Source organism: Excalfactoria chinensis, chromosome 3 (genome assembly GCF_039878825.1).
Source record: "Excalfactoria chinensis isolate bCotChi1 chromosome 3, bCotChi1.hap2, whole genome shotgun sequence".
In the NCBI taxonomy this organism is placed as follows: Eukaryota; Metazoa; Chordata; class Aves; order Galliformes; family Phasianidae; genus Excalfactoria; species Excalfactoria chinensis.
Genome location: NC_092827.1, coordinates 66764502 through 66893036, shown reverse-complemented (window position 1 = coordinate 66893036; position 128535 = coordinate 66764502). Strand labels below are relative to the sequence as shown.

At 44.0% G+C, this 128535-nt stretch overlaps 6 protein-coding genes across 11 annotated transcripts; 4 read left to right on the top strand and 2 right to left on the bottom strand.

Moving 5' to 3' along the window:
- Positions 1–23454: 23454 nt before the first annotated feature.
- On the top strand, positions 23455–60469 carry TRIM67 (tripartite motif containing 67). Of its 4 annotated transcripts, none has more exons than XM_072331604.1 (10): positions 23455–24580; positions 30661–30756; positions 34341–34463; positions 35648–35758; positions 37812–37971; positions 44253–44410; positions 46606–46744; positions 47894–48197; positions 53058–53220; positions 54129–54655. In XM_072331604.1, exons 1-10 carry the CDS (start codon positions 23678–23680, stop codon positions 54192–54194), a joined length of 2223 nt encoding a protein of 740 aa, XP_072187705.1. In that variant the 5' UTR covers positions 23455–23677; the 3' UTR covers positions 54195–54655. The 4 variants fall into 4 exon arrangements, with proteins under 4 accessions (XP_072187705.1, XP_072187702.1, XP_072187703.1 ...); XM_072331601.1 differs by having other exon boundaries at positions 23570–24580; positions 44265–44410; positions 54129–60469; XM_072331602.1 differs by having other exon boundaries at positions 23570–24580; positions 37812–37965; positions 44265–44410.
- A 129-nt stretch (positions 60470–60598) lies between these two features.
- Positions 60599–69747, bottom strand: FSAF1 (40S small subunit processome assembly factor 1). Its single transcript, XM_072332607.1, has 8 exons — positions 69628–69747; positions 69248–69537; positions 66963–67019; positions 65768–65863; positions 65484–65570; positions 64454–64506; positions 63617–63817; positions 60599–62914 (listed from the first exon to the last, which is right to left on the bottom strand). The coding sequence occupies exons 1-7, from the start codon at positions 69710–69712 to the stop codon at positions 63688–63690; spliced, it is 798 nt and encodes a 265-aa protein (XP_072188708.1). The 5' UTR covers positions 69713–69747; the 3' UTR covers positions 60599–62914; positions 63617–63687.
- On the top strand, positions 69556–88511 carry GNPAT (glyceronephosphate O-acyltransferase). Of its 2 annotated transcripts, none has more exons than XM_072332603.1 (16): positions 69556–69957; positions 72615–72803; positions 74616–74792; positions 75019–75148; positions 78668–78795; positions 79252–79327; positions 80202–80353; positions 80444–80574; positions 80920–81143; positions 83015–83260; positions 83832–83911; positions 85390–85530; positions 86255–86354; positions 86450–86543; positions 87499–87560; positions 88134–88511. In XM_072332603.1, the coding sequence occupies exons 1-16, from the start codon at positions 69742–69744 to the stop codon at positions 88175–88177; spliced, it is 2190 nt and encodes a 729-aa protein (XP_072188704.1). In that variant the 5' UTR covers positions 69556–69741; the 3' UTR covers positions 88178–88511. The 2 variants fall into 2 exon arrangements, with proteins under 2 accessions (XP_072188704.1, XP_072188703.1); XM_072332602.1 differs by having other exon boundaries at positions 72612–72803.
- A 5-nt stretch (positions 88512–88516) lies between these two features.
- PDCD2 (programmed cell death 2) lies at positions 88517–92136 on the top strand. 2 transcript variants are annotated; one of them, XM_072332605.1, is made up of 7 exons: positions 88517–88935; positions 89013–89261; positions 89457–89642; positions 90353–90459; positions 90723–90839; positions 91719–91828; positions 91949–92136. In XM_072332605.1, the coding sequence occupies exons 1-7, from the start codon at positions 88638–88640 to the stop codon at positions 91959–91961; spliced, it is 1080 nt and encodes a 359-aa protein (XP_072188706.1). In that variant the 5' UTR covers positions 88517–88637; the 3' UTR covers positions 91962–92136. The 2 variants fall into 2 exon arrangements, with proteins under 2 accessions (XP_072188706.1, XP_072188705.1); XM_072332604.1 differs by having other exon boundaries at positions 91719–92136.
- Positions 92137–94029: 1893 nt separating this feature from the next.
- On the bottom strand, positions 94030–103772 carry TBP (TATA-box binding protein). Its single transcript, XM_072332276.1, has 8 exons — positions 103653–103772; positions 101555–101795; positions 100225–100559; positions 98926–99013; positions 97246–97337; positions 95826–95993; positions 95439–95533; positions 94030–94612 (listed from the first exon to the last, which is right to left on the bottom strand). Exons 2-8 carry the CDS (start codon positions 101606–101608, stop codon positions 94533–94535), a joined length of 912 nt encoding a protein of 303 aa, XP_072188377.1. The 5' UTR covers positions 101609–101795; positions 103653–103772; the 3' UTR covers positions 94030–94532.
- Positions 103773–103792: 20 nt separating this feature from the next.
- On the top strand, positions 103793–110037 carry PSMB1 (proteasome 20S subunit beta 1). The gene is made up of 6 exons (XM_072332277.1): positions 103793–104180; positions 105083–105190; positions 106639–106720; positions 107150–107279; positions 108452–108558; positions 109761–110037. Exons 1-6 carry the CDS (start codon positions 104080–104082, stop codon positions 109944–109946), a joined length of 714 nt encoding a protein of 237 aa, XP_072188378.1. The 5' UTR covers positions 103793–104079; the 3' UTR covers positions 109947–110037.
- The last annotated feature ends 18498 nt before the right edge of the window (positions 110038–128535 follow it).

Genomic DNA, 128535 nt, shown 5'->3' with positions numbered 1-128535 from the left:
GCTTTGTTTACTGCCTCACGTGGCTTGTTCACGATTTCATTCTCATCAGACTCGCTGGCAATTATCTTAAACCGGCTTATAGCTGAGGAATCTTTCCCCAGTCTTTATTTGTATCTACTCGCTACTTCAGGGGTTGGTACGTAAGACAATATGCTTTGTGTGTTAGAGTCAAGAAGATCTGTTTTTTTTCCCCCCCATTTTTAGAGATCTGGCTTCTGCTGAGACTAAATGTGAAAAATTAAATACTTATTAACTTCTATAACACTAAATGTGTTTTAAACCATTCCTACTGTAGAGTAAAAATCTCAGGAAAACCCATGTCCTTCAGAGCTGAGTGTCTGACAGCAAAAAACACTGATTCAGTTTGCCCTCTATTATCTTTTTGCTTATTATAAGCAAACAGCATTCATATATTTGCTCTTCTTCCTAGCTCTCCCCCCATTCCTTCTTTTTCCAAGTGACAGCTGCTTGGAAAAGCTTGCGGACATGCTTATTTCACCCAGATCACTGTATCATCGTTATCTTTTTTTTTTGCTTGCCTGATCCCATTAGATTATTAGTGCATCTTTTCATCCAGAATCAAGAAAGAAAACTCCCTAACCCCAATGTGGTGTTAGAAAGCGGCATTCCTTTCTTCCTCTTGGTACACACCAGCTAACTTGACAGGTTCTACATTCAAGCAGTTCAGATGTACGTATGCAATACAATGGTATATATACTCATTCTTTTCCCAAAAACTCATTAATATGTGCTAATATCCTTCTGGGCATGAGTGGTGGGGGCCTGCACTGGTCTTAGACCACTTACTTTCCCCTTGTTTTTCCACCGTTGGCTTCATCACGGTGACTTTTGGCTGACCTCTTGTTGTTTTTCCACAATGAGCAACTTTCTATCTTAGTGCACTATAAACCAAAACGGTATATCTGAAACCTGAGGAAGAAGTCCTTGCAGCTGGTGGGTGGGAAGGTACAGGTAGTCAGTCTGCTGTGGCACCAGTGCTCCTGTGAAGCAGGATCTTTGAGAAAAACAAGGCCGTTCACACACCAAGCAAAGCTAAACTGGGAAGTTTTAGAACTAGAACTCATTGATTCCTTTTGCTAAACGAATATGTTGGTCCTTAAACATCGGATATAGGGTTTGAATGTTGGTGATAGTGGCAGATGGAGACTTTGCAGTGACATTTTGTCTACTGTGCTGCCAGGGTATCTAAAACTTGCTAGACAAGATGCACCAGAGCTCATATGTCACTGCCATCGGCATATTCAAGAACCATTTGTGTTTGCACGATGTTTCTCACTGGGACAACTCACAGACATGGCTGCTTGCAAATAACAGGTCGGGATCCAAATATCACAATTAGGTGTATGGAAGACAAATTAATAATTAGTGGCACGTGGTACACTCTTCCATTTCCTCCTGTAGTCAGATTGTCTGAATGTGCTTTATTTTTCATGAGGCATCTGGTTTTCATCACTAATGTGGAGGGAAGAGAGATCGTGCTGTTCTGTGATGCTCCGTGAATGCTGTAAAATGCAGCCCTTTGGGTCAGGAGAATTCAGAAGATGCTGATGTAATTGGCACACAATGCACAACTCCACATTGTGCCAAATCCAACCACTTTTCAGCCAAAGATCATTCAAATCTTGGGCACCATAAGACCACATTAGAAACTGTTTTTCAATAAAATTGTCAAGAGTCCCAGTTTTGACACTTATTTCTGAGATATATTTCCCTATCTGTGCCGAAATTGTCAAACCTCGGGTATATTCTAATGTCAAAAATATCCAACTGGCTTCCACGTAGGTTCTTGGCAAAGCTGCTGTCTGTAGATCCAGAGTATGGCTCTCTCCTGTTTAAGTTACCTGAGTAAACAAAAGCAATAGTAGGCTGTTAGCTTTTTATGGGTCTGCTACCACATAGATACCCAAGGAGCAAATTCAGCCTTTCTCTGTCCACCTAGGGGATCCAGAACTAACTGTTGGAAGAAGATTAGCAAGATGTGGGGATCTATGCCTCAGTTTAAGAATGCATCATTGTGGTTATATGACCTTCAAAGTGCCATTTTCCCTCTCAGCCTGTTCTTCGTATTCTTCATATTGCCATTATCACTGGTTCCTGTCCTTGTCCTTGAATGGACCCTATTCTGAACCAATATTTAACCAAAATTCAGAAGGAAAGAAGAATCAGAGAAGCTAAATGAAGTCACTGGTACATAGATATGCATGTATGACTAACAACTTCTCCACTGAAGGCATATTCCAGTCAGCAGTAATGTTCATGTAGGTAATTTTTTCCTTTTTATTCACATATCATAGAATCGTGTAATTATTTGAGTTGGAAGAGAAGTTTAAAGGCCATCTATTCCAACTCCTCTGCAATGAACAGGGACAGCTACAGCTAGATCATGTTGCTCAGAGCCCTGTCCAGCCTGACCTTGAACATCTTCAGGGACGGGGCATCCACCACCTCTCTGAGCAACCTGTCACACTGCCTCACTAAATAGCAGCTAATCCATCCTGAGCTCTGTTCCTTCTCTCTTTTTCACATTAAAGATGATACGGATTTTTTAAGTAATTTATTCACTATAGAAAGCAGTGGTAAGCAGTCCTAAAATCTAAAGAGAGTGGTGGTAAACAACCAGTTGCATTTCTGCAATCACTGCAAGTAATTCCTCTGTCTCAAGGATTTATTTTTTTTACATTGTAATCCATTACCAGATGCTATGGGGTTGTGTTGTGGAAAGAAAAATAGTCGAATTCCATTACTTATATCAGAAATTCTGGTTTAGGATTATGTAAGGATCATGCTCAGGATAAAGAAAGACTTGATCTGATGGTAACATTGATGGGAATGAAGATAACCACCATTTTATTTTCATGATAGTATCAAAGTCTGTCTTGTTCATGCTTCTGCTTAACCTTAGCTCGTACTTATCAGTCTTTTCCGTAGTACATCACTCTGTGCTCTGCAACATTGGTTTTATATTCTCCTCACTCTGTCCCCTCGCTTTATTAAATTAGATGTAACAGTATCCGTCTTCTTCCTACCTCTCCAGTCGCATGAATTCTTCCCCATTGCATTAATTCTGGCAGAAAAGAAGATCTGTCATTTAGACTACGCCAGCTTCATAGTGTTGCCAGATCCTCATCCTCAGAATTTCCGATGCAGTTAACAAAGAGAGTATTTCATAGAGATGTTTAAAGCAAATCCTAAATGAAATGAGAAACAGTGGCATGTTGTAGGAATTAATCACTGTGGCATTATGTGAAAATTCATAGTTGCGAAAGACCGCAACAGAGTTTTATGGGATAAATATGTCATAAATGAGCCTCATGTCCACGGCTGTCAGTGGTGCCAAACAACTTCCCTTAGCCTCCTTCTTCTATGTCAAAAATATAAAAGAAACTACGGGTTTCAGAGTGCCTTTTGATTCTCCCCCACCTACTTCCTTTGAGCTTAATGTAGTTCTGATAAGCTTTGGGCAAAATCATTTGCCTCTTCAAAATGATGGCTTGAGGGGGGCCTTATTACTGCTCTGCTCTGCTGTTTATTCAGTCTGTTAGCCCCACTACAGCAGGTTGCTTACTCCAAGCAGTACAGACACAACTTACAGTAACAGCTTTCCAGAATCTGATTACCGAAAGTAGATAGCCGAGGGATCAGAGCTACAGGCTTTAAGGGTATTTGTCCTATTATCCCAGTGACACTGAGCAGACTCTTTCCTTCAGTGAGATCTGCATCGGGGTCAAACCTGGAGGATGCTGTCTAAGCTGTGCCAAGGTCATCTGAGGTAAAAGCAGCGGAAGGCCTAAATCTGTGGGCAAAATTGAAGGGCAGAAACGAAATGCTGCTAATGTGCAGAAGTAGTGAGAGTGATTGGGCTTACAGGTTGTAGAGTACTGCAGAGTCCCATTGTTTGATACCTCTTTTTAAGGAGGAAGTGGTAACCAATCTTTTTTTTTAAAGAATTCAAAATGTTCAGCTATAAGCAAACATGGAGCTGGACTACCATGTTCAACTAATGTTAATAAAGAGATCATATCGCTTGCTTATGTCTTCTGCATTCTTCCTTGATAAACCCATGTAAAAGATTGTTTTCCCAGGCTGAACACAAAAATCTCTTAGATAGCACGTTTCCTTAAGAGAGATGCAGATTGCACTGCTCAGGAGATAAATATTTCTCTTTGTCTGTGAACGGCTATAACACTTGCTCATAAAGAGATGTGATTTTATATTGAGATGTAACTGTGCTCCTGAAAAATGACCTTCCTCTTCCACAGATGCAGGTAGACAGATTTGTGCTGAATCACAAAATGCATGACTGAAGCCACAATAAAAACAAAAACACAACATAATAATCTCCTCCAGCTGAGGTAGGCCTAATCCTGCTGTTGCATGGCACATCGGGCCTGCACTGGGCTACAGCCGCTGGGTGTGTGCAGGCCTCAGAAGGGAGAGTGAGGAGCTGATGGCAGCTTAGCTTATCCTCCCTCACGAGGCTGAAGCACACAGCTGAGCACAAAACCCTGATGCTGAGTGGCAGCCAGGCCGAAGTCTGCATGTATCTTCAGGTGTCCTGATATGCAGCCGGGTCACTGTAACTACTACTGAAATTGAGCTACCTCTGGGGCAGGATGAGGGCAATAATTTAGCAGTGCATAGCATTCTTTGTAAGTAGTTTAAAGGGAAAAGGTACTCTTTGTAATTGAAAGTTCATTTGGGTAGATAGAACGTAATTATCTGGCACATTTAGAGGAGCAAAGCTATTGTGAGTCTCTGATGAAAAATGTCATCGGTTATTTAATGGCCAACAAGCGATTAGAATTTTTGTTTCATACTTCATACAGGAACAGCACATTCAGCAGCCTGGTGACCCCTGAATTCAATGCAGGGCACTGAGCAATTACTGACTCAGAGGCAGATGTTCCCCTGGCTGAGCTGTGCTCATTGCTTCTTGCAGCACTCTGCTATGTGGCAACAAGGCCAAGCCTTATTTAGTATAGGAAATCAGCTTTTATAATGCTATAGGCAAAGGAATAACTTTAAAATACAACCAGGATTTTAAACTGAAGTATATTCCGTATGGGAAACAAAAAGCTTGAAAATAACTTCCTGGCTTAAGTACCTGTGATACCACATTTTTACCTGAGGCAAACCTGTCAGAGAAATGCCATCAAAGCAGTTCACATTTCAAAACCAATTCACCTGTCTTTTTACCCCCTTTTTGCTATTTGAAGTGTCCCTCTCAGGTCCTGCCAACTGAGTGGCTGCTTCTCTGACTCTACCTAACAGCTTCAGGTGCGTGTGCCAGGAAGGAGCTCTCAGGTGTTCTGCAACACAACCACCCTTCTTGGTTTATTGAATACAGGCAGGTGTCACTGTCCCAGACATGCCTGTCTGCAGAGAAACATCTACAGTGCTGAGGTTTCCGGGGGCTTTGATAACTTCACCCTTGTGAGGTCTGTCTTCCTTTGCTTCTCAGAGTTGTCCTTCCTTGGCAGAAACACTGGGGAAGTACAGTAATGGCAACAGGCAGGGTTGCTAAGTGAGATATTCTGGAGTGCAGTGGTTCTTACCCACACATCAGGCACCTGTAGTATTGTTGTTGACAACCCAGCATGCAGCAGGGTCAAACCGTATGATAATTCAGTGATTTCCTTGTTATGTTACAACCAGGTGCCATCTGGAACATCTCACAGGGCCTTGAAAAAGAAAAACAAAAGTACCCACTGTATATGTAAAGGTTGCAAAAGGAAACAAAAAACTAAAACATTACAAAAGAAAAAACAAAAACCTCTCCAGAGGGAAATGTGATAACAAACGTACACAAAGGAGGGAAGCTGTGGAAACCAGACGTCTGTGCTGGAAATGTGATCAGATCAAGCCAATCACTGCAGCTCTAACCAGTCACAGGCAGAAGCAAACAGGTGTACAAACAAGTTAGGAGGCAGGAGCATGGATTTTTGAAGCATTTTGGCAAGACTGGCAAGATAAGAATCATTCTGTCAGGGTAGATAGGATCTAAAAGAGTCTTTGTCTTTGCTAAATTGGCCAAGGAAGACTGAAGCCTGCAGAGAATGCCTGAGTAGGAATCATCAGAAACATGATTGCTATCAATGCCAACATCTGCCATGAGAACAAGCTTTTGATGAGGAGACACTGAACAGGTTCATGGCTTCATGGATTTCATGTTCATTTATTTGTGCATCAGCGGCTAGTAATTCTGTACTGATATATCAATGTAGTTAGTAGTAAAATAGATGTGACTCATTATTATTTTAGAGTGAAACCCATTCTAAAATTTCGTTTTAGGGCCCATCAATGAAACTTGGTTTCTATATCCCAAAAGAGTGCAAATGAGGCAGAGATGCTGAAGATCTTTTACAGCTCTTGAGTATACAGATCTGGGAGGCAAAAGGAGGATGTGCCTTCCCTTTCTTTCTCAGTTTCCTTTTTAAAAGAGTGGCAGGATAGAAACAACATAGTTTTTACAAGGCCACAAAACCACTACAGTGTGAGAAATATGATGTGGAGCACAGGGCATGCATGCTTCGAGTTCAACATTTCTTTTTTCATGTGGTCACTTTGTGGAGTACGATTGATTTTCGATTACAAGTTTTCAGAACTTTCTGGAATACCAGTGACCTGAAATAACTTTAACATAGCTCGTAATTTTTGTCAATTTTCAACTGTAAGCAAAAAATAGCAAGATCTAGCTCTTTTATGTTTCAAAAGTTATGAAAGCGTTCAGAATAGAATCAGCATTATTCTGTCAGTGCTGTGAGAGCAGGCTACGTGCATCCTGAGGCACCTGCTGCTTTGATGAAGTCATGTATATTTACTATCTCTGTTCTTGCCGAGTCATTCTTTGCTCTCATACTGCTTTGAGACAGCAAGGGAGATCAGTTGATCATTTTATATAACTCTGGTGAACTGTAACACATCAGAAGACAAACACGTAATGATGTATAAATACCATGATTTTTTAATAATTCCAGGTCTCAGATTTCTAAAGGAATTTGCTGAAGTGGTTGCACAGCCACCCTCCATCACATCTGAAAAGTTGTGGCTGCCAGGCAAAGTCCTTGGTGACTGGAAAACTGAAATATTAAGCTCATATTCAAGAAAGGAAGAAAGGAAGACTCAGGGAACTACAGGGCAGCGATCCTCAGTCTGTGCCTAGAAAGATCGTGGAGCAGATCCTCCTGGAAGAGATGTTAAGGCAAATGAGGGATGAGCGGTGATTGGAGACAGCCAGCACAGCTTTACCAAGAAAATGTTGTGCTTTGCTGCTCTGGTGGAGTGATGGAGTGATGGTATCAGTGGACAACTGATGGGTAACTGATGTCATTTACCTGCATTTGTGTGAGGCCTTTGACATGGTCTCACATCATAACATTATCTTTAAACTGGAGAAACACAGATTTGAAGGGTGTGCTATTAGGTGGAAAAAGAATCGGTTGGATTATCACAGATGGAGGGTTAGTGTCAATGGCTCTATGTACAAGTGGAGGCTAGTCATGAGTGGTGCTCCCCAGGGATCCATCTTGGGACCAGTGCTCTATCTACATCTTTATCAACGACAGAGGGATTGGGTGTTCCCTCAGCAAGTTTGCTGCTGACACCAAGCCAAGTGGTACAGTTGAAACTATAGAAGGAAGGAACAGCAGCAAGAGGCACCTGGACACACTCAAAAAGTGGGCACATGAGAATCTAATGAGGTTTAACACCTTGCACTTGGTTTGAGGCAGTACCAGATATGAGTACACACTGGGAGAAGAACTCACCGAGAGCAGCCTTGTGGAGAGAGACTTGGGTATCCTGGTGGATGAAAAGTTAGACATGAGCCAGCAGATCAGAAGGCGGCATCAAAAGAGTGTGATCTGGTGAGTGCCAGCCCTGGCTGTGGCAGGAAGGTTGGAACTAGATGATCTTTGAGGTTCCCTCCAACCTAAGCCATTCAATGATTTAACAATTACATACATTTCTGTCTGCTCTAGTCTTGTTTCTGAAAATGAATCACTTGTTATTCTCATTCATTTGATGAAATACCATCATAACCATAGTTAGTTAAAACTGCCAGAAGTGTGCAATTTAAAATGATTTCCAAGACTTCACTAGGAAGATGCCTCCTACTATTTTTGGAGACCTCTGACATTCTTAAGGCAAGCCATGCAGAGTCTGGCCCAAAACTTGTTAAAACCAGTGACCACCTCTCCTCTGACTTCAGTTATAGAGGGAGAAAAGAGATGGTGGCAGAGCTGGAATAATCTCCCTATAGAGGGCCTATACATGTTCTGCTCGTTATGCAATATTTCCCCAACCTCAAAGTCAAGCGTATGCAGGCTTTTAATGGAGGTAGTGTTCTGATTCTGCCCTATGCAAGTGGGTGCATTTTACTATGGGGCAGGCAGAAGTGTTGTTTAGCACTGTGCAGAAAAGGAGTGGACAGCTGACTTGGGACAGGGCTGAGGACACCCAGCAGAAGTGCTGACTGCACAGCAAATGTTCCTGCTCATACTGCCAGCGATATGAGATGGGCTGAAGGACTGCAGGTGACCATGCCCTAGGCTGTCGTTATAGATAGTATCGCTGCTGCCCTGCCAAACCCCCAACTGTGCAGATAATCTGTCTTGAGCACAGTCCTGACTGGTTTTCAAGCTATTACTCCTTGCTGATACAACTGAGTGCAACTCAGCCTTTCTCAGTTTTAATCTTCTTCAGCTTTTCTTCTTCTTTTTTTCTTTATTTTTAAAAAATTATTATTATTATTTTTAAAGTGATATATTGCAATATCTTTACCACTGCAGACTGATAAGCCCGGTTTGGAACAATCCCTCCTTTTCCTCAAAACTTCTCCTAGAAGCATTAAGCGTGCTGCCATATCCGTTTGACCACCAGCACTGTGGGAATATAGCAGGTTGCATAATGTACTTCTCTAAATCAACTTGAACAGATGGGAAGGCAAATAGCTTGAGCCAGCAAAGTGCAACTCCCCTTGGGCACTTCTCAGATGGCAGTGGATGTGCAGACTGGCAGTGTCCTGCTGTCTTAATTTTGTCCTCTCAGGTGACAGAGCTAGCCGAGCCTGAAGAAAGCTTTATCCCCCTCTGGCTTTTCCTTTTCTCCCAGTCTACAGCGCTGCACAACTACATTCTTTTAAACATTACTTGCATGCTAATTTTTCCCAGTCACCATGCATTGCTTCATGTTGACTGGTATTTAGGTGAAAAATAAAATAAAGGATAAACAAATAACAGGCCACTCAATTAAACACACAGTGAAGTGTAAATAAGAACAGCGTAGGTTCAAAGATGACCAAAAATAGTGCTATTAGTACGTCTTTTCATGTTTCATGCTCATGAGGTAGGGAGCCCAGAGCTGTAAGAGAAGATTAGACCTTGTTTTTTTCCTGTTGTTGTTGCTTATCAAGAACCTAGCATCACAACTGATTCATTGATCAGAACCAGAAACATGAAATATCAGAGGAAGGAAGCACTACCAATCCAGGCTAAGCACGTCGCTGAACACAACTCTATTGAAGTTGTACTGGAATAAATTTCTGCTTAGCTGTCATCGTCTGTTATCTGGAGGAGAAGAAATAATGGTTATATAAAAATAGTGGAAAAATCAAATTAAAACTGAATGTTGTCATGGGCTGGTGGAGAAAACAAGCTGCATGCGAAGACCATTGAAACTGAGTCTACTGACTGAACAGGAGTTTCACCCGCAAAATGAATTGCATACATGAATGCCAGCAACGGTATCGTGCACATCTCTTTGTAGCCTGGGTGAGTTAGTCAGTGAAGGAGGCTGGAGGTGCTGTGCATTCACACTGCCTCATGCTACAAGGCAGGAGATCTTGATGCTGTTTCACACCCTTGCCTCAGACAGAGCCATGGATGGCACCGAAGAACCTGTCTGAGGGCTGTAAGATGACAGACCATTCTCCTGTCCCTGCTTTAGTAAGACAGCAGCTGTATCTGACCTCTTTTTCTTCTCAAACTTCACCCAAAGGTTGAACTAATTTCCATCCCACTTTTCTCATATAATTTATTTATGTCAGTGACTGAAAAACTGCTAACTACTTTAAGCTTTTAGGGTTTACAAAAAGACTACAGCTTTGTCTGCAGTGATATTCCCTTATGAATGTCCTCTGCCACTTAAACCATGCTAGGCCTATTTTGGGATGACTGCAATATGGGCCAAAACACTGCAGACACTTGAGGGTGTCAGATACTTTATAGTCTAAGGATAAGCAGTGAGAGACTCTGGGGGCAGCAAGGTACTGAGACAGACTTCAGTCTTTTTAAGCTGTCTTGGTTCTGATTGCCTACACATGCAACAGCTGGGTTAACTCTGAATTTCTGCACTCTAATTCCTCCCTATCTGCTGTTTTTGCTGTGACATTTCCAAAGCTTTATACTACCCTGTTGTGCACTACCTTTGCATCTTAACCCAGTGCTGTGTATTTCCATCGCACTCCTGAAACTCCTTTAAATGAATCATTCTGAATCATTTTGCTGTACTTGCTTGTCTTGCAAAGGTTGAATATATTTATCCCCGTCTTCCTGAAGCCTTGGTGTAATGCAGAACACCAGGGGAGCCATTCTGGCTTTTATTTTCTCTGTGGGAGTCCATGCTCAGTTTATCATCTTTGCAGGATGCCATGTGAACATCTGAGTTCATAACAGATACAGGGGGCTTGAAGGGGCTATCGCTATCGGTGCAGGTAGAGCCTATGCATATTTCATCACTTTGGCAGGGGTTTCTGAAGGTCTTGTGATCTTTGCAGGGTTCCTTACAGGAAATGCAATGAAGAGAGTCTCAGGAGGGGTTGGAAAGCAAAAAACATAAGGACAGCTTTGTGGTGATTCTGTTGTTGGTAGAAGAGAGATAACAGCATTGAGAAAGAAGTAGTGAAGAAGAGATAAGAAGAGCCTCTTCTGAGGGTAAGGATTCTGCAAAGAAGAAGGAGCTGAGCTCAAAGAACACTGGGGCTTTGGCTGGAACAACAAAACGGGGAAGAACAGGGAAACACAAAGTGCTTGTTGAGGGAATATTGCCCCAGCAGCAGGGTGAGGTGTGTAGCAAGTGATAATGCAGGAGAGGTAAGAAAGAAAGATGTGCCAAAGGGAAAGGAAAACTTTGCTGGTGCTGAGAAAATAGGATGCTCAAAACAGTTATTAAAAAGGTCAGCAAGACAGAAAGAAGCCAAAGAAGGGGGAAAAAAGAAAAAACAAGAAAAATTAGAACAGTTATGCTGAAACACACTCAGGGGAGAGGATGCATTCTGATTCCCCTGTTTCTTCCCAAATTTCAGTTATTATACATACTGAAGAGCTCTTATTTTTCTACTCACATCATTTTGTATCTTAGTATGTACATTTTCCATTGTTACCCAAGTCTATATGACCTCCTTGGCACCACCCTGGAGACTTCTTCAGAGGCTGTGGCAGGATGCAGCTGCCAGAGCCCTGTGATGGTTCACACTGTGAGCAGTCTGTGCTGGACAGTGACTGACAGACATCTCTGACACCCTTTTTCTCACTAGTTGCAGGAGCTGCATCTTTACTTCTGGCTGGACCTCTGGCTTATGAGAGCAACAGAGTCACCTCTGTCACTGACAGCTAGTGGGGGGTCTGCAAACCACATGCCTGGAGGTAATGGGGTGCAGCGATATAGTGGCTCAGGGGAAGACATCCTCTGTGTCATACTCTGGTCAGGCCATTGCAATAGACAGGCCTTGAGAGACAGGTCACTGTTCTGTCTTGTTTGCCAGATGTTTGTCAGAAGGAATACTGGATGGTTGGATAGACTGGGTTTATTAGACTGTTCATTTTGGGAAATACTGCGTCTTCTGACTGTGAAAAGGAATACATTTGGAGATGTTATTATTAAAACATGTATGTGCTCTCTGAAGATTCTTGTAGACAATGCACCTTATCTGTCCATAGAATAAGTAGGTACATGCTGGTTCTGCACAAACCCAATGTCTGTGTCAAGAGCTCAGCTCTCCATTGACAAACAAAACACAGCTGATATTTGCACAGGTCTTTGCAGAAGCTCCTCACATGATTTTACACAGATTGGAGAAAGCAGTCCCTGGAGAAATAGATTCCTCAGGGATTACTTTGTGACAAGACTTCAGTACATGTCGGGGAGCAATGTGAAGCATCTGTAGCCAACATTCAGAAAGTATGAGCAGTTCTCTTGCCCAAGGCACTGCAGTCACAAGCGGGCAGCCCGCCTCTGTGCAAGTGGGGGGAGAGAGTCAAAACCAAACCTTGACATTTGGACATCAGTCAGCAGCTCCCTGTCACTCTTGCTTGCCTGCCTGCTTAGCAGCACAGTAAAGTGGTGAAAATGTTCTGCTCACAGTTTGGAAGCAAATTGGCTATTCATGTTAGTATCACAAAAAATAACAGCTTGGCTTATCATTTAGCCCCACTCTTCCCTGTCTTGCTCCCTCTTCCAAGGAGCCTCCCGCACCCCTGCTGATGGGGAGGCATCTTCAAGCACGCATTTCACCAACCACACATGTGGACATCCTGGGGCTTTTACTTACTTCCACTGGCTCAGTCACACTCAGAATTCTCTCAGGCACCCAACTCATTTTAAGGACAAATCAATTCCCATTCTACAATCCATTTCATATCCTTATGTAGCCCAAACAAGAACTCAAGGCTTGCTCTTCTCCAGGCTGTTGCCCATCTCCATCAAATGTCACCTTTGCAAAAATACTCTGATAATCCTTCCTTCCTCCAGTTTTTCCAGTATCATATATAACTCAGGATCTCATCCTCAGCTCAACCTCCTTTCCCACACAGGGCACGAGTCCTCAAGCAGGAGGAAGCTACTGCTGAGAGATGAAGAAATACTGGGAAGCATCAGGCCCTGTTCACATGAGGGGGGCAGGGCTCTTCGTAGCTCTCCACAGGCTTTCAGACATGTTTCTTGTCAGTCTCGCAACTCTCAGGAGGAAGTGAGAAAAAGCTTTTTTCATCTTATTTAGTCAGGCAACCAGATAGTCAGGTAGCGCAGATAAAAGACTGATGTCATCACAGCCAAACCGCACAAAGCCAGAGACTGTGAGGGAGACATCAGACAGCTTTGTGCTATGGTTAATGCTAGGAAATAGGCTTCTGCCATTGTCGTATTGTAAGTGTTGGGTTTTGACAAATGTGTCTTTCAGCTTCCCATTTCTTCTTTCTTTAACAGAGCTCTCTCTCAACAAGTCAAATAAATTCTCTTTGGGAGCTGCATTTCTGTATTGAGATAATTGGAACTTAAATTGTTCCCATAAACTGTTAGACAGTGTGATATCAATCATGTCTATCAGAAAGATTACCTCTAGTGTAAAAGGAGGACTATTGTCTCAGGAGGGGTTTGCAAATGCAAGAGAAGCAACAGATAGAGGGAGATATAATGCTTTATATTAGACCAAATGACAGATTTGAAGAAAGGCCTCTTGCGTCAAGAGCTGTCCATTTTCCCCAGTACCATGAGTTGTTTTAATAAAAGACCCTGCTAACCTTGTGTTGCCTACAGCACCTGTACTTTGATCAGGGTCTGATGCTTGCTTCACTCATCTCCCCAGGACTTTTTCTTGTTTTAATCACCACCGGCCACCTCTTTTGCTATTAAAGGAGCTCCTTTTGCTAGCTTTTGATATGGAGAATGCATTACCCTGTAATCAAAGCAATGTTAACTCATCCCTGAGCATCTGGAAAGAAACCATGAACAGCAGTTACTGGCTAAATGTGAAATACATATTTATTAACAGCTGTGCAGGCTGAGCTCTCTGTGTGTGTACAGCTCATACAGATGGCCTGTATGTATATGGCTTGTGATCTCATATTTTTACTGCTGGAATATGAAGGCAGCTTCTTTCCTACATTCCAGATTCAAGGCATAATATCTTTACTTTTGAAATACACATGTAAAATACAAAATTTTCTTATGTAGGAAAAAATAGTTTGAATTTCTTATTCTATCCAACTGAATGGTATTAGAATATCTTGAAAGCATACCTTCATATGTCCAGAGATGTCCAGAGATGTTGTGATTATTATTGTAATTATTAGGAGTGAACTGACAAATAGCACAGTCAAAATAAATGAAAGAAGCAAGTATAAGGAAAATGCCATCCATAAAAAAATTACTACTATATTGAGACCTGCATGGTCTCAAATAATGGCTTCACTGATGATGCTACCACGAGGGCTGCTCAAAAAGTAATACCTTCTCTTTCATGATGTCAGCCCATAAAGTCAGAGGTGGATGTTGGTGATATCTCACTAGAATTTGAGCCTTTCCAGCAATATTCTGTTACATGTTGTTTCCGTGTGTCAGAGGGGCATTCTGACACAAGAGCTTCTGACATGGTAGTGCAGATGAAGCACAGGTGTGTCACTGAATTCCTGCATGTGGAAAAAAAGGCACCCAGTGACATTTATCAATGCTTGCTGAATGTTTGTGGGGACTAAACTGCAGATGTGAGCACAGTGAGGCAGTGGATGGTGCGTTTCAGAAGTGATGACAGTGGGTCACCTCCACTGGTACAGATGTTTATGAGCACAGAATGCAGGCTCTTGTTCATTGCTGGTGAAAATGCATGGTGACTAAGCTGAAAAATAGTGTTTTGTAGATGAGAATTTTCTCTATCCAACAGTGTTACTGTGCTCTTTGTATCCACTGCTGTTCCTGGGCCCATGCCATGCAGGCCTGCATCTTCACACACCTTTGGGCACAGAGACATGAGACCTGAGGGGTGCTGCAGACACAGTACATAGCCCGTTTCAGTGTGTTTAGAGCACAGCCCTTCTTTGCTCAGCCCTGTGTCCTTGAGGGATGAGAGACAGTTAAGCTCAAACCTTGGCCCTGCTACCCCAAATATACATATGCATGTATGCATATATATACATACTGCTTCCCCATATATGCACAGAAGTGGCTATCAGCAAGGCCAGAAACAGTACCAACTGGTTTTTTGACAAAAGAATAATGCACCCTTCTCCTCTAGTACTCTCAGCATCTCCCCAGCTCCCAGCTGGTGCTGTCACTGTCTCGCAGCAAGCAGTCCTGGGGGCAGCACTGGGGCCGGTTGCTGTGACCCTGAGTCTGATGGCTGGTGTGGGGCTGACCTCGTCCTCTGGGCTCCCTCTGCTGTCGGTGAGAGCACAGGCCAAGGACATTTACACATGTCTATCTGACTATTTGTATATGTGGCTATAGAAGCATACAAATGTCTGCAGGGCATCCGAGGTACCTGTGTGAGCACTGACAACCTGACCACAATAGCTGCAGCTGGTGCAACGCATCCCACCCTCCACAGTGACCTCCAGTTTGCTGGTCTGTGCTGCGTGCACATCACAAATGGAAAAGAAAAAACAACCTAATCAAACCAAGCTAAAGCAAAACAAAACACAGCAGCATTCAAATAGGAAGCATTCCAATTATTACAAGCAAATGTAAATCACTGCCCTGCCCTCGTGCAAAACATTTCCTGTGCTGCTAAATGAGCCGCTGCAAACATTTTTATATTCCACTGAATTATGTTACTCAGCAACTACACTGGTGGTTCAGCAGTAAGCACGGCAAACTGCATTTTCCTAGCATAATCATAATGAAGGAAAAATGGAAAGGAGAGGTAGGAAGGAAATGATAAAACTGGTGGCAGATCAGGAAGGAAATGAGAAGCAAATAGGAGTTCAATGTTCTGAAAAGGTTAAGCTGCAGGCAAAAGCCCTGGAAAGGGATCAGGTGTCACCATCCTATGAGGAGATCAAGTGATGAAGCAAAGCAGAACAATTGAAAAGAAGGAGCTTGAGAAGGACAGGTTCGAACAGTATATTGTACTGCCGGGGCAGAGATGTGCTGGGCTGATGGCAAAGGGGTGTGGGGGTAATTCCAATCTTCTGATCAACTGGGTGGTTATAGAAAGATGCCAGTGCATTGAGAAGGCATGACTTCTGCTTGCATTTAGGGCTGCCTGGGGAAATAGCTCAAGAGGAAAATAAAAGAAACCCACCTATGACTGCTCTGCCAGTCAGTCTCCCTTCCACTGCCTGATGACAGAGTGCCCACGTGCAGTGGAGCTGATTTCTGCAGGAGCTGCTGCTGCATAGATGTGTGCTCACCTGCATGAAGGGAGCCTTGCACTTATAGGATACACAGATAGATATATCTGCCTCCCAAACTGGGAGTTCTTTTAGCTCTCCACCTGCCTTGACCATTCTGTCTTCCTCCTCATATTCTCCTTAGGATTTTTTTTTTCCTGTTTTATTACGCTCTTATCCTGTATTTTTCCCTCAGTACCCATTACTGCTGCTGTTAATACAAGGCAGACCAGGCTCATCTCTGGGCTACTGGCCGCAGCCTTTTTTATCTTCTTCCTTTAGAAATGAATTGCTAAAAATTAAATCATTTGGTAAAAGGATAAATGAAAGAATGGGCTGGGGTTCTTGTTTTCTTAGGGTAACATGAAAACACGTATATTTTGTTTAAATTAAGACTATAATCATATATCCACTGCCAAAGCTGTTATGTTTCATAAAGTGGCCTCTTTATTTCCTGCACATTTCTCTTTGTGTGCGGAGCTTTTTCTTTTTGTTAAATTGCATATCCATAGAGGATTTGGGGGTACTCAGCCAGTCAATCCAATTTGGAGTTGGATGGTGGCTGTTGTGGGTTAAGTCCCTTATCTGTCCCCTTCAGCTGTCACATTTCTCTGCTATTCACAGTAACATAAAATTAAAAGTGGAATCAACTCAGAGGCAAGAGCCCAGAAAGAGACCTGGGAGAAACAAGCGACAGGGGGAGATCCTGACTAATCTCCCTGCAACTGGAGTAATGTGCTGGTATCTGTTTTGAAGCATGCATGCCGTAGATTTGGTACTTGAAAATATCACCGTCTCATTTATCTTTGTGGGTAACACAGCAACTATGTGGAGAAAAGTGAAATCAGGTTGGAAACATTTTGTTTTGAAGAAGTAGGATTTACGGGATTCCGCATTGTCACATCCTGTAGACTGAGGAATCATTAAACTAGAGGAATGAATAGGGTCCAGGAACAGCTTAGCCATTCTTATAGGGCCAAAGAAGAAGCAGACATAGGAACTGGTCAGAATGTGTGTTTGATTTTGCTATTGAAATCAGCTGTTACAATGGCACAAAATCAATGTAAATAAGAATTCAAATATGAGGGACCAGACTGTCTGGTGTGCTTCTGAGCTATCTTTTCTTCTTCTGACTCTGGACTGAAGAAGGCCCTGCCTTTCTTCTAGCCCAGTGCTTCCCAATAACACGAATGACAACAGCTTCCTATATCCCTCTGAGGCACAATTGCAGGGGGTGCAAAGGGAAGCAGCATCTCTGCTTATTTAATAATACTAAAGGACACTATCATAGATGAAAGGAAAATGTAGCAAAGGGAAAGAAAGAACAAAGGTAGGAATAATCTGCTTTTCAAAGCAGAAAATATAATGCCAAATGAAGCAATAAAACCTAACACAAAGAGCAATTGATCTGGTTGGCCTCCACCTCCTTCCTCCTGCTGAGCACCTCAGCCAGCTGCTGAGGGAAAGAGATGTACAAATCTCAAGCAGATGAGGCACTGGGCTCATGAAAAAAGGCATACAGGGTTCGTACCTTACAGACCCTACCTCCCCACCTGGTTGATATTGACATCTCAGACAGACAAGCCTCTCTTCCTTGAACCATCCTCAGTGCTGCTGCAGGGAATGAAATGTTCCCCCATGCTCCTGCTCCTGGCCCCAGGGAGGCACTAGCACTTTCACTCAGGAATGCCAGAAAGCAGCTGTGGCAGAAAGGGACCTCCCTTCACAGCTGTGGTATGGATTTACACCAAATTACAGTGCTCATGTGGTACTTGTGGGTAAGATGTGAGTCCCAGTTGAGCCTGGTTCTGTGCTCATGCAAGGTCTTCTCTATCTTGAGTCCATGACATATAATTATGTATGAATTCTTATTTGTTTACCAGAAAACAAGCTAGAAGAGAAGAGGAAGCCTAAGGCAACTCTTGCTTCTGCAGCCTGCTCTGAAGGTACTCAATCTAGGCCTCGCTTGTGATTATCTCCTACAAGTCTTCCCAGCAATCCTGCTTTCCTGGTTCTTGCTCATTCTTCCTCTGTGAAGCTTCTTAAGCCTAGAGGTCCCTTCCAACCTCTGTGATTTTCATTGCTTCTGAATGATGCTGCAGAGCACACAGGAGGCTTTGGTCAAACTTACTAGAACTTCACAGAAGTCTTATCCTAGTAGCTATAGCCAACAGGTTGCACAGGTCTCCAGGTCTTTCTCCAGTTTCTGGAGGCCTTCTAGGAGACTCTGATCTCTAGCTAGTTGCAGAATAGAAAAACAAAGCCTATCTGCAAGGGTATTTATAGATCCTTGAATGGCTCAGGGAAATTTCCTCAGAATCTGTTATCTATTGCTAAACAGTGATAACATATTCTGTCATCTCTTATGTGTAGCAGAGCTGGAGAAAAGCTACTTAGGCTTCTCTTCTTGATAAAAGACCTTTTTCAGTGAGTCACAAAGCAATCAGCTCCCTAGTTCAGCACATAGAATATCGCCTGCTCTTTCAGGGAGAAAAATTCACTATCTCATTTCTCTATTTTCTTTATATGTGGAGAGATTGCCACATGGTGGCAATTTACATCCACTTTGTGATAGTATGCACAAATGCCTAGCCTGGTGTCATTTGCAAGGCTTTTCCCAAGATGGTTTTCAGGCCTACCTTGTGCCCTTAGGAAATGTTACCACTTCAGTGTTAAGATAATTCAACCTCTGTCAAAGATGTTTGCCCGTCTTCTCTCACTCTTGCCTCCTCTTATGCTTTGAATAAGTGGGGCAGGCAGGCAAGGCAGGACCAGGGCTATGACTTACTGCAGGTCTGTGTGCAAGACAGCTTTCTGCAGCCCTTTCCTCATGTGAGCATGGTGAGCGCAAGTTTATGAGCTGAGTGCAGGAGGCTGGGATGCTATGGCACAGGGATCTTCAGCACTGCCTGATCAGACTGTTCCATTGGTCCTGGTGATTGCTGAACACAGAGGCTTTTTGACTTCAGTGATGCTGCTGGAGGGTACAAATTGGAGAGCCATAATCTGATCTGACATAATACCTACTGAAACACAATCATCTCTCTAAGAAGTTGGCACACTAGCTCCAAAAAAAACCCAACAACCAGCAAATGCTATAATAGCTTTCTATAATAATCACATTGTGAAGGCGCTGATGGTAATCCCATAGTCAGTAGGTTTAAAGCAGGGCACCATCTCTTGCTCTCCATTTTATATGTGGATTTGTGGTCCACTGCTCCCTTCTCACCTCTTAAGAGTTCTGAATTCTAACAAGAGGAAAGGCTCTCACTCCTGAGACAGCAGCAAAGAGAAGGTGGGTTCCTCACATGGCAGAAAAGCCAAAATATGCTTAGAGCAATTCCAGAGGCTTTCAGTCTGAAAGATTTTTATAGCACCACAGAAACATTAGATTTATAATCAGGACTCTTGGAAAAAATAAGTTTAGTGCCATCGATGAAAGAAAATCACAAAGAAAACATGGAAACTTGCAAAAAGGTGCTCATATGGAGCTCTTACTGATGTTTATGTCAACCTACCAGGTTTTTTTTTTGTTGGCCTATATGTTTATAGCAATGCTTTTCTCTATATAAAATGTAATTCATAGGTTGCTAGAGCAGTCCTAGGAGTGCATTTATCAATAATTGTTTAGGATCAAGCATTACGTTTTGCCATTCAACCAAAATAATGAACAGATACTAAGCAGAGAGTCTGAATACATTTCCACCGTATAGAATCATCCTCTGTTGTGAATTATATTTTTTTGCTGGTGGATTTAATCCCCCAACAGAGAAAATTCAATACGTAGATGCATTTATGTTACAGATGTAGTCTCCTGCTAGCCAACAGATAAGCTTTCTATCAGGAGCCGTGCTTCTGTGACACTCTTCTGGGCTGCTGCCAAGCTCTGCCTTCTCTCCTTTGATGGGCAGATCAATGTACAAACATTTAAAAACCCTAAATAACATAATAGATACTTGAATGCAAGCTGGAAGAAAAAACAAACAAAGAAACAAAACAACTTCCAAAACTGTTGCACTGACATGATGTAGCTAATGCAAATCTCCAAAAACAAGGACATAAGGGAGAATGGTAGCACACAGCTACCATTTCCAGAGCTGCCCTGCCTCACAGACTGCACGCATCAGCTTTTCCTCTAATCCCCAGTGGCAGCAATCTCCCGTGCCTCCGCCACATCACCCCCCAAACAGAGCATGCAGCACCAGCAATGCTGGAAAGAGGAGTCTGGGTTAAGACTGCGTGGTGTGTTGTTTGTTGTAAGAGCAATGCAAAGATGAAATGTGTATCTGTATTCACCGGTTAGAGCTCTCACCTATTTTGTCCTCTCTGATTTTTGTGAGCTCTCTTTCTCTGTAGTTCTTATTGCACTGGTATAAGCGCCTATAGAGGAAAGATCCCTTTTTTCCCCTCTGCTACCCTTCAAGCTACAGGATGCATGCTTTGACTGATGCCTGTTAGTGGGAGCAGTGCTAGAGTGCTGGGATCAGAGAGCTCCCCAGGGGTGGGCAGGCAGCTGTGGTAAAAGAAGAGAGCTGAAGAAAGCAACGTGACCTCAGTAGATGGCTTTTGAGGAAAAAAGCTGAGGGAAAAAAAATAAAACTAATTGGGAAGAGGTTAATGTGTGAGGGCAGGATAAAATATAAAACAAGTATGAAAATGAAATGAAAAACATGGAAAAAAAAAAAAAACAACCCAGAGAAACAGGATTCAAAAGGTATAAACGATAAAACAAGAGAAGCAAAAAGATGAATTACATCTCCCTCCTTGCTGAGAGTCAGCTTTTTTTTTTTGTAAGTTTATAAATAAACATCATGAGCTTTTTCTTTTTTTTTTTTCTGGCAGGAGGATATAAAAGATGCTAATGAATTCTTACGCAGGGTAAATAGTTTAAGGGGATGATATTAGTGATACTGAAGTATTAAAATAAAGATCAAAGCCATGACTGCCAGAATAGGGTTTCTAGGCTATCCTATACAGTTACAGCTCTAAGAGATTAAAGACTCATTTGAACATGAAAAGAGGAAAATCATCGGGTTCATAGCCACTTTAAGAATGGCTTGGTTACAAAACATGCTAAAGGCCCGATTCTATCAGTCCAAACAGAGCTTTAGGAGTAACTCTATTGACATCAGCAGGGCCTACTCAGTAGGATCTGTTTCTCAACAGAATTAAGGGTGACCAAATGAGCCAGTGGGGTCTGCAGGGAGCACTCAAGGTTGGTGCCAAACTTCAGTGCTTACATCAGTTTCTGTTCTTGCCTCTGAAGGAGCTGATGGTCAGTAGTGCACTGGACCGCACAGCTCTTCTTTCTCTCAAAGCCAAATCTTTCCTGGGTGTAAATGTTTAGAGCCCTGTCACAACACAGAACAGAGAAAACCAGGTCAAATTTTTAGTCTCTGTTGCAAACATCATCAATTATGGACTCTTAGATTATATCGAGCTTTTAGAGAAGATGAGGAATGTTCAATTTGGCTAATCATAGTGGCTCTTCAAGGATGCCACTTCCCTCTATAGACAAGGGAAAACAGTACTACATATTTGTGTAAACTGTAATGGTTGAGATAGAAATCCAAAATTCACTGGGTTACAACTCCAGAACTTGTCATCCATAGCTAAAAAGCCTCTGTAAATGTGTACTCTTAGGGTCTGATGTTCGTACCTATTAATTTTCATCCTTTCCTGTCTAATATGTCCAGTTCTGTTTATATGTTTCAGAGCTGCATTCTGTGTGTGCATTCTGATCACTGGCACAAGACAGGTAAAAATGAAGTAAAGGTCCAAGGGAATAAAGCTTACAGCGCCTTCGTAATTACCTTAGGATTATGGCTTCCAACATACATTTGAATACTGTGATTTGGATTCACCTGTACACATGCAAGAAATCTTTATTATACATCACTCCCACTGCTGACAGATGATAAAGCAGAGAATAGAGGCTATAAAGGTAACAGCATTTCACTCACAGATTTATCTTGTGATGCAGTAGCATAAGGTATCTCTGAAATCAGTAGTATATCAGAACCTTTCTCGCACTGCTGAAGCTTCTGGGTGGAGGCAGCCCAGACACAGCCCTTCTCTCAGCTCTGATTCTTGGCACAGAGGTCACATGAAAGGAGAAGATTCCTGGGCAGCCGAAAGGCAGTTTTACATGGGTCAGGGCTTTTGTCTTTTATGTGCCAGGGGACAAACCTGCCTCTCAACCCCACACTGAGGAATACAAAGCTTTAACCCACCTGGGACTTCCTTTTCCCTCAGTTTGTCATGAGGACATCTAGGCAAGTTGCAAGTAAGAGAACTGCAGAGAGGAAACAATGAAAACAAAATGGAAGCTTTAATATATTCATGCTCTCTGTCCCCATCCCTCCTTTTCTATGCATCAACAGTTTAACAGCCTGGCAAAAACAAACCTGAAACTACAAGACCCTTTCCTACCCAGTGCCACAAAATGCTCACCGTAGGCTAAGAAGAGTTATAAAGAGAGGTGACTTTAATATGATCCTTTTTCCATTTGACACGAGTTAGGGCTGCATCTTTACAAGCTGCTCTGACACAACAAGCTTGTGTTTAGAAGTAAAAAAGAAAAGCTGCTTATGGAGCTGATGTTAATTCAGACGTGGCATTTAAATGAGATACATGAACAGAAAAAAAAATGAAAGCAATGAAATCACTCGTATAATCTCTTCACTATGAAAATAAACTGCTGTTACATCCACGCTGCGCTAATGTAGGGTAAACAAAACAGATGAGGGGTTTCCCGCTGCTGGTTGCTTTCTCCTGGAAATAACCATCCTCATTTCACAAACTCTCAGCTGCCATCCCCTGTTTATTCTCCCAGCAGTTTCTGTTGGGATTATACAGTGACGACAGGGGTGATGCCGCACGTCTCCCTGCTGCTTACCCTTTGCTCCGGGTAGACACAGAATTCTCTGCCGGGATTCCCTTTAACTCTCTTCCATTATTCCCTCTTTGAATGACTGACGTTTTGTGCGTCCTTGTGCTCAAGTACGGTAAGGTACGGGTGAAAGACAGACACGCTTGGTTCATTAGTAGGAGCTTCCTCCTTTCTGTTTTCCCTGGGGAGGAGCGAAAAGGCTCCTACGGATAGAGGAACCCCGCCTGCGTTCATCCCGTTACCTAAACAATAGGTTTACTTAAACGTATAAATACACCGCCGTAGAGAGATCCTTTAAAAACTGTTTTTGCTGTACTCAGCCGTAGGGTGAGCGATCCCTCATTTGCTGGAGAGGGCTCCTCCCGCCCCTTCCTCCTGCTGCCTCCGCCTCCCGTGCCCATATATCACTACTCCCGGCACGACCACGCACCCAGCCCAGCACGCCGCCCGCCCTGCTGGGAAGCGGGGCCAGAGCCTCCCCTCGCCCCGGGCGCCGCCAGCTCCCGGACAGCGCCCGCGCCCCACCGGCTCCTCTGCGGCCTGGAGCTGTCCGGGCCCGGAGGGTGCTGAACCTCCGCAGGCGCCGCGGGGGATGGAGGCGCCCGGCGGCCACGACCCCGCTCCGCCCGCCTGAGCCCGAGCCCGCGCACGCAAAACAGCGGCCATGGAAGAGGAGCTGAAGTGCCCGGTGTGCGGCTCGCTCTTCCGCGAGCCCATCATCCTGCCCTGCTCGCACAATGTCTGCCTGCCCTGTGCCCGCACCATCGCCGTGCAGACCCCGGAGAACGAGCAGCACCTGCCGGCTCTGCTCCAGCCGCGGGGCTCCGCGACGCCCGCAGCCGCCGCGGCCGCGCCGGGGCCGAGCTTGGGGCCGGGGCCGGCCGCCTCGCTGGACTCTGAGTGCGTGGCGGGCGGCGGCGTAGACCACGCGGACAAGCTGAGCTTGCACAGCGAGACCGACAGCGGCTACGGCTCCTACACCCCCAGCCTGAAGTCCCCCAACGGCGTGCGGGTGCTGCCGTTGGTGCCCGCGCCCGCAGGGGCGGCGGCGTCTCAGCGGGGCGCCGGCCCAGCCGGCTCGTCCCTCACCTGCCCGCAGTGCCACCGGAGCGCCTCTCTGGACCAGCGCGGCCTCCGCGGCTTCCAGCGCAACCGGCTGCTGGAGGCCATCGTGCAGCGCTACCAGCAGGGCCGCGCCGCCGCCGCCGCCGCCAAGTGCCAGCTGTGCGACCGCAGCCCGCCCGAGCCGGCGGCCGCGCTGTGCGAGCAGTGCGACGTGCTGTACTGCTCCGCCTGCCAGCTCCGCTGCCACCCGGCCCGCGGGCCCTTCGCCAAGCACCGCCTGGTCCCGCCGCCCGGGGCTCCGGGCCCACCCGGAGGGGGCGATAGCGGCGGGAAGGGGGCGGGCGGCGGGCGTAAGCTGCCAACGTGCGCCGAGCACGACCTGGAGAACTACAGCATGTACTGCGTGAGCTGCCGCAGCCCCGTCTGCTACCAGTGCCTGGAGGACGGCAGGCACGGCAAGCACGACGTCAAGGCCCTGGGCGCCGTGTGGAAGCAGCACAAGGTAAGCACGAAGCACGTGCCAAAGGCGAGGAGGAGCCGGGGTGCCAGCGGGACTTTGTCTCTCCGCTGTCAGTTGAGAACTTCTATCATCATCCCAGGTGCTTTCTCCCTTGCACAGCACTCTTTGGTCTCCAGTACTCTCTTCAGTCCACAGTCTGCTCAGGGTCTTCTGGTGTCCCCCAAACTCCTCCTGCTGCTGCCTTTCCTTACCTTGGCCAAGCTGAACCAGGCCTGAATGGGCACCTGGCTTTAGCCAGCTTTGCTATGGTCTGCACCATCCCATGCAGACCTACAGGAAGCAGAAGAAGATGGTGTGGTCATTCTTTCATTTATCTCAGTCCTTCCATCTCAATGGGAGCTGTCACAGACGTTTTCCACCATGAATTCCTATCAGTGAGGGTGAGTGGCCCTTAGCCACCCAAAAGTTTTAGGTGGAAGGCATGATAGGAGCTGTCAAGGGACGTCATGTTGTCTTCTATACCTCAGAAAGATCTTCACCTCTCCTCAGTTCTCAAAGCATCATAGAACTGCAGAACATCCTGAGCTGGAACAACCAGGATCACTGAACCCAGCTCCTAGCTCAACACAGCACTACCCAAAATCCAAACCCTGTGTCTGAGAGTGATGTCCAAATGCTCCTTGAACTCCAGCACTTGGGTCTGTGACTGCTGCCTTGGGCAACACATTCCATGCCCACTGCCCTCTGGTGAAGAACCTTCACCAAAGAGGCCAGAAGGGATGGTTGGAGGGACCTTAATGATATGAGTAAACAGCAGCAGAATGGGCTCTGGGGACAAGTGAAACTTTACCAGATCCATACTGCATTGCACTCTGATTTACCCTCCTGTTCTCTGGTGCTCTGTAGCTCTGGAGGCCCTTGAGGACATGTCAGAGGCAGCCACTGTGCAGCACAGGAAGCTTCTCAGGTTCTTGTAGATCTGCTGGGTCATGTGGCCATGCTCACCATGCAAAAGTCTTTGCAATCATTTGAATAAAGAGAAAACATGACCATAAAAGTTTAAGAAGTATATGATGCTAGCTCATTTTTATTAAGAATGAAGGACCCTCTAAAGTTATTTGTTACTACAGATGCACCTACAGGGGGGAACATAAAACTTCAGTGCTGAGAGTGGTCCTCTGGAGCTCCAGGGAAAGGGCTTTTCCCACAGGCCATGTAAAGAACACTTGGCTAGGTTTTCTGGCCACAGGATTCCCTTCTCTCCTGTAGTTAGCATCATAGCAAGCCCAGAGAAATACTCTCATCCAGGGAGATCCATGGGAGGGGACAAAGCCACAACTGGTCTCATTGTTCTTCAGCCACAGAGTGGTGGAGGAGAAGCTTAAGACTTTTAGTAAGGGGAAAAAGTTGACTTTTGATTTAAGACTTCCCAAAAGAGATTTGGGGTGAGCAGCGCAGTTCATGCACCTAAGAGACAGAGTCCTTCAGTATGCATGTCAAAGTTTGTGTGCTCTCTGCCAACGGCTCTGCCAGCTCCTCCCTAATGTGACGGTAGGGGAGTTGTTCTCTTGGTGCAAGAGGAACAGATCATCACTACTTCTGCTAACAGCAGGATCTAGGTCTGTACAGAATTACTCAAACGAGCAGTGTCTGAGCTCACTGTTGAAATGTGGTTAATGTTATGTGGGCTGTGAGAGACCAGCTTGTGTTGTGTTACAATTTACTTTGAGTTAAGACTGGTTGGAGCCTTTCTGAGCCATGTGGTAAACTCCGGTGTAGTCAGCGCATGCTGACAGTCATTTTCCTGTTTTCCCGTTGCTGAAAGAATGAACAAGAGATTGTTGGTTGGTCAGCATTTTTTTCTGGGAGTGTGTTATCACAGAATGTGATTCCTCTTGATTTATGGACTCATGGTGGAAGTTCTAGTGGAAGTTTAAATAAATTTCAAAATTAACTGATTTGGGGACTCTGACATTGGGATCTCGTAGATATTGCTTTTCCTAGAACAATATACTTGACAGAAAATAAATGTACTGGAACCATAGACTGCCTAAATCATCAGCTCACATTCATTCAGATGAATTGCTCTAGAATTAGATGCTTATGCTTAGTAATAGTTCTCGCATACAGCAATTTCTACTGGTTTATTACCTGAAGTGACTTTGGCCAAGCCGTAAGTTACTCATACTGAAGTATTTATTGCATATGGTTTGCCAATGGAATTCAAGCTCTGTGTGTTCTCCCCAGATAATCTGATGTAGATGGTAGAGCAGCAGGTGGAAGGGATTCTCCATGAGTTGAGCCTGCTCAGGTGGCAGGTCAGCACCTGTTCCACACCAGGGGATGAGAGCCTGCTTATCTCCCCCTATGGCAAGGGGCAGCATTCTTCCCCTGTAGAGAGTTCCACTGCCATGTCCCCTCTCACAGCTCACAGTTTCATCCTGCAACAGTGAAATTAAAAGCTAACAATTTGTTTTTTTACTGATCCTAGAGTTTTTCAAGTATCACTGCCCGTCTTCTCCTTCAGAATCCATTTTCATTCCATTTCTGCACTGTTCTTCTCTTCAAATTGCTTGAATTCCCCTTTGCCTGAGTCTTACACAGGGGTTCAGTAGAAAACTACAGACTTCTTGGTGTGATGTTTTAGACCATGCAGTGAGAAGGGCATTTACTCCCAGCTGTGCCCATGGCTTGGTGGCTGTACAAGACTGCTTGGCCTTTGTTAATGGCACAGGTTTGCCCATTGCACTGATGTACGTAAATTCTTCAGTAGAATAAGAAATGGTGGAAAATAACGTGGCTGTAACTGCATAAATCAGCTGTAAATCCACTGACATAGCTAGTCTTTGTTATACTCGCTTACACTACTTACCTATCTGGACCAACAACTTTTGGTTATTAAGTAAAACTCCACAAATCTACTCCCAGAGAAGTTGGTTTAGGTCTTCACAGAAAGAACAGATATAAGTTTGTAGGCCTTTTGACCTATGGATATGAAAACAGGTGGTGCATACATTTCACAGTCTGAACACTGGTTTTATATGTACAGAAATGCCAAAACAAGCTTCAGCTGGACAGGTGTGTGAAAGGCAGCCAGCTGAAAATAAGTGTGGGAGTCTGCATGCCTGCTTTGATCTGCTGGTGGGAAGGAGTTGTGTTCACAAAATCATGAGGGCTCTTTCTGCTTGCAGCACCAGGATAAGCTTGTCTAATCAATAGCCAATCTGCTGCTGAAGAGAGATGGAGGGAAAACAAGTTAAATGAGCATGAACTGCTCGGTTGAAAGAGGGCATTGGCATTATCTGGTTCATTTTCTAAAATCAAAGGAAGCATCAGTCTTCTGTGCCTATCTGGATTTAATTACTCACCCTCATTATCTCTCTGTTCCTGTCTTTGATAGAAGAAGAAACCTTGTGTCCACCTTCAGAATCCCTGCTTTTTTGTTGTTGTTGCAAGACTAGTATTGAAGTAAAGATAACTATACGTAGAATACTGCTTGTTAGGAGTCATTAATTGTCATAGTCAGTGGATCTCGTAACATTTGAATTTAGCTTCAAGTAAATATTCTGCAGCATGCGAGATTGCTCTGAGTGTGCACGGCATTTTTTTTATGGTTTGGTTGGTTTACTGGGTGCTTAGTCATGTAGTTCTGTTTGGTTTTAATGGGAAGTGCATGACTAGATTCCCCTGCTTTGGAAAGTATCTTTTACAAATGCTTTGAAAAGCAGGGCTATTATCTCTAAGTGGGTTTTGTAAGTGGAGACCTGATCTCCCTGGTTCCGCGCTGCCGTTGTATTAATGCAACCACAGTTTTTAATGTGCACAAAAATTCACTTAAGGGTCATCTGATCAATGACATTGTCAAGTTTCTATTCCAGTCCTTTGGAATGGTAGAATGCCAGGAGCCAGCCATGACTGCGCCAGTTGATAGCAGTGCATGTTAGTTAAAATTCATTGGTGTAGTTTGGGATTTCTACCTGATGACCAGTTGTAACTTTTGGCTCTTCCTTTTTGATGAAATGTGATTTGATTTGAGAGTAAGGGCTGATGTGGAAGAAGTGCAAGCTTTACTTTTGTTGAGACCAATCCTTGAAACACTGGGACAATTTTGTTGGGCCGGTCACTAGCAGAGCACATGGTGCTTATGTCCCCTTTTTCCTGCATCTCCACTACTTTGTCACATGCCAGTTCCACCTTGTCATGTGTCAGCTGGACAAACCAAAATCCTTGTGGTTGGAGTGGGAAGTGCAATCAGCAAGGCTGGGCTTTAATTTACGCCAACATCATCATCTCACAGAAGCAGATACAAGCCTGATCAGCTGTGCTGGAGGAGAACAGGACCCTTTTACAGGATTATGGTTTGTTTTTGTGGCCTCAGATAGCTTTCATAGCAAACAGAATTGTTTTACACTTTTATGAAGTGGCAGAAGTTTGTGCAAGAGACTGTTACATGTTTAAGCATCTAGCACTGCAATTGTTGCGCTCCCCACTACATTTGTTACAGATTAGTTGTAAAGCCTATTTCATTTTCAAATATAGTACCAATGGAGTGCCTACAACTGGGCATAAGGAAGGAGGTTGGTGTGAATATGAGAGAAAAAATACAGGCATGACTTTATTTCTTTATAAATCAGCTCTGCTTCCAGCAAGGGCTTGCTGGTGCCCCCTGCCCATGTGCCACTGTAAAGCTGTGGCTTCAGAGCTGGGGCACACAGTGCACACAAAGAGCTGCTGGTTCTGCTCCTTTTCACCCTCAGCAACTGAGTGAGTCCAAGGAGAGACTGTGTAGGGGCATTCAGGTGGGAGGTGAGCCCCAGACTTTGCATGCACAAGGAATTGAGTTGTGCCCTTTTCAGAAGTGGAAAATTTACTTTCCTTCAGGAAAAAAGTTGGAAGCAGGGAATGAGTGGTGATTTGTGGATTGCAGTTGGGTCTCTTGTAAGAAGTTCTCATAGCATTTGTGCCTTTCTGTGCACAAGGCTCTGTCTCCAGGCATCCTCTAGGTCCTATGGAGTCAAGAGACTGCAATCTTTTGGAAACATGACTTTAAGCAAGGAGGTTTCATTTTCTGTTTCTTTACATCAGTTGAATATCTATTTGTTGAGGACAATACTTGGGCACTGGCGGCCTGATAGATTGCAATTGTGACTAAGGAGCTGGCCTATGAAAAGAGAGTCTAACCAGTAGGGCTTGTCACAGGAGTCCAGAGACCAGCATTAGGTTCATACCCTGTGAGGAAGGCTGAGCGTGACAGCAAAACACATCACCAATGTCACTCAGAATGGGACCTATCCCATCCCTCCATGTTATGCTCGCAGATATCTAATGCTGGATTTGGACTGGCCAGGGGCTAATGGATGGAGAAGCATGATTTCTGTAGTCCCAGTCAGGAAAGAAACCACGAGGACTGCACCTTCAGGCCATGGATCCTCCTCCTTCCTTCAGACCCTGAAAGTCCTTCAAGAAGCTGCTTGTTCACTGTAGAGATCTCAGCTGGAAGCTGAGCAACAGGAAGCTGGGTCTTCAGTATCAGCTTACAGTAGATTAAATCCTCATCTCTCACCTGTCAAGAGCAAGAGGAAGAGGTTGTTTTAGCTGTTCCAGAAATACTCCCCCATTTGTTGGGTTGGAGCATGGAAAACTGAAGCCCTAAAAGGACATAACAGTGAATTCTAAGAACACAGATTTGTCTCTGAAGTTGTAGGTTTGGTAGAAGGTTCTATGCTTGTAAAGATTTCAGACTTTGATGAAATACTATTTTGGAAAGCACTTGAGAATTTTAAAGCACGACAGATGTTACTGTGTGGGATTATTATTTCCTTATACATGTGGGTAGCTGTCTTGTAAAAAGTGTTTTGACTTACAGAATCACTGCAATAATGTGGAATGTGCAGCCACAATACTTAACTGCCCCCGCATGCATATTTCTCCTTTATTAAATCTTACTACAATTAAAATCTTAACTCTTCTAGCACACAGCCTGCATGTATAAGAATGTGTGTGACAGCAAGTAAGCCTATTAGCTCACCGTTACTCATTAAAAGCAAGGATTAGTAAGTAATATATTTACGTCTTATCTCCAATTTTTCCTCTTATTGTTTTCTTCTTTTTTTTTCTTGCAGGCGCAACTGTCTCAGGCTTTAAATGGTGTTTCAGATAAAGCAAAGGAAGCTAAAGAATTTTTGGTTCAGCTGAAAAATTTATTGCAGCAGATACAGGTAACTGTAGAACGTTGGTTGTTTTGATGATATGTAATCAATAGAACCGAGTGAATAATTTATCCGATGGCTTCGTCTCCTTCACCGTTCTTGTATTTCCTGGAATCGTCTCACCTCTCCCAGATAGAATTTTGCTAGGCAAAATTACGCATCAAATAATGCCTATGAGCCTGTTTTAGCTTCCGGATTGTTTGCTGTTTATTGCAAGAAGCTGATACTCAATACCTGACACCAGAGCTGAGTTGATTCGTATTTGATTGAACCCCTCGGTCACACTTCCAGCCTCCTTCCTGCTGGCTCTTCCTTGAATTGGACATCTAGCGCAAATTCTCCTTTTCACCCTCTCAGAATCTGCTACTTGTTTCTCATCTGGCATTTTCTAAAAGCGTCCTTGTTGCTGGATAAAATCCAGTCAATCTGTTTATTAGACGATTTGTAGGAAGTCAAAAAAGAGGAAAGAAACACATGCTGCTAAGTCAATTTGATTGTTTGTTAAAGGAGAAGGTATTTCCATGCACACAATTGCCCAGCTTTAATAGTCAGAACAGAACTCATGGTGAGTGCAGTAATTGAGGGCACAAACCCCAAAGGAAGCAAGTTCTGTTTCCAACCAGATTTACACTCCGATCAGTGCTGGAGGTCATCTGGTCCTCAACTCCCTTCTTGCCATGCAGAGTAGGGCTGCAGATGTGCTGCTGTGCTTTGAGCTTTGTGGCGTCTGGAAGGAGATAGTTCCTATCTGCAGCCGCATCGTCTGCTCTACGATATGCCTGCTCTTCTTTCAAGCAAGTCTTATTTCTGCCCCCAGCAGAAAGCTGAAGCAGAATTTCAACAATCTGTGTTTGGTTCAGGATTTAATCATTTAAAAAATGTCGCTTTACTCTGCAAATTATGGATTGTACCTCAAGTGCTGCCAAAGCTCTCAGATTGCCACAGAGTAGTATAATCGCACACCCTCACTGCCTTCTGCGGCACGGTGGGTGGGGAAGAGAACAAAGAAAGATGAGGAAACTGGTAAAAAAAGAACACATCCAGTTAAAAGAAACCAGTATGGAGACACCAGGTGGTGCCTGTAATGTGCTGTGTTTTGAACACACTGAGGTTTTTCTCAGCTAACCTTCTCTATCTAAAAGTTAAACAGCCCCTCTCGCCTAGTCATCTGGGCTTCTTTCATTGCCCAAGGAGAATGGGAACCTCTAGAGAGCAGTTCTTCCTGTGTATGCTGGCAGCTATTTTTGGGCTGTGGTAACTCATCCAAAGCAATAGTTTGTTGCCACTCTTTTCTTGAGTCACCTAGCTCCATTAAAAACTTATTTTTTTCCCTCTTAAAACCCGGAGGTGGTCTATTATGACTGCTTATGACTATGCTGTAAAATCTGCTAAAGTATCTCAATAAAATCACTGGCAAATTGCTCTGCATAAGGGAGCTGCTACAATTAAATCAAAAGAGCAAGAAATTTTTTTGGTGCTGCTCCTTGTTTAAATACTGAAGTTGGACTTGCAAGAGGGAATTGCGTCAACCATCTACCTTCTTAAATTTAAGCACGCCTGGACATAAAGCTGAACATGGATTTCATGTATTGAGCCAGCCTCCAGTATGAGACTGAACAAGGACATAAAATTCCAGCAAAGCAGCACGCAAGGGCTAGTCAGCTGCATATGTATGACCAAGTGAAAAAAGACTAGGGCTTTACTATGGGTGCTAGATGACACTCACTCACACAGTCTGGCTCCTGTGGAGCTCCTTGGCATCCTTTTATCTCATGACAAATTGCGCTCTTGCCAGGTGAAAGAATTGGTACAGGTAGGTTAGGCAGGTTAGGTGCAGTCACGTTGTTTAGGGGGAGAGGTTTAGAAATGTCATGAGCTGATCTGTACCTTTTGGCTGGTGGACCAAAGAGCAGTTCTTGGACTGGTTTTTTGTTGTTGTTTGGGGTTTGTTTTGTTTTGGCAGGGGGATAAATAAAGATTTACACATGTAGATTCATTCCCAGAATGCCTGGCACTGAGATATATCTTAGTGCATGTTATTTCTAATAGCTGTTTTGTGGTGGTCACCTCACGCACACATACAGACACTTACTCCTCAGCAAAAATGCCTTAACAATGAATTTTTACACAAACGACTGTGCCACATGTACATGTTATTATCCCATTTCAGTGCATTCCAGACCACTTAGCCATCCACACTCTTTGTCTCCTTACTGTGAATGTTAGAGCTACAGGGAGCAGAGCTTTTGTCTTGCCTGGGGCAGATGGCAAATTCTTAATCTCTTTTTCCTGTTTTGCAGACCTGTTGCTTTCTCCTCATCTTCCTTCCCTCCACCTTTCTGAGGTCACTTCTACATCTGACAGTCTTATAAACTTCCTGTTCCTCATTGCCCCTCTTGTTTCCTTGCTCCTCCCTAATGCTCTCATTATCTGATTTTTCACGTTTTCCCATCTGCTGTAACGATTTCATCCTTTCTCACTTGGAAGAGGCATACTGCCAAACACCCCGTTTAAAGTGTGAACAGAAAATGAAGAGAAAAATGGTGCATTACCGCCATTTACAGACTCAGGCTACGTACACAAAACAGCACATCAAGAGAAGCTTGATAGAGAAAAGCTTAAGAAGGAGTCAGGTGTGATATAAGCCGAGGAGGTAATGATACAACAGGAGGTGTCTAGGATAAACCTATGAACAGTAACTGAGCTGTCTGCTGTCTCTCCTCTATCCCTTCTTGCTGGCAAATGAGTAGAAAAGAACGGCATAAACAAAAGAGCTGAGAAACAGTAATGAGTTAGAGATGTGTGATGGCTTTCCATCAACATGCTTCTCCTTAAGCAGATGTTTAAGGTCATATATATATTCATGGTTTGGGAACCGGGAAGAAAGCTGATAGGGCAGCAGAGCGTTTTGTGGTAATAGGAGCTTGAAAACTTTTTTGTGATTGCCTCATCAACAGATGAAGTGAGGGAGAGCTTCCCTTCCAATGGGTGCTGCAGCACCAGCTCCACATGCAGAGAAAGTTATCACCTGGAAGCATAAGGTTTTCTTGCGCCATTCGCCCAGATTTCTTCAGCTGTACTGGGAACTGGTGGTAGCACAGTTTGTTCCTCATTTACCCTATAGGAGTTGATAAAGGGCAGAGTGACAGCCAGGCTTTGCAGGGGGTACAAGTTGTGCACCTCACTTGCTGACCCCTGCCCAGCAGAGTTTTACCACCGTGTCAATAAAAGACTGTGAGTACTAGCTAATGATTTCAAAGGAGCTATGATGGGTTAATTACACAGAGTGGGACAGGCTCCTCTTATGTATGAGCGTGCAGTAGGTTTTGATTTTATGTTATGTTGTACTACATCTGCTGTCTGGAAAGTGACAGCAAATCAAGGTTTTCATAGAAGCCCACTTTGCAGCATGGCATCTTCCTGTTTCATTTTATAGCATGCAGCTATTAATGGCACAGCCGTAATGAAATCAGAAAGGCAATAAGAATGGTAAAGTCTTGAAAGGATATATCTGAATGGAAAAAACAGGTAAGGATAAACAATAGCGTAGCTATAAAGCATGTTTTCTTTGATGAATATGACTCTTCTTCTAGGAGAATGGACTGGATTACGAAGCCTGTCTTGTTGCTCAGTGTGATGCCTTGGTTGATGCATTAACTCGACAAAAGGCCAAATTGCTCACAAAAGTGACCAAGGAACGTGAGCACAAACTAAAGGTGAGTGCAGCTCTCATCAGCTGTAAGTATTTAGCTCAATGTGGCTGCTGATACCTGGTGTTACTGTGCATTTTCTCAAGTCCCCAGCCCTTCACACAGTGCAAATTCCTAACAACCCAATCCTGAAGTTCTTCAGCGGGTTCCAGTTCAGCAGTAAAAATGTGCTTCTACACTTAACGTTAGGCATGTGTGGATCCTTCCAAAGGCAGGAAACCACTCCTGCTCAGGTATAACCTTTGGGATTTTGGTGTCTCTTCAAATCTTTGAAATTGAAGCAAGCCTCCAGATGTCCAAGTGCTACTCAGCAGATATTAAAGAAACATTGTAAAGGGAGGAAAAGAAGGCTATAACCGGATGAATAAAGTAGAAGTAAAGAAATGGACAAGTTTCTTGAAACATGGAACTGTGTAAATGATTTTGAAGTACTACAGTGTGGGTAATAATAGTATCTAAGGCAGGAGGAGATAAAGTGAAAAACTGAACATTAAAAGCAATGAATAAAATCAACCTGAGATTGGCATTCAGAAATCTCCATGCTTAACAAGAGACAACAATTAGGACATGATTCTAACACTATTGCTTATCCTACTGTTTGTTCCCATTAGCCTGGGCTAACTGAGGACTTGTGCTACTGAACACAATGCTACTTCTAGGCCTAATTTACAGCAGAATAAAGTCCAAAATCCCCCCCACCCCAAAAAAAGAGATGCCTTTTAAAATTCTTCTTTCTAGCAGTGCATTCTTAAGCTGAACAGGACTGATGATGAGTTGAGAAGAGAATGGTAGAGTATAACCCGCAGTTATTCTCTGTAATATTTGCCTTTTAAGACAAAGATTTTTTGAAAGCTCAGATTTTAGTGAAAGTGCAATTGTAAATGTGAGTATTGCAAATGCAGAGATATGTTCTGTGCTCCTTCTGCCCCAAGCAAACCTGAGCTTTGAGCAATTAATCTGCTCTGAAAATTGAGATTCCCCGTGCACAACATTTTGCCAAACTAATTATCGGTATTTACAATACAGAGCAAGCGAGCGTAGCTGATGGAGTTGTGGCAATGGCCATATGGCAGCTAAATTAAGCACTGCTTTTACACGCTCTTCCATTTGTTGCCTCTTCTGAAATAATTTTATACGTTTCACTGTAAGCCGAGACAATTATCAGAACTGTGCTGATGCCTGTTTTCCAGGTTGTTTGGGACCAGATAAACCACTGTACGCTGAAGCTACGTCAGTCAACAGGGCTTATGGAGTACTGCCTAGAAGTTATCAAAGAAAATGATCCCTCTGGGTTTTTACAGGTATTTTCCTTTCTGGTAAACTGGGGTAGAAAAGATCAAAGATTAAAAAATAATTACATTTAAATATGAAAGTATATTGCTTTGCTAATTAGTGTCTTCCCCTTCCAAGACAGATTCCTTCTGGCAATGTCTATAATGCCTAAGCAGTTACAATTTGAATACTGCTAAACTTTATGGTTCTATTCCACCCTATCTGCAACAAACAGCTTAATGGAAGCTTGTGCTAAGGTCCAAAGAGTTTCTAAATGTGTAGAAGGCCCCTTGGATTCTGCCTCTGTAAATATATTGAGAGAGATTTTATCGTTGGATCTCATGTAAGCCTACATCAAGGAAGATTGGCAGGTATCTCTTACTTGTCTGATTCCCTCTGGCTCATTTGCAGGAGCTGTGCAGCCCAGGTCCCAGGGAGGAAGCAGGATGAGTCTTTCATAGTTATCATCACTGAGACGAGAGAGAAAATGGGGCAAGTCATGAAAGGGTCAATTGATGAGAAAAAATATATATGTTTTATTATCCAATTACTTGGCCTAACTAATCACATTTTATTAACTATTTTCCTTAATTATTATTTTGCCATATTAGTTTTATTGCTTTATTAATTGCCTAAGAAGAAATGACTCCAAACAAAATGACCTGTATGTGGCTGTCAGCCAAACAGGGCGCGCCACACACATGAATGCATGAATGCAAGGCCTCTCTCAGTATCCCTAAAAAACAGGATGAGAATTAGCCAACGTAAGCCCATTAGCACTCCAGATTGATTGTTACTGTCACGTCTGGTCTCAAACAAGAGTTAGGAATGTGTGGTGTATATTAATCCCAGAGACTGTAAAGCAATTTAGCAAGCTGTCAGTTGGATGCTACTGGACAAACGTAACCTTTAGGTCTAACAAACGTGCTTAGGTACTTCAGATGCTTTGTTTACCACTCAGCTCACTCTTCCTATAACCCTTGTGTCTTCATTCTTGACACTCACCTTTCATATAAAAATGTACTTTTTGTTTGTTTGTTTGTCTGTTTGTTTTCTTTTTTCCTTTTTCCTTTTTCTGGTTTATCTGGCAATGATGTGAAAGTAACCAGCAAGCACTGAAGTACTGCATTACTCAGAGCAACTGCTCCTACAGCCAGGGTATAGAAACACAGAGCCAGCAGCGCTGTAAGTGACTCCAGGGTTGCAGGAAGGCTCCTCTGCTTACCGCACAGGATGGCTGGGACCTGCTAGTACAGGAGTGCAGACAGAAGGGTCTTCCAGTGACAGTAGTGAGGAAGGATGTCTGAACTCCTGCACTAAAGGAAAAAATCACTTTGACCTACCCAGAAAAATGTTACTCTCTTTGATTGACATGAATGTCACTCGGAAGGATTCCAGGTACCCGAATGGCACAAATGAGCTCAAGGACAGTTGAGTTCATTGATTTCTGTGGAGAGAAGATCTCGCTTACAGAGGACATTGTGATCATCTTAGTCTATCTTGTGTCCTAAGTGTCTATAGGCTGACCAAGAACAAAGATTTAAACACAAAACTGTGTTTTGATGTAATGATAGTGAGTCTATTGTGTTCTTAGGAAATCTATCAGGCAACTTATCTCCCTTGCTGTGGGAAATAAACACCTTCTTTCCCATTTGATTTTTTTTATTTATTTTTTATTCCTTTCAACTGAATCATCTCTGCTACACAGAGGGACCCTCTGGCTTGTCAGCCTCTCTTTAAGCTACTGCTGTTAGGAGAGCAAAACCATACAGTGCAGATCAGAGAACAGAGTTCTGAAGTGCACGAGGCATTCAGAGATCTGATATACAACAATACTAATGGCCTTTACAAATGCAGTTTTATTTTTGTACTCTAAGATGAGAATGCTTTTTGAAAGGAGGAGACCGAAGGATATTACACAAATGGAATTCCCTTCAGAATTACAGGACCCTGTCTCAACTCTCGTGCTGTTGTTTTCCTGTTTTTCTCATGCTGCATCTCACAGCTCTTCCGTCACTTCTCATGTCTTCTGACGTGCTGCTGCGTCTGCAGTTTCATCATAAGCCTGATGGTCTCTTTCAGATCTCAGATGCTTTAATCAAACGTGTCCAGGTATCTCAGGAACAGTGGGTCAAAGGAGCCTTGGAACCAAAAGTGTCTGCTGAGTTTGACCTGACGCTGGATAGTGAACCCTTACTGCAAGCCATTCATCAGCTGGATTTTATTCAGATGAAATGTAGGGGTGAGCTTTTGTGATTTGTTTTTTTTTCCTGTTTTTCATGCCAGTGTTGCAATTTGCCCTGGGAAGAAGGGAAGTGCAGGGGAAGGAAAGAGGAATGACTTGAGATTACTGGGTATTTTAAAGAAGTTTTTAAACAAATTCAGGTTATTGGGTGCTCCCTAGAATGGTGCACTCACCTCGTGTGCAGTGACCTCGGCAAAGTCAATCGGTGATGCCAGGGGCAGTTGAATATTTGAAAAGATGAATTCTTCAGAGTAGGACTATCTCTTAGCTTTGATGATTACGAAGAAGTTAAATGCATGAAACTTTGTGCCATCTTTCAGCGTTCATAGGTTGAACAAAGATAATTGAAATACTAGTCATCCCCATCTTGTCAGGAACAGTTGTAAATAAATATTCCCCTCAGCACACATACGCTGGAATAGGAAAATAATCCCTACAGGGAAATAAGCCCTATAAACCCATGTATGAAAACTGTGTCATGATTAAAATAAAGCTGGGAGACAGAGAGTTTCAGAAGGAATGTAGTCCAATAGCTGTACTGCTCCTTGATTCCAGGTGTCAAAATCACCCTGAGGGATGCAGAAAAAGGAAAAGGAGGTTAAGGAAATTATTTAAAAGCAGGAGCTGATAAACAGCAGATGCCACTGGCAAAAAAAAACAAACCCAAAACATTAACAATCATATGCTTGTGATGTACTTGGTTTATAAAGAGCAGATTAGAGAGATACATAGGCTATCTAGGTGTTAAGCCCATTGTGATCCCTGGGAATCATGCCATGATCTTCACTCTGTGGTGATTCAAGCCTTAGTTACACAAGTAGATGACAGAGTAGAGGCTTTCAGAAGTTAATGAACGAGTTAAGGGCATTCATGTTGTGATGCTGGATGTGGTGTTTTGTACATCAGCTTTCACTGTTGTTGTTTTTCCCTTCTAAATGAGTGTAAGGATTTATGTTCAGTTATCTGGTCCCTCTGGGCCTAATTCTGGACCCATGATACTCAAGATGGAGTAATTGGGGTGGATCACTTAGCAGGTGAATGTGTGGAGAAACAATGGGTAAACAGTTAAAGGCCACAGTCAGCTCACTAGGAGTGGCTTGTGCCTTCACTGAAACAGCCTGTGCTAAAGAAGTTGGTCGAAAACTGTCTGATAGCTGCCTCTCTGAAATGCCAGCAGCCAGCAAAGCAGACAAGAGAGGAATATTGCTGATAAAACTTCTCCAAATACTCTTTGCATTTATCTGTTTAAATCAGTTTATATCTAATGCTGGCCATATTTATTGTTAAATATATTTAATACTAATCTTCCACCACTCTCCCTCCCAAACATATAAAGAATTTAGCTAAACTATCCACTTAAGTTGCTAATTAGCCAAAGGTCACTTGAGGTGAGAGCAGCTTAGGCATTTGGCTTTTGGATGTTCATCTGTCAGTAAGCTGGAGGACTTAGAGACTTTAATTGAGCCAGATTCACTGAAGCTCTATGAGAGATACTGCAGTCTGTTGACATCCCCATCTGATGTACAATCACAGTTAAGCTCTGCCACTGAGCTAGACGTAGCCTGAGATGCAGAGGGCAGGACTGGACTGCTTCTGCTAAAACCTGCAGAGAGGTTACAGACCAGGTTGAGTATTGCTCTCCAGTGGCACTTAAAGACTTGGCCCTCAGGAAGGGCTTTTCCTGGGGCTATCTTGGCATTGACTAGGGAGTGTGCTTCATGTCCTACCAGCTTTGTCACCAGCTGGTGCACATGAAGGCCAGGCCTGGCTTCAGATACTGCAAACAGCAGTGGAAATGCCATTTATAGAATCATAGAAACAGAATCACTTGAGTTGGAAAAGACCTTTAAAAGTCATCTAGTCCAAATCACCTGCAATGAACAGGGATGTATGCAGCGAGGTCAAGTTGCTCAGAGCCCCTTTCAGCCTAACCTTGAATGTCTCTAAGGACAGGGCTCCCACTACCTGTCTGAGCAACCTGTTCCTGTGCCTCATTACCCTTATTGTAAAAATCTTCTTCCTTGTGTACAATCTAAACCTCTCCTCTTCTAGTTCAAAACCATTTTATCTGGTCCTATCGCAACAGGCGCTGCTAAAGAGTCTGTCCCCTTCTTCTTTAAACCTTCCCTTTAGATACTGAAAATCTGCTGTGATATCTTCCCAGAACCTTCTCTTCTCCAGGCTGAACAGCTCCACCTTTCTCAGCCTGCTCTGGTAGGAGAGGCTTTCCATCCCTTGGATCATTTTTGTGGCCCTCCTCTGAAGGCACTCCAGCAGGTTCACGTCTCTCCTGTACTGAGGACTCCGCATCTAGATGCAGTAGATGAGGCCTCACCAGCACAGAGTGGCAGGGTCTCCCTCACCCACACTTCTTTTGATGCAGCTTAGGATGTGGTTGGCTTTCTGGGCTGCGAGGGCACATTGCTAGCTCATGTCCAGTGTGCCATCCACCAGTACCTTCACATCCTTTCTGGCAGGGCTGTGTTCTATTCTTCCATTCCCCAGCTTGTATTGGTAGTGGTTATTGCCATGACCCAGGTGATAGACCTTACACTTGGATTTGTTGATAGAACTTACACTTGGATTTGTTGAACCACTAGGCCTGTCTAGGACCCTTTGGATGGCATCCTGTCCCTCAGGCACACCACAAAGCTTGGTGTCATCTGACACAGCTTAGTGTCATCTTGCACATCTTGGTGTCGTTTATCCTGAGCACCATTACTGCAGAGACATTAGGGATTGTGTTATTTCCTTTTGCACCCCCATGTGCCTGAGCAACACAAGCGACTGACTAGTCCAAAACAAACATCCATAGGTACCAAGGATAATTTAGTATATACAGATGCATTTATATTTTCCAGCTTATGACTATAAATCTATTTATATTACTCAGTCTGATGTATTGGCATTTTTGTTTCTGAAATTTACATCCATGGGCATCCTTTTGGACATATCTACTTCTGTGGACATCAGCCGGTGTTGTGTTATCTTCTTATGACATTAGTGGTCTCGCATCTCAAAATACAGGTAACACAAAGTGAGCACTTGGACACATAAGGAGAATCACTTTGCAGTGAGATGAGCTGGTGTTTGCAGGGTGCTGCAGCAAAATCACTGGGACTTCTGAGCCTTCAGCTTCACACATAAAAAAATCTGTGTCTCTTCACCTCTGTTCTTCCTTCTCTAATCTTACCTACTCCAATCTTAGCACACCCGCAAGTCACCACTCCTTGCCAAATGCTTGGTGGGGATTGAGGAGTGTTACTAACTCACTGTACGGGTTGATCTGTCGAGAGTAGATGCACTACAGACATCAGAGAACATCTGTAAAGGGATTCTGGGGAGATCCAACTAGAACAGGGTCAGTGCAGCTTTCCCAGCTGCAGGATGTTTCATGACAAATGCTTTGTGACCCAAGGTCTGTAATACTGTTATCGACGCTTAGTGCATGACTGAATTTCTAGATTTTTTTTCAAGCTCTGGCCTCATTCAACCTCAGTGCGCTTGCATGGGTCATTTAGAATGAAAGCTTGCTTGTAAGTAAACATTGATTCACTGTGTTGAACAAAGAAGAATGAAAATGAGAACAAATCACATTAGATTTGCTCTGATGACTTGTTTATGTACCTTACTGGTGGACTCTGTAAGCCCACATCTAAAGCCAATCTCAGCAAATAAAGATCAGGGAGTGTTTTGTTTTTTCTCTTTACAAAAACCAAAAGCAATTCAGTACCAAATTAGATGTGCAGGGGCCAGAAATGTGATAGATGCAGAAGTGATGCTCAAGCAATCAGATTGACACAAGCATCTCACTGACTGCTTTGGTAAGAGTCCTACAGTCGCCTGGCTGGCTGACCTGCTGAGACACGTGTATGGCTCTGCTACTTGCTGCTGTGCTGATTTTTCTGAATGCTTCTTCCTCCATCTGAGTGTTTTTTATCCCTCTTGCTTTTTTTCTGAGTATCTTGGCACATAAATCCTCTTTCTTCAATGAGTGGATCATTGTGTACGATGCATTTTCTCAGTCCAAGCGATAAAGAAAGGCAAACAATGTGTGTTCCTCATTTGCTTTGTTCAAACAGCTGGAATTGCCATGCTGTCTTGATTTGTTCTAAAATGGAGACTAGGTACAACATAGGAAAGAAAGTCACTACCCTTGCTTTTCTGCACCACCTCTGAGCAGTCACTTGTATACTCCTTGTCAGGGATGGCTCCTTCCCTCTTCCACATTACAGTCCCTGATGATTCCCCAGAGATATCTTCAGCAAAGCCTCTCTGCTTCTCCAGCCACTAGTTGCACAGCCTTGATGATAAAACAGTAATGCTTCATACTAGGTTTTATCTCTGGCTCTGCCTGTTCTGCATCACAAACAGGTCTTTGCCTCTGGTCTTTCCTTCTCCCTTGATGACACCGTAGTGCTCTTGCTACAACAGTGACTCAGGGTGTTCCCCTGTAAAGATGCTTCATGCTTCTAAGGGTTCTGTTCTCCCACTGCATTCACGTCTTTAAAAATCAATCTGGGAAGATAGTGGGCATCACTGCACAACTTGCTTCATCAAGATGACAAATAACAAAATATTAGAACAGCTCTATTTTATTCTGGAGTGAGATCAACTTCACAGTGCATTGAGCAGTGTGTTTTTGAAACTGATGGGTTGACACAAGGCACACTTTTTAGCTAAGCATGACCTGTACAAAATACTTTTGAAATAGCAGGATGTTATTCAAGCTCATTAATAGGTCTTGCTGTGCCAAAGCAGTGTCATTTCTCTTTTTATATTTTTAATCTTTTCCTTCAAAAACTCTCTGGGGGAGTTTTAAGTTGAGCAATAAATGGGACAGCGCTGTTATTTGACATCTGAAACTTCTTCTTTTCTGGTAGTTAACCTATATTTGTCTTGTCTTAGTGCCACCCTATGGCTTTGCACTCTGAAGTGTACACCAGCGTCCCAATTATTCAACTCCTTCCATACTTTCTATGACTTTCACAAGAGTTCACCCTCTTTCCTCTCAGTGGAAGTCTGAGGTCAGGCTAAATCTCTGCCCATCTGTGTCTGGCTGTACCAGGAGAGGGAGACAGGAGGGCAAGCATGACAAGCCAAATCCAGCAAAGCTGGACACCTGCTCTGTGGGATTTTCTTACCCTTGGACCTCTGAGTGGCTGTACAGCTCAGGAATTTTGGTGGCTTTGGACTTCATAAGCTTCAAGAATGAGTTTTTCATCTAGATCTGCCAGAGGGAGACTTGGAAGTTGGAGGGACCCAGTCAGTGCCTCCTGAGAGGGTTAGCCAGCTAGCTAACACATTTAAAATTGCCTTTACCTCTGATTTCATTGCCCTCCATTTTTTGAATCCCACGGTGCCACATTTATGTTACCTCATAGTGCCTTCATGTGTAAAAAACATGCAGATGTTTATTTATTGTACCCTCTGAAGCAGTTTTGAACACCAAGAAAAAGCAACAAGATGGGGGTCTTTTTTTGTGGCTATTTATTTCCTTCTCTTTTTGCAGAAAGTCCTTCAAGAGCTGGTTTATAGTGCTCCTTTGTAACAGACTGGGCTCGTTCTGCTGGGCTACTAACCGCTCAGGTTCTCTGCAGTGATGGCTAATGCCAGAGGGTAGCTTCTGTGTTATTTGTCACTAGTGGGATGTTGGCTTTTTGCCCCACTTCCAATGTGGGGGTAAAGCGTTAGACTCCTGACACAATAAGGGGCATTTCCCCTATTTTTCCATAGTGTTTGTTGCATGAAGCGTGAACAGTCCTTTTTTTTATATATATACTCAGAGGTTAAATGGGACAAAAAGAACAGCTCAAGGGCTTGGCTCTCATGCAGGCAGAGGAGGAAAACAAACTAGAGGCTCCAAGTGGAGTATATAAAAGAAGAGTAAATTGACACAGATAAGAGCTCAGTCAATGAATGCTCAGAGCACTCAGCTTCCTTGGAGACGCCATGCGGCTCCGAAGAAATGATCCTAGCACTGAAATTCAGCCTTGGGCAGAAGAACAGGCAGGGTTTGTACGTCACGTGTATCCCATTTATCCTGTATGATTTCAGTTTTGCACAAGACACATGCCAAACCTCTCCAAGAGATGGGAATTTCTCATTATAATTTACAGCAAGGGGTGAACAGTGAGGATTTAGATGTGCGTGGTAGGGGAGGTGTGGTGGAGGCCTCTAACACTGACTCCCCTTGAAGTGAAAGAAGTGAGTGGTTGTGGTCCTCCTCCCAGCACAGCCCGAGGAGCTAGGACAGAGCTACACTAATCTGTACTCAGTTCCTGTTACAGTGCCACCAGTCCCACTACTGCAGCTGGAGAAGTGTTGCACCAGAAACAACAGTGTGACGTTGGCCTGGAGGATGCCACCTTTGAGCCACAACCCAGTGGAGGGTTATATCCTGGAACTGGATGACGGAGATGGTGGCCAATTCCGAGTGAGAATTTCATTCAGCTTTTATTTGTATTTCTTTGTATATAACTTTCCTCAGAAAATAGATCTATTTGTGTCTGGGGGTGGGGAAGGGGCCAGGGAAGGGTAAATATTTTCTCTGGAAGGGAGACAAGGCTGGGGGAGGTGTTCCTCAGGTATGCTGCGGAGGCATTGGTAAGTATGGGAGGATATCCCAAGTGCCATTCTCCCAGAACTCCAATGTGATTCCACAACTGCTTGCTTATGCCTGAGGGTGCCGAATACTTCCTGTCTCCCATCCTCTCCCTCTGTGTCCCAAAAAACAAACCACAGAAGTAATTCAGGCAGCTTTCTGCCAGTCACATCCTGTTGGAAGCAGTGGTCTGCAGTGCTGTGGCTTCCTGCTGCTGTTCATGCTTCTGTTACTTCAAGACCATGCTAAGCCAATGCCATCCCTAGAGGCTAGTGCCTTGAAATCATTACTGCAGAGCACATCTGCTCTCTTCACAAATGGAAAATCGTGCCAAAACATGGGATGAGATTTATCCAGGAGCTGTAAACTGACTTCCCACTGGAACCCTGAGGGTTACTAAAGCTGAAAGTGGCCTGCAGCTGGCCTGCCTGACCTCCCTCAGTTGCCTCCCTGTGCCAGACTGCTACATCCACAGCCAGCAGAGACACCTCATTTGGATGCTCCTCATTAGAAAAAAAAACAGCAGTATTGGTACAGTGTTTTGAAAAGTACACAGTGTTTCTGGAATGTCTCGATTTCTTGGTCCAAGAACCATTTGGCATGTGTTTGAAGAGGCTGGTCTCTTCCACTGGAGATGTGAAAAGGTTCCTTTGTTCAGGAGCTGCTGACACACTCAGTAGGTAAGAGTGGCATAATGAATGAGGTGTTAGAGGTGATGTGTGGCACATTCCAGTGGATTGGATAAAACATTTCAAGTATTATTCACATCTAAATAAATACTTGTGGGTAAACAAGATTTTAGGGGGTGCATATCCAAGGTGTGAATGAACCTTGGTCCATTTGTGTGTGGGGTTTTATAAGGTTTTAGGACTGCCAATGCTGCCTGTTTACTATTTTGTGTTGAAAGGATACAATACAGCCTCAATCCTTATAGCTCAAGGGTTGTGTTTTCCAAGCAGAACACTTTACCACAGAAAAATAAACTACAGGCTTCTCAGAAATGCCATTTCAGTGGAAGTTTTCTGACCATTTTCTTGAAGACTTATATATCCAAGTGCAACAAGACTGTCTACACTTTATAAGTACTTGAAGAGTGGATTTAAAGAATGTTTTTTGTTTCCTATCATAAAGGAGAGCATTGTGAATAAACATGGGCAGTGGTAAAACTGTGGTAAAAAAGCAATCAAAATAATATACGGACTAAGAAATGTGAGAATCGTCCTACAGATGCAGCGTATTGCACAGGCGGTATATTTTATAATATGGAGATAAAAACTGTTCTGTTAAAATTCTTCCTCACTCTGAAAGATCATAGGGTAGCTCAAGAGATTTTGTTAGTGTAGCAGCCACCATGGTAGCAAGGTGGACAAATGCACGTCTTACTTCATCACATGCTCAATTCACTTCAGGTTCCTATTGAGGAGCTCTAATCAGCAGGACTGCTCCTAGGCATATACTTCAATGTCTTCAACTCCTACTGCATCTCTGCTGTCTAGTTGCTGTTTCATCAGGTGATGCATGTGGTCCTAACCTTTAGGAGACTGGCTTCTTCTGGCCCTGTCTTAGCAGGTTTCAGAATCATACGTTAATGCAGGCGTGAGGAAGCCTTTCCAACAGAATGAAACTGTACTTACTTTTATTTTATTTTTTAATTCCTTCTTTCCCCCTTTTTATAGTCCATTATAAATATTAAGAAGGGCTGTGGTGGCTAAGGTTCTGCTTTACTCTCCCAGAGTTTTGGAGTAAATGTTAAGGTAAATAGGATAAAAAAAATAAAATCTTTCTCCATATGTTTCCTTTACTGCTGTACCTTCTTAGCTTTACCTTCACCTTAGTGTCTCCAATGCTGACCTTACCTCTTGTCTCCACTTCTGTAGCTGTTCATGTTATAACAGCATGTACTCTGTGTTCTCTGAAGCCATTATGAGCTATTTACTTGTGATTTATGTTTACAGGTCTTAATGTGATCAAATGTGATCATGAGACACAGAGGAACAGTTGTTGTTTTTTTGTGTGTATGTGTCTAGGAAGTATACGTTGGCAAGGAGACTCTCTGCACTATCGATGGCCTTCATTTCAACAGCACCTATAATGCAAGAGTCAAAGCTTTTAACTCATCAGGAGTTGGTCCGTACAGCAAGACAGTTATTCTACAGACATCAGATGGTGAGTCTGATGATGAATCCAACCTGCACGCAAATGACTGATGTTGTCAGGGGTCAGTGCAAAACCACACACAGCTGTGGGTGTATTCTGATGGCTGCTGTGGTTCATTTGGGCTGCACTGAGCCTGCCATTTCTGGGGGAACAACCTAGACCTAAATCCACTAATGATAATAGCCAGGTAGCCCATTTCTCTACGCCTTTGGGGATTTTCCATTGTTGGTAATACTTCAGGTTTCAAATAAGTGCAATTTTACTTTTGGGGCTCTAATTAAGTTTTTAATTTGTTTTAGCATATGGAGGCCATTAGGCTCTGAGTATTTGTATGCCACTCTGTCTCCACTTCTCCATAAATTTTGGAATTCATTTTTTTCCTCACTTACTGCTTCAATTTCACAGCAAGGTTTGATAAGACAGAGATGGGAATTCATGCTTGTTCCTCTGTAATTATAGTTGACATCCATGCGGGCATTACACAAGTTCGTCTTCAGTAATGATACCGTAATGAATTGGGAAGTACGTGCTGTCCTCACATGCACTTTTATGCTGTGTTGCCAAAATAGGCCAGTATAAAATTTTTATACTTTAAGAGCTTTTTCTGGTTGGATTTCTTTTTCCCCCCTTTGATAAACTGATGAGATCTGTCCTAACCACCATGGACACATTGGTCCTACATTCCACTAGAGGAAATCCGGAACCAATTCACATCTGCAAATGACTTCTGCATTATAAAGAAGCCTTTGTTTCCTCAATGACTTTCTTTGTTACTGTGTGAGAACAGAAAGTCACTGCCCTTAGAAACCTACACTCCAATATGCGGGCACAGATGGCATAAGACATGTGAGTAATTTACACTCCATAGCACCTTCAAGGCAAATGGCACGAAAAGCAACTTTCAGGTATTACTTGGCTATGCAGATTGCATGAAGCATTCTTTCCTTTCTCACTCACCAAAAGGCAATCTGAGCGGGTCACAGTGCAAAGCAATCTTGTATAACTGCCTTTTTTAACAAGGAAGAACATCCTTGCTATTCGAGAGTGTGATGGGGTCTTAGGAAGTTCCAGTCTCATCTTCCTAGTGAAAGTAAAGTCGCTGATGGGTGGTTGCAGTCCATTCTGCTGTAATCCTGCCTCTCCTTTTCCCTTACACAGTGGCATGGTTCACTTTTGACCCCTCCTCGGCTCACAGGGACATCGTGCTGTCAAACGACAACCAGACTGCCACCTGCAGCAGTTACGATGACCGCGTTGTCCTTGGCACAGCCGCCTTCTCCAAGGGCGTACATTACTGGGAGCTGCACGTAGACCGGTATGACAACCATCCCGATCCAGCCTTTGGCATTGCCAGGATTAATGTTGTCAAGGACATCATGCTAGGCAAGGACGACAAGGCATGGGCCATGTACGTTGACAACAACCGCAGCTGGTTCATGCACTGCAATTCTCACACCAACCGGTAAGCACTGATTGCATGTTTCTCTCCTTGCTGATTGCTTTTGTCGCTTGTCATCTGAGGAAGGGATCTCAGCAAGCCATAGTCCATCTCCTTGCCAAATAGAGTTATTTTATTCCTAACAGAAGTCTGCATCACCTGTTCTTAAAAATCACTGGTGACAGCAATGGCATCTTCTCCACTAGCAATCTGTATCTGTGTGTGTTATCCTCTCCTAGCAGGTTTTTCCTGAGATCTGGCCCAAATCTCCCCTGCTTTGTTTAAACTCATGGTTGCATGTCCCACCTGCAGTATCAGTATCAGATAGGAGTGTCATGCAGTCACAGATGCAGGATCTGTTTCACTGCTGGAGGAATGCATGGAGAAATGTGATCCACTATCTTCCTTAGGAAGACTTTTGGCTACAGGGTCATTAGGCAAAATCAGTGGTGATTGCTTTTCCAAAATGTAGGTGTTTGTGAGTCCTGAAAGCTGACTAAGTGCTGTGCTGTAGGCCACACTGAGTGTGATGGGGACACAAGGGCTGTGAGGGTGAAGTGACTGCCTCCCTCGACTGAGTCACTGTATTCAAAACCTTTGGAAGATGTCTCAACCAGTACAACCAATAGTGACAAAGGAGGATTTGGGTATACCCCCAAACCATCGTTACCAAACCCCATTGTAACTCATGACTGAAAGAGGATCTGCATGCTCCATGCAGCAAAGTGGTGGGAATAGATCTAGCTGAAGCTGGTTCCAGGGTTGAATCCCTCAGGTTCATTGTACATTAGCATGGATTTGGTGTTGTGCTGACATGGAGGCTTGGCTCATAGCACTTGCAGTAGCTAAGTCTGTGTAGTGCTGACTGTGTTTTCCTTGATGGGATGCTGCCCCATGTAGAGGAGATATGGTCAGCTTTGCATGAGGCCCCCTGGGGTACTACCAGTGCAGGAATGCACTGCTCACTCTCTGTGCTCAGAGGGAGGCTCAGTCCCTAGCTGAAAGTCGGCTGTGTGTTACAGGGACTGAGTCCCTTGAGATGATCTCAGCTAAAAACTGAGATTCAGGATCCTAAATCCCATGTGTATTTCGGGTAGCACTGTATTTGTATACCTACTTTGCTGTGATGGGAGATGGATGTACAAAGCAAGTGACTGAGGATATACAGCATGTCTTTGGCAGACTGGGAATCAGTTTTGGTTTAGTTTTCCACTGACTGTCACTGCACGTTTTCCATACTCATGAGCTCAGATGTTGTTTCTGTCATAACACATAATTAAAAGGGAGGTTTTCAGTGTTTTTTATTATCTATTATTTTTCTATTATCTTCTTAGAGAGAGAAGTTTCTACCAGCATTCATGGTATCCCAAAGCTGCTTGTAATGTCTCCTGTTGAATAGTCACTCATACTCTAAAACATGCTTGTATTTTAAGTGAGCATAATTTTTGTTTGAAGCAGTTTTGTTTTGTTACACTCAGGTGGAAGAACTTTGTAGTTGGACCCAAAGCTATCTGAAGTAAAGGTGGATATTTCCATTGGCCCCAAAGGCCTTAGATCCCATCTTAAGTAAATACAGAAACCATGTCCTGAGTAAATGTAGAGTAAAATAACATCACAGTAATGAACATGTCCAAAGGTTCTCTGTTCCTTTAATATCTTGATTTGATTTAGGGTGGAAGTAATGTTAAGCTGTGTTAATTTTAATGCTCTGCGAAACAGCTTATGCTTTCTGGAAAAAAGCTGGCAAACACTCTGTGTGCTGCTGTCCCAGAAACCTATTTTATGGATTTGGTCACAGACGTGCGCCTTCCCACAAGCAACACAAGAGCCAACAAGCAAAATCTTTCCTTCTGAGAAGCACAAACTGTGGAAATACTTTGAATTTCCAGTCATCCTGCTTCAACAGGAGAGCAGAACACTTTCTGTTGACAACAGCTTCCCTGTTTTTGCCAGGGAAAGCACAGAGATTTTGCAGGCACATCCAAGGAATGGGCAGACCAATGGAATATTCTTTCAAGTGAAACACACTGACAAAGGGCATGCAGTCTCATGGAATCACACGCGCTTCAATGAAATTAGGTCTAAGCATTATATTTTTAACTGTGACAGTCAAGTAGGTCAGTTTTTTAACTCGTTAGCTGTGGTATTCTTGTGAAAACAGTTGTTGCTGCCTCGTCATTTTCCCACTGGAGACAAGGCCACGAGAGCACACTGTTGCCACCCAAAGAAAACTTCCTGCCAGCTTTTAGCCTCTCAGATGCTCCTGTATTGGAGGCTGTATCTTTGTAATCATTTCATCCATTCAAATCTGCTCAAAATTAAATTAGAGTGATTACTAGCTTCAGGCATAAGCTGGGAAGCTTCAAAGACCCAGGCATGCGGCCTGCCAGGTTTAGGGCACTTTCCTGTTCTTTTCACTCACCACATGCACCATGGGACCAGCCTATATCCTTAAAATCTGACAGTCTGGGCTTGTCTTCAGCAACGCTAGAAAGAAAGACATGAATACTATCAAACCCAGAGAGACCTTTGAAAATAGGTTGAGCAAACAGCAGTTCAGAAGACAGCTCAGGGACATAGCTCTCTGTGAGGCACCTTTAAGCCTTGTTTTTCCTGGAAGTAATCAGCTCACATCAGAGCTGTGTGCCCATTGCTCAGAGGATCTCATGGCAGTACTTGCTCCTCATAATGTTCCCAAAGGCAGGGGTATCTCATGCTGTAAGCAATGAGCTAGCCACTGCATTGTTACATGAAGAAAGTGATTGAAATCGCACTGGAAGGTTTTGTGTTTTATGCTGGAAGACATGGAAAGTCAAAATCTAGAGCTAATCTTTAAGAGAGTCTCCTTACTAACTGTGGAGGTCTCAAGGTCAAGTTCTCATCACTGAGCCTCGTGCACAGAGATGAATGTTTGTTGGGCTGTGTGAAAAGATGTGTGAGAATTGGGAAGTTATGGAACAGTGGCATATGTCTTCAAAAATGGATCGTCATTGAAGAAGCATTGTAGCAAGTGGCTGCGCTTTCCCCTTACACAGCCTGCAGGCTGTCAGGAGCCTGTAGCACAATGACCATTAAAAAGGCACTGCAGTAAAGACTCAGCTCTTGGATGTGCTGACACAGGCTGGGCCGCCAGCAGCAGCTCCTGTCCAGTATGGTGTTCTCTGTGAGCTGCAGAGAAGTCAGTCAGTGTCACCGTGTCGCACACAGCTAATTAGCTCGCTAGAAGCAAATTAGTTTATTATATTGGAAAGGGCATCGTCATCTCAAAAAGGCAAAGCTGTTTCCCCAAGAGAATCGATGCCATTTAGAAAGATGTCATAAAATCTATTTTAAAACAATGCATGATATAAAACATGGTGCACTGCGATCACAGCTATTCCCCACCAGAGGAAAAAAGATACTGTAACCCATTTGTAGATAGTTCTGAGTTGCGGTGCTGCCACTTCCCACAGAACCACTATGATTTTTATGAGTTCTTTTAATACAAACAGCCTAATACTAAGATCCTGAGGATGGGTAAGTGTCCTAACTTGTGTTGGAAAATAATATGTTTACAGCTGTGGAGAGGAGCTTAAGGACAAATGGGTTAATGCTTATAGTACCAGAAATAAATGTAAGGGAGCTGAGAACCACATCGTTATAAACCTTACATATCTGAGAGCATAACTGGCAATTCTCAGCTGTTTTGTTATTATTTCAAGAGCTTTAAATAGAGACGACAGCACACTATTGCCATCACTATCACGGATAAAGCTCCTGTTATTAGACGAAATAGCATGTGTCACATTTAGTCCAAAGGAAACCTGTTTGTGACACCTAGTGGACACGATGAACATTTCTTACCCTTCACGATGTTTCTAGTTGTATTTTTTTTTTCCCTTCATGATATATGCCAACCCTTATGATAAATCTTATGTTGAAACTGCATTTACCTTGTGAATTTCATGTGCCCAAGGGTAGCCTGTGACAATCACTTCCTTTCCTGATGCAAATGACTTGAAATCTGATTTAGCCTGAACAAATTGTGTCAGGCTGTAAATCCATCGCAGAGCCCCTGTGACATTAACAAAGCAGTGGTGCCTGTGGCCAATCTGCATATGTAGTAGATTTCTTGCTCAACGCTCTTTTAAGCAGTATTGGATTTGACTAACCCCCAAATCAAAGTGCATTAATGTCAAATCGTTCATGCATGTAATGGCTGGGTCTGCCCTGGCAAGCTCTGACACCGTGGTAGCTCTCAGCAGCTGCTCCTGACACAGCCAATTAGCACCAATGTTAATAGCTGTGCCCCAGCTCTTGAGGCAGCTTGGTCACAGACTTGTGCTTGTCCCTAACCAGCCTCACCTTCCCTTCCTCCCCAAAACTTGCGCCTATGGACCCTATGTGGGCTCCCTGGACCCTGGAAAATTGTATCCCCTTAGAGACTGCCAAGATGAGCCTCTAGCTGCCAGCAGGCAGAGTGATTCCAACGAGTGCCAAGGACACAAGCATTCTGCTTTTGCATTCCCTGCTGTGCATCACTGCTCTAGAGCAGGGGCTTTCTCAGGAGCTGCGCCTCCAGAAGTCCTGCCTTGCACACTCAGCAACAGACTGATCTGCTCACCTGCCCATTTCTTGTCAGCCCAGGGGATCTGGACACCATTTTCACCTCTTAGCTTACAACTGGAGGAGAGATGGACCTTGTTTCTCTTTATGACACCCCTTTTAAGCTTTGATGAATGCGGTACATCAGATGTGGCATGGTCACAGAGTGCTGCAGAGATAAGTATTGTGCTGTGCTGCTTCATTCTCCCCTTGCTTTGTGAGACTGCATGTCCTAGAGAGAACAGCAGCGGTGCAGCACTCTGGCTACGCTAAAGCCCTTTGTGTGCATTTGTACCTTAGGACTGAAGGAGGAGTTTCCAAAGGTGCCACCGTCGGTGTCCTCCTGGATCTAAATAAGCACAACCTGACTTTCTACATAAATGGGCAGCAGCAAGGGCCTCCAGCTTTTGAAAACATAGAGGGTGTCTTCATGCCTGCACTAAGCCTCAACCGAAATGTTCAGGTAAGTCTTCCATAGTTCAATGCAACCTACTCCATTCAGGTAAAGGGGGTTGTGTGACCCTGGCCATTTCTGCTGTGACTGATAGTGTCATAGGCAGGTAGTCAGTCAGATATTGGTTCTTTCCTTCTCAGACTGACACCCAGGCTACTAATGCTGTCTTGAAAACCCAATTCAGCCTGCTGGCTTGCTTCACAGGTGTGAGGGATAGTGTTGTAAAAACAAGTCAACACGCCTGCATCTGATAATGCCTTCATCATTCTTTCATAGCTTTATTGTGTTTGATGCACAAAAGTGGAAGACGAGCATTTCCCTGCTATTTTCAACAATGGTTTTCAATTGCAGCTTACCTTCAATACCTACATCCTGTAAGCAGCTGGCAAAAAGTTCTTTCCGTGACCAAATTAAAGCAAGGCATGTCCAACAAGGTGTGAGGGGGAAGCTATGAATTTGACTTGCTGTTGAATGGTGCTCTGGAATGTCTGTGTGGGAACTCTGAACTTGTAGAAGTACTATCAGGTTGTAGGAGCTGTGCTCTGCCAGGACAACAAAGAAAGGATTTTTATGTATTTAATACATTGTCTCAACAGTGTGATTGTTTTCCTGAGCTACTCCAGAGTCCCTCACACAAAGACTCTGTCCACCTCGGGCTTGGGAGCACTGTTGGAGATCTAGAACTAGTGGCTGCGTTTGGGAAGAGGTGTTGGCATTTGGTTTCTAGACCCCAAGGTGCTCAGCACAGAGGGGTTCCTGGTAAAATTAGGGGCTTAGTATCATCCTATAAATATAGTTGATGACTTAAATCTGGATCAGAAGCTCCACAGCCTGTCATTTACTTACTCTGGGCCTTCACAGATGCTTTTCTGCTGGAGATGTCCCAGTTCTGATAGTGTTATTTCTTCTTTGCTCAGGTGACACTGCACACAGGACTGGAGGTTCCCCAATGTGTAAAGCAGCCAAAGTTGCCCAGCAACTAATGACGCTCCTGCCTGACCCTGTGCTGGATTCTGTAAGCTGTCTCAGTGTGATTTGGCACATTTCAGTAAGTCAGTAAAAAAACACTCTCTTCCCTAATGTGGAATGTTTGACACCGTGTTGCTCACTGAGCACTCCGCTGGTTACAGCTAGCCCACTCCATCTTTAGTTTAACAAGCCATAGCAAGCGTACCCACAGGACTGGCATTGGATTACAGGTGGGTATCTGCACTGCACTGCATACATGTGCTCACACACGCATACACATGTATATATTTATAAGGTGAAAAGTTAAATGAGTCTATTTTCTCTCTCGTGGCTGGATTTATGCTCAGAAGATACGGATGCTAGAAAACACAGGCAAGACTAGGACTGGGGAACAATGGCTGCTGGGACACTTCACCAGTTGGTGAACAGGACTCCTTTGCTGCCTGCAGCCCTTAATTGAAGACAGCGTGTGTTCTGGCAAAAAGAATTCACGGGCAAGATTCTGTTTTCTGTTACATCCAAGGGCTCAAATGATGCTCAACTATTCCTTCTGGCTCCAGATTACAATAAGCTCTGAATTACATTCCCCTCAAGTCCAGTGGCAGAACTTGCACTTATCTTCAAGTATAAGAACGGTTTCCAAACACTGTTGTGCAATAGTTGTGCATAGTTGAGCTTACAGAACGGTATGTGCAGAATTCAGGCATGAAAAGTGGAGAGAAAAATATATCTGATGCATTTCCATGTCTCTTACTTAACTGTGACTGCGGGTACTACTCATAGAGAAGATCCAATGGTGATTATCAGCACTACTCTTGAAAAATGATGCAAGAATTTCTGAATTTAATTGATAAGAGTTTTATTTAAATATGGTACATGCAAAGTATCCCACATAGATAAATGCTGCTTTCCAGCCTTGATCCCAATAAGTCCTAGGCAGCTGTAGTTCCAATGTAGCTTTGAGATCAAAAGCCTTAATTTTCTATTAGATTAGGATCGTGTAATTAATGTCTTGATCTTCATGAAGCATTTGAACAGGAGAGATTTGTGAGATTAATGCTAAATCAATGTTTAAGCATTTTTCTGGAACGGGACATAAATCCTTTGCAAGACTTGGCTGTGTCTTGCATCTCCCATGAAAGCAACAGGCTGCGTCAGATGCTGTCCATGACAACATGAATCTGACCTCTGTGGAAGTTCCCAGCACAGAACAGAGCTCCCACCTGCATGCTGGTGTCTGAAAACACATTGATTTGCGCGTGTGTTTCTTTGCCTCTGAAACAAGTTACCGTACACAACTGTGATACATACTGTGATACATAGGAACAAGATGCAGCCTGTACAAGCCCATGACATTCTGGGCTTTGTTTATTTCAATCCTACGTTCAGTGTGTTGATATCAAACACGAAATGCATCAATTCTTACATCCTAATGATGTACTGCATCCTCTGTTTAATGCTGCTCATACAGATTCTCCTCTCCAAGAACACATATACGCACATGCATATTGTTCTCAGCCAAGTAGGTATGAAGCCTGAAAAAGTGTATTCTAATACCAATGCAGCTTACTGCCTCACATTACGCTATGGCCACAGAATCACCAGCTCAGGCCTCTCTCAGATCAGCCAGCTGCAGGTGAACATTCAGCCACTGGCACATGGCTCAGGTGGCACAGAGCGCTGGAGGGTTGCACTGCAATACAGCAGCCAGCACCTCACTGGCAGCATCCCCCTTGCAGCCACTGTGAGGAGGAATAGGCAACCCAACCTGCAGTAGTTGCAGGCGATTTCACAGGTGACTCACAGCCTGTCACCAGTGCTGCTATCTGGCTCATATCTCCCCTGCAGAACAGCAGTGCGCCTTCAGTGATGTCAAGACTGAAATAGGAAACAAAACCAACAACAGGAAAATATAACCTTAGATGTTAAGTGGGAAAGCAACTATACAACAGCTATACTTTCTTCAGTCTGAAACGGATTGTATTAGGAAACATAACTGCTACACTCATCTTCATTTCTTAAAGAATAGCAGAGACCAACTGTGTTTTAATTTGCAGTTTCATTCAATGCCATGTCAACTCGTGCAGGATTTTCTATTTTAGTGGGTCTGCTTTAACCTACCTCAGCTCAAATACTCCTGGACCCCAGACTTCTTCCCAAGCGTGCTCATTGTAAACCTGTCTTCAGTGAACACAAGAGCTGTAATCACAGCAATGGCTTCAAGTATTGCCAGTCAGAGCAGTGTGTGGGAATACTGTACATAGGCTGCACATAGATTTTTATACTGGGAAACATCCTGTGATAATTTTAATACAGAGGATGCTCCACTCTCGCTTTTCTTATTAAAGGCAACCAGGTGTTGTTTGTTTTGGGACTGAACCTTTGTCTTTACTCCCCAATTCTGTGAAGGAAATTCCAATGAATTTAGGCCTTTCCACTCTTCAACCACTGCCAGATATTTAATTCAGAATGGGTTTTTAGAAGTGTTTGCAGTACTTGGTTTTGGTTAGCGTAGATGCTTTGGTATCTGTTCCTAGTGTTGTACCTTGGGGAGAATGCAGCAAGTGATACAGGTTACTGTGTTTTAATGCAAATATGGACAGTAGGTGGGGACATACTTCAGAGCTGTAGAGATGCACAGAGAAGCTCATTTGTTATTCTAACGCCTGTACAAGTGAGGTACAGGTTGACTAACTGCCATTATGGTCTCTTTGTGACCTAATGGAGATGCCAACAAAATGAATACAGTCAGAAGTAGGTACCCTGCATTAGTAACACCAGGTCTGAATCTAAACAAAATGAACTACATGTTGGTTGTGTACCTATTCAAGGACTTGGATTTGGCATGATCCACAGCAATAAACCAAGTAACCCCCATAGAGCACAGTCTCATGACTTCAGCTGGATCATTTTTGGTAGTGTAACAGAGTACGTGCTTAAGTAGTTAGAATTCTGTTAGGAAACTCATTACTCTACGTGTACTTATGCAGAGCATCCAGATGGCAGCAGAAGCCATCTGAACGTAGACCAGAGCAGAACTTTCCTTTTGCAGAGTAACATCAGGTGGGGAGAAGTTTGGCACTTACTTTCACTTCTCTGCTCAGGCTGGAAATAGCTTGTTTCTCTGCAAGTTAACTCTCCCATTTGCTTATAAGCTCAGCTGTCTGCATGCTCTTCACCTACAGCATCACTTTTGCCTGCTTTTGTTTCCTCCAGATCTCTTCTTTGGAAGGCAGACAGCCTTTAGTAATATGGTCCTTGTAGAAATTGTGTTACTAACTACCCAGACTGCTTCCCAGGCACCTGGGTAAGCACAGAGATGCCTGTCACGGGACACATGTGCTCCAGGAGCACAGGCCCATCCTTGTGAACAGGAGAGCAGAGCCTTCTGAGCTAGGATGAATCTTGTCTCACATGGTACAGAGCTCACACAGGGCAGCTGTAAGCTTGACGTTTAAAAAAGAAACACAATGAAGCTTATCTTCCTCATATGTCAATTTGGAGCACCTGCATCTGTCTAAATAAACACAGTAGACAAACCTTCCATCCTGCAGAGCAACGAGGGATGCTTAGTTTTCATCTATCCATGTGAACTCAAACATCACCCTTTGTGAAACTTTGTCCTGGCTCTTTCCTCTGCAGATTTCCCTACTAAGTTCAGTGGGACCAAATAGAAGAGCTGTGCTATCAGGGGTATTGTCAGACTCCTAAGGTATGCAGTGCTACACTAATTCCTACACCAATTCCTACACTTGTGTTTCCCTCATCAACACAAAAACTCCTACAAAGATATTTTACTGAGATGTAACGTCAACACGGGCACAGGTGGTGCTCCCTTCTTCTGAGGTTGAAAGATGTGCACTGCGAAACAAATGCCAGTGGGGACAGTAGGAAACTGCGACGTATCTTGAATTTGGAAAGCAATTTGGCTTCTGAAACAAGGAAGACAGGCAAACAGCTCAGTCACGTCCCATACTTGCCAAGCAGTTGAGACACAGAGTAAAATACATTGGACTAAATTGAAAAACAAAAGCACAAGGTTACATATATGAGAATTCAAGAGGAAAAGTATCAACTGTGATTTATGATATGCATAGCGTTCCATCGTGTTGTAAATAAAGTCATTACAGTGTATTGCCGTAGTTTGTTCTTGGCTGGTGGTAGAGTTCTGTCGTAGTGCTGTAAAAGTCTGTTCTCTAATTTTTCTTTTCTTCATAGTGTAATTAGTAAAGATGGCAGAGAGCACCCACTCCTCTACTTTCCTAGTCGTTCTAGAGCAAAAAGAAATGTGATATGCAGTTGTGTTTTTTTTCTCCTTTTTTACGTGGTAATACTTATAAAGAGGTAAGGATGAGAAGGTCAAGGCTAATCTGCCACTACCACCACATGGAAAACACTGCCTGTGATTGCCAATGAGGTGGTGCATTCTGGACCATATATAAGACAACCTGTCCCTGTTAGAAGGGATGAAGAGCACAGCAACCTGCTAACAGCAGCTTTCTGCAGCCATCAAGTACACCTTTTGTTCACAAAAGGAATGACAAGGAAATAGAGTTGTTAAACCTAATCTCAGGCTTTACCAGCTTTGTAGCATTCTGCTTAAATAGCACAGGAAACAATTAACCTTCAAGCCAGGCAAAATAATATGAAAACCCAAGTATCTTGGCTAGCTCAGCTTTGCAAGGGAGATTACAGTTACAAGTCCACCAACAGGTTATTGCAACAAATCAAACGCATCACAAATGCAAATGGCACTGGTCACCAACTATTACCGAACAAAGATGGAAAATCATCTTAGTAACTTTTCATTTGGGTTGGTTTCTTCCTTTTGTTTTTCCTTTTTCTTTGAAGCGAGCTGCTTGTAGTTTTTACTGACAACATTTCTGGTGATTATCTGGTACTGCTGAACGTGGCACTCATGCAGATGGCTGGAGTGGCAGCTTGAAGCACAAACCCATCATGGATAAGATGCACTCAGTCTTCTTGATGTGCAGAAGCCCTTATGCAAGCCACACAAGCTAAACGTGTGGGGCTTCTGCAGCTTTGCACAATACAGGAGACAGATGTGCATCGACTGTAATAGGTACTCAGCACCACATTACCCTTCTGTCAAGCGACCTTCTTTCTGTTGTATTTGTTATTGGAAGCAAATACGAGCAGAATTTCACTTCTTTCCCCCCCCCCCAATTTGAAGATTTCTATTATTTTTCCTTAAATCAGTAGACACAAGTGTTTACGGATCCAGATTGCATCCTTTCATCGTGATTGCTGATACCACCTCCCTTAAATGTTGTCAATAAAAACACTGACCTCTCTAGGTAGCATGGTGAGAAGATATTACGTGATGAATATTAAAATAAATGCATGAGGTAGAACTGCTGTTATTTCTGATTGTGATATGAAGCATGAGTAACACTAATTTAAATGTTGGCAACCAAAAAATAAACGTGCAAAGGAATAAGATAACGGTGTTCACTTCGGTTAAGCGAAAGACAAGAAGTTGTTTCTGTTTTCTTCTTAACCACGACGTTCTTTTCTTCAGCATCATTTCCCACAGCTGATATGAATTCGGAGCTGGTGAAATAGACATCTCTGCTGCATGTGTCTGTCACCAGGTCGAGAGGAAAAGATAAACTTTTTATAATTTTGTAGCCTCGGCAAAGTTTGTATTTTTTGAATTGGAAACAAACTGCTTTTTTGTCTCTTGGTCTGACTACGACTTTGTGTATTATTGTTACTCTTTTGGAAGAAAAACAAAAACCTGACGTATGAGTTTATGCCATTTTACAATTTCTAAATAAACTCTTAAAACCTTGCCAACAAATCCAACATCGGTACTCTGTTTGTTATTACTGAATACGCTGTCTTGTGTGGATGGGACGCGTGCCAAACTGCTGGTACCTGCTTCGCTACCGCAGTCAAGAATCACAGAATCACCAAGGTTGGAAAAGACCTAAAAGATCATCCAGTCCAACCGTTCACCTATTACCAACAGCTCCCACTAAACCATGTCCCTCAACACAACATCCAGTTGTTCCTTGAACACCCCCATGGTCAGTGACTCCACCACCTCCCTGGGCAGTGCATTCCAGTGCCTGACCACCCTTTCTGAGAAGTAATACTTCCTAATGTCCAGCCTGAACCTCCCCTGCCTAACCAGAGGGAATAACCCAGAGAAAGCCACAGTCTCATACTCGGAGAAACCATCCACGCCTCACCTTAACACAAATGCCAGATTCAAACACGTCTCTCTCAGCACCGCTCCATTAGCTCCGACTCGCACTTTCTTTAGAGCTCTCCCCCTGTCCTAGATGCTCTGGGCAATTTCCCAGTCACCAGAACTTTCTGATGTAATAAACTCTGGAGTAATCAGAGCTCAAAAAATAATGCTGGCACCAGAAGACAGAAGAATCTGATTGGAAAGACCACCAGGTGAGCATACAAGGCAGGAAAGGTAAAGCTCTGTAACAGTTTAAAATTACATGCACCGCTGATGCTGCACACCATCATCAAGCAGATGCCTTGAGAGGGACTGAGCACTGCTCCAAAAAAGCACGCTTAAGCTAAGCTACCCAATGAATGCCTGTTAATGAAGAAGAAAGTACAGTGACACACTGGGAGCAGTGCTAGGGAAAGAACAGAGGCCCATCCAAACCAAACGATTGGCAGTAAGCAAAGATAAGAACATGAAAACATCATCCATCATGGTGATAGGGTGTTTTTAAGCAAGAGACAACTTGGCATCAACTCCTTCACTGCACAGACTTTTACTGGGAGGAAAAAAACACAACGCAGTGGCTTCAGCATATGGAGAAACAGTAATAAAGCTTATCACAGTAAGAGGCATGAGAAAGCGCAGAGAGGAAACATGCAAAGATATCTCCTTTTCCCCCTCATTCTGCTACTTGACTGCAGATAGGAGGCAAAAAAATAAATGGTCCCTGCTCTCCCTTACCTCTAATGAATCAGTTATTCAGTCAATACTGGTTTCACGCATCAGCATATGTCTCCAGAACAACTGTTTGCTGATTGAACACGCATTTTCATACTTTGTTAATTAATAACACATTCATAGTCCAGAGAAACAGTAAGTGCATAAATGTTTCTCAACAGTTGTTAGCTAAATTGCAGTCATTATAGTTTTTATTAATGTGTCCGGTTACGAAACCGGACTAAAGCTACCATATTTTCCTGAGAACATGATCATGCAGGTATGTAGTATGGCCAACTGAAATCACCTCAATGATTCGATGTTAAAAAGAAACAGCACCACGTAACAGAAGAGCATACATACCAACATTACAGGTGTGAGAAACCGTAACTTCTTGAATAAGCTTTTAATATTTCCAAGCTTATTGTTTCACTGTCGGCTTTAGCATTTCAATTTTCATCTTCTTTTTTTAAGAACTGAATTTAGTTCAACTCTTCAGCTCTTCTTCTGTTCTTGGAAAACTTGACACCAGGACTGCAAACTTCAGACACTCCATTTGGACCAAGTTTAACAGCTAAAAACATTTGGGAGTCGTGGAGGTGGGAAGAGAACTTAACCCTTTAAATTACCTAAGGCTGAGTGAGGACACAAACTCCCACGACACGTAATACCCAAAGCCAGATGAAGATAACTTCATGTAGAAGTGGGTATTAAAAATAAACAAACACCAAGCTTAAGGATCAACTAGGAATTAAAAGATACAGGTTATTCCATAACATCCAAAGCCCATCTCTTGCCTCAGCAAGTCCTGATGCTCTCTACTCAATCAGGCTTGGTGATTACACCCTCACATGCAATCATGATTTGACATTTCTTAAGTCTGCATATTCAGTAACTAGATAGGATTGTTAATTCCAGTGTGAATTTGCAACCAATACCGATTAAGCAATCACAAAGTGTGATAACAGCGTTTAGCAATCCAGCTCTAGAGCCATGTGGGAAGAGCATGCAGAAACACTCCCTTCCTCTTTTTACCTGACTCTGTTTTCCTTCTGGGCTCCCTCCCTTTGAGTCCTCCATATTAGCACAGTGCTTCTCCAAGACTTGAAAGGTGAAAGGTATAGGGGAAAGACCATGTGGGAATGTATCCCATCCTGTGCTGGGATGGGAGCAGCTTCTGGTGTTGCTGTTCTCATTGCTAGTTGCAAGCTGGCTCAGACCTCACTGATCACTGAGGTTAAATAACAGCTTATTCAGGTTTCCATGAGGCACCTAGGAAGCATGTTTCCCAAATCCTCATGGGTAAGTTGAATTTTATCTGTACACCTAAAAGAAGCGTTTCTATTAAGGGCTATTTTCCTTCTCATATCTATCTGCTTCACTGCCACAGCTGCTCAATAACCTTAAATATAACAAACAAAGCATGAAGACTGAGAGAAGATCTGATCCAGGTCTACAAACATCTATGATGTGCAGGGGAAAGTGGCGAGGCCAGACTCTTTTCAGCAGTGTGTGGAGACAGGACAAGGAGAAACGGCCAGAAACTGGAGCACAGGAAGTTCCACATGGACGTGTGCAAGAATTTCTGTACAGTGAGGGTGACAGAGCACTGGAACAGGCTGCCCAGGGGGTTGTGGAGTTTCCTCTGGAGATATTCAAGACCCACCTGAATGCCTACCTGTGTGACCTGGTGTAGGGAACCTGCTTTGGCAGGGGGGTTGGACTTAATGATCTCTGGAGGGCCCTTCCAACCCCCTACGATCCCATGATTCTTCTTTCCTCTGTTTCTATCAGTTAGGTTAACTGTTTAATGGCAAACAAGTTAACCATGAACAATGTGTAGCTATCGGATGTCTGTGCCTCATCTGGTATTCAGCTCAGACCTTGAACACTGCCTATTTTTGTATACCATCTTACATCACTACCACCCCCAAAACAATCATCTGAAACTGCTTATGTGGCATTTTCTGTGGCTATACAGGTTCAGCCTCTAACAATTACCTGGGACTAAACTTCAGAAGAATCTCATTTTTCACTCTTGAGAAGATAATTCTGAAACCTTACAACCTTTCATGCTTTGCTGGGCATGAAAACTGTTTTGTAGTTCCACTCTCCACTTACAACTCACATAAACACAGAAACAGATGTATGCCTGATGTGTCTTTAAGAACACCTACTTCAGGTTCAAAGCAAATAAGCTACGGCTTCTGCCATATTTCTTCCAGATGAAAGCAAAGAGTTATACATATTAGTTTTAATACATAATTCACTAGCGGGTGGATTAATTTTTCAGCTAGCACCAATAAGCTAATTCTAGAAAGTGAAACACTTTCCTTAGCACATATAAAAGCAGCCCACATAACCTTCTTAATTACTAAAAAGTCTACCTTTTATTTATAAAATGGTAAATTGTCACATCCCCCCAAGAACAAATAGGAGATAGAAAACCCTGCAACAAAAAATAAGGTAAATGAATTAGGACATGGTGGCAGGGCAAGGGGTTACCTAAGTCTCTTCTGGTGGCAACAAGAGTTCTGTCTTAATGCTTTTTGTCCATTTCATTTGGTATCGTAAGTTCATTTGATAACTTTAGTTGATTTAATTTTCTTTATGTCACTGCTTTGTAGAATCAAGGTCCCATCTCTGAATTTTCCAACTTGTCCTGCAGGCCAAATGCTAGGCACCGATCTCTTCCTTTTGGTCTTCCTGAAATAGCAGCAAGGGAAAATGAATCATGAGAAACACCAGAAACTCATTAAAACATTCAATACATCGAAAACTATCACCTATTTACGCAGTCCGCATTCATGTTATGCAATACCAAATTACAGCATATATTGACCCCAGAACATTCATTACCTGTGTTACTGGTCAAAACTTGAAGCACATTACAGAATGGACTACATTTAAAACAAACGTTTGAAAACAAAGATTTTCAGATAAAGAGTCTCACATTTCAACAAGCCTGCTACACTATAATTAAGAATGTCACTGTACTTCTCAAGCCTCTATCTGCTGCATCTTGATGTTTTGCAAAAGTTGCTTCTCAGGGCAAATGCTCTGAGTAAATGTCACATCCTGTGTCCCCACACAGGGATTTCCGTCCATCTTAGCTGCCATCTTAAACATGCCAGTGAAGAACTGACGTGTTTTCACTTAAGCTGCACAACCAAAGCCTCTGAGACCGCTAAACAAATAACAGAGTCACCATTTTGTAACAAGAGTACTGCAGTTTTTGAAATTCACATATAACTTGTGGTATTAGATTGTGCATAGTTACATAGGGATAATACACCAGCAAGGCTATACCAAAGAGATGTAACTGCATTAAAAATGTCTCACCTCTCCTTCAAGACTTTCTTCTTCTTCTTCTTCAGAGAATCACCTTTATGTACCTGTGTTTAAGGATACCTACTTTAATGGCAAAGGAACAGGCTTTTTTTTTTGGCCCCACACACACACACTCTCAATATCCAGTTGTTTTTGCTTCACAGAACAAGATGCATGAAAACAGGTTGGGATACCTTATGATAGGATAAACGATGCAATATCTTACAGAGCAGCATGCCCAGAGCTCTTCCTGTCACCCTGTGGAAAGTACAGTCCACCCACGACCAAAATGCTGCCCCTGCCACGTAAGGGCACACAAATCCAGCTACACGAGGGGTACGTGATAGCTCCTTGGGTCAGAAGATCTACTCAGCAGTAGGCAAGTACACCCAGCTGCCTGACTGAGCACACTATCAAATGACAGGGTTTGCTTGTGTTTGGTCATACGCTAGGTATGCTTTAAGCCATGTGACAGAGGAGAAATAGGTCCCCTGGAAAAGAAGGTGGCAAAAGACAAGTTGGTGGAGCAGAAACCTGCCTGGCAGCCTGCTCCCACCTAAACACAGGCAGAGAACTGGCTTAGGGCCAGATGGACCATGCTAGAGGATGGATGCAACACAAACCTCACCCTTGCTTTAAATAATGAGCAAGATCCTTGATGTAATTGTGCTGATATAAAACCAGCTGAACACCTGGCTGCCTATGGTTAGACAACATGCAACAATCATTAATTAGAGACTTTTTCCCCCCTTGGGAGGCATGGAAAAAAAACACGAGAATTGCTTATTTTGCATCATCAACCTACCATCCTCCAAGGATATGGTACTGAAACCCACCACAGCACAGGTTGAATTCTGCACCCTTCATACCACGTACGACAAGCTCTGACTGGTGAGATGAGTAGTGCTGGAGTCAGGAGCTCACTTCATGGGAGCAGCAGGTGTCAAACTCAGGCACTCCTCCTGTGCCTGAGGCATTATCTGTCAGGCTCTTGGGCTAGATCTTACATGCTGGCTTTTTATCGACAAAATGGCACACAGACCTGTCCCTTATCTTCATCCTCTGTTGTTTTCTTCGCCTTCATTTTCTCTTGGTATTTCTTGTAGTTGATGTGTTCCTTTTTGGGAGGCTGCAATAAAGACGGGGAGTGATACCTCTGCTGATGTTTCAAAAAAATATTCACACGCTTGCATGGAAATTACTTGGAATATATGGACGGGATCTTGTGTTTTAAACAAGTGGTGCCAAAACCCCACAGTGTTTCTTACACTTTCCCCACATTACAACAGTTGGGTCACCTCCCAACACAAAGCAAGCAAGAATTACCTTGGCTCCCAGCATGATTGCACGTTCCCGTTCCCATATACGCTGCTCCTGCTTCTCATAGCCAGTGATTCCAAACCTGTGCACTTCCAAACGAGCCTAAAACATCACAGAAAATTGCAAGCATTTGGTAATTGTCCAGTCTGTTGTAAAATGACACTTGACAGACCACAATGAAGTCGTACTCCCGGAGACACCTTAGCTAATATCTGAATTCAGTAGGCTATAAAATAATACACATTGAGTTCTGTACTATACTGCAGAACAGTTGAGCACTGTTCATCTGATCTCTGGACAGTAAGGACTAACAGGGTCAGTAACTGTTTCTCCTCATTTCACATAAAACTGGATACGTGGGAAGGATGCATTTTGCAGAGAAGTGAGTTGTGTTGTGCTGTACGGACCAGAGCAACGAGACATGCTACCCACAGCACCTGGCATTTACAGAGCACTCCAATTCCTTGTCTGTAGAAACCTGAACTGGTGAAAAACACAGACAGGCAGATGGTGAAGTGCTTTATCTACACACATAGTTCATACTATACAAGAACACTTTGACAAAACCAGTGTTGAATTCAGAACCCTTTTAAGAGGCAGTAGTTAAATCCCCACTGCTTCCAGCAGTACACAGCACTCTGCACTGCATCTCCACTGGAAGACCTCACTGGATCACTACAGGACCTCAAGCAGAGATCAGGCACACAACACAACGTGTACAAATCTGCAAACAAATCTGCAGCTAAGGAGGTCAGTGCTAATTACACTTAGAGAACCAAATGTTAGAACAAAAAGACAAATAGTAAAAGGTAATTTAATGTGTCAGAACTGGATGCCAGATGTTTCTTTTATTTCCCCATATGAGATTAGAAATTTATAACTAACACTACAGGCCTAAAACACCATATGCAGTACATTATAGGTACTCACATAGCTTTACACAACTAACATACAGGGAACTTCCTCAATTTATCAGTGAAAGATCAGAAAGAAAGGCCGCAGAGCCATAACATGCCTCTCTAACACACTCCTCCTCCAGCACAGCACGTGGCTAAGATTACATATTAATAAATCCTCACCTGCAAATCATAACTTTTCTAGCACTGCTTCTCAGTGGTTCAACTGCAGCTTTCCCAATCATACCGATACACACACGTGTGCACAATGAAGCACTGAGATCAGGTAGCCGCTAGTGACTTACTTTTTCAAAGTTAAATTCTTGCTTGTTCACATTTTTCTTTTCAACTATCGTTGTGGTCTGTGAACAAAACAAAACATTTCATTGAATATAGTAAGTAAAACCAATTTGAGAGCTGACTATAACAGCTCTTTAGAAAGCAGTGAAATGCTAAAATGGGTGGTAAGGAAAAGTATGAAACCTTCCAGATATAACTTTTTCCAGCTTTCTCTTTTAATAAATCAAGGAAAGAAGGTCTCAGCAGCATTTTAAATATGAAGATATTATAAGGTCGTATTGGAACAGCCTTGCAAAGTTTACAGTGTGCCATTCTATCACAGAGCATATATAACTTTGTCCTGAACTTCATTGCCTACACTTTCAGCTAATGTTTTCCAAGAGTTCCATAATTCAGGACAAAAAAAATCCTAGACAAAATAATACATTCAATTAATTCTTATAATTTCAAGTTTAAATGACTTTTTTTGTAAAGTGCATCAAAACCTGTACCTAAAGCAGGATACAATGTGAACCTGAAGTTATTTTGCTTTGGACTAGGAGAGACCAGAGGTAACAGTGCGTACTGATAGCTGGTGGCAACACTAAGAACAAGCTCCTTTTGCTCTCTGGAGCATTTAGCCACATCAAGCCATCAGCTCAGGCTGCATCAGAGCACAGCTTCCCTCTGCACTCACCAAGGCCAGATGTCTTCTAGCTCTGCAAAGCTGCATGTAGTCTGGCAGTTTATATCGCAGTGAAAACCGGTTGTCTTCAGAGCATTTTATTAACAGGCCTAACAGCAGCTTTTACAGGTAGAAAAACAAACAAACAAAAGCATAAGAAAATAAAAATTTAGAACAGTTTTTGGAGGAAATCATACTGGAAAAAGCACAAAAAAAAGTCTATGGGTCCAACCAACTACTCAGTTCACTCTCTGGAGATCCCCAATCCCATGTAAAGCTCTTATAGCCTCACTGAGTGCACACCAGAACTTATTTTAGAACTGGCTTCTGATGTTATGGCTATAAACACAAATTAAGGCAAACAGACAAAGAAAGACTACAGTGTTGACCCATGGTAAACCTCTGCCCACTGTGGAAAGCATGGCAGCTTCCAGCCAGGCCCACAGAATCATAAAATTGCTCAGGTAGGAAAAGACTTTCAAGATCACTTTTTTCTTCATGCCTTGGTTTTTGGTAGCACGAGGACACTGGGTGCCCACAGATCAACCAGAGCCTGAGACCTAAGGCCTACAAGACACTCCCTCCATAAGATACATGGCGCCGGCCCCCTGAGGTGCTCCTTGCTTCTTAGTGGCCTGCAGGCCCCACACACCTACCTGTCCTCAAGGTGAGGGCAACACATGAAACACTGAGGCAGAGGAACAGCTGAGAGGCTTTTCTCCCTGTTTTATTTGTGGGACACTGCTAGAGGCAAAGCCTTGCCTTTGACTTGAAGCAATAAACACGTTTATGTAAAAGCATAGCCACTGGCAAGCTGGGAGCTTATGCTTCATGCTGTATTGGCAGCTCTATGCATGGGTTTGTTTATGTTGCTGGGATTTACTTTTCTATTTCCAACACATAATACTGAAGCAGAGATCTTTTGAAATCAGAAGAAAAAGCCTTTGGTCATAGAATCCTAAATGTCAAAAAAGGCCAATAAGACAGTCTAACCCAACCAGTAACCTACGCCCACCATGCCCCCTAACCATATCCCTCAGTGCCACACATTTCCTCGACATCTTTAAGGGTGGCGATTCTACCACCTTGCTGGTCAGCCCCTTCCAAGTGCCTCACTGCTCTTTCTGAGTAGAATTTTTTCCTAATATCTGACCTGAACCTCCTCTGGCACAACCATTACCTGTCAGACTGCATTCACACCTGTTTCAACCTGCCAGCAGGGCTGCCTGACACTAGGAATCCAGGGAAGAATCTGGGACTTACAGTCACTTGCACTGGTGGAGGGAGGGGAGATGCTTGGAGCAGGAGTTACTGTGTTATGGTGGTAGAGGGCAGAGACAACAAAACCAGACAAGCACCTAGGAATCTTGCTTGCCTTCTGCTGTACCCAGAAAGGTGCATCCCAGTCCCTCAATTTAAAGTCTATGGTGTGACTTTAAGGAAAAACAAAACAAAGAAAACAACACCCCGTTTTAGAAGTTTTAAAGAACTTCTACCCATGCTCTTGTCTAACCGAGGGCAGCCCATTTGGTCGCTAGCTGAGGCTTTTTCGCTTTGCAGCAGCACCAACACAGGAAGGCAGTTCTGGGACGGAGCTCCCAGCCCAGAGGTTCCCCCCGGCCCTACCTGGGTGCCGCCGCCAGGTGCAGCCGGAGCGGGGCCGGGCCGCGCCTTCCTCTTCCTCGCGCGGAACACCACCACCTCCACCTGGGCGGGGGGCGGCGCGGCGGCGGACGGCGGCGGGGCGGTACGGCGCATCTCCTCTCGCAGCCCCCCGAAGAAGCCGCGGGCGCTGCGCCGCTCTCCCTCCGCCCCGCCGGCATCGCTCGGGGCTGTGGGCTGCGCTTCCCGGCTCTCCTCCTCCGCCTCGCCAGCCTCTCCGTCCCCCGTCGCGCCCCGGACGCTGGGCTCGTCACCTGCGCGGCAGAACACGTGCGCGGGTCAACTTGGATTGGCAGTGAGCGGCCCTCCCTCCCGCAGCCCTCCTTTCGGCCCCGCTCACCCACCCAAGTCGTAGAGAGCGCCGAGCACCGCCTCCAGCCGCCGACAAGGCTCCGGCGACCCCATGGCGCGCAGAGCGGAAGGCCGCATGGGCCCGGGCGGCTCCCGTCGCCCCTAAGATGGCGCCGCCCACGGCGCGATGCCCCCGCCCTCCCCCGTGCCCGCCTCAGCGCGCCGGGCAGCCGGGCCGGGGCGGCGCGGGACCATGGGCGCCGCAGCGAGGGGGTAGGGCGGCCGAGCGGGGCGCGGGGCGGCGCGGCGGCGCTCGCAGAGCCATGGCGGCGGCGGTGGCGGCGGCGGCCGGGCGGGCGCGGCGAGGGACGCCCATGTTCTCGGTAGGCGGCGCGGGGAGAGGGGCCGCTGCCTGCGCGGGCCGCGTTCGCGCTGAAGCGGGGCTCGGGTGGGGCCTGCGGGCGGGCAGCGGGTGCCGGGCAGGGCGGGAGGGAAGGGCCGCGGCTGTCCCCGGGCTCGGGAGCTGCCCGATCTCTCTGTCCTCGGCTGTCGGAGCGTTTGGGCGGCGGGTGCCGCAGCGTGCCGCTGTCGGCGAGTTCTCGGCTGGACTGGCTGTTAGAGAGCTGTCACGAAGACGGATTTGGCAGAGCGGGCTGTCTCGCGTTGTGTCACTGAAGCGAGCTCGCTGTCCCTGCTTTTCTCTGAGGAGATTTGGGTGTTAAATCTGTCCTCTCACTAGAGTTGGGGCGAAGGGTTGGAAAAGAGGGATATGGCTTGTAGTTCCAGCTCGGGTTCCTGACCGGCACTGCCGTATCTCCCTGGCGTTGTGCCGCTGTCCCAGCTGCACCCGAACGCGCTCCTGTTGTGTTCTGGGGATCGTGGAGAGCTGCGGCATCCTGCTCCGCGCTTCAGCCGTGTGGCGGTAACCACCTACCGAAATGAGCTCTCTGATTCCAGGGTTCTCAGCTGCATGTCCTCTAAGCGTGTCTCTGCCAGCCCGCAGGTGTATCCAAGCAGCAGAGAAGGATTTGTTTTGGTTCCCTCCGTGCCACGTCAGGTTGGGACGTGAATGCGTGGAAGGACAGCAGTTGTAGATCAAATCTGGAAATGGGAAATCAACGGATGTGGCAGATAGGTGACTTCTCCATCAGCTGTGGCTTTGTACAGCCCCTGTTATCCATGTCATGCTCTGGCATTAATGGCCGCAGCAGAACAGCTGCCACTGGTGTGGCTGATGCTACCAGAGCTGAGTTCTGGGTCCTTTTCCTTTCCCTTGTCCTTTCTCTTCTATTTTCTTCCAAAAGTGGTTTTATTTTTCTGCTTTATTTGTATTTGGAAAAGTTGCTACTAGGTACCAAGGCCACAGATGACTGACACAAACTATCTCCAGACTCCTTGTCAGTTTATGACTTCCACGGTGCTTGTGTGACACCAGCTAGGTGAAAGCTGTGGAAGAAGAAAGTTTAATACTAAACTAAATAGGAAAAAATAGATGAGAAAGCTTTTAAATGGATGCGGGCCTACATTTAACATAGCATGTCTGAGTTTAACACTATGATTTTATAGAGGGTCTGTGTGGAGAGTGGTTCTGCAGTTACTGTGGGACAGCTCTGCTACACTGGTGTAGTAAAGGATGGTACCCAAACCTGGCTATAGCAGAGGGGAAAGAATATAACAACATCAGGCATTTATAGGAGGGGTTTGTGTTCTCTGATAAAATGAAATTGGCTCTTGATTCGCTTGAAGTTTTGAAGGACTTTTTTTCTCTTTTTTCTCTTCTATTATTTTATTATTATTATTATTATTTTGGTGGTTCTGAAGTGGAGATATGCACGATTTGTGGTATTTTGTTTCATTGTTCCAAATGGTGCTCCCTGCTCACTCCAAATGTCAGCTGCTTTTGATAGTGTTGCTGATGTAGCTACACTGAGCACACAGCGAAAGCTGACTCCCTCTCCCAGGGCTGAAAACGTGGCTGCTGCTGCTGCTGCGTGTTTTGCTTATCCATTTCTGGTGGATGTTTGCCAGCCAGGACTTCATTTTGGGGTCAGGGAAGGTCACTGTAACAGCCCAGGAAGTTTTTTGCCTTACATCCCTCACTTTTTTTCCCCCCCTTTTTTTTGTTTTAGCATCTTTTGCTAATAAATATTCTTAATCGTAACTGCTACCTTTATACCTGTGTTTCACCGAGCGTTGATTGTCTGGTGACTACTGCTGCTATTTTGAAGTTTGGAAGGATAAAATTTGAGCTCTAGAAAGACTGAAGGATCATTCACATGGACTGTGCTGTTACGGAGATAAGAGGAGACATCCCTCTTCAGCACAGACCATGCCTGCTATCCTGGGAAGAAGAGTTTTGTGAAATAGGTATCTGCAGTGGGATGGATCTACAGCTAGTTCTGGATGCACTGGTAGCTTTCTTGCTTAGCGGTGACATTGGTTACTCAGGGACTGAGCTCTCTTCATAACTGTACTGTGCACTGTGTTGCATTCTGATCTTCACATGGCTGGTACTTTGCTTTTTGTTTGGTTCCTACCTGGCTGTGCTTTCCGTACCTTTGTATCCAAGCTCGGTGAAAGCCAGAACAGATCACCAAGGTTCCAGGTGCAACTTAAAGCGGCAGGGATACTGCTTTCTTTTGTTGATGATTGCGTTCTCAAAGTGTTGTTCCTGTTATTGTCTTTGTGCAGCTGTAAGAGTAGAGATCAAAGCTGCTAATACCTATTAATCATGAAGAGGCTGGAGGCAAGGCATTTTAGCTTTAAAGCCTAAGTATTCCCTGAACCTCTTCCTGTTGGACAGAATTAAGCAATGAGACATAGGGTGATCCGGGGACCTTTACAATTGGAAACGTTTGTTGCTTTTGTTTTGGTTCCATTTATTTATTTATTTTAAATCTCTAATTGCAGCATTGTTCCAAGCAATGCATTGTTTGTGCACTTGGAATATGGAATGCAGACATCACAGAAATCTGTATCCACGCAGATCACCGAATCGTTCAAGATGGTGTCTCATTCTTTATTTGTATGTTCCCAGCAGAAAGAGCTCACGTCAAAGAAAAGAGATGAATTTGAAGATATCTTGGAGGAAAGACGATTGTCCAGTGACTTGAGATATGCAATGAAATGTTATACACCTGTGATCTATAAAGGACTCTCACCTTGCAAGCCAAATGCTATTAAAAGTGTTGTTCTCCAATCGGAGCAGGTTCAATATGTTATCAAGCAGGTGAGTCTGAGCACTGAGCTGTAAAACAAACTAAATTGAACACAGCCAAACTTTGTGTGGCAACATGAAGAAAGAAATATTGCTGGCCTTGCCAAACGTGATAGGTGTAGTTTGAAAGGCAGTCCAATAAATCAGTAACTTGAGAGCCATTCTCCTCTGGCAGGAAAGACAAGTACTGTTTTACCACAGGGTTGCCAGTAAAGCTGTTAGACATCTGATTTATATTGCGGTGTTTTAATTTTGCTTATATAACACTTCACTTTCCAATTTAACCAACATGCTTGACTATTTTTTTCCCCCTTCTCCACTATCCTTGACCCAGAGCAGCATTATGAAAGACACACTTTGAGGATGTCTTGTAGCAATTTTATGGGATACCATGTCTTTATCATGGAATCATAAACTCTACATTCCCTAAAATGAAAGTTCTATTTCACACAGTTATTTGGAGTAGAAATGCCAAGATGTGTCCGCGTTTTTGTTTTAAGATGAAGTGCAGCTGCTACTTTGTATTGAATAAAATATTTTATATTCAGCTGACTCATAGTTTGCGTTGCATTTAAACGGCTGGATTAAGGGAACTACTTAGCAGAAGTACCTATTTTCAGTATTAAAAAATATAATAATAATAAATTCCAGGCTAGCAGATGTGTGTATAAGATTTTGGTTAGTTCGGAGTGAGTGGCTACCATGATACTTTTATTTTTCAATGGTCGGTGTCAGGTACGATACATCAAAGCTTGCTATGAGGTTACAAACTGAAGCATGACCTACGTCTTTCAGTCTTACTGCCATCAGGAATTGCTAAGTAACGTTTAATACAAAAAAAATTGAAACCTTTCAATTTGGAAACATCAAAGTGTTATCTGAAAGAAAATGTTTTATATGGGATTTTTCAGAAAGATGCTCATGTGATGTTTTCTTCTTAAGTGCTGCTTTTCTAATGGAAAATGATTGTGATAGAAATTTTTCAGATGAGTGTGAAGTGATTAAAGGAGGCTTGCAGTCTTGCCATTGCAGCCTGCTTCTCAGCTCCAAGTTGAGAAGAGATTACTGCAAGCATTGCTGGCCTCTGGACTGATCCGTGCTGTTTAGGAAGCTTTTTATTCTGTCGTTCTTCCTCTTTCTTCCTGTCCGATGTTCAGTAAAAGGCATGTTCCTCATTTCGTAACAGCAAAAGATGAACTTCTCAGTTAAATATTTCTCTATTTAAAAAGAGAATATAAACTCTTATATAAATAGAAGAGTTGATTATTATGTCGGTTTAAAAAAAAACTTCAAAATGGAATGTGCATAAGAACAGGAAAAAAACACATTGATATGCAAAGCTGGTAGAGGCAGCGCTTTGTTTGCATTTCAGCTAGCCATTGCCAGAGTAAGAAATGAAGTTCTTTGGTTAAGTCTTAAAATCCAACCCAAATGCACTTCTGAGATCCACTTGAGTATTTCTGCAAGCTTAAGTTTCATTCTACTAATGAAAGAAAACTGCACACAACCTTCTTCAGACCAATAATCTAGGAAATATTCTTAGAGTTTAAACTTTCTCTCAAGATGCTACAGGCTAAAACATTCAGATAGTATGTTTTCGAGGAAAAAAAGTTACTTCTCAACCCCAGTTGACAGCTCAGCTTTAATGTGGCTTTCTCTTGCTGTTTGACACTGAACAGATTCTGTAAGGTTAGATCTATGCCTACCAGATAAAACTCTACAATTACTGCTGCTGTAACTGTTGTGGCACACTGAATAGTGTGCGTGGGCAAGGAGAAGGGGGCAACATCTGATTGTTCTTTTGTTTCTTTTATTTCTCTTTAGTTAGCAAAAGAAATGGGAGAATCGCCTGATATTATTCAAGAAGAAGCCATGGAAATCCTGGATGAGATGGGTCACAGTATGCAATTAGGAGCTGTCAGATTTTTTGCCTTTACTCTGAGCAAAATATTTAAACAGCTATTCCAGAGAGTCTGTGTGAATGAAGAAGGAATGCAGAGAGTGAGTACTGTTCAAGAAAAATAAAAAGCTGTAGTATTTTCCTACTGGTACTTAGGCAAAGACTCCAATCTTCACTTCTAGGGAAAAGGATATGAATTGAACAAAGAAACGATAGTCAACAAATGAGCTATTCTTCTTAAGCTATGTGAAGATCTGTATCTGCAAGTTTCAACAGCAATTCTGCAATTACTGGAACAATATTGTTTGTTCTTATTTCTTTTTTCAGTTGCAACATGCCATTCAAGAGCACCCAGTTGTACTGCTGCCCAGTCACCGAAGCTATGTAGACTTTTTGATGCTGTCTTATTTGCTATATACGTATGACTTGGCTTTGCCTGTCATTGCAGCAGGAATAGGCAAGTATGTTCTTTTAGTGGTGTTTTCAGGATTCACAGAACCGGTAGCAAGGGATCAGGTAGCTGCTGCTATAAATAGTTGTGTTTAATTTCTGTTCCAAATACACCATGTTTAAATACCTTTGGATTAGATGTTTGCATGGTCATGCCCCCTCCTCTGTGCTGAGTCCAATCAAAAGTGATTTTTTTTCATAGCAAGTTCAACCAGAAGTACCTCACGTGTAGACCCGAGGCTGGGAAAAGACAGGCATTGTGAGGCAGACTTCTCTATTGCTTTCTTTGCCTGGAAACAGACAAAAGCTTGGCCAAGAGTTACTGTGTACACAGAGCCTTTTGTGACACTTGATACAGCTTTAAGTGCGGTCACAGTAGCCTGATATGAAGTGCCAATTACCTCTTGCTGGTTGGTGGTGTGACTGATTCCTTGAAACTGATTGGTGACACCAGGATTGGAGGCTGCCTGAGCTGTAGTGACCTTGCAGTGATGGAGTTCACTCTCGAGGGATATTGGACAGGCAAAGAATAAAATCAGGAAGCTTAATTTTAGGAAAGCAAACTTCCAGCTCTTCAGTGAGTTAGTCAACAAAAATCCCTGGAAATCTGTCCTCAGGAGCAGAGCTGGCAGATCTTTCAGGAAGCTTTCCTTAGGGCACTAGAACTTTCCTCAGTGTGGAGGAAGTCTGGAAAGGAAGGCAAGAGACTGGCATGGCTGAACTAGGACCTGCCGGTTATACTGGAGAGCAAGAAGAAAATGCACAATGGAATAAGAGATAGGTAACCATAGAGGAGTCCAGTGGTGCTGCTAGGCTGTGTAGAGATGGGGTCAGGACAGGTCCAACTGAAACAGGATATGTCAAGGGGCACAAAGAAGGATAAGAAAGGCTTCTATGAGTACGTCAACCTGAAAAGGAAGGTTCAGGAGGGCGTACACCTTGTGAGCAATACAGAAAGGCTTGTAACAACAGGCAAGAAGACTGAGGTACTCAAAACCTTTTTTGCTTCAGTCTTTACTTGCAGCTGTTCTGCACACAACTGTTGAGTGGATGATTCTGAAGGTGGGAACTGGGAGAGTCATGCCTCTCCAACCATAAGAGAAGGCCAGGCTTATGACCATGTGAGGAATCTGGGCATCCATAAGTCTATGGGTCTGGATGAGATGCATCCCAGAGTCCTTAGGGAACTTGCTGACATAGTTGCCAAACCACTCACAATGGTGTTTGAAAAGTCATGGCAGTCAGGTGAAGATCTTGTTGTCTGGAAGTAAGGCCATGTCGCATTCACTTATAAGATGAGTAGAAAGAATGACAGAAGGAACTACCAATCTGTCACCCTCACCTCTGTGCTGGGGAAGATCATGGAACAGATCCTCCTAGAAGCTATGCTGAGGCACAGCGAAGAGAGGGAGGTGACATGGGATAACCAGTATGGCTTCACCAAGGGCAGGTCCTGCCTGGCCAACCTTGTTTTTTATGATAGTGTAACTGTGTCATTGCACAAGGGAAGAGCCACTGATGTCATCTGTCAGGACTTTAGTAAGGCCTTAGACATGATCCCCTATAACATCCTTCTCTCCAAATTAGGAATATATGGACTTGATGAGTTGGCTGTTTGGTTGGGGAGCTGGTTATGAGATCGTACCCAGAGAGTCATGATCATTGTTTGAATGTCCAGATGGAGATTAGTGGCAAGTGGTGTCCATCAGAGGTCAGTACTGGGACCAGTGCTCTTTAACATCTACGTCAGTGATATCAGCAGTGGGATTGAGTGCACCCTCAGCAACTTTGCAGATGACACCAACCTGTGTGGTGCAGTCAATAGGCCTGAAGGACAGGAAGCCATTCAGAGAGACCTACAAAGACATGAGCGGTGGGCTCAAGTGAATCTCTGAGGTTCAACAGATCCAAGTGCAAGGTCTGTCACCCAGGTCGTGGCGACCTCTGCTATCAATACAAGCTGGAGGATGTAAGGGTAGAGCACATCCCTGCCAAAAATGACTTGGCACTGGTGGATGGCAATCTGAATATGAGCCAGGCCAACCGCATCCTGGGCTGCATCAAAAGAAATGTGGCCAGCAGGTCAAATGAGATTATCCAGCCCCCTTTACTCTGTGCTGGTGACACTTTGCCTGGAGTACTGTGTCCGGATGTGGAGTCTTCAGGAGGGGAGAGACATAGACCTGTTAGGACACCTTCAGAGGAGGGCCGCAAAAATGATCCAAGGGATGGAACACCTCTCCTACAAGGACAAGCTGAGAGAGCTGGGGATGTTCAGCCTAGAAAAGAGAGGACTCCAGGGAGACCTAAGAGCAGCCTTTCATTGTCTAAAAGGGGGCTATAGGAAAGGAGACAGACTCTTTAGCAGAGTGCAGAGCTGGTGAGGTAGTGTGGGCATGAGGCACATGAAAAGATGCTTTTGAGTCCCAGTTCCTGGTGTGGCAGTGTGCAGTGGGGAGAGGTGTTGGGCATGGCCACTGCATCCTGGCTGGGGGATTGATTGGGCAGTAGGAAGATGGAAGTAAAGAGAGGGTAGAGTCTGTACTGTGGTGATAGGGGGAGGGTAGTAGGAGAGTAAAGGAAAGAGGGGAGAAGCTCTTACAGCTGCTGTTGTTGCCCAGGTTCCTGTAGCTAATTTCCTTTTATCTTTTTTCTTTATGTCTAGTGACTGAATATCCATTCTCAAATGTTTTACTGATTGATGTAGCAAGAAGGCTGAAGCAGCAAATGGCCAGCTGCTATGTAGGCTCATTTTAAATACCTCCCCAAAATATTCATTAGTGCTAAGCACTTCCTGGTTTTGGCAAGCTAAGCATTGAGGGATTACTTGAAACTAGAAAATTATCAAAAATTGTGTCTGGCTTATGATACCATTCTCAAATGATGAGTTGGACTCTTACACGATATAATGTAATGTAATGTAATTGGTTAGTTTATTTCTGGGATTAATTTGTGTCTTCTGAGATGCATTCAGTGGTAACTGATCTTTCTAGAGATGAGTGAGATAATGAACTTGGAAAAAAAAATAGCCCTCATTATGGCTGAAATCTGGATGTCTGAATTATCAAAATAAATTAATATGAATGCTATTTACTTACATACACATCCATACATACACATCCATACATACACATCCATACATACACATCCATACATACACATCCATACATACACATCCATACATACACATCCATACATACACATCCATACATACACATCCATACATACACATCCATACATACACATCCATACATACACATCCATACATACACATCCATACATACACATCCATACATACACATCCATACATACACATCCATACATACACATATACACATATATAATTGAAAGCATATCATAGCATGCCAGTCATGTCTTGTAAGCATTTGCAACAACAGATTCCTTGAGAGAGATCTCTTTTATTCTGGTAATTGAATCAGTTTATCATAGAAAGTAGTTGGTTCTGCTGGCAGATATTATTAAATTCTCTATGCGTGGTTTTGATTTCTGTTTGATTGTATTTCAGATTTCCTAGGAATGAAGATAGTTGGTGAGCTGCTACGAAGGGCAGGTGCCTTTTTTATGCGACGTTCCTTCGGTGGCAACAGACTCTATTGGGCAGTTTTTGCTGAATACGTAAAAACTATGTTAAGGGTAAATACGTTATTGAGCTCTCAAAATGCATGCTTAAGAAACACTGTATTGCAGTGATTCAAGTAAAATAAGCACGACGTTGTGCATAAAATTGGAAGTCTTCACTGATGGAAGAAATGCATTTTACCTTTAACATTAGAGTTAATGCTGGTGAGGAGCATGCATGTGCTGCTACTGCAGTTCAGCAGTGGGCATTTAACAGATTGGTGCTTATCAGTTGCTTTGGATTGTGTACACATGTCACATGACAGACAAAATACTTCTGCTAATTAAACTACATAGCTTGGCAAATACAATAGATGAGTACAGATTTGAAATGACTGAGGTTGGGGGTGGCATGTCTTCCATTAAAAAAGATATCTGCGTATGTTTTAAATACCTTAAATTATTTGTGGGCAGTAAGGAAGAAATGTTTTAGTTTTTCTGATCGGCTTTTTGTTTGTTTTACTTTTGAAGAATGGCTATGCCCCAATTGAGTTTTTTCTTGAAGGAACTAGAAGCCGCACTGCTAAGACTCTGACTCCAAAGTTTGGTAAGTCTGTTGAAAACTCAGGTCTCTTCTCACTAGTGACAAGTGACAGGACGAGGGGAAATGGCCTTAAGTTGCGCCAGGGCAAGTTCAGGTTGGATATTAGGAAGAACTTCTTTACAGAAAGGGTGGTTAGGTACTGGAATAGGCTCCCCAGGGAGGTGGTTGAATCGCCATCCCTGGATGTGTTTAAGAGCCGTTTGGATGTGGTACTCAGGGATATGATTTAGCAGAGGTTTTTTTTAGAGATAGGCTACTGGTTAGGCTGCGGTTGGACTTGATGATCTTCAAGGTCTTTTCCAACCTGGGTAATTCTATGATTCTATGATTAGCCTCTATTTTCTTCCTAAGTTCTTCAGACAAGAGGAGGTGTTGAAGTTGAAGTAGTGGGAAACTGGTGAGGTCTGTGAGTAGTGGAGAATAGTTAAAGTTCCAAAGCTATATAAAGAAGATCAGTACATGTCTCTTGCACTCTGTTTTCCCTTCAATTGTGTACTTTATTGCATAATTCTTCCCTCTTTTCTTTCTGGTAAAAAAGGCATTCCCTTACCACCTCAGAAATATTGTAGGTTAACTCTATATAAAGTCATAGGAAATCCTCAGAAAGAGATGGGGAAGAACAGGGCAGTACTTCTGAAAAGAGCACAAATAGCTGCGTATTTGTGCACGTATTGCTTACATTCACCTTCTGTTTTAAGGCTTGGACAGCATCTTCTGCATCTGCTTGCTCAAAGAGGACGAGAATGTTGCACACTTATTAGCAGTTTCTAAAATGTGACTATATCTTTTTCAAAGTTAAACTGCACTTGCTCTTCTTTCCTTGAGAAGGACAAGGGACTCACCTTTTCTTTTTTCTTTTTTTAAATGTAACTTGCAGGTCTTCTCAGCATTGTGATGGAACCATTTTTTAAACGTGAAGTCTTTGACACGTACCTTGTTCCCATCAGCATCAGCTATGAGAGGATATTAGAAGAATCTCTTTATGCATATGAACTCCTAGGAGTCCCAAAGCCCAAAGAATCTACATCTGTATGTAAATTCCTAAAGAACAGAACATAAGTGGTTGTATACGCATCCTGGAGCCCTAACATTTGCTTTTTACTCTTTCCATTTTCTTAGGGGTTGTTAAAGGCCAGAAGAATCCTCAGTGACAATTTTGGTACCATACATATCTATGTTGGCCAGCCGGTATCACTTAGAACGTTGGCTTCTGGGAGAATCAATCTATGCCCATATAATTTAGTTCCCAGGTACTGAATGTTGTTATGGTTTATGCATGGGAAACCATTTATTTAACCCTCAAAATAATGATAAAATTAATTACTTCTCTGTTTTACTTCTGTTTCACTTTTTCTCACCTCACTGTCATCTTCAGTGAAGGTGTTCTGTCTGAGCACAGGGTTATCGTGCTTCTGACTGGCTGTCTCTGAAACAAGTTGGTACTTCCATTGCTTTGTTCTAGGGGGAGGATAGAACTGCCCTTCAGATGTTAGGATCTGGGAGTGATACATAAAAGAAATAAGGAAGAGTGTGATTTGTATTCCAGATCTTGGAGCTTTTTAACCTTGAACTGTACTGCTGGGTGTTTTTTTCAGGCATCTTCCACAAAAGCCAAGTGAAGATATTCAAGAATTTGTCAGTGACGTAGCTTATAAAATGGAACTCCTGCAAATAGAAAACATGGTTTTGAGCCCGTGGGTGCTAGTTGCTGCTGTTCTGCTCCAGAATTTGCCTGCCATGGATTTTGAGCTTCTAATAGAAAAGACTGTGTGGCTCAAAGGCTTAACTCAGACTTTTGGAGGATTCATTGAATGGCCTGGTATGCATTGGAAGTGTTATTTCTATTCCTTTTGTTGTTTATGAAGGATAGATAATATTTTCCTGAAAGCGGTGTATGGTGACAACTTTACAGATTGTTTTCATAGGTGCTGAGTCATAAATGGATTTTAGCATAACCCAAAAATGATGCTAATGTATAAGGGGGTTTGTCTTGGGCTGTAGAATATGCTACCTTGAAAGACAGACCAAGACTGGGCAGGTATTTTACTGTGATTTTCATAATTGTGGAATGAGGGGGAAATTGTAAGCTGTTTATATTAAGCACCAAGATTTGCCTCGTATCTTTCTGAATCCTGCAAGGGTAAATGAGGTAATATGCTATGTTTGTGGCATGACACTGACTGAGAGAAGGTACTGTGACAAAGAACTAGCCCAAACAAATGGGGGAAATAAAAAGATCCAAACTTTCTCCTTCCTTTTCGGAGCAGTTGTTTTAAACATCTCTCTGTGAGATGAGGTATAACACAGATGATGTGGAGCCTCGGGACGTAAGTGGAAAAAGTCAGCAAATAAAAGTAGTATGTGATGCAAACGCATTCACCTTTTCCACTATCAGTATATTTAAACTATGGATCTTTTCTTCTGTAGTCATAATCAAGGATCCCTCTCAGTATTATGATAGAGAAATATGAGCAGACCACAGTAAAAACAGGACTCTGACATTTCAGGAAGAATAGCGCTTCTCCTTTCACGGTTCTTCATTGTAGTGAAGGCAAACAAAGCCTGATCCTGCCAGACCATAAACGGAAGAATTTCCTGGCGATGTTAAAACATAGTTTATAATCTGATTGCACAGTAAAGCAAAAAACAGGCTGCATTCGTGTTTGCTTATTTATTTCATTTTATTTGCAACATCAAATAAGCTTTTGCCTTGGTAGAGTTACAGTGTAGTCAGGGAATGGAAAATGGGCAAAGCATTACAGACAACAACTGGGAAGATTTTGATTAAGTGGGCTGTCCATGCACTAGGTACTCATTTGTGTCAAAACAAGGTTTGCTATGTGTGTGGGTTGGCTTTTCTATGGCAATAATGTGAAAGAATAAATGTTTTGAAAGGTTAATTTGAAGGCATCACTTTGACAAGCAAGAACATACACCCAGTCCGTTCTTCTGTCTCCGGACAGCCAGCTGTTTCTCCTCTTATCATGCTGGCTGGTTTTTACAGGCAGAACATTTCTTTATATGTTATGAATTTTATATTAAAAATGGGAGCTGCAAAATAACTCGATCACACCTCTGGTTCTTCTTATACTGAGAGGCTTGTGAAAATGGTGGCAAAGCTGGAGCACACTAACCAAAGGAACAAACGAGGTGCAAGTAGGTTCTACATGAAAGCCAGCAGGAAAGAGTTTGAAATATATAAATACATATTTCTGTGAAAGACTGTGTTGACTTTGATATGCCTGTATTGCTGTGATCATGTAAACTGTATTTTTGTGTTCATTTAGCAGTTTGTGTTGTTTCTTTGCTTTCCAAACACTTTGCATTCAATGGAAGAACTTGATAAAGACTTGCTCGTCAGATTGAAAACTTACAGTGTTAGAAATGCCAAAGCAGAATTACTTCTCTGTGGATAAATGTATCCATCAGACAGTTCTAGCCTTTTAATTGGAGGCTCAGAGTCTTTGTTCCAGAGACAAAGGAATTTCATAGAAAGTGGAAGAATTTAAAGAGTTCTAATTACAGAACTATCTGAAATTCATTCTCTCCGTTGCATACAATGCCTAGGCTGAGAGCATTTTTCTAACTGAATGATGTAATAGTTGGCCTCTGTGATAAAGCTTAATGAAACACTGGTGCATTTTAGGCAGTTTCAACAGAGGTATGTTCCCTGTTATGTTTTCCTGATAGATAATCTGTGTGCCAAAAAAGCAGTTATGTCGGGCCTCACCCTGCACTCCAACATTGCGCGCCTCGTCAATGGCCACGTGGTCCTCAATGACAAAGGAGTAGAAGATGGAGCCGTAGGGGAAGTAGTCTTTAAGCGAGCTCTGGTCATCCTCATGTGTAGTACCTACAGAAACCAGTTACTGAATGTGTTTGTGCGTCCATCTCTGGTGGCACTTGCCTTGCAAATGACACGCAGCTTCAGGAAAGGTATGTCTGGGTAGCTTGGAGAGTCCAGTGCCTTTGCTCCCTGCTCTGCCATCAGCAAGAGGAGCAGGAGGTTCCTGTGGCCGATAGTGGGAGGTACTTGAGAAAGTTATGCCAGGACTCTGAATAAGGTCTCATGGCATAAAGTGAACATATTGGGGGAAACAGCGGTATTTTGCTTGCCTTTCTTGTTTGTTTACCCCTTATACTTTTGAAAGTAGGCATATTCTGCTGAGGGAGCAGAGTTATGCTGAGATGACCCCCTATTCTTGTTTATACCATTCTGCAATCCAGATGCAATTGAATTTCTAAGTGTCTGGGAGTGCTTGGGTTTTATATGGCATTTAATACATGCTCTGGGAAGCTTTGTTAATTCCTTTAAGTACAACTGAATTCAGTACTTGCTGTTCCACTGTGGTGCTTTCAGTTGTATACGTATGCAGTGCTTTGAATGACAGGTCCAAATTTTATCTAAGATAGATATTCCCTCTAAAATAAGGTTTAAATGACTTTTCAATGGCATGTTTTCAATTATATTTTTAAACAACAGTGCTTTTCAATATTTTTTTCTCAGAGGAAGTGTACAGCAGCTTCAGCTTCTTGAGAGATGTTTTCTCTGATGAGTTCATCTTCTTTCCTGGTATTTCATTGAAGGTAAAAACATCCCTTATGCAAAAGTAATGATAGTCCATAGCACAGCCAGCTAGAGCAGCATCTGATTTTGGATCTCACCTTAATGTGTGCTTTCTGATGAATACCTGCAGAGATAACAGCTTGGTTTGTAACTGAGAGGGAGAACTAAAAAGAAGGTCGGAGCGGAGGTATTCATTTGGTTAGTTGCAAATTATTGTCTGAATCCAGCAGGTTGCATTTGCATTTGTTTGTTCTTTCGTTTTTTTTCTTCTTCCTTCCTCCCTCCAACAGTGAAAAAACAAGAACCTGAAATTGCCCAGTTCTGAACTATTACAATAAATGGAGGCAGAAGTTGGGCTTTTTATCATGAAGCCACTAGTCTTCCAACACGGGTTTAAAAATGTGCAGAGCAGTCTGGTCTGCTCTGTTCTTTTGCAGTTATGAAAGATACATCAGACAGTGTAGGGGAAAAAAGGAGTCTTAATGTTGGTCTAATTGGATTCTTTCACACAGTGGCTACGTTCTATCTGCTCGAAATCAAAACAGGAATTCTTATTGAGGTTGTAGCATGGATTCCTCATAGCTCTTGCAGAGTCTAGCTGAGAGTCACTGCTGCTCTTGCAAAGAGTCAAAATATAGCTACTACATCAACTAATATAATTTTACACATATATATATGTATATATATATAACTTTGATGTTTCGTGGTTGAGTTCTTTTCCATTTTTATTCCTGGCATTTACATTCTTTTATAATCCATGTATTTGGATAGTATATTGTGAACACTAGGATAGAAGTTCTTAAAGTAAAGCCTGGTTTAAACATCAGTCCCTAGTAGCGTTTAGTTGCACTATATTTGCTTGAAAACTGCTTTCTTCACTCCATCCCTGCTCCTGTATCAGCATTACTGAGACAAAGCCAGTATTGCCCTCTAGACTTTTCCCCATCTTCTTAGCCATCTTGTGGAGAGTCCCTAATAGTTTTATGTCTTCCTTTATATCCTTTATATCACCTGCACTTGAGGTGAGACTGCACAGTGCAGAGCAGAGCAGGATAATCCCTCCCCTCACCCTCTGGCAATGCTGGGCCTGGTGCACCCCAGGCTATTTGGGCTGCTAGGGCATGCTGCTGGTTTGTGTTTTATTTACTGCCAACTAGAGCCCCCAGATCCCTTTCTGCAGAGCTGCTTTCCAACTGCTCATTCCCCCACCGCGTACGTATTTGCAGGGTTGCCCATCTCAGCTGTAGAACCCAATTCAGTATTGTTTTAAGCTTCCTTAGTGTACCTTCCTGCATCGATGAAAACACTGAAAAGAACTGTCTCTAAAATGGAGCCCAGTGGAACCCTACCATTAAGTGACATAACCCCATTTAATGATGCAACTCACTATAAACAGTGTCATGCTGTTGTTTTTGTTGTGGTGTGTTGGTTTGTTTTTGGATAAAGCTCTCTGCACTTGTTTAGATGCTAACATCTCAGTTGTGCTTCTCACTCACAGGATTTTGAGGAAGGATGTTTTCTTCTCACAAAATGTGATGCAATTCAAACGACTCAACAGGAAATCTACCCTACCGACAAAGGAAGTGCTGTAGTATCTTTCTTGTCAGCCATGTTCAGGCCATTTGTGGAAGGCTATCAGGTATGATGTTCTTCAGGAAGTTGGGCTTTTTATCCTGTGTTTTGTCAGAAAACTAGAAATGCAGAGATACTTGTGCACTGTAAATAGCAACTGATTTCATGGCCTCACAGGGAGCATGCTGCTGGCAGGCTCCATTGCTCTTTCTTACTGAGAGTTCTTACTTCATTCCTTTTGTGGGCTGTCCTGCTCGGTTCAGAAATAAGTTTGCATGTGACAGGTTCTCATCTCTTTAAATTCTTTTCCCTAAGATTTTAATATAGCTAAATACTTGCATTCCTGGGATAAGTAACGTATACATAAAGGAGACTAAAATCTTAGCGTAATGCTGAGAGGAATGCAGACATATGAACCTAGCAGATGACGAAACAGTTACTGATCCGGTGTCTGCCTTAGGCTGATTGGTACTGACTGGCCTGGTTTTTCCCATCTCTAAAACAGATAACCCTCTAATAAGATTATATTGGTTTAGATTGCAAGAACAGAAGCATTAAATTAACGTCTGAGGTAACTATTACAGTAATACTGAATCTTCTTTTAATATCTCACTCTTGTTAAACAGTAGTAAGAATTTCAGGTGTGCTATTTAGCAATACCTTGTACGTTCCTCTGCTAACTTCTCAAAGTATAACAATACTATTACTTCATAAGGACGTGTTTGTTTGTACTTAAAAACAAATTGGCAATCCCAAGGAAGCGCTCACTTTCTTTTGTTTGTAATTGTTAGTTAATTTTCAGATACCTGTCAAAGGAAACAAAAGAAGCCTTTACTGAGAAGCAGTTTATACCTGGAGTCCGCAACTTTGTTTTTCAGCTCCTTGAGAAGGGTAGGTATGGCTGTTAGGCAGTGTTGTTCTACAAGTGCAATCTGTTAATGGGCAGCGATGAAGCTTTTAATTGTGTTTCTGCTTTTTTTGTGTAGGGACTACGCAGTGTTACGAAGCGCTGTCTTCTGACATGCAAAAAAATGCCTTAGCAGCTCTTGTGCAACTAGGTGCCGTGAAGAAGAAGAAAATGTAAGTAAAATCGGCTCTTTGATATATACAAGACAAAGCGTGGCCTTACTGGCAATTCTTAATGACTGAGCTGTTAGTATTAAGCAGGATAGGAGCCATCCAATTTCTTGAACACCATCCAACTGAAGGTTGATTTGGGCGTAGCTGAGCTGTGGTGAAGATCTGGGTACTCCTTCCTTTCTGTTCAGGTTGTGGAAGCAGGATGCCACCCCTCAGAGTGAAAATGCTCTGTGGGCTCCAGCAACAGAACTTAATAACCCGCTATTGGGCTTCTTCTGACTCTCCCTTCCATGCTTTTTGGTTTTCAAAGTTTCCATCAGGGTTTTGATAAGCAAACAACACACCTGCTTACTTTTAGCAGAGGAGTCATTATTCTGTGTTTTATAATAAGACTCATCAGGCAACGCAAGCAATAATTGGAAACACTAATACTTCACAGATCTTTTGGCACTGAAATCTCAAATCAATTTAACTGAAAGCTTTGGTATTGAAGTTATTTAATACAGTTTGCAGTTTACAGTCCTAAGGTTAAAACCCAGCTCTAGTTACACAGCAACATAGTGACGTGCATTTCATGTTATTAAATCAATCGGCGTTGTGGTGCTGGTACTTCTATTTCAAAGTATGCCTTAGGAGGAGTCCAGGCTATGAGCCCCTACTTGGCCTTGGCTGCTGTCACAGAAAATAGTATTATCAAAAACAAACAAGCAAATGTTCTTTTACTGCAGTTATCCCTAATGAAAACAGGGAAAGAGAGACATGGGGAATGTGAGCATGAAGATGGATAAAGAAAGCCATAACAATCCTTGAGCACAATTTGTTTAAAAGGCCTAAAAATTAATGTTTGCTGCTAGGATGAAAAGTACGATTAATTTCTGATTGTTTGAGTCATCTCCACACAAATAAGGAATAATCACTGAAGAAACAGTCGCGTGGTTTTGTTTTTGAACCATAGGTCCAATGGATTCTCCTACAGTGTAAATCAAGAGGCTATCCATAAGATCCTGGATGTGTTCGGTAAGTGACTTGAGTGACGTCGGATTTGTTGGAAAGGCTTCTTGAGCTGTACAGGGATTTGGACAATGAGCATGTACTAGACCTAGTGTCATTTCCTGCTGTTCCTTAACTGGTTTTCCCTGATAGTTTGTCAAGTTTATCTGTAGAGAAATACCGATAGTATTTTGGGGGTTTCTTTGGTGTTGTTTTGCAATGCTACTTCACTTCCCATGTATGTGACTGCAGCTTTGAACATCTGTTAGACTTACAGACTCCCTAAGGTAGTGAAAGACCAATATGGTTGGAAAAGACCATTGAGACCATCAAGTGTAACTGCTGACACAACCCCGCCGTGCCCACTAACCGTGTTGCTCAGTGCCACATCCACATTGAGCACCTCCATGGACGGTGACACCACCACCTCCCTGGGCATCCCCTTGCAGTGCCTCCCTCAATGCTCTTCCTGAGAGCTTACTCCTGATATCCAATCTTCTCTATCTGAAATATTACACAACCCCGATGGCCAAAGAAAACAACGGATGGTTTATAACAGCATTTCTGTGCTAAGCGTTGGCTTTTTGCTTTCCTTGCCAGATGCCAGGACACCTGTACAGAAGCCCATGGCTGCACGGCTCTGAGTGCTGCCCAGCCTCCATGCACCAGCTAAGGCTGCACCGACCGAGGCTGCGGCCCCTCAGCACAGCCAGAAGTCCTGCTGCCACTGTGAGACTGTGCCGCTCAGGGCTGCAGCTGATTTGTATTCTCACTGTGTTTTGTTGGATGTTTTTTTTCCTTAATTGATTTTCTTTTTTTTAATATATATATGTATTTAAAGAGAAGCGCGCAGTAATGGAGGCTCGAATACGTTTTCTAGACTTGTAACGAGGAACGTGATTGATTGCTTTCAATTATTCCGTTGACGTGCGACTGTAGCGGGGATCCGGAGGCTTAACATTAAACCTAACGCTGTTCACACAAGTCCCGTCGCCTTGTGCCTGCGCGGTACGGAGGCCGCGTGTTTGAGCGCCCGGCGCTGCACCGTCGTTCGCGGCCGTAGGGCGGCGCGGGGCTCGCCTCACTTCCGGCGGCGGCGGCGGCATGGCGGGCGGCGTGGAGCTGGGCTTCGCCGAGGCGGTGGGTCCGGGCGGCGCCTGGAGGCTGCGCAGCGCCCAGTTCCCCAGCAAGGTCGGGGGGCGGCCGGCGTGGCTGGGCGAGGCCGGGCTGCCGGGTTCCGACGCGCTGCGCTGCGGCCGCTGCCTGCGGCCCCGCGCCTTCCTGCTGCAGCTGTACGCTCCGCTGCCCGGCCGCCCCGACGCCTTCCACCGCTCTCTCTTCGTCTTCGCCTGCCGCGGCGCCGCCTGCTACCGCCTGCCGGGCCCGGGGGGGCCGCTCTGCGGTGAGCCGGGGGCCGCGGGCGGGGAGCAGCGCACGCTCCGCTCGGCGCCGCGCTCACCCGCCGCTTCTTCCCCTCAGCGTTCCGGAACCAGCTGCCGCGCCGCAACGCCACCTACCCCGAGGAGCCGCCCTCCGAACGGCCCCCGCCGCAACCCGAGCCGGTCCCGCGGCGGCTCCGCAGCGGCGCCGCTCTGTGCCGCGTGTGCGGCTGCCTGGGACCCCGCGCCTGCGGCCGCTGCCGCCGCGCCGCCTATTGCGGCCCCGAACACCAGGCGCTGGACTGGCGGCGTGGGCATCGCCGCTCCTGCGGGACGGCCGGGGACAAAGGTGGGTCTGGGCCCGGGGGTGCGCCTAAAGTTGGCCGCAGCCTTAAGCCAGGGTAAAGAGCTGATCTGTGCCAGTCAGTGGGTCGCACTTGTGAAACGCCTAACAGTGAACGTGTGAAACGTAACAGCACAGAACGCAGAAGGGCATGAAACGTGAGATGACGTTGTGAAGTTGTATCTGGCTTTGGTTTGATAGGTGCCACTGAGGACGTGGAGCCGGAACACAACGAATTCCTTTTTCCAGAATATGAAATTCTGATAGAAGCCGAGGAAGCAGAGCTTGCTGCTGACAGCAATGTGGATCCCGACGATGGGAAAGGAGCTGTGGGTGCATCCAAGAAACTGGAAGAACAAGAGGAAAGCAAAGTCACGAGCACTACAAGTAAGAAATGCATGAGTAGCAAAGCCTGCGTTACATCTTTAAAATGTCGAATGATGTGCTGGGCTTTATCTGGCTGGTTTAGCTTGTGTTACTATACAGAAAATACTTCACAGATCTCCTTGTCAGTGCCAGAATAAAATTGTTCTCAAGTAATTTTAGTTGAACTAAAATGGAAGCACAGGCCCCTTCTTAACAAAGCCATTGGTTGTAGTCAACCTCACAGGCTTTTACATGCCCAGGGTTGAAGAGTTTATAGTTACATGGGAAAGCAAGTGGGTTCCCAGCAGTCCTTTATGGTGTAAAGCTTCCTGGGGGTTCTCTGTGCTACACATTGATGTGAACATGGGAGGGCTGTGGCTGAGGCGTAACTCTTAATGTTTGAAACTCACGTCTGGTCCCTGTGCAGTGTGGATGGCCTTCTCCCAGTGTCAGACTCTGCAGGTTCAACACACTTAACGATCCCCTCTAGAAGCCATAGGTTTTGGTACATTACCTCCTTCCCTTTCTATTGTTCCACTACTGACATCTATGGTTAAAATGCATGCATTTATTAGAGTTAGCAGCATGCATTAATATGCCACCAAAAGAAGAGTGATGTACGTTGGGACTGACTGAGAGCCAAGCGCTCTTAAGGACGTAATATTGCTTTTAATTTTTGCTTTCTTGTGTTAACTTGTAATCATCGTGTGTTTGTTTGTTTTCTTGCTTAGGTGAAGCATTAGATGAAGAGACATTGGAAGCAATGGCAAAACATGAAACTAAAGAAGACAAGATCTTCCAAACCTTTAAAGATCGAATATCTGCTGAGCCGGAGCAGGTCAGAAGATGAAGCAGCCTTGGAACTTGCACAGTGTTGTTTCAATCCTTTCATTTCCTTCATACAACAAATGGTGATGGGAATGCTTCCTCATCCTCCACGCATCTCAATTAAGCTTAATTATCTGCTGTTAAACTTCTCCATGAATATGACTTAAAGGAACAGACCTTTTTCTGCAGCCATCTTAAAGCTGCATCTATGTTTTATAACACAACGAAAGACGTTGTTCACTGAAATTGAATTAATTTCTGCTTTATTTTTAGATAATTAGATACTGCAGAGGAGGAAAAGGCCCAATCTGGGTATCAGGTGAAAATATTCCTGAAGAAAAAGACATCCCAAATTGCTCATGTGGTTCCAAAAGGGTATTTGAATTCCAGGTATGTAAATTAACTTAAGGATAATACCTTTAATACAGTACAGATGTAATGGAATCTAATTGTAGGGGCATACGCTTAGAGCAAGGTAGTTGAAGTTGCTGCAGAATAAGTGTTGACTTATACAGAACTCATGTTTTACTCTGCCAGCTGCTTTTCCCTATAGGGTTTTTTCACATATAGAAGTCAGATCCCCATTCTGTTAATTTGCACCATGCGTAAAATGGGGCAGTTGTGAATATGGGACTGACTCTTAAGTCATAGGACTCCAGTATTGTTTATTTGAAAATACACCCTATAGAAGCATTTGGGATGTGAATTGGAAGTACACTGAGCTGCAGGCATTCATAGAATCACCAAGGTTGGAAAAGACCTAAAAGATCATCCAGTCCAACCATTCACCTATTACCAATAGCTCCCACTAAACCATGTCCCTCAACACAACATCCAGTTGTTCCTTGAACACCCCCAGGGTTGGTGACTCCACCACCTCCCTGGGCAGTCCATTCCACTGCCTGACCACTCTTTCAGAGAAGTAGTATTTCCTAACATCCAGCTTGAAGCCATTCTCCAGTCCTATCAATAGTTACATGAGAGAAGAGGCCGACCCCCAGCTCACTACAATCTCTCTTCAGGTAGTTATAGAGAGCTATAAGGTCTCCCCTGAGCCTCCTCTTCTCCAGACTGAACAATCCCAGCTCCCTCAGCTGTTAAGGCCTGTGCTCCAGACTAGGAAATGGAAAGTAGCTGCTAAGTTTAACAATGCCCATCTACAGAATTTGTAGTAGACTTCAGTAGAGGCATGCCTTTGATTCCCTTGGCATCTAGTACGCTGTCAGGAAGTGTCAACTCACTAGTTGTAACCTGTGTTTTTCCCTGAAGATAATGCCACAGCTCCTGAACCACCTTAAGGTTGACAGCCTTGGGGAGAGCATTGACTGGGGAACACTGGTGGTCTACACGTGTGCTGAGAACTGCAGCGCGGAAAACAAGTACGCTGAGGAGTTCATATGGAAACAAGACTTCTCTATAGACTCTACTGAACTTCCATTAAGTTCCTAAGTTGAATCATCTATATATTACACTTATCTCATTTTTCAATGCATCTGCAGGAAACTGAACTAACATCAGTGATCCCAGTCTAACAGTTGTCTTGTTGGTATGGGATAGGAGAGCCCTAAGCAACCTCTTTCTTACGCTCTAGAGGAGCAACTTGACGTCGGTAATAAAGCCAGATGCAGTTCTTCATGGAATTTCACTTCAAATCTCAACTCTGAATGTTTATTTAAATAAAGAAAGATTAAATGATTTTGGACTGGTGTGAAAGGATCTTTTTGGCCCCTGAATTTGTGAATCATAGAAGGCTGCCTGAGAACCGTGCTTTAAAAGAATGGGCAGTAACACACAGAGGAAAGCTCTAAGCTCACTTGCGTGCTGATGCTCAGCAGGTTACAGCAGTTGTAGCTACAATGAAGCTGCATAGCCTTTAAACAGGCAACTTAATTATGCTTTTCTCTCCCAAAAGCTACGCTGGATCTTAAGAGGCGTTTGTTACGTGTTGTGATTAATGGCAATTCGGGATAAAATGAACAAGTTCTATTTGACTTAAGATAGTTTTAAGTCAAACTATGCAGAAGCAGTTTAAACAACGCCTGCCCTGCCAGAAGAAGTTGATCGGCTGCTGCTTACTGTTCTTAACAGCAGATTTTCAATCTGAACTTTTTCTTAACTCTGCTGTCCATCTTTGGTGAAGCTTTGGTGCCTTCTGTGGGGATCATTCTGGTCTTTGCTGTATAACCGAGGGGAGAGCTATAACATAACTGTAATGGTTGCTTAACTACTCTTGTGGATAAAACTGCATTTGCAGTAAAAGAGAGGAGGTGGGTTGTTTCTAACTACAGTACAGAATTTACTTCAGTTACTTATTCTCTTATCCTGCCCGAGCCCTCCGTGCCTGCTTACCAGTGATTCTTCCACGAGTGATTTTAGTTTAGAGGCTGGGAATCCTCAACAGAGCAGGCAGAGAACACCTTAAGTGTAAAGCTGTTTACTCATCGCCACACTTCTCAAAGGGTTGTTTCCTTGAATAGCACAAGCTGTCTTAAGTCACTACAGCACAGCTTGGCTGATTTGAGTGAAAACCGTATGATATCGTGCTGTAAGTCTTCCTGCCATAGTTAACAGTTCTGCAGATGCTACAGCAGCACAGATGGCGATACAGCTGAACACTAGACCAGCTTACCCAAATACTGCATCACTGCTGTGTGCTGTATCTCGTTTAATTATGTAGCCCTGCCCCGGTAAGTACATCAACTTCCTGCTAAGATCAGTGAAACCAGTTATCGAAAGACCTGCTAATAGCGGTGCATAGCGTGCACCACCACAACAATAAGCAAAGGTTAAGAGTAAGTTCCCTCAGGATTTGCAAATGGTGCGGTAGCAAAGCCAGCCGTAACTACTTATCTGGAATGAAACATCATTTTAATTAAGAGACCATGGTTACATTTGGGTTAGTTTTAGATAAAAGCTGTTTGAAAGAATGTGCAAGTCATAGAAAGGTTGTTACTGGAAATATGCTGGAGAAAAAAAAGTTTATTCTTAGTTCTCAGCCCATTAAGCTTCAAGCACACTTCAAAGGGGAGATTATGTACACGCTGACTCCAGTTGGAAGGGCTTTGACATTTTATAGGAACACTAATATAGTGAGATTGTCGTAGTTGGTAAAATACAAAAGTGATTTATAAGAAATCTTAGAAGCGAACCAAGAATCCTTTGTTCCAATTCACTCAAGTGTGGCTGTGTAAGACTTGCATAAATCCCATCTGTTGAATGGGAGGCAACACATACTTGAACACAAACTCCTGTAGCCAGTCTTCTCTTTCCTGTTAGTGTACTGGAAGTAATCAGGCTGAATGCTGCCGAGGATATGACTACTGGTAAGCAAGCCAGAGCGCTGTTCAGATTTTCTCCAGATGACAGTAGTGCGTGTGCTATTCAAAAATCCAGATTAAATTGAGAAGAACCTCTTCATATACTTCACTTTACCAGCTGTGCAATTGTAAAACTCATTAAGACAGTTCCCATAATTGTATAAACAGGGTTTATTGTACATGTGGAGCTGAAGGAGAAAAGAGGAGGAATATATATATATTATATATATATATATTTATATATATGTACAGTGAGCTGTTTTCATTAATAAATTTATTCTGCCTTGCTTAATACTGGAAAGAGGGAATGTGTCTGGCACCAAAAGGAATTTAAAACTGAAGGAATTTAAAAGCTTAACTTTGGAAATTATAAAAACCATGGTCTTAATGGAAGGAAATTAAAACATATATACACGGCAACTGAAGTGGTTTATACACTGAGTGACACGGTCGCGTTCATCTTTGAAACCAATTTATGAATTTCCTATTAATAGAACTGGCATTAAAACTATTTAAAAGCTAGAATATAAATAAAACTCGGAGGGACCGCCCAAGGAGCAGCCCAACAAAGCAACTCACAGTAACTCAGTAGACATCATCATCGATAAAACAATTCCCCTTGAGCTTCAGGGAAATAGGCACTAACTGGGAAATAGTCCAAGTCTGGTGTTGCAGTCTCACTGAAGTCCATCTCTTGTTACTGCTGTGCCATTCGCAATGCCTTTTTAAATGTACCCCCCAATTGCTCTGAAATATGTAGAAACTGTTACGTTGTCTTCCGGAAACCCTTTAAAATAGGATAGATGTTTTCAAATGCTTCATAGATTTCTGCTCGAACTTTAGCACCTGCAATAAGAGAGAAACTGACTTAATTCCCTCTCTCTCTCCAGAGCCAGGCAGTTCGTTCTCTATTTCTACATGTAATTCTTCCTATAAATAGACATTTCCTATCACACGTTAACAGAATAGACAGAAGGCTAACAAAGGAAGGCCTGAGAGTTTGTTTCATTCCCATCTTTGTGCTTATGCCATACTTGCAAATGAGATTTTCTAAACATATTTTCTCAGTACACTCAACTGCAAAGGTCAGTCCGATAGGATGCTTCTGCAGACAGCAGAGTTCTAGTCAACAGTGCAAACATCTGGGGAAACAAGGAAACAACGACTGAAGCAGAGGCCAGCAGAGGCCATAGTGCAGGTATATGTTCCTTCTTTCATCTGTGGATTCATTTATCAGTGAATGGAGAAAAGGAAGGGTGTAGGCGGAATGCCCAAGGTTAAGGAAGCCCCAGAGCACAGGTATCTCCCCTTCTTTGGCTGCTGCATCAAAGGAAAATGGCAGCAGCCTCCAACCAAGCTGTTCCAACACACTGAGATCAGTCACACGCACCCAGTGAACAGCAGCAGACTTTTGGATTTTGCTGGGAACATTAGCCGGGCTCTTTTTGAGCACCTGCCATTCTTCAATAGGATTCAAGATCGTTGCTTATGTGGTTTAACCAGATACATGTGGTTTGCTTTGTGGGTTCTCATCCACAAAATACTGCGCTGCCTGTTCCTTTCCCAGTACTGTCGTTTCTGAAGAAGAGCAACTAATAAATTGCATACTTGCAGGACCGCTGTTTCTAATGCAGCCTAAATCTAACCTACTGGAACACAATATTTGACTTACCAGTTAAAACCACTTTTCCAGAAACAAAAATAAGCAGAACAATTCTTGGCTTGATCATTCTGTAGATTAAGCCAGGAAACAATTCCGGCTCGTAGCTGTAAGAGAAGAGTCACAATGTTTCAACGTGCCGACAGACAGATGTGCCAGCCCTTCATCTGCAGGGCTGCAGAAATGGACAGTGCAGATGTAAACAATTTGGGAAGAGTAGCAAAGAATCGTTGCCCAATATCGACCCATGAGAATTACATCGGTTGCTCCAGAGGCAGAGCTAGGAGAGGAACAAAGATGCTGCCTCCTCTCTGATGTAAGGGAACAATCTAAACAGATGCCACACTCTAAGCTAGTCACTACACAGCAAGAATGAAAGGGAGGCAAACCTTCATTTACCTGCTGAACTGCTGGTGTGTGAGTACCAATCCTTCTAATCTGATAGGAAATTTCACATCACAGCTGCCCACCATGTTCTGAATTTTAAAATCCAAAAATTTCGCAGGAAAACCCAGTTTCTGAACAACTCTTGCGTACTTCCTTGCTGCCAGTCTGGACTGTTCTTCGCTGAAGGGAGAAAAGGAGAGCCAGCTTATTTCCCTCGTTAAGCACTACTTCAAGCAAACAGCACCAAGCCACAAATATTTAACTGGGAAAGAAACGTTGCATGTGTTGCAGGAGAGTTGCAAAACGTTTACATCCAAAATTAACAACTACTACTGGCTTGCACACTCAGTTGTAGTACCAAGGTCCTGAACGCTTTAAAATTGCATTCATTGTCTATGAAGCAGAAAACTCTACTCTGTAACTCCACCTATTTCCACACACTTCAAATGCAAGCCTGTAATCTGCCAACATCCTCCACTTGATGCAGCCCAGGTACTCAGACCTGGGTTTAACACTACTACACAGCATTACTTGCTATTACAGAACTCTGTTTGCTTTAGTTTTGTAAACAGCTGAAGATTTGGGTCCTCCTGAGGCAGAGTAAGACGACTTGGACTGCAAACATCACCAGGCAGATGAAGTGTTTCCTGTGCAACTTTATTCGTCACTGATGATCAGAAGACTGGAGCACCTCCCCTACAAGGACAGGCTGAGAGAGCTGGGGTTCTTCAGCCTGGAGAAGACTCCAAGGAGACCCTATTGCAGCCCTTCAGTACCTGAATGGAGCCTACAGGAAAGCTGGAGAGGGACTTTTTATATGGGTATGTAGTGACGGGATGAGGATAAATGGCTTTAAACTGGAAGAGTGTAGATTTAGACCGGATATTAGGAAGAAATTATTTACTGTGAGGGTGGTGAAACACTGCAACAGGTTGCCCAGAGAGGCTGTGGATGCTCTCTGGATGCTTTCAGCAACCTGATCTAGAGGGAGGTGTCCCTGCCTATAGCAGAGGGATTGGAACTGGATGATCTTAAAGGTCCCTTCCCACCCAAATTATTCCATGATTCCATGATCTCTGCTCATTAGGTTATTCGTTCTGGATTCCCAAAGGACTTCTTCACAGCAGAATTTTTCTCCTGCTGGTTTTCAATTCTGATGCCTCAGTGATCCCATTAAGAACAGATCAGACTACAGGGACCAGAGACTTGGCGCTCCTGACCCACAGTGAATGAAACAACTCAAAGACCAAATTGCGCTTATCCTGCCACTGCCCCTATAGTTTAAAACAGTTACAGTGCACGGCCATTTTATATGCGTATGCATATACAACATGTATATAAACACTGTATAAAAGAAACAGTATTTCTAAAGCATTGTGATTTCAAAAGAAAAGACAGCCTTAATTAGTTTGCTCCTAACAGCTGAGCATACCTTTTTGCTCCTGTGCACACCATTTTTCCAGAGCTGAATATAAGTGCAGTAGTACGAGGTTCTCTTATTCTCATAATAACAGCAGCAAAACGCTGAAAGGTGAGCATTGAAATTAGTAGTGATACACAGATGTAACAATTACATTCAAACCAAGTTTGCATAATCTAAGTAGCCATTGCAAAGAAATAACTAGATTTGAATATACTCGCAGAACAATCTTTGTTCAAGCGTTTCAAGTAAGCTTTAATTAGTTTCAAACACACTTAGAGGTAGAGTTGAACAGGAAGGATTTTTAGCACTGCACTCCTCTTTTACTAAGCTCATTTCCGACTACCACACGTACATGACACAAACACTACTAACATTTGCAACGCAACGACAGCAATGAGCTTAATACCAACTTTTCCTCCACGTCTTGAAATTCGATCTGTTAGAAGCAGGATGGAAGGTTATGCAAATACTTTATGGTCTACTTTGGTTTTGTACCTTAAACATTTGGGCAGCATTACAATATTGTCAACAGAACCACTGGGAAGTCAGAAGCCATATTCCATGTAAACTGAAGTCACCTTAACTGCTATGGTAGAATACAGTAGCCCTGTAAGCTCTAGCTTCTTATTTTACATACTGTAACATCTCTGCCTGCATTTATAAACATTCTTAAGCTCTTTGAAGCAACAAATACTGCAAACTCATCTGGGTATCACACACAAAATCTCTTCTTTGTGCTGTATTAAACTCGGACCAGTTCACTATGCAGTCTCATGTACAGTTCTGCTGACATAAAGAAGGTAGTAGCATGGGTTACCCAGAAACACATTTGTCAAACTGTGGCTTAAATAACACAGCCAAGCAACCTATTTGTTTCATAAAAGGATGTACTGACTAAAAGTCACGAGTGTGTTACATAACCCTGCTTTTCTCTCTGCTGTAAAAAACTGGCATTTCATATTGATCGCTCTAGCCTACAAGTTCTCCACAGCCACCTACCCCTACCATAACAGCTAGCATCGCACACTCAAATGTGAGCTGCATGAGCATCTTACTCACATGCAGTTGTTAACAGCATCGCTGTTCTAACAGACAGCAATTTCCAGTACTGGGGGAATATCTGAAAGAACAGAGCTTAGAGGGGGAGCGAGGCCATAAAACCCCCCATAACTGCACTGCTGCCACAGGAATTCCAGGGCAGTAGCCAGAAGGAAGAAACTTTGGCACCCAGAGAACAACCACAGCTCTTACAGAGTCCAGAAACTGAATTCTCCCTTTCTTTCTTCTTGTTGGGAGATAGGGAACAAGACTTGAGCATCAGACATTCTGCAGTAATGCAAAAATGAAACTTTCTGAGCAAAAGCAACAAGGGTGCCCATATAAACAGTAACTCAAGACAGCTCTACAACAAAAGAAACCTTTCCAAGCATATTACAGTAATCAGTCGCGCTGTTCTTTCTAAAGCTCCCAAATCACATCTTCACATAACACACAGCTATATCAATATAAGAATGCTTTTTTAGTCATTCGGAAAAGAAACCTTCAATGAACTCAGATAATTCTACTATCTCTACCACAAAACTGTTTCTGAATCAAGATTTTTCAATCCAGCTACTACATCAAAGCACACTCCAGAGCTGTTCTGCCGAAATACCTGTTATTGGATACATTCTAACACGCTTCTCTTACCTTGGGATTGTATTCAGCATTTCGGGCACGAAGTGCAATGGTTTTTAGGTCAAGTTTGCAACCGAGATTCACCGTTGACACAATATTCCTGAAAATAGTTCAGAGAACTACATTTTAAAAAGTAAATTAAACAATTCACACGTCATATCCATAATAACATATTTACTAATTTCTTTTCATTTGTTTAACCGAGCAAGCTTAAAAGACATCTCTCCTACTGACAGGAAACTCCTCTTTTAGGGCAGCACCTCCTAAGGCACGACTGCTGATTCCTCCTTTTCTGCCAACTATTATGGAAAGCATCCCTTGTGAAAAACCTTTACTCCAGTTAGGCAGGAAAACAATGTTGAGGTTGTGTTGTGAGCAATCACCACAATCCGGGAAGCTGCTGGGAATGGGCAAAAATGTAGCAGCGATGACACTACACTTGAGATGGCCCTTCAAGGAGGAAGACGTGATGCGGGACTAAGTGAGAATGTCCTCACAGATAAACCCATTGCTGGTGATGGGAAAGAACAATCTCCAGGAAGTTTAAGAGAAGTCCAAGGAAATGTTGCATTTAGTAGCACTTGAACTTTACTTAGAAAACACTGAAATCTAAAGGTCTACCAAAGAATTTTTAAAAATATTAATATTGGAGATTATTCTTTTGGTGCAAAATTCACTTTAACACCCATTTCTCTCTGTGCCTTCCATACATTGTTGTGAAAGTCTCTATAAAGCTGCAGTTCAGTGAAAATACTTTTGTACCTGAAACTCACGTAGTTCAAAGTTGTAGTAATGGACTAGAAAGTGGAGCACGGAATATTAAGGACAACTCAGTACTAGCTTCTAGACTATCAGCCAGTATCTTCCTTTCAACCCTTCCAATTCCATTACAGATGTTATCTCACTAATGAAATTCTCTGCACACCTCTGCTATGTGCAGGGTTGCCAACCACCAGACCAGGCTGCCCAGAAACACAACCACCCTGGCCTTAAATGCCTCCAGGGATGGGGCAGCCACAACCTCCTTGGTCAACCTGTTCCAGTGCATCACCACCCTCTGGGTGAAAAACTTCCTAACCTAAATCTCCCCTGTCTTAGTTTAAAACCATTCCCCCTTGTCCTATCACTGTCCACCCTCATAAAAAGTTGTTTACGATGTTAATGTTTCGCACTACCCATACAAATAAATATTCAAGACCTCCTTTCCTATCAAAATGCAGTACCCAACTCGTTATGTGGCTCTGCTCTCGGGTATTTCGAGTTAAAGCACATCCTGAGATGTCATGGTGTACTAGCACACAAGACACTCACTGTAGCTGTGGCACTATCCCAGAGCTCTCAGATGCCGGTGTCGCAGGAGTTATAGGAGTCATTGGAGTCATTGGGGAGGGGTACAGAGGTGTGGTTCCCGGTAAAGGGGCTGTAGTAAGAGTCTGTGAGTGGAAGAGCTGGGGAGTTTGACCAGATGTTCCCTGTGTTGCTTGCTGTGATGTAGACTGCTGTGCTGCCTGTTGCTGCTGCTGCTGCTGCCGCTGCTGTTCCTCAAGGATGGACAGACTGTTGGTGCTCTGGACAGGCTGCGGTGTCAGTCCCGTGCCATATGGCATCATTGGGCTAAAAATTGGAATTCCAGGAGTCATTGCACCCTGCAGGAGAAAGCATGAAAAAGAAAACACAGACGCCTTGACTTAACATTGTTTTAAAGAGAAAAAGCTTGAAGGAGTAAGAGTCTAAGAATAAACCATCTTAGTTGGTCACATCAAGCCTGCGGTATATTACTAAACTTGCTAAAACAGAAAACCTTTGGAAGATTCAGTTCTTCCACAACATGAATCACAACCTCAATCGATCTGTCAATTCCAACACTTCTCGGCACCAGTCCGTGACATTGGTACGTTTCCTACAATACCTGGAAAGCGTGTCTCAACTTTGACCCACAATTTCTACTTGCATCCATTAGAATGCAAATGCAATCGCAGCACAACTGTAGTTCATTACGTATAAGCCAATTTAAAGGATTCCAAAAGCAATGAACAAAGTTCAAATGATAGAATGACTTGAGTTGAAAGGGAAAGTCCACCCAATCCCACTCTCTGCCATAGGCAGGGCTGCCACCCAGCAGTTCAGGCAGCCCAGGGCCCCAAGGCCCCGTGTGCCTCCAGGGATGGGGCATCCACAGCTTCTCTGGCCAACCTGTGCCAGACCACGCTCTGAGTAAAGAATTTTCTCCTACCATCTAACCTAAATTTCCCTCTTTTAGTTTAAAGCCATTTCCCGTTGTCCTACAGCTATTGGACCACATTAAGAAGCCAGCCCCCCTCCTGCTTGTAAGTTCCCTTCAAGTGCTGGAAGGCTGCAATGAAGTCTCCCCTGAACCTGCTTATTTTCAACATGCCAGTAACGTTTCAGCTTCAAGAAAACCATAAATATATCAGTATATTTCTTAAACCTCTGGATATATATATGTCAATGTTTTTTCATCTCTGCTTTTTACTAATTAAATTATATACAATAGAATTTTTCAGATCTGCAAACACACAAACAAAAAAAAAAAGACACAAAGAAATTACATACAAGACACAGAAAACACTCCCACAAAGAAATTCAGACCGCCGTTGCATATTACATCATTCCTTTTTACCTGAGGGGAGGCTAAGCCTTGAGCATAGGGTGGCAAGCTGTTGTTCTGATCCATGATTCCGGTTATTCTTTGGTGAGGCCAGAAATATTTCCTTCAATTAATTTAAATTAATTTCAAACCAAAAAGGGTTTTTGACCATCTAAAGCATTCCAGCAAAGCAGCTTTTTAGCCAAGCTGAAAACGTCAGGAAAACATCAGCTCCAGAGAAAACGTCTTGCGAGTCTAAAACACTAAACAGGGCCTGAAAAGAAAAGAAGTAATATCTTGAGAATAACATTTAAACAAAAGCACGCTTATCAGCTGCTATGTTAGATAAGAAATGCCCACATACAAATATATGTGAGAACACTCATACGCACGCACACACCCATGCACCTTATATAAAGCAATCTCTTTCTACAGCCCCGGTGCCCCTGGTGAGCATCCACTGCACGTGAGCAGCCACCTCCAGAACTAAGCCCTCCTTCACACGCAGCTCCAGTCCTGCACGCATCTCTTCAGATGGGAAAGCACTGACTTTCAGAACTGAATTCCACCAGCTACTGACAGACGAGCCTAAAGCCACGCATTGCTCACACATCTCCCCCTGGGCAGAATTAAGGCTTGGCCTTCCAAAATTGGTTATTTTCTGCTATGGGAAAACACTGCTGGTAAAATCAGGTTTAGGAAGCCTTCTTCCGTCTACTTCCATAAAGCAAAGTGCCAATGTATTTTGGATTGCAGTGATGTACTTCATGAGGGGAAAAAGGGAAACTAAAAGCCAGTTCCAGGTATACGCATGAAATGAACGTATGCTTCTGGGTGTTGTCGTTTCACTTATTGTTTGCTTTTTAAACAAAGGCCTGTACCTCTATTGGCATGCAATGGAAAGAAACAATACAAATAGAGAATCGAAATGCTTTCATGGCACTGTAAGGGCTGGAAGAGACCTACAGAGATCATCAAGCCCAATCCCCTGCTAAAGCAGGTTCCCTACAGTAGGAGAGCATCCGGGTAAGTTCTGAGTACCTCCAGTGAAGGAGACTCCACAGCCTCTCTGAGCAGCTCTGTCTTCCTCTATTTTTGCAGTTTGTGTCCACTACTCCTCGTTCTGCCTTGAACTGGGAAGCCCAGAACTGGACACGGTGCTCCAGATGTAGCCTCAGCAGGGCAGAGCAGAGGAGCAGGATCACCTCCCTCGACCTGCCGGCCACGCTCTTTTTGATGCACCCCAGGATCCCATTGGCCCTCTGGGTCACCGGGGCACACTGCCGGCTCACGGCCAACCTAATGTTTGCAGACACCCCCGTTCTTCTCTGCATAACTTCTCATTATGAAACGCTAAACCTTTTAATCAGGTATTTTCCTGTTCGTTTATAGCTCGCTTAACCGCACGCTTACACAGAGAGCTTTCTAAGCCGTTTTTAGGCGTACCACCAGGAGATCTGAAGAAAGCCTGTCCATCTTTCTCTTGTCCTTAAGGCACAAGGACTCAGAGTCACCTTAACTTAAGGCCGTGGCCTAAACGGCACCCGTTGTTTTACCCAAAGGCGCTTCCACGTTTCACACCGTGTTAAGAAGTGCCGCCCGGCCGTTACCCAGCAGAGCGGCAGCCCATCCACCCGCAGGCCGAACGCCGGGCATGCCGGGACGCGCCGCGCGGACAACACCGACCCCATCCGCAACCCTCCGCCTGCGGGAGCGCCTCGGCCGACGGCCGCGGTCCGCTGCCCCGTTCCCACGTGCACGGGAAGGGGCGATTACAGCCCGTGCCGCTGTACCTCCCGCCGCACCCGTGCCAAACCGAAGGCCGCCGCCGCCGCCTTCCCCGCCCGCCGTCACGTGGGGGAGGCGGTGACCGCCGCCCGCCGCCATCACGCCCCCGGCATCAACGGCCGTAGTGGGATCGCACCCGGCGCGCCGCCGGGCCCGGGGTCCGCCCGCACCGCCCTCCTCCTCCCTCCCCGCCGCTCAGGCCTGCCCGGAGGACCCCGACCCTACGACGGCGCCCACGGGGAGATACGAAGCGGGCTCGGCCCGACCGGCCCCCCCCACCGGAACCGGCACAACCCACGCCGTGCGGGGCGCGGGGCGGAGCGGGACACGCAACCGTCGGTACCTGCCGCGCGCGGCGACGCCACCACCGCCGCACAGCTCCAGCCGGGGCCAAGCTGCGCCCCGCTCCCGCGCCGCCGGCGCGCGTCGATTGCGTCACTTCCGCCGCGAATCCACCCCGCCCTCTCTACCGCCATCTTGAGTGAGGGCGGGGCGCGCGTGCGCGCTTCGTGCTGCTGTCCGCGCGGTAATGGCTTTACTCTCATCTCGTGCCGCGGTGTCGGTACCGTGCTCGTGGCGAGAGCCTCGCGTGCTTCCCGTCCCTACCTCCCTAAGGCGGATCTAGCTCGATGCGGCCGTGTGGTCGCCGACGATGGGGCGTGGTACCTCCGGGGCAGACAAGACGAGGTGCCCGTGCCTCGTAGAGCGCCGCCTCTTCGTTTCCGGTGCCGCCATTTTGCCGTGAGACAGCAGGGCGTTGTGGCGCAGGGATGCTGGCCGCCGCGGGATACGCTGAGCTGAGGCCGGAGCCGGGCTACGGGGTGGGCGCGCCCGTGCAGTACCGCTTTTCGCCCTACACCTTCAACGGCGGGTGAGAGCCGCGGCGGGGCTGGGGCGGGGTGAGGCTGAGCGGTGGCTGGGCCGAGTCTTGCTCGTTGTTTTGCCGGCCCTGTGTCACGATGCCCGTGTACTGGATCAGCCCTGTCGGTACAACAGCAGGGGAGAGCCGGGGTTGGCCTCGCGAAGGGCCGTGTGTCCCGCGGCTCGGCGCTGCTCTTCAGCTGTATTGCTGCATGCCGCTGTGGGTTTTGTCAGAGCAAGCTCTTTCCCTTACCCAGGCGCTTGTTCCTTTGGAGCGACCCAGGGAAAGCGTCTAGTAGTCACCTGATTGGTTTTTAAGGTTGTAACTGAGCCGCAAAGTGCTTTGTCATAACTGTTACAGGTGGGTGATCTTTTGCAGGTGCTTGCTCAGAATTAACAAGAATCTGGGCAGTTTGACATTCTTTAGGTTGTTCTTTTTTCTTCCTGATGATTGGCTGCTTTCTAAAGGACATCTCTTAACCACGTAGTGGTAGTGGCAGTGTGGCAATCACAGAGTAATTATTCGGAAATTAATAATGTGGGTTAACGTTAAGAGAGTGGTGCTAATGCCATGATAGCGTGCTGAGTACTTGGCTGGAGTGTATTTGCTTGGAGAGCCAACCGGTTTTCCTTATCAGACATTTAAAATGAGCCTATTGTGTCTTGTCCTTGCTGAGCTTCTATACGATTTACAGTCAAAGCAGAGAACCGTGTACGTTCTCTTTAGTGTGTCTAGTGTCTTCTTCCAACCCTGAGTTTGTACCTGGGGAAATGGATAGTGAGAAACATCAAGGGATGTAATAAGGTTTGTGACGCAATGCGAATGTGGGTAGAGAACTTCTGTCTGTTCATCGCTCGCCTAAGAACTGAGTTGTGCCAAAAACTGTGATTATATGAATGCTTTTCTTTAAGGACTGTGTTGGCGATCGCTGGAGAAGACTTCTGCATTGTTGCCTCTGACACACGACTGAGTGAAGGTTATGCAATTCACAGCCGGGACAGTCCAAAATGCTACAAACTGTAAGCCTGCACCTTATAAGGACTGAAATGGAGGATTGACCCCGTATATTGTTAAGCATGTTGCCTGAAGTTATCTATCGTGTTCTTTACATTTGTATTAGCTGTAGTGAAACTTATGTAATAACTAATTCTGCTTTGTCAGGCCACGAGTGTGCTCACTGCTGCCAGTGTTTTTGCTTATGACGTGTGATCATCTAAGCTTATGTCTTACCTGACTAACTCTGTGTGCTGTCTTGGACTCTCTGTTGCTGTCCAAATGGAAATTGCTTTAGTACAATTAGTGTAGAGCCCGTGATGGCTTTGGGTAATTCTGGTGACAGAAATTGAGACAATCTCAGTTAAAGTGGTTTTGAGTGTTAACCTTATAAACATGTGCTGTGTTTTAACCTCACTGATAGCTAAGCACTGTGCAGGTATCTGCTCGCTTCCACCCAAACCCACCCTGCAGCGGGATGTGGAAGAGAGTTGGGGAAAAAATGAGGTAAACCAATAGGCTGATGCAAACATAGTTTAATAGGTCAGAAAATGAAGGGAATAATAATAAGAGTGGAAAGCATGAAGCAGTTGCTCTCCACCTGGTGACCAATGCCCAGCCAGTTCCTGAGCAGCAGATTTCCCTTCTACTTTGATCAGCTCTCCCACTTTATCATTCCACGTGACCCTGCATGGTATGGGGCATCTCTTGGCCAGTTTGGATTGGCTGTCCTGCCCTGTCCCCTCCAAGCTTCTCCTGCACCCTCAGCCTCAGTTGGTGTCAAGGCAGTGTGAAAAGCTGGAGCATCCTTGGCTCTGTGCAGTGCTGCTCAGCAACAGCCATAACATGGATGTTACCAACAGTTATTCTCCATCCAAAGCACAGCGCCGTAGTAGCTACTAGGAAAAAAGTTAGCTCTGTCCCAGCCAAAGCCAGGACAATATGTCAGTGTTTGTAGGCATTCATAGAAGTTACTAGAACTTACAATTCAAATGTGGGTTCCTGTAGTTATTGCTTATTAAATGTTTGCTCTGAAACCGATCAAAGAGCTAATATTATATAATACATCAGCAAATAACCGCTGTTGTGCTGACACCAAAAATCACCTACATCATAAACATTACCTCACCAGCTAAAAGCAGTCCCCTGGCCAGATGGAGTAAAAACGTATTGAGTAACATGACACGGCTTGGTAACAGCTCCAGTTAGAGGTGCTTGAAGAAATTAAGGTGTTTTTTTTTTCCCCAAAGCTTTGCTGTGGAAATCAGTGGGTTGAAGAGTAAAGTCTGTGTGATCCTGCACTTAATGAGTCAGCTTTTATTCTTGGAATACCTGTTACTACTACATTTTAGACAACCGTTTCTGATAGCGTTTGAGAAGCTGGAAATACATTTGATATTTTCATAACTTACTGTATAAGAAAGTGGTGTAGTTCGTGCTAAATCTAAAATCACAGCAAAACTTTGTTTTACAGAACAGAGCGAACAGTCATTGGATGCAGTGGCTTCCATGGTGATTGCCTTACACTTACAAAGATTATCGAAGCAAGATTAAAGGTATCTTAATGTATTTAGAAATGTATATGTATTTTTTTGTATTGCATTTGAGGATTATTATAATTTTAAATACAATTTCTTCTTTGTCATCAAGTGTTCATATCGTAACTGTAGCTGTATTGCTAGTAAAAGATCAGGCAGGGTGAAATTGAGGCCATGTTCTTGCCGGGTGTAACATCACAAGGTTAAAAATGGAAGCGCTGAAGAGAATAATGAGGCAACATCTATTCTTTGCTATGTCTCAGGAAAGTATGAATTTTGGTTTACGATAAGGCATTACTGCTAGGCCAATGTTGGTTTTGTAATCATGCCGGTTAATATTATGCTAAGCATCATTTCCCCTCAGTAATGAAATTACAGAAGATGTACTCTTGATTAAGTATGAATTTGTGTGTAACATTCCCGTTGGGCGTGCTGTGCCATTTGCAGATGTACAAGCATTCCAATAACAAGACCATGACTACCGGAGCTATTGCAGCAATGCTGTCCACAATCCTGTATTCTCGACGTTTCTTTCCTTACTACGTTTACAACATCATCGGTGGACTTGATGAGGAAGGTAAGACTTGAAACGCATTTTATTTGTGCCTTTCAGTGCGGTAGAGGTTATGAACTGTGAGGGTCAACTCTGGAGACAGGTTTTCTATGGGGACTTTTAAACATGAACTAATCTCTAACAAAAATAATGACCTCTGCATGGATGCTGTAAGTTTAATTCTCCTCTTCCAGGACTTTCTGGGTCCGGTGGTGTGGTTGAGCTGCTAAAATACTGTGTTCTCTGCTCAGAGGTGGTCTTGTTTAGAGAATTTCAGCCACTCTTTGCAGTTTGCTGTTAAAACTAATTTAAGTTATAGTGCTTCCCCAGTCTTGCTGAGATGTCTGCAGTATGTGGAGGGTGAGGTGAGTCAGTCTACCCTGCATAATGGTGAATGCCAGACAGTGAGGATGCGGTAGTGTGTGTTAAGAATGAGAGCACATATTTGCACATACGGATTTGGGTTCAGTAAGATTGATTTGTTCTAATGTGAAGTTACTATCTAGATCTGTGCCGGGGCTGCTCAATTACCAGTGCTGTGTGGCCAGCTTATCACATCAGGTGCAACCTGTCTGAACGGAAGGAATGCAGGCACTTCGTTTTCGCTTGTATTCCTTTGTGAAACCCTGTAGATGCTAAAGTGCATCTCTGTCTCTGATGCTGACACAAGACAGCTTGCTTTGCGCAACCTGGCCTGACTCCAGAGGGAAGCACATAAGAGCCCAGCGCACCGTCCCTGTTTCCCAGAAGGCACTGCAGAGGCATCCAAGTGCACTCTTTGGAAGTAGTTCCAAGAACTATGCACTTCTGCTGACTAAACGTTCTGCCAGTTGTTAAAGAAGTAGAGGTCTTTGTGCAGCGCTGTGCTACAACATGCGCTTCTGTTTTGATTGTTCTTCATTAGGACTTTTTTCCTGTGGTAAGTACTGTAGAAAACATCTGTTAGAGCATATGGGTATAGCTTAAATTGTGACAATAACCTTGCATATAGGAGGGCACCGTAACCACAGTGAGCCCGCTGTACCAAGTGTTGTCTGAACACAGCTCAGTGCTATTTTGTAGAGGTATTTTAGGAGATCTCTGGTATTCTAGAAACTGCTTATGAACAGAACTGTTTGGTTTTGTGCAAATCCTTATCAGTATTAAGAACTGTTCTGGACTGCAATTAAATCCTTCTTTATTTTTTTTCCTTTAAGGGAAGGGAGCAGTCTATAGCTTTGATCCAGTAGGCTCATACCAGAGAGATTCTTTCAAAGCAGGTGGATCAGCAAGTGCCATGCTGCAGCCCTTGCTTGATAACCAGGTAAAATAGTTCTCGTTTGGGTTTTTTGTGTTTGGTTTTTTTTTTTTTCCTTTCTTTAATGATCGCAGTGAAGATTTGTAACGTTCAAATTGATGCGACTTCACTTTTGGGGGGTATTTGAGAGAAAGTTTGGGTGTATTACAGGTAACGCTGTCAGTCCGTACACTGAAAAAACGTGTGATTCTGCCTTCTCAGGACAAGTGTGAAAACATTGTTTTCAGATTTCATTAAGGTTGGACAGGGGATGGTCTGGTTCCAGTAGTTAAACACTTTAACTGAGAAATTGTTTTCCACAGAAGCTGATTAGCAGACAAGGGAAGTGGGAAGATAACGTAAACATGCCTAATAGCTGCCATTAAGTAGTAACAAATGAAGAAGGCAGAACCTATTATACACTCCAATTGTTTTTCTCAATCAATGTATCGCAGAATGGTAGGAGTTGGAAGGGACCAAACCAACGAAGGTGTTAAACAACCAAATGGCTGGCTGAGATTCCAGAGTTTTGTTCAAGTTGTGACTATTTTTGACGACATTCCTACGTAAAACTGCTGAAAGCTCATTTAACTGAATCTGTGAAAACACTTGGCTGGCAACTTTTATTGAAGCTCTTAATTTTTGAATGACTGAAATCTTTACAGGTTGTTTTTTAAACTAATTTTTCAGCTTTGATTCACTTTTAAGGTTCATTAGCTGTAGAGAATGAAACATCTTCTGTTGCAAGTTGTTTTTATCATTTCTGAGTTGGAAGCATAGTAGTGATTCTTTGCCCTCCATTTTCATTTTGGGCACTTAAGTACATCAGCTGAAATAAAACCAGTCATGTTCCAATATGATTTTTAAATTCTAGGTGCACTTAGGATTACTTGCTTGTAAGAAATGTTCCTAATTACAGAATCCCCAGGGATGAACTTGTGTGCAGTTTTGATACTGCTTAACCCAGTGAGAAATTTCTGAAGAAACAGATGAGTATCTTGTATAAGCTGAATGTTAGTAGGACAGAGGCTATGCTTCACTTTAATTGTAAACATTGGTAAGCATTCTGACCGTGCAGCTATAAACTCTATGGAGAGCTACTTCTGCCAGCTCTGGGTTTTAAAGCAGACTAATTATTTGTGGAAATCTGCTCGTTCTAGTGCAGAGACTGAAAATGCCTCTGTGCCGGATGGAAGCCACTTCCTTTGAAATGCTTTATCTTTCCTTAGATTGGTTTCAAGAACATGCAAAACGTGGAGCACGTACCTCTGACCCTGGAGAAGGCTTTGCAGCTGGTTAAAGATGTCTTTATTTCTGCTGCTGAGAGAGATGTGTACACTGGTGATGCGCTTAAGATTTGTGTTGTCACCAAAGATGGAATTAAAGAGGAAACCATCCAATTAAGAAAAGACTAATTCAGTTCACATACAAACGTGTAATCTATGATGTACAATTTCACTGTAATGTGAAGGTGTTTGTCTTATTAAATTTTTTCAAGAAGTTTGACTGTTGTAATTCTGAATGTTTTTTTTCTCTTTGGTAGAAGCGATAGGGGTATTTTTTATGTGTTATGTCATTATCATTTTGCTTTTAGAAAACAGAGTGATAACATGGTAAGGGACGGGTAAGTGAGGATGTGGTGGAACGTCCACCCAGCAGGTTGTCAAGGGCAAGGAGGTGGACTCTGTGCCTCAACATTACTTCTGCCAAAAAGGAAAGGAGAGTAGTAGTCTTGAGCTTCTCCCTTCTGAGGGGAATGGAGGAGGCCCCATGTGTTGTAGGGAGCTCTACTGCCTCACTGGGGCTTGAGTCAGGGATGTTAATAGGTGACTTGCTAGTCTGGTTTGCCCCTCTGATTATTATCCTTTACTGTTAACTGATGCTAGCAGTGATTAAGACACTGAGAGAAGCCCGAGGGCTATCAAAAGGGACTTCAGAGGACTGGAGTGGTTAATGGGTGGAATGGAAGTATAGGTGGTGTTTTCCTCCAACCATTCAACGTCACGCAGGGATACTGAGAAGCCCAGAACAGCCCATCTGATAAGGCAAGGCCAAGAGGCTGGTGCCACTGCAGGAATTCTGTAGTTTCATCGTGGGGTGAACATTGCACTTGGCCTGATGGTGTCTGCCTAGGTCACAGGGAGGAAAAGGAACTTCCTGGGCTCCTTGACAGGCCTTTAAATGAAGTTTGAAGGAGGAAGCAGGTGATAATGAGCCTGCCCATGACAAGGTCCAGGATAGTATAGCTAAGAGGGACAAGATGTGTTTCCCTGTGAAGAGTCAAGGGATGCTGTCACTTCAGGAAGCAGTGGGGGGGAAAACCTGATTTTTCCCAGAGGCTTTTGGGAGGGCTTCTCTAAGAAGGTAAGGCAGCTGAAAGCCCAGCTGAAGTGCCTCTATGCTTATGCATGCAGTGTGGGAATTGGAAACTGTGTTACTTTTGGAAAGTTGTGATTTATTGCCATCACTGAAATGTGGTGAGATGATTAATGTGACTTCCATATTTAAGAAAAGGAGAAAGGAAGACCAGGGAAACTGCAGGCCAATGAGTCTCATCTCTGTGCCTGGGAAGACCATGGAACAGATCCTCTTGGAGGAGATGTTAAGGCACAGGTGAGATGTGGACATGATCCAAGACAGCCAGCTCAGCTTCACTGAGAACAGATTGTGCCTCAGTAGTCTGATGGCCTTCTGACAGTGGAGTGATGGCATGGGTGGATAACTGATGGGCAACTGATGTCATCTGCCTGGCCTTGAGTGGCCTTTCACCACATTGTTATGTCTAAATTGGAGAGATGCAGCTTTGAAGGTTGGGCTATTTAGGTGGATAAAGAATTGGTCGGATTGTCACAGCCAGAGGGTTAGTGTCAACTTCTGTGTTCACATGGAGGCTGGTCACAAGTGGTGTCCCCCAGCTGTCCATCTTGGGACCCTTTTGTCAGTGACACAGGCAGTGGGGTTGAGGGTACCCTCATCAAGTTTGGTGCTGACACCAAGCTAAGCGGTGCAGTTGATGCAATAGAAGGGAGAGACAGCAGCCAGGGGGACCTGGACACACTCAAAAAGTGGGCACATGAGAATCTAATGAGATTTAACAAAGCCAAGTGCAAGGTGTTGCATTTAGTTTGAGGTAATCCCAGATATGAGTGGGGGAAGAACTCATTGACAGCAGACCTACTGAGAAGGAATTGGGTGTTCCGAGGGACAAAAGGCTGGATACGAGCCACTGGTGTGCTCTTGCAGCCTGGAAGGCCAACAGTATCCTGGGCTGCATCAAGAGGGGTGGCCAGGAAGGAGAGGGAGGTGATTGACCCTTTACCCATGTGAGTCCTCTTTAAGGCTCCCTCCAACCTAAGTCACTTTATGGTTCTATGATAGAATTGTGAGAATGATGCTAAGGGTTTGTTGAAGGCATTTTGATTCATCTAATCTTAATCTATTATCTAATTACAGTGTTAAATTAATGCTGTTCCTGCAGCGCTTTATGCCACAATGTGGAGAAGTGTAAATTTATTAACATTATATCAACAAACTTTTGTGGTAACGCTTCAGTTCAGACTTGGTTTAGTGAGAAAAAGTATTAGCTGTGCTCCTGCTGCCTGAAACCACTTTTTTCTGGAGAAGGAGGAAGGGCATTAAGTGAAACCTTTCAGAGTTTAGTTCTGAATGCTGCATCTTGGCTCACCTCCATGGCTCCGTATTCAATTGACATCCAAACTAGGAAGCATCATCTTTTTTTTCTGGCTGCCAGTGGAGAATTAGTTTGTATGGAGATTCTTGGAAGCCTGTTAGCGTTGAAAGTTTAGAGGGGGAGGGCTGAGCTGCTTCCTACTATTGCTTTTGGTTCTTGGGAAATTGCATCAGGCACGGACTGCTGGTTGGATTCCTGGAAATCGGCTTTTAGTGCTTGGACCTTCAGAAAAGCACAGGGTGCGTAATCAAGAGCAAAACAATCTTCTCTCCTACTGGAATCTTGTCAGATACGTTAGCCACGCAGAGAGGGACGTACAAAGGATCTTTTTGCTTGAGGTTACCTGCTTGGTCTATAGGACAAGTAATTTTGCAGAAGTATTTGAGCCTGTTGTAAGTTTGTGACCCAAAGGCGACCAGTCCACAGTAATACAGCGTTTATGTATCATGCGTTTTTCCTAGATCTGACAAACCTTCATGAGAGATGATAGTTTCAGGCTTCCTAGGCAGAACTAATGGTAGGTAACAGCTTCAGCCTCAGCTGTAAAACAGGTATTGCGTTTAATGTGACCCGGAGTGATCGGGAAATGCAGTGGGGGAACTCGAACAGTTGTTTCCCAAGGTCCCTTGGCCGCTTGGTGCCGCTGTTGGGCTGTGTAAGAAGGAAACGTCTTCTCTCAAGACAGATGGGCAAAAAAAGGAGCTCAGTGAAGAACACGGGCTGAAGTCACTTGGTTATGCAAGTCAGAACTTCTAGGCACGCTCAAGTATCTTACAGGGGTGTTTAGGATCACATGCAAAAGTCACATTAAATGTACACAGCTGTATCTACGGGCTGTTTCTTACTGAGCACACAACACAGTGCGGTAGTTCCAAGAAAGGAAAGAATATATATACTTTAAAATGTAAACCAGCAATGCCAGATTAAATACACCCTATAAAATTCAATCAAAGCACATCAAGCTCAGCTGCCCTTGGTCCCATTTTTATGCTGAACTGCACAAGTATCTCACAATAGTTTTGTACAGAGTCGCTGATCTCCAGTGGAAATGAGTAGTGTTTAAGTTGCAATGAGAAGAAGCTGATGGTAACAAGTTGGCATGCTTGCTTTCTGAACAGCTCCATCCCAATATACAAGATGTAAGCAGTTATCAAGGAAGGGCAACAAACAGGAGGAGCTATGAAACTTACACCTGAGTGAATTTAGTGCTCTCGATGGATGCCAAATGAGTAGGAGAAACACAAAGTGATGTGAGTGTTCAGGTTGTTTGCAGTCACACAGGAGGTTACAATAGCAGGCACTGGCACACAGCAGCAAGGGAACCTGCAACCCCATTGCTATCTGGTCAGAGCACTGGAACAGGTGAGGTGGCCATTTTGTGTTATCTTCAATTTTCCTGCAGAATTCATCTGGCTGAAGAACTGGCAGGGAATGAAAGCTTTTACACAGGCCTTTTGGACTGCAAATAGCAAACTCATTTCTCAGAAAAAGATATAATACTTGTTGTATTATTTCCCTCTATGCAGTGCTGTGAAACTAATGACCTACAAATGTTTGCTTCCCAACGTTTTTAACTTCCCTGGCCATGCCCTGCCTTGATGTCCTCACTACTAGTGCTCAGTCATTAGTATAAAGACACATTAAAGCATTATGGATGTCTCATGCAGATACAAAGCACCAAGAGGCTTTTAAAAAATCTACTGTGCTATTCAGCTCTGCTTGCAAAGATCACATCATCCTGTTAGGGCAGGAAGGTGGGAATACCCTGACTTTTTGCAGCCCTCCTTAGTGTTGTGTCCGTAGTCGTTGCATATAAATCAAACCAGTAGTAATCTTGCACTGTCTACAATGTATATTAATTTTTAATCGAGCACTTTGAGAGCTATTTAGTTACAGAACTCACTGGGCAGATACGCTGTACAGGTACAGCTGGGCAAAACAAAGGTAAGAATACCACTTACAGTTCCTAGAAGCAGAGGGCCTGGCCGGTCTACTTGGCTAAGGATTAGAAGTCTCTCACGTTCCTATGGAAGATAAGGGAGAGGGCAGTATGTTTTCTTAATGCTAAAGAAGTAACGTGTATTTCAGAAGCGAGCTGTTGCGGAATTATTTGGTTAATCTTGGAGTGAGCGCTTCTAGCCACCTTGATCAAGTACTTGCACGTGGTGGAGGGGGCATAACGAGCTGCAATAGCGAGCTCAGCCTTCGTCTGCGGCAGTGCCAAGCAGTACCTTAAGATGGCAATGGTTAGTTGCTGTCGCAGATTTCAACACAGTTACACGGGTGCGGGTAAAAATAGTCATACATACTTTACTGGTTTCCCACTGTAATGTGCTTTGCCGTAGTGTTTACTGAGGAGACGGGAGGCTTTATTTTGATCTCTGCCAAATGGCAGCACACTGTTGCTTATATAAGGGACTGCACAAGGTCAGAATTGGCCCTGAAGAGTAGGTTTGTAAGAAAGTAGGCCTTGCTTTATTTTAGACATATGTTTTCAGCAATATTGTTTATGCGTCAAATCCATTTTGTGTACAGGGGAGGGGGCTTGTTATTATGGAAAGTGGAAGTGCTTGACAGGGCATATATACTGCATATATGCTTCTAGGACTCTGGTTCACAGTGTCATTCCTGTGTCAGGGATAAGTTTAACTTTCCCTTAGCTAAAACTAAGATGATCTTAAGGTTGACTCATAAAATGCTGTTTTATAAACCAAGTGCTGGGCTTTCTCACCCCAGGAAGGCATTTCTCCTTTTGTACAGTGCCTGCAACACTGCGTGCCTCAGTGAGGTGGGAAGCAGGAGTGGGTTGTTGTCAGTCTTACTGCCATTTCTTAGGGAAAACCAACCATGTAGGAATTATAAAGTGCAATTTGGAGTACGGTAGTTTGAGGTGATTCTACTGCAATTTGCTCCTTTACGCTGCCTATTTACCCCAGAATTATCCATCCTGGAAAACCAAGAGAAAGCAGGCTTTGCATGGGCACTATTCAATGATGATAGAATCATTAAGGTTGAAAAAAGACCACCAGTGTCATCTATCTAGTCCGGCCATCAACCAGGTTTTGATGCCAGGTTTTGCAAACCCAAACTTGGGGAGAAGTGGAAAGAACAAGCAGGGAATGATTTAAAGAAGCATTCGTGTGGATCTGAGCAAAGTAACAGTGTTGTTTTTCCCCAGACAAGCAGAAGACAGTTTTAGGAGCATAGAGTAATTTCTGCTTCCTCCAGGGTTCCTGATCTGGAGTCAGGAACCAACTTTGGAGTGAAAGGGATTTGGAGATGACAGCTTTCCCATTCTTTCTTTCAGCCAGCTTTTGTTTAGCATGAATGCCCTTTGCTTTTGGGCCATTTGGGGCAGTCATAAACCAGACAATATGGCACATGGGCCCGGAGTTAACTAGGAGTTTTTTCCAGAACTGCCTTCTCAAGCCAAATTCCTTTTGAGAAGGGGTTTTGTCTGTGTGAGTGCAGCACAGTGAGACCAACTTCATATTCTTTCAGCTCCAATATGTAGCTAGTTTAATTGTGTGGACCATTTTATGTGCACTTCCTTTTCTAAGCAATCTCAACAAAGTGTTCATAATTACAAAAACATGGCTTAACAGAAAAAACAAACAACAAATCCTCAGTATCTTTCCTGTTTGGATGTTCTTGGACCTTTTCCTAACAGTCGCTGGCAAAGTTCAACTTCACTGTTCATCTCAGAGGCTCAAGTGAGGGTAGAGATGGACTCTGTCAAGCAGCTCAAGTTCAGTGTAGCCTGCAATAATTAATATTCTTTGGCACAAGACAAATTAAAGGGATACTAACAAGACAATAGTAGTCAGATCCAAAATGCAACCCGTGATTCGTCCTTCAACCAGAGAACCATGAAAGAAGGGTTAAAAACCAGGATTCTTATTCTTGGTAGAGAAATGAGATGTAGAAGACTGGAAGTAGTAGTGCAACGTTACAGATAATTCATTGTTGGTGTTGGTTTACCTGAGCCCTTATGTCATTGAAATTTAGGTATTTCTGCTGCTTAGCTTTCTGCAGCCGCAGAGGTGTGGTGACCTCCTTGGTTCTAGTACAAGAAGTCACTGATGTGCTGATTTACCTGGCTGCCCCCCAGAGTGCTCCTGGCATCTGTAGTGCCAGTCCTGCTAAGGTGGCTTAGCCTGGCAGGATTACAGCTTCTCTGCACTGATGCTATGTTTAACCATAGCTTTGTGGCTTTGTGCAAAAGGTCTGTAATCAGCTTGGCGGCTGGGTCCGATGAGTGATCAAGCTGCTTACTGGGCTCTCATTGCTGTGCTCTCGTGTCTGAGACCTGGGCAGCTCAGCTGGCCATCTCTTCTCTGAGGCCACTGATGGAAGAAGCTGGTGATGCTGCTGAGCCCACGGGAGTGTGCCCCTACCAGGAACCCTCCCATCAGAACGTATATCATCTGTTTGCAGCTTGCTTACATGGCCAAGCTTGCAGGAAGTTTGAAGGCCAGATGTGGGGGGGGGAGGTTAAAAAGAAAAGAAGAAAAAAGAAAAAAAATAATAGAGCAGGGAAAGCTTTATCTTAGGTTTTATATAAGAATCCATTCTAGAGAAAGCCACATTCCAGTGTCACTGCCTTATGCTTCATCTGAACTTTTCTTGACATCTACCCCTGACTGCAGAATGGTTAACACAATCTCCATTAAGTCCCGTGGCAAACAAACATTTTGGTGCGGCTGGTATTTGTTTGCTAGTTGCAGACAAGTCGATCTCATTAGAACTGCATTTACAACTTCTGCCAAGCATTTTGAAACCGGTTGACATGCTCAACAGCTGCCGGAGCCGGAACGGCATTTCATTCCCCGCCTCCATCTTATTAGCACAGGGGATGGCTTGATTAATGGCAATTAGATGGGATTTTTAAAAATGAGAGTTTGTCTTTGGAAGAGCTGTGCAAAGTGTTTTCATTCTCTGATTTAAAATAAGCCACAAAGCCTGGCTGTTTTGTGCTCTCACGAGAGCCAAGAGAAGGGCTCCTCCTGAGCTAACCCACAACATTTGAAGTTAAAACATCCTGAAGTATGATGCAAAGTGTTTTCAGCTGGTACTTAGCTGGGCTTTTGCACCAAACTGCTCCGTAACAAAGCATGACCAAACAAGATTTCCATGGTGACACTTAGATTTTTCTTGCACGGCTCCAGCACTACGCAAGGTGGGGAGTGGAGTTCTAAACCTAGACTGTCAATGTGCTTTATCTGGCTATGCATTCTTTAATGTCATGGGCTGTGGCAGCCTTCAGCTCAGTTAAGGTGTGATGCTGGCACAGGGGCAGCCTTCACCAGAGTCAGTGAAGCGCAAGAAAACCAAGATGCTCTTTCTTTGGCAGATGAGAAATCGCAGTGACCAAAGCAGCACCTACCACACAGGCAATATCACCTCTAATTTAACCCATCAAACTCCTCCACAAATGTTTTGTTGGCATTTCTGGCAAGTTAAACTCTGTGTTGGTGTAAGTTAGTCTCACTGCAGAGAGCGTGATGATAGAGATGGCCTGGCTGATTGAGCTTCACCCCAGAAGTTGGGGGGTGAGCTCACAAAAGCAGGCTCCTGTAAGCCTCTGCATCCACCCATGCAGGCCATGGCTCTAGCCACAGTGTTGGACTATGGGATCGCTGCCTTGTAAGCGCTGACTGCAAGTTTTAATGAGACAGCCCAATTAGATGGCTTGACAGACCATCACAACAGTGATGCAACAGAGCTCAAACCCCCTTGCAGGAGCAGGAGAAATTCAAAGAACTACTTTAAAAGTCACAGAATAGCTCGCACACAGCCCTGCAAACAACAACATCACCCAGGGCGCTGTGTAGAGTAAGGATAGAGTAAGTATAGCTCATGCCAGGATGGGTGTTGTGTTGTCTCACAGATACTCACAGATGCACAGGGCTGCATTCACTGATTCTCCCACACCCATAAAGCATTTCTTACCCTCCCCACCCCCCCAAAAAAAAAAAGAAAATAGAAATAGAGCAAGGTTTTATCATCCCCCACCCAAGAATTCATATTAGAAAGCTCTTCTTTCTGAATGAGCCCCTTTCGCTCATGTTCACCTATCTGTCAAGGAGAGCCCAAAATTAATGAAGCAGGGAATGTAAATTGCTGGCTGCTGACACCATAGTGGCAGATCAGTGCTATTTCCCCTAAATTAAAGACTCTTGCACACATCCTACTTGAGCTGCTTGGATGTCAGGAGGAGCACAGGTGAAATCTGTAGCATCATGAACATGTCTGTATTTGCTTCTGCAGAGGGAAATACTCTGTCAGGCAACAGGTCAGTAGCACACAGCTAGGTAAGTTTTTAATAAACTCATGCTCAGCTACTGCAGTATTAAATGATAGCTCAGTGCCTAGTGGTGTTAACTGGTGATAGGATGAGAGGGAATGGCCTCAAGTTGCACCAGAGGAGGCTCAGATTGGATATTAGGATACATTTCTTCTCTGGAAGAGCAGTGAGGCACTACAAGGGGCTGCCCAAGGAGGTGGTGGGGTGATCATCCCTGGAGATGTTCAGGAAATGTGTGGCTGTGGCACTGAGGGACACGGCTAGTGGGCATGGTGGGGATGGGCTGGTGTTTGAGCTAGGTGGTCTTAGAGGTCTTTTCCAACCTCAATAATTCTGTGATCCCATGAGAAGCAGTAAGGCAGGGCAGTGCAGCAGCCAGGGAGCTGTAGGTGCAGTCATGCAGGGGTTGGCAAGGAGACAGGCACCCGAGGCTGCCCGAAATCACCCCTAGGCTGCACAGCATGGCACAGCTAGCTGAGGGAGGTCAGATATAGCAGACCCCTGCACGACGCCATGTTGCGGCACCACAAAATGCAACACTGTGGTGTTGTTTGGCTGCGCTTGCTCATACGTGTCACCGCGGGTGCTGCAGGTGAGAGGCTTGCCCTCTTTGTTCCCCTTCACCACAGAGGGCCACCCAACCGTGTGCAGTAGAAGAGGGCCGCAGCCCTCAGCCTTCGCATCTGTAAGGGCTGGAGCCCAGCCGGGCCGAGGTGCAGGACTCAATGGGCTGGCGGATCAGAGGGCCCGGCTGCGCTGCGCAGGATCTGCTCCGCGTGCACGCACAGGGGCCGAACATCTGTCAGGCAAACAAAAAGCAACCCAAGCGGAACAAAAGAGAGGATTATTTTCACTCAAGTTCTTCTTCAGTCGCAGCAGGCAACGCTCAAGCCGTTCTTGCATTCAGACTCTAAGGCCTTATGGGGTATGGGCTGTCCGGGAAATGCCAAACGCTGTTACCAGAAGACAAAAGAAGGGGGAAAGAAGAAGAAGAAGAAAAAAAAAGTAGATATGGAAAATGCGGAATGTGTGGTTGGGTCATATTGTGCAGGAGGGCAGCAGAAGGGGCACCGGTGAGGGAGCAAGGAGAGGGAGGGGAAAAGGACAGGGTGGTCATGCACTCAAGAGAAGGTGACAGAAGATGGCGGTGGCCCTTGAAAACACCACTGAGCACATCAGCCGTGCCACAAGGCACTGAATGCTGCTGCTCAGCTTTGAGGGGCAGAGGGCACGGAGGCAGTGCCTGTGCCTCTCCCTTGTGCTCAGCACTAGGAGCACTCACCTGTAAATAGCAGCCCACAGCATGCCGTGTATCCATGACTTTTACTGCCTCCCTTTCTTGTCCATTCCTTTGGTCCTTATCAAACTTCTGGAGGTGCACTGTGCAGGAAGAATCAGGAACAGATCGCTGTGGCAGAAGGTAAAGGATACCAGCTTCCATATTTCACTGCATAACATGCTATACTGGTCCTTTGCCATAAAACTTTCTAAGAGGATACTGTTTCCCATATGAAACAGTTTTCTCTCCTTTAAATGATAAACTCTCTATATTTTTAAAATTATTTATAAACATATCAGCAAAAACTCTTGTTTCTGCACCCTCCCCTCAAGCCAGAGTTATAGAAGTGTCAGCTTTTATGGCTTAGGATGCATGCAGGGGGTTGGATACTCTCTCCATGCACAGACCTGTGATGTTGCGTGCCAGCTATGGCTGTTGCTGCTTGAAACATCTGCTCCAGCAACAGTAGGGAGCTTTATGGATAAATGAGCCTAGCTTTGCAGCATCCATGGTTTTGGGGGTTTTTCCAGTTCCTGTGAGGTTGCTCCACAGAAAAAACACTGCTCTGGAAAACATGGGTCAGGAACCTGCTCTGGGTGATCTGGGAATCGAGACAGACAGAGACCAGACCTGACCTGTGGGTATAATGGTTACTGATTTTTCTGGAGTCACAGAGCACCCATGTCACTCCTGCAGTCTGTCTCACCCCTTATCAAAGGGCTTTGATTTGACACGGTGAAGACACGTTACAGAGACAACAGCAAAATGCAATGTTAGTATGACTTTACAGACTACTAACCTTGGTCTCCCAGACTGCAGCTTGGGACCTCCTGCTCTGAGTGCCTAGGAGAGGAAAAGGATGAACTGGTGGCTCTCAGACAAGCAGCTGTGACGCGTGCCATCACAGTAAGTTCATGGTGGCTGCAGTTTTGACAGACTAAGTCAAAACAGAACCGAGCAATCAGGGCGAGTTTTTGTCTTGTGGCTGCAATGAATTCCCTGGTGGCTGCATGTGGCCACTGTTATTGTCTGTGGGAGTCACTGCCCTAAGAGAAGAATTCTTCAACAAGTGAACAAATAACTCAATTAGAAATGAAAGCGGTACATTCCTGAGAGGAGCTCAGCAGCCTCTTCTCCCAGTAGCAACAGTGGAAGTTCCCAGGCTTTGCACCTCTCAGCCCTCCACCCTGAGCCATGGCTCCTTGCTTCCCCTTCAGCAGATGACACCTACCAGGGAGAGCAACCGAGTGCTTCGCAGTGACATGCCAGCTTGTTTCTTTTGGGTACCATTTGTTGGGATGTGGCAATGCACTTATTTTTGTTGGTCACATTTCAGCTTAGAAAAATAATCCAATTACACACAACAAAATGGAAAGAGCAAGGGAGACGAGAGCAGATTTATGAACTGATGAATGAGCTTTTCTGTTGAAAAATAATCACTGAGTACTCACTTTGTGGGTGAGCTTGGTCTACCAAGGAGAAGGAAAAATCATCAGTCCTGGGATCTAAAAACAGACAAGAAATCAAACTCAAGCAATAAGAGACTGGCCAATCTGAATCAGGAGATGTGTGCGGATATGATGACTTTCATCCAAGGTACGAAAGAGAGAGGAAAGTATGTTTGTTAAATGTATTCGGTGGGTATGGGAAGCAGGGACCTCCTGCAAGGAAGAAAATATCCTTTGAGTGTATGTCGTGGTAATCTAGTACTGAAAAGCAGAAGGGGTGAAGGAATTGTGAACAGCTGGTAAGTGGCAGCCCTGTGCCGAAAGAATAAAGTGTGGAGGAGGGGAGAAAGCAATTAAAAAGGGGGGGGGGAAAAGGAGGGAGAGGAGGAGGGGGGCTAAAATGGAAACTCCTAATTTCAACAGTAAAATAAAACCAAAACAGAAAAACAAAACAGATGTGTTGGGAGTGTATTGTCAAACACCAGATTCCCGTGGATCCTAAGAGCTGCAGAAGCCATTGTCCTCTGTTGGGGATGGGGGCCATAAAAAACAACACGCTGGGCTGGGAACATAACTGCTGTGTGCTCTCACTCACAGTTCTCAGCTAAACCCAATGCAACTCTACGGATCACAAAAGATGCTCCAGAGAGAATGAGTGCAGCCCTGACTAGTTGACCTGTGAGCGCCCACCTTCCTTTTTGTGCTCCTAAAGCTGCACTTCTGACAGTGGGAACAGAGGCTTATGTCAGCCTCAGGCAAGGCACGCTGACTTTGCCCTGCCTTCTTCAGCTACCAGAATAGCTCACTGAGGATGTGCCTGTGGCTGGGGTGAGTGCAGCACATGCTGCTTACTGATACACCAAGCTGGAGAGCAGGTGAAATGCAGCGTGTTGGTGTACAGCAGGAGATCCTGAGCTGCTGCTTTCAGTTCACTGGTGGATGTATTTCTCTCAGTGCTGGTTGTTGGCTTCAACTCTTCTGAAGCTGAACTGTTCTGAAGCTGAACTATTCTTCTGTCGGCACTAGGCTTAAGATGGCCGGTCTCTGACTTTTCCAATTTACCTTTTGTAGACCTGTTATAAGAGGCCAGGTATGTTGCTCAGGAACTAGGTGCAGTGTTCATACTGGTTTGGACACAACTAGGTATGTCCATAAACTCAACACCAATACACAGCATCAGCTTCAGCTCAACAGTCCTTAAATCACAGACTACTCAATATCTGGAGGACTTTCATTCTTTGCTTGCCCAATTGTTGCACACTGCTATTGACCACTGTTGGAAGATGGGTACCAGGTGGGGAAGATAATCCCTGAGCCCACGGATATAGTCTTGTTTCCCTGTATTTTTCACTAGACCTTTGCAACTTGGCCTACCAAGTGATCAAAATCCACTTGTCTTTGAAATGAATGGATTAAAATTACACTTACCCAAAGCTCCACGTTAATCTAACTGCCACATACTTCAATACGCAGAATATTTTCACTTCTAAAAAGGGTTCTGCTGATGGCTGCGCTCATTGTTTTTAGGGCCTGATTGACAAGGATCTATTTCAAGACACCTCCCCTTGAAGAAAAAGAAGAGAAAACTACCTTAATGGTGAAGCAGGGAGTGACAGCAACAGACAAAAGGTCACTGCCTTTTTGTTCTCCACATCTGAAGAAAATACACAGAACTCCATTGTATGACTTTTCCACTCACGGCATTGTCTCCCTTGACCCCATGCACATCTGCAGCCTCTGTTATCTCTGGATAACAGCTGTTCCATCGCTGATTATGCACCAGCTCCACTTCAGTCTGCCTAAGGTGCTGTGAAAAGCCCCCAGGTTGCTGTGTTTGCTAATGTGAATTCAAGATGAAGCCTAACATTGCTGAAAAAAAACAAACCCACAAAGATGAATAATGGGTAACTCTTATTTGAGTTTGTTCAGGTATCTCTGACAAGGAAGCCTGTATTTCAGAAGCTTGGGGATCTTTAAACCCCCGCTCCTCTCATCTAAATCCTTTTGTTTTAAAGTCAGCATTTGGCAGGAAAAAAACATATGCATTCAGCACTGGGGAAAGAAGTAAGTTCTTCAGATATACGATTCGCAGGAGCAGAATTTGAAGAACAATTAATTACTGAGGGTTTTGAGTTAAAAGAGAGTGACCGAAGGGATGGGATATGTGCAAAACCGACCCCTTTGAATGCAAATACTCCTTGATCTTTATTTGGGGCAGAGGAAGTAATTTCTGTCTTCTCACGCATGCTATGAGGAGCACAATTCAGCATGCACCCCCTTCCCAGGTAATTCATCTTCTGTGCCTCTCTACATCCCCTCCCCATCTCATTTTCCACCTCTGCCACTCCCCAGTTACGGATGCTCACATTCCCACATGGGTGCTAAATCCCACCAGTCCCTCTGTCAGAAGGATAAGGATGGAAGAGGATTTCTTTGATCTCCAGGGCTCTTTCATGGGTCGTTTGGAAGGCGAGGATGGAAGAAGGTGAGGATTTCCAGTTTATCAGCAAGGTGTTGATGGCCACCAGATTGCTGGGAACATAATAGAGGACAATCCTGTAAAAAAGAAAAAGAGCTGCTTTGCAGCCCAGCACTAAGTTGTTAATGAGCTCCTGGTGTAAATGCATCGGGTGCAGGGGCTGTACCTAAGCAGGTGACTCTGCAGTGACAAGCAGCCCCAGGTTATCTACTCAGGAGTAAGTTGTACAACTCTTGCCCATGAAATCTCTGCATACTCACTGTGTGTATGTAGGGCAACACTGCAGATCCCACAGCAGCGAGGCGTACCTCCAGAAGTGTGGGCCCACCTTACACATGGTGGAAGCACAGGCTACCCCGTGGAGCTGGCCCCAAACCCTGCTACCCGTGGCCCATTTGCCCTGTGGCCATTTGTAGAACAGCTGCTCAGAAGGGGCTACTGGTTGATTACCATAGTAAAGGGGCTATGCATGCACACATGCTGAAGGCAGCAGCAGCGTGCCTATCACAGCGCAGAGCACTGCACCTCATGTAGGATGCAGGCACGCAAGCCTCCCGAAATGACAGAGGGACGGAGTTAGAGGTAAATATTAAACCTTTGTCCCAAATTACCCAATTTGATTGCAAAACTGACTTTTTTTCATGCTCACAACTTTTCTTTTATCTCTTTCAGCCCATCTACATCACGTCCCTTGCAATTACATTACACTCCCTTTGTCTGCGAGCCAAGAATTCGCCGAGAACTTGCAAAATCCTCACCCCCGATTGTTTACCTGTTTTGTACAGCATTTCTGCCTTCCTTCAGAAAGCAGTTCTCCCATAGCCGCCTTCTGTTCGACAAAATTATGCAAATTGCATAGATTAAATTGCTGTATAATGGTTGATCAGCTTTTCCTTATTGTTTGCCATTTGTTACACAGGATTTGCGTGCATTTAAGAGTTTTATGTGTTTAATAGTTATTTAAGAGGCTTAGCATAGCTAATACCTTCAAGCAGTTCTATCCCTTCAGACTGCAGAGAAGTAAAGGCTACCTCTGTTGTCACTGGCTTTGACTCTGGGAGTTTGTAAAAACTGTTTTAAAAGCCCAAGTGGCCAAGGAGGAAGAAGCAGTGATGTGGTGACGCTGTTACAGCGTGCTGCTGTTTACTGGAACAACCAGTGCTTTATCTGCTGATAAAGGGAGCTATGGAGCAGCCCCAGCCCCAGCTGGAGGAAAGGCCCCCACAGGATCCGTGCCATCCTGATCACCTCCAAATTCCGCTTTGTTCAATTATAGCCTGTTGCCATTGCACGTACATGAAAAAGCTTGGATTTGCTTTCACGCGAGCATAGGCTCATAGTCCTGCTTGAGGCTGTTTGCAAGCGAACACAGAGGCATTTCCTCCAAGTTGCCAGATCCTGTTCTCATTAACATGTTGCCAACACATTAATCATATCTCAAACCTTGCGTGCCCCCGAGCAGGCCTTCCCTCACAGATGCCTCATCCCCATTCCTTGACAGACGTACTTTCATCTCTCTCCCACTCCTTATGCACCCCCGATCTCCTCTGAGAGCTGCAGCCCAAGCAGAGCCAGCAGGCCTGGGGAGGGGGGGGGCAGGGGGCAGGGAGCAGCTCACTGCCATGCAGCTTCCACGCCAGCAGCCCAGCTGAGGCCGCTCAGCAAAGCACACACAACTGCTGCAATACCTACAGCTTTTCTGTAAGCAATTAACTGAAGAAGTCAGGTTCGGTTTTCTTAAACAAATTAGCCTTTTAGTATTGAGTTATACACACCGTTGAGAAAACAGAGAGTAAAGTAAATACGTGCTTGAAAAGCAACCCTTCTCTCATGCAGTCCCAGAGAGCAGTACTCACACATTTGCCCACTGCAAACAGATGGGCCATTTTCTTGCGTCTCTATTAGGTAATAGGCTCAAGCTGTGAACAAATAAAGCAGAAAACACCCAATATGCCAATGTGTTAATTTTGTCTTCCTGTAGGTGTCCCTGTCGGTTGCAAAAACGAGTCAGGCCCGACTTTTCCATTTCTTATTTTGTTTTGCTAACAAAGAGAAAGGCAAGTTGCAACCTTGTTCTTGTGCAAAACAAACTCTGTTTTTCACGATAGCACATACCTAAGAAGCAGTGACTAAGCCACATGCTTGATAGGCTGTTGGTAAGTAGATTCTTTATTTAGACTGCTGGCTTTCTCCTTTAAACCCACATCACAATACATGTTACTGCTGACCCTAGTTTGAATTACATGCCCAGAACCAGTTTCCCTAATGTACATTTCAATACACACAGTACGCGTAGTTATACGTCATTGGCATGGCCTTTCTTGCTTATGGTGGACGGTGCACTTCAGCTCAGGACAGGATCTATCTCAGACATCACAGACCTGATGAACTCCCATCACAAGTGAATTGTTTGTCATTGCTTTTATACACAGGACTGTTTCCATGCTTGCATGAGAATTGTCAGGGGGACCAAAATGAAAGGAAACCACATCTAAGTAGGTCTAGCTATTAACTAAAACATTGCAGAGTGGTGAAAAAGAGTCAATATCATTTTTCCAAGGTACTTCTGGTCCAAATTTGCAGTTTGACTTTTTTTTTTGCCTACAGTGTCTTTGTTCTTGCAGGGCTGAATGCTTTAACCCGAGGAGGGGCAAGAGCATCAGAGGGGGTTGTGCACTTCCCAAAGCACACTGAAGAGTTTTTAATGCAGTCAGGCCTATGCTCAAGAGATATAAAGGTTCTTCTCTTTCTTTAAACTCTAACCTGATTAGAGTCACTCCTATGACTCTTAATTTACCACTATCAAACGACCTCTCCTATTGTTACAACCTTTCTTTCTTTCATGAGGGCTCTTTGGGAGCTTTTCACGTACTTGTTAAATGCTCTTGGTCACAGAGCTTGCTCAACCTTCCCTTGATCGTGTCATCGCTATGGTGTAAAATTGAATTACTTTTACAATGCACGCTGTACCCTAGCAAAGGGAACCCTTTTCCCACAGTTAACAGAGGTGGAAGCCCTCAAAATGAATGAATAAAGGAGCATACACAGAATAAAATAAAATAAAATAAAATAAAATAAAATAAAATAAAATAAAATAAAATAAAATAAAATATAAAATAAAATAAAATAAAATGGCGAATTTTCATTAAAAGGAAAAAGATTTTTTTTCTCAACTTTTCTTGAAACATGAGGAAGGCAAGCTCCAAGGGCTCTCTAATATGTGTCAACCAGCCCCACTATCTCACTACTAAAAGAGAGAAATGGATTGACCTGTTTGGAAGGAGTTAATAACAGTGAAACATGAAGTATTAGCAGTTTGCTTTATTTTTTTGGCGGTGGTTATAGAGGAAACACCAAAGTCTTGTCTTCCTCAAGGAATCAAGAACACAGTTTCTCCATGACTGATGAGGGATGTTGGATGCTTACAGAGCTTCAGGTCATAAAGTTAGTTTTCATCCCATGTTCTTTTTTTGTAGGATTTGATACCAAATGACTGCTGTTATCCAAAGCAGGAATAAGTATTAAGACTAGACAAGCCTACACAGAGAATGATTTGGGGGATGAAGTAAGTCCTAAAAAACAGAGTCACCCAGACTTTCTTTTGTATACGAAGGTATTCTTAAACCTTGTTCCTCCCTATAGTCTTAACTGTGTGTATAGGCCTCCTAACCCCAGCAGAAATCCGTCCACATACTTCATCCTGACAAATACGTCAGGCCTTTTTGTTCTTATTGCACTGTCTAGAAGATCTTGATCAGCCCTGCTTTTTCCTGGATGTCATTATACACTTGTAACACCGTACAGCACCAAGACTGTACTCACACTCCACTACTTCATGCTGCAGATAGCAGATGCTTGCACCCATTCTTCTCTTTGGTAACTCAGACCCAGTTTCAAGTGTCCCAAAAGTCCTGTTTCAGTTCAAGACAGTCCCAAGCAGTTTCACTCCTGTCTATTCTGCAAAAAAGGCTATGCTGCTGAATCACCACTGAGCTACCAAGAATCCACTGCACTATACGTACTCCGATGAGAGCTTGTTTCCCACCTGCCAGGGTGATTTCATTGTACTGCTAATGCCAAAGGCATGAGAGGTGTTTGTGGGAGCTGCTTCCACACAGGCAGCACTGCCAGAGGATGCTGGCAGAGCGCATGTGGGCAGATGTGATCTTCTCTTCTAAGAGAGACCCTCAGTCATCCAAGCAGCAGGAAGAACAATGGGAGCAGCACCTTTTGACTTGCATGGTTTTCATGTTTCTTTTGCATCCCCTGGATTTTCTAAGGCAGGCCGTGCATAGTAAAGTGTCACCACTTGCACTTAAGGACTTAAGGTGATAGTGCTGTGCTTGTTCACATCAGTGTGAGAGGGACCCCACAGCAGGAAGCCGGCTCTTTCAGACCTCTTTAGAAATGTGTGATAATCTTATAGCACACTGACACTTTCTCCCTCCCAGCCTCTAATTCCTCTTCAACAAGGCTATGTTAGTCTCTACATTTTGTTGCTGCTGCTGACACAGCTCTCCTTTCTCTAAATTTGCCCCGTTTCACACTTCACTGTTCCATACCATTGCACTCTTCAGTGTTCTGTAGAAAGGTTTACATGTCCACTTGACACCTAGCCTGCTGTGCAGTGCTCTTCATGATGCTTTTTTCCATATACTTTAGAAAAGACACATTTGGCGATAGATATGCATGCCTTTTTATGTCCTCTTTCTTTTCTTCTTCTTTTATTCCCCCTCTTGTAAGGACTGCTCTGTATTTACATTTTGCTCTTACGCACCACATTCCTCTTAATACAAAACA

Coding starts and splice junctions, on each gene's coding strand:
- PSMB1 (XM_072332277.1), top strand. CDS start 104,080: ATGCTGGCCGCCGCGGGATACGCTGAGCTGAGGCCGGAGCCGGGCTAC. Junction 104,181..105,082: donor CCCTACACCTTCAACGGCGG/GTGAGAGCCGCG, acceptor CTTTTCTTTAAG/GACTGTGTTGGCGATCGCTG. Junction 108,559..109,760: donor AGCCCTTGCTTGATAACCAG/GTAAAATAGTTC, acceptor ATCTTTCCTTAG/ATTGGTTTCAAGAACATGCA.
- TRIM67 (XM_072331604.1), top strand. CDS start 23,678: ATGGAAGAGGAGCTGAAGTGCCCGGTGTGCGGCTCGCTCTTCCGCGAG. Junction 34,464..35,647: donor AACGTGAGCACAAACTAAAG/GTGAGTGCAGCT, acceptor CCTGTTTTCCAG/GTTGTTTGGGACCAGATAAA. Junction 35,759..37,811: donor ATCCCTCTGGGTTTTTACAG/GTATTTTCCTTT, acceptor GGTCTCTTTCAG/ATCTCAGATGCTTTAATCAA.
- TBP (XM_072332276.1), bottom strand. CDS start 101,608: ATGGATCAGAACAACAGCTTGCCACCCTATGCTCAAGGCTTAGCCTCC. Junction 100,560..101,554: donor AAGGCTTAGCCTCCCCTCAG/GTAAAAAGGAAT, acceptor TTTCTCCTGCAG/GGTGCAATGACTCCTGGAAT. Junction 95,994..97,245: donor GTGTGCACAGGAGCAAAAAG/GTATGCTCAGCT, acceptor TTCTCCCTTCAG/CGAAGAACAGTCCAGACTGG.
- GNPAT (XM_072332602.1), top strand. CDS start 69,742: ATGGCGCCGCCCACGGCGCGATGCCCCCGCCCTCCCCCGTGCCCGCCT. Junction 81,144..83,014: donor AGGATTCATTGAATGGCCTG/GTATGCATTGGA, acceptor TTTTCCTGATAG/ATAATCTGTGTGCCAAAAAA. Junction 87,561..88,133: donor TAAGATCCTGGATGTGTTCG/GTAAGTGACTTG, acceptor TTTCCTTGCCAG/ATGCCAGGACACCTGTACAG.
- FSAF1 (XM_072332607.1), bottom strand. CDS start 69,712: ATGCGGCCTTCCGCTCTGCGCGCCATGGGGTCGCCGGAGCCTTGTCGG. Junction 69,538..69,627: donor CGGCGCTCTCTACGACTTGG/GTGGGTGAGCGG, acceptor TCTGCCGCGCAG/GTGACGAGCCCAGCGTCCGG. Junction 63,818..64,453: donor AAGAAAGTCTTGAAGGAGAG/GTGAGACATTTT, acceptor CTGCTATTTCAG/GAAGACCAAAAGGAAGAGAT.
- PDCD2 (XM_072332604.1), top strand. CDS start 88,638: ATGGCGGGCGGCGTGGAGCTGGGCTTCGCCGAGGCGGTGGGTCCGGGC. Junction 89,643..90,352: donor CAAAGTCACGAGCACTACAA/GTAAGAAATGCA, acceptor TTTCTTGCTTAG/GTGAAGCATTAGATGAAGAG. Junction 90,460..90,722: donor TATCTGCTGAGCCGGAGCAG/GTCAGAAGATGA, acceptor CTTTATTTTTAG/ATAATTAGATACTGCAGAGG.